The sequence below is a fragment of the Epinephelus lanceolatus genome, chromosome 21 (assembly GCF_041903045.1).
Source record: "Epinephelus lanceolatus isolate andai-2023 chromosome 21, ASM4190304v1, whole genome shotgun sequence".
NCBI lineage: Eukaryota > Metazoa > Chordata > Actinopteri > Perciformes > Serranidae > Epinephelus > Epinephelus lanceolatus.
This window is the reverse complement of record NC_135754.1, coordinates 14,767,782-14,896,903: the sequence shown is the minus strand read 5'-3', so window position 1 is coordinate 14,896,903 and position 129,122 is coordinate 14,767,782. Positions and strand designations below refer to the sequence as shown.

Below are 129,122 nucleotides of genomic sequence, written 5' to 3'. Positions count from 1 at the left end.
GTGAGGGAAGAAATGACCCAAAAAATTTGCAAGAAATTAGTAAAAAGAGAAAATTAAAAACAAGAAAATTGTTAAAAACAAACAAACAGGGAAATGACCTGGAAAAAGTGCATAAAAAATATTATAATTCTGTACCAAATTTAAAATATATTAATAATTAGAAATATATTTCCCCCAAGCTTTTTTCTTTTTTTACCTAGTTTTTTAATATAAATAATCTTCTAAATCTATTAATGTTTTGCAATTTGTGGGACTCCTTTTTTGCCATGTTTTTGAAAGAAATTGCACCAGTTTGCTCAGAGTTCAAAGGTTGAAATACTTGTGAAAGACATGTGAAAGCAGCACAAGAAAAGTGATGTCACTCCAGGTATCAAAGGGTTAAACTGAGAAAATCAACAAATCCTCATAAACAACTACTTAAATTTTGGGAATGCCCCAATTTACTTGCCTAAATGTAGATGAGAGGATTGATACCCCTCACTTTTATGTCCATTGAACACGCAGCTGCAGCCAGGAGATGGTTAGCTCAGCATAAACAAAGACGTTAGCTTAAAGCCTAAGGATTCAATTTAGAATTCTTAATTTGTGCCTTAATTGTAAATTTAGCCAAGGGTGTTTTGCAAACACAAATACACACACAATATTATATTTCTTGCTGAGAGTGAAGGCCTTTGCACACTTAGTCCATTTTATCAGATCTGTTTTCATCTGAAAAAAATCACACTGATTCCAATGCGTTTTATTCTATTTTTCATTGCGAAAATTCGTAATACATTACAAAGTGAAAAGACACATTTCCTCCTTTGCGCTCTCTCCGCAAGAGTTGCCTATCTGGCTGTCATCACTTCCCCCCCGTGTTGCATTTGGCACCACAGTTGCATGAGCTGTCCTCCCTCTCTGTCTCCACATTCTGTGTGCGGTCTACATCCTCCTCCTCTTCATCATCATCCACCTGAATGTTACTATCTGACCTGCTTAAAGTGAGCTATCGGAGTTATGAAATGACTCAGTGCAACCCATTCTTCTGTCTTGGTTCAGCTGTGTCCTGCTGCCACATTTTCATCACTGATTCTTGGTCAAACATCTTTAAAGGCTCTGACGGATGCGAAATCACAGAAAATCGAACCTGTTGTGAAAATTTTAATGATGGACGAAAGTTCCGGACCGTATTTATTTTTAGACATGCCACAGTTTTGGACGAAAAATACAGACTCGTGTGTAAAGGCCTTTAGATGAAAAGAACAATACAACATCAATTAAATATGAAGCTACAACCAGGACACGTTAGCTTAGCATACAGACTAGGAACAGGGGAAAACAGCTAGCTTTGGTCTTTCCAAAGGTTAAAAAAAATCTACTAGAACCTCCAAAGCTCCGTTATCAAAATGTCACATCTTGTTTGTTTCGTCGCCACAAAAACTGAAGTGAAAAAACAACAATGTGTGTTTTTGTGGAGTCTTTTTGGCCACAGAAGGGTCAAAATAAGTTTCAGAGTTTTTCAGTGTGTAGCCCAGCCCCCCTCAAAAACCTCAACTTGTCATTTCACTAGATTTTGTTATCTTTGGACACAGGAAGTCTAGTCTTTCTGCTAAACCAAGCCAAGCCATATTTAATGTACAGACATGAGAGTGGTAGGCTATAAATCTTTTCATCTAACTCTCAGCGTGACAGCTGAGCATATTTCCCAAAATGTTGAGTGTTTCTTTTAAAATGCACTGGCATCCATGATGCATCACCATGTCAAAGGTGAGTGTGCAGGTCAGGGAACGTCTCATGCAATCAGAGTAGAAGTTAAACAAATTGACCGCAGATGACTGTTATTTGTCGAGGATCAGGGAGGGTGCTGAGGGTCGCTGCTATATCTGGACCTGAGCAGCAAGCGCCGTGTTGGGGAGGCCTGGCGGTCGATGGAGCCGCACTCTAAAATAAACACACGCTTGTACTAAAATGATCCAAACAGGAACACTCATCCATCCAAGCCAGCCTTCATTAAAGTGGTCCGCCCAAGCTCTAATTATAGGATTACAGGGCAGCCAGCAGGACAAACACAGCAAGAGCCTCTGGTTGGATGCAGCTGCCCCAAAACACACTGATCACTGTACCTAGTGACCCAGGTATCCACCCACACGCATACACACACACTCCTGCTCAAACCCCAAACACTCATTTACACAGTGCCCGTCTTTTTCGCCTGTCCGCAGGACGTTGTACACACTTCTCAGAGTTTGAACTAACACTCACAGGCTAAACAACACATATACCTGGGTAAGTATAGTGCTGATGGTGTGCCTCCTTAACTGACTTAAAAATAACCCCAAGGTGGAGCAGCAAGGAGAGTCAGCCCCACAGTCTGATAGCAGAGTGAGGCAGACAGGGTCAGGAGAACTCTTCTCAATAACACCTTATTATAGCCACAGACAGTCTGGGCTTTTAAGATGTTTTAAGAGATGACCCTGGGGAGCCTGTATCACCACTTAAGAGTCCTGAATCGAGAGGGAACACGCATCCTTTCTTCTCTTTCCTTCTCTTAAGATATTTCGTAATCTGTAGGCACCTTGCTCTGTTTTAGCCCCCCTCATTCTTTTCGGTCCTTCATTCATTTCCTCTGGGGTTAGATCGGTAAATCAGTTTGCTGGTTGCTGATATGACCGAAATGAGGAAATGATTGAACCTGCCCGCGTATAGGTTTGACACACTGCAGAAATGGAAGTTAAACTCTTAGGAACTGGTACCTCAATTTCAGTTTGGCTGCTGGCAGTATGGCTCAAGGAATGGTGGTTTGTCGCCCACCACTTTGGTCCAGTTAGCAATATCTCAACCATTGAATTTTCTACAGATATTCATGGTCCCTAGAGGATGAATCCTACTGACTTTGGTGATCTCCTGACTTTTTCTCCAGTGTCACCAGCAGGACAACATTTTCACTTATCCTGTAAAACATCTCAACATCTTCTGGATGGATGGCCCAGAATGTAATAGACATTCATGGTTCTCAGAGGATGAATCCTAGTGACTTTGGTTATCCCCTGTGTTTTTCTGTAACCCCCAATGAGGGTCACATTTGGCTGTGGTGGCACCATGAGATGCTAATGGATTTTGACTAACTACTAATGGATTTCCATGGAATTTTGTACAGATATCAATGGTCCTCAGAGGATAAATCCTAGAGGAATGCTTCACCCACAAAATGACCATTTATATATCAGTTAATCACACTCGAATTCATGTAGTTTTGTGATGTTTTTGTTGCATGCCTCTTCAGAAGACTGTGAACCTATTGATTTATTGATTGACTGGGGACTGCGTTTAACTACAGAAAACCTATATCAAAAGGGGGCGGCAGTAGCTCTGTCCATAGGGACTTGACTTGGGAACTGGAGGGTCACCGCTCAAGACCCCGTATGGACCGAGAATGGAGTGTGGACTGGTAGCTGGAGAGGCGCTAGCTTGCCCCCTGGGCACTGCTGAGGTGCCCCTGTGCAAGGCATCCAATCCCCAACTGCCTGGGGCACCTGTCCAACGCAGCCCCGTAACTCTGACTCAGTCCCCTCAAGCATTAATAAAGTATATCTTCTATTTCTTCTTCTTTTTTAAACATTCATTTATAAACACTCACACAACTCGTGAAGTTTCATTTATCCAGTCGTATGCTCAGTACCTTGCTAAACGTGTGCATTGTGGCTATAACCTTACTATTCACAACTGAACTGAAGGTGAAACTCATCTATGCTCTCTTCAAAGCCAAACTCCGATACTAAGGTTTTCTTTTTTTTTAGCAAAAGTGTTGGTATAGTTAGATATATAGATATGATATTTTGCTGTTGTAAAGACTGGTCCCCAATCAATTGATGAATAAATCACAAATTCAAGGTAACACAGCATGATTAATTGATTTACAATTGGTCATTTTGTGGGTGAAGTGTTGCTTTAATGGCACCATGAAGTTGACATTTGTGGTTCTGAATGAAATGTCTCTACAACCATTGGATGGATGTTTATGAAATTTGTTTCAGACATTTACATCCCCTTAAATATGAAGTATAAACACTTTGGTGATTCCTTAACGTGTCATTTAGTGGCACCATCAGTTTATGCTTTAATTTTTGACCAAATACCCATTTAACCATTGATGCCATCATCAGCCTCAGCTGTACGTTGTGATTTGTGCTAATTGGCAAACAGTATCATGCTAACATGCTAAAGTAAGATGTATGTAGTAAACATTATACCAGCTAAACATCAGTGTGTAAGCATTGTCATTGCTGCTTTGCTCATAGCACCACTATGCTGAAGTACAGCCTTATCGAGCAGCTAGCATAATGCTAATAATTGTGATGTTTAACAGGTGTTTTTCTGCCCTTCAAAAAAGATATTTAAGGGAAACACTGATTTCTTGACATTTTATTTTACTCAACTATGTATTATATTATGTTTTACATTTTACTTGAAGTATTTATACTCATTGTTTTGTGAAATGTTGCACCTTTTACAATATACTGACACAAAATAATGGCTACAGGTAGCTTTAATTGTCAGCTTACTGCCTGTGATTATACTAATGAGACCAAAACAGCCCACTTTAATTTACTGTTTTGTCATAATTATTCATGAAGGAATACATTGTACATTTTGTAGATACGCATATTACTGGTGTAGAACTACTGATCTGTAAAGAGCTGCCAAGATGTGTTTTTTAAGCCCTCGGGCATCATCTCGAGGAACAATGAATTCTCTATGAATATTACATTTCATCTAAACGAGATGCCAATTATTTTTATCAAGAACTTCCATCCGTCTGTAAGTAAGAACAAAGTAATGATCACAAAGAGAATGCACATCTCTCTCACACGTCCCTAATATGCAATCAAGCAGAATGTCAACCTTGCTTTGCGCTGACACCCACAAGTGATAATTGTGTAAACAAAAGGCGCATCATTCATTCAAACGCTATAAAGAAATAGATGAAAAAGGATGACAAAAGAATACAAACAGTATCAAGAAGAGCCACACTGAAAATAAAAGAACAGCCTCTTAGGGTGAGAGCAATTCAGAAACAAACATTTCAAAATGTCACCAGGTCTCCTGTGATTGTGGATGTTTTTACAGAAGTGATTATCATGCCAGTTTAAATGTGTGTGTTTACACATCTGGTTTCTGAACCGAGCGACTGTAAATGGAGGTGAGGAGGGGGCTGAAGGAGGAGGAGGAGGGTCGAAGAGACAGAGGAGCAGCGAGAACTGCGTGAGGCTTATTGGGGCCAACAGAGGGCATTGTTATCTGTAATATCCATTCAAATGTGCCGTATCAGATGCAGTGAGTGCGGCTCTGCTCGGGGATGGAAATTAGTCTTGTTCCCCACTCAGCCCTGGTCACGCCAAGGGCGAATTCAGACAAATGAATTTACTCAGACAATACATATGGAACACTGGCAATACAGAGGGGCGTATGAATGGCAGAAACAGTGGAGGGATGTGAAGCAGAGAGGTCTGTGCCTCAGAACGCCATCCAGCCTGCAACCACTTTCTTTTCTCACAATACTAAACAGCTGTCAGCATTTTACTTCCATGCAGCCTCAGGGTGACTTTCATATTTCACATTTTAACTTCATGAACATTTTTTACAATTTGCCCAATGCTGCCATGGTCATTTCATTTTCACTGGTTACAACTTTCTGCCAAAACTCATGTGATAATAAATCAGATTAGCTGCATATTTTTGTTCTGAAACATTTCCATGAAAAATAACATCCATGTGACGTGTTGTGGTGACTCAGCCTTAATTTGATAAACTCCTGCTTGAAACAGGATGTTAAAGGAAAAGTGTTCAAAATTTAGGGGGACTTAGTTGCATCTAACGTTGAGGAGTGCAGATTGTAACCACCTGAAACTTCTCCCATTCCTTCACTGTACGTTGATCAGGAGGCTTTTAGCAGTAGGCGCATTTTGCACAGAGGTTTTGTCCTCAGGTCACATTTATAAAACAATGCTTAGGATCCATACTAAAAATGTACGTACGAACAGAAGCCAGAAATGGTGTGCGCCAAAAAATATTCAACAAATTCTACCATCAGGCTTCCACCTCACCATCTGCATCACCAATTTCCCATCTTGAAAATGTTCGTAAGCATGGGTCTCCCATCAAGTCTGTTTTTATACATCACAACTTCCGCGTGGGAAGTGGCGCACGCCTCTTTCAGGCCTTATTTTGTGGATACGAAATATTTATAAATGAGACCCCTGGTGACTTAAACCAGTAACATGGCTAAATAAAGCAGTTTTACCTTACAAATTGTTTTCTGACACTATTTGGCATGTCGAAGACTGGCTGCTAGCCTAGCACTTGCTAATGTGTGCTCACCTTTTTTCTTTGATAACTTAAGGTCCAGACGTTCGGGAGGTTTTAAGCGGGAGCTGAATTAACCACAGACGTCTCTGCCTCTCTAAAACAAACAGACCAGGGGATTTTAACCAATAAGAACACTGAGTAAAGCAGTTTCACATCAAAAATCAGTGTTTTTCTAATGCTGTTCGGCTTTTCGCAGAGTTGCTGCTAGGTTTTTACTGAGAGCTGAGTTATCAACAGTGGTCACTACCTCTCCAGATAAAACAGACCTAGTGATGTAAATCAGTAAAACAGAGTAACACAGTTTCATGTAAAAAACAAAATCAGTGTTTTTGCGTCTGCCTCAGTCTCATGAACACGATATCTCAAGAATGTCTTGAGAGAACTTGCTCAAATTTGGCACAAACGTTCACTTGGCCTCAAGAATAAAATGATTAGACTTTGGTGTTCAAAGATCAATAAAATGATTAAGTGATGAAGTTTTTAATTGCATGAACCCAAACAGCTGTGATGTAACCAAACCTGTTTGTATTAGTAATGTAGGCCATGAAGTCACCAGCACAGATTTTAAAAAATACAGTAAAAAACATAGCAGCAAGATAAAAAATAATATTTTTTTGATCTAGAACCATAAAACAGTTTCCCATTCATTTTTTACACTAAATAGAGGCATGTTATGATATGGAATATCAGCCAACAAAATAAAACCGTCATCTTTCTTTTTGGCTTGCATCACCTCTTGCCTGAATCTATGTGGCAGACTTTGTACAGTAGCAAAGCTCACCCTTCACCATGATGGTGCAGATAGGAACACGGATAGTGCTATCTTGCAATCCCCCTGTGCTATCTCACTGAGAGACACTGTGAACTGTAGAGGACATAAATCTTGTGTATTTACGACCTGTGCTGTAGTCAGCTATCTGTTAGGATGCCCTGCCCTCCTCCTCCTCCTCCTCCTCTTCTGCCTGATCTTGTCTGTGCAATGTCTAGGTGCTTTTAATACTGTTGTCACATATCAGAGGATGGTGTTTCATAATCAGGCTGTTATGTCACAGATCGCAATCAGACAGAGTTCTGTCAAAAAAAGGCTTGGTCATAGAAAATAGACATGTTGTGCACAAAGGGTGGAATTTGACACTGGTAATCCCAGAGTTGGCTCCTTTTGTCTGCGGATTTGTTGTTTTCTTGCACCGCACTTTGTCACGACGGCTTGCATTCCTGCCCAGTAATAGAGTGAGATTATTAATTTGGAGTTGCAAATTGTCATCTCACAACAGTCCACTTCTATTACCAGATCTGAGGCGCTAATGTCATTTGACAGCATATAAAATGAGAGTAAAAAAAAAAAAGGAAAAAAAAGAAAAGAAAAGAAGTGTTGACGTATCAGCCCAACAGCCCCGAGAGCGAGAGAATCCCGTTGATGCTGAAAAGCCCGGCTACAATTGCACAAGACAGGCCTTGTGAGGAACCATTGACCCATCGACTGCTGTGATCCATGTCTGACTGACATCAATACACATTCATCTCTGCTTGCTTCACCTCAGGCTAGTAGGCCACAGGCTACAGTGACTGGCTTGAGATCTGGACAGGCAACAAGCATCACTTTGTCTTTCCGTGCTTGCACTATCACTGACATCAAACACCAGAGGAGGCGATCTGATGGACCTTTTTGCTTTGTTGGGAATTAGTCACTGTTAAAGGGCCCTGAAATGTCAGTGGTCAGTGTATCTTAAGTATGTAAACCCCCTATTACACAGTCATTTAGGGGAATACTTCCTCCAGCAGAAAAACAATGTTTTCTCTATGTCTAATACAAACATCAATGCGGTGAAGCTGAATCTATTGTTAGCTTGACACCTGATGCTTCTTCCTGGAGGAAACCAATCACCTCCCACTCAATGTGCCACAACACACACATACATATAGAGCTTCAGATTAGCAAAGACCTCTATGCTGCTGTTTTAATTTTGCTTCTATATCAGCTTCATTAACATTCACAACTAATGTTTTGTTCCACTGGGTAAATCCCCCTACTGAGCCTATCTTAAGCCATCTCCACTCTTCTGTCTTATAAATCTATTCTGTGTTAGTACAAGAGCCACCACCATCTCCATCTCCCTCTCTCTCTCCCTCTCCCTCTCTCTCTCTCTCTCTCTGGGCTCTTTTTAATTATAAACTAATCTAGGGAGGTAATCACAGACAGCATGATCACTTACTCATGCATATATGCCATACTATGAAATGCAGGCTGTTTATCGCCCTGCCTCTCCCGCCTGTTTACAGCCACCATGGATGCAGCCATAATGCCGTGGCAATTAGCCGTAAAAAGGAAACATTAGTGCAATGAATGGCAGTGGCAGATCTTTGTATAAGCAACACTCAAAAAAGACAAACATAAGGGCAAAATTATCTAAATATGTAGTGCTAACGGCTGGTCTGTAGAAGGGGTACTACGTTAAGTCCATCTAGTTCATCAGTGGGTGAGCATCACAGTCAGAACATAGAGTACGGAGGTAGATTTGCCTCAATATTATTTGTGTGAATAGAGCGCCAATCAGTGTGTCAATGTGTAATGTGTAATCTGTAAACATAAAAACGACTTCCACAAAAAGAAAATAAGATTTGAAAACTCAAAAAGTTATTTTGCAATATAAAACGGATCTGAAAATACACAAACAAATTCAATGCGTGAAAAAATATGTGAATACATTTAATTATTTTACAGATAAATAAAAACATTTACAACTCTTGAAGAGATATCTGTAAATCCATCAAATCAATCTGTTTTTATTTATGAATCTCAATTTTAACCCTTGCAGATTTTAATTTTGTACACATTTTTTAAAAATTATTTTTTGAATTTATCATTATATTTTTAATCGGGTTAATATTTGCAATTTTTTTTTTTTTTGTAAGCTTCGAAAGCTTACAAAACAAACAAACAAACAAAAAAAACCTGAATCAAGTCGAAATCAAAGCTTTTGATTTACCAGTCCATCTACGTCCCAACCCTCACCTATGGTCATGAACTCTGGGTAGTGACCAAAAGAATGAGATTGCAGATACAAGCGCCCAAAATTAGTTTCCTCCGAAGGGTGGCTGGGCTCAGCCTTAGAGATAGGGTGAGGATCTCAGACATCCGGAGGGAGCTCGGAGTAGAGCCGCTGCTCCTTCATGTTGAAAGAGGTCAGTTGGTTCGGTCATCTGATCAGGATGCCTCCTGGGTGCCTCCTGCTGGAGGTGTTCAGGGCGTGTCCAACTGGTAGGAGGACCTGGGGCAGACCTAAAACATGCTGGAGGGATTACATGTCTCATCTGGCCTGGGAACGCCTTGGGGTACTCTAGGAAGAGCTGGAAAGCATTGCTGGGGAGAGGGATGTCTAGGGTTCTTTGCTTGGCCTCGGATAGGTGGATGAAAATGGATGGATGTTTGTTTGTTTTTTGTGTGTTTGTGGAAGGTGTTTTATATTTACAGATAACACATTTACTCAAGGATCGTTAACCTCCTCACACAAATAATACTGACACAAATCTATCTCCATTCTCATTAGCTCTTTGTAAATACCAAAAGTATACAAGATAATAGAAATGATATTTGTTGTGGGGGGGTGCTGCTGGAACTCGCCTAGGGCTCTGAATGTGCTCAGTCCGGCACTGCTGTCTGGACACTGGGGAGTGCTGCCTTTGGTTTGTATGGCAGGTTTGTTGCTTTATGACTTCATGTGGTATGTAGGTTAGAGGTGGTGGAAAAAAAGCCCGTAGTTGGTTTAAGTTCTGTTTTTCTTGGTGCTTCGTGGTTTTCATTTCATGCACACCAAGTCTTTGTTTTTAATTTTGGAAATTTGTTTGTGTATTTGTAGATTGGGTTTACAATTTCTTTTTTTGTATTTGTGGAAGGTGTTTTTATATTTCCAAATTACACATCTAAGCAAGGATGGTCGATAGCCTCACATAAATACTATTGAGTAAAATCAATTTCCATACTAGAGTATTTATAAGTATGGTGGAGAGGATATTTGGAAAGCTTCAGAGTAAGAGAAAATGAAAAGGCAAACAAAAAAAGAGGATGAAATTTGCAAGATGTATTACTTATTATTTGTTAGTTTTGTTGATTTATCATTACCTCTTTGTATAAATATACAAGATAATAAATTAATAATATTTTGTGGGGGGTGTTGGGGCTTGCCTTCAGGGCTCTGAATGTGCTCAGTCCGGCACTGTTGTCTGGACACTGGGGAGTGCTGCCTTTGGCTTGCATGGCAGGTCTGATGCTTCATGTGGTTTGTAGGTTAGAGGTGGTAGAGAAAAAAAAGCCTGGAGTTGGTTTAAGTTCTGTCTTTCTTGGTGCTTTGTGGTTTTCATTTCATGCGGCCTTTAAACATTACTGAAGATGTGATTGGTGCTGAGTGGCAGCAGTGCAGGATGGAACTGGATCCTCAGACTGATGAGCGGTCTAATAGGCCTGTCTAATGTATCATCGATGGATTGACTGCCGTCTCGGAGGAGACATTTCAGAGGGATTCCAGGAGATGAATTTCAGACAAAAAAAAGAGAGAGCAGCTTAATATTGGCCAGTGGAAAGACGCCCTCTTCTTGCGCAGCCGGGATGTGCAGGGTGGATTTATTCCAAGAGGAATACAGACGAGCAGTTATATGCTTCACATGGTCGCTGCGTCTCTCTCACTATCCTTCTCCCTCTCTCTCCCCTCAGCCAATCTGCGCACAGTGACGCTGCGCAAAGGCTGGATCTAGTCCTGGCTTCATCATCATATTTAACACACCCACCCAGATTCACACATGCTACAAGAGGTGCAATCTCCTATCCCGCTTTTACTCCTAGAGGTTGCCTGGCCCCTGCGGGAGGATCTCTGTCTCCTGTTACCTGTGCGAATGATTCCGTTGGCTCGCCTCGGGTCATTAAGTCTTGACTCGGTGTGACAGAATTTACGCATTCCGGATTGCCGAGGTGGATGAGAACACACACTACTTTTCGGGGACTTTCCCGAAAAGCGTTTAAAATGTGAAGAGCTTGCACTTCGCTGTACGTGTTTCTCTCAGTCCCAGCTGATCCACGGCTGCTCTCTCCCCGCACAGGATCGAGGTTGGATGGTGAGACCGATGCGCGCCCTCGAACCTCTTGGACACGCACATTTAACGGATCATTTATCACAGCTGCTTTTGGATCCTACTCACTTGTCCGCTGCTCCTCCTGAAATATTTGGTGGTCGACAGTAGAGCGGCAGTGTGAAGAGGATGTGGCTTGCGCAAATCGACCGATGGTCTGAACCGACTCGACGTGTCATACCTGGACGCTTGCGGATGATTTTGCGCTTCTGAAACCCCCCGGACTCCCCGTGCGCACAAAGCAGGACTCTGATGTTGAAAATACAAAGGCTGAACACTGAATCCTTTACTCAAGACGGCAAGTGAAGATGGCTCCTACGTGTTTAATGTATATTTCATTAGATTGGCGTCCAGTCTAATAAACATCATCAGCGATGTAGTCAGCCTGTTCATCTGCGTGCTGATCATTTGCAGTAAATACTCACATCTGCTCAAACGGGAGACCATGAAGATGATCCTCCTGCGCAAATTCCGGGTTCTGATCCTCATGGTGTTCCTCATCGCATGCTCCATGCACATAATGATAGACTTGTTACCCAAGCTGGAGAGGCACGGCAACAGCGGCTGCTCGTGCTCCCACACGCCGAGCGAGGAGCCTCAGAGCTGGGTGAAGCAGAGCTGGCCTGACAAGCACACGCTGCGGATCCTCCAGGACTTCAGCAACGAGCCCAGCTCCAATGTTTCCTCCCACTCCCTGGAAAGGATCCCGGTTACAGGGGACAAAACGCAGGCTCTCAGGAGGCTCGAGCATCTCGGGCAGCGTGGTGACAGGAAGAGACAGTTCATCCAGGACGCCACGGTGACCAAGAACATGCCGGTGAAAGGTTCAAGGTTGTCGGCTCTCTATGAGCATCCCTTATATAAAAGACCCCTGCCACCTCTCACAGACGAGGACACGCTGTTCAACGTCAACACGGACATTAGATTTGACCCCAAAGCTGCAGAGGATCAGACATGGTAAAGCTCATGAAGTCACTTTTCAAAGCACCAAATCTAATGCAACAAAAGCTTTAAATAAACATTTAATCATTTCATCAAAACAAACAAGGGCTTATAGCTCTGTGCAATCACATTATAATTCTGCATGGGCTGTTGCACAACACCTGTCACTGTTTACAAAAAAAAGTCCTCTTTACCTTTTACCCCCTTTTCCTCTCCTCTCCCAGGAATACTGAAGGCAACATAGATGAGTTTGGCCCAACAGGGGAGCTGACGTCTGATTCCTACCCCAACTGGCTCCGCTTCCATGTTGGGATTAATCGATATGAGCTGTACTCCAGACACAACCCGGTCATCGATGCTCTCCTGAAGGACCTGGTCACCCAGAGGATCACCAGTGTGGGTGAGTCATGAAAAACAGAGGGGGTGACTGGATGGCAAAAGCCTGCAGGAGGGCTGCGGTGCACAGATGGAGCATCAAAATGACACTTTACTCTGAAGACACAGAGCTGATACTGCAGAAAACAGTTTGCACTTTATTAAGCTGACACGCATCATCATGACATATGTGTTTGGGGTGTGTTGAGGTATCAGGATGATCAATTTGTGTGCTTATATTGCCATCAGTTTAAATAGTCTGCTATATGACAGTCAACAGTGCTGCCAGATTATACTGATGCCAAGCAGAGCTTCAACCCAGCCTACTGTCGTAAAAGTAGCCTCATTTTTAATTTAGCAGAGGTTGTTTTTGTCCAGCATTGTGCACATATGAAATAACACTTGGCATTTGAAAGTCTTAAGTCAGGTATGTGATCATATTTTGTACATTTTTTTCATAAAACAACACAGATAACAGTCCCAAATACCTGCAACCAGACAACAGTGAACCTTTTATCTTAATAGTAGTGTAGCATCTGATAATGGACGTTATTGGATTTGTCCTGTGGTGCTAAGAAGAAATCTGCCCCCTCGGATCCTCGCTGATATGTTTCGTGTTTTGCGGCTGAATAGAAGTAAAAGCAAAACTGAAGTGTTCACAAGACGCACCTATGGTCTTCTGTTTTATTCGCTTAATTAGATGAACAGTATTTAAAAATCAGGGTTAATAAGGGATTAATAAATGGCTATACAAGGCTTCTATGATAGTGCCATGACTTTTTAACATTTGAAAAGGAGAAGTTTGCTGCGTATTTCTAACTAAAATGACAGTCAGGCCTAATCTTGATAGCTAGAGAGGGCTGACTGGTCTTTTAACTATACGTTTTTGTAAAGGGAAATGCCTCAAATGGTACAGAAATTAGCCCCAATTATCACCAGCAGTCGAAGACAAAATCTACCCGCCAAACTGGGTGTAAAACAGCCCAATCTGGTAACACTGAGTGTCAGTGTAACAGGAAGCTGAAGAGGAATGTGTGCCTCTAATGTACGTCTACATGTTAAGAGTGAGAGGAGCTGCTGTTAAGTAATGGACAGCTATGCTCCTCGTCGCCACAGGTGCTGACGCCATGAACACACACTCAAGCACACAGTATGCATGGAGATGGAAGTCAGCTGCAGGCTATCGTACGTCAGCGCAGAATCTGCTCGGCCTGCTCACTACTCCTGCTTTACCAGGCTGAAGGAATAATCAGACCCCACGATCTCCCCTCGTGTATTCCCAGAAAGCGTCACACCAGAATGTATGAGATCACCTGGTCTCTATGCAAATCACACAGCTACACATCACGGTTTGATTCATATCAAACACTGTGGCTTTTCATTTGATTGGCACGTGCACTGTGAATTTCTGCAGAAAGCCTGCGCTGCAAGTAGATACCTGACAGAGGCGATAATCCACGCTGGGGCCGTTATATGGAATCTCTCTCTGCTTATTTTTTTTTTTTTTCGGGGGATTGTCTTCCTTTTTTGGCTCAGTCCAGCTCCCACATTCCAAGAGTGCTTGTCGACTCAAGGTCGCCCATCTTGTGCTCGCTGTGAAAAGTGATTGCAGATTTCAGGTTGGTCTGCCAATGACAAAACCGTTACTGGCCTTTAGCTAAAGATTGTATGCTTATCTGGGAGTTGGATTGGCTGTTTATAAAACTAGCATCCATGCCTGGTCACTTAAAGGAAGAAATTCTTTCTTTCATTACTCTGTCTACTCGAGATGTTCTGATTTTCTCCCTCTTGCTTTCTGTCTCTCAGGCTGGGTGGATAGAGGAAGCAGTTCTCAGCGTCTCTAGCCAGCTAAATACATGGTGGCTCTGTAATTACAGAGCCTTAACACAGGCCTGGGGCAGAATACCAATAGAAGCCAATAACAGTCGGTCATTATCTAAACTCAAGGATAGGAGTGCTCGCATGTATTATACAGTACAACCTCCTTGGAGCAGCGTTCATCAATGGGGACATAGCGTGCGAAAGCAGCAGATAGGATGAATGTTATTACAGATGACAGTGAAAGTCTGTCACTCGATGCGACCAAAGAGACAAATGTAAACATAAAGTCTCCACAAATATGGTTTGCGTACAGTGAGTGGAGGATGAAATACAGTTCCTATCAATTACAGTTAGTTTTTCCTTTATTTAAAATGCCTCCACACACCCACAGAAACGCTCCTCACACAGAGGCAGGTGAGCTGAGGCAGACATTGATCCTTTCACTTGTAATTTCTTCCTCTGTAAACATTTTTCTTGTCCTCATGATTCCCATATGTAAAAATAAATGAGAGCATTGATTGAGAAAGGTTGTTCTTTGGCAAAAGGCCACCGAAACAACGCTCTCAATCGATCCGCTCAAGAAAGAAACAGGCACGGTGGCTGCTTTGCTCTTTTTAGTGAATTTTGCTGTATTTTAGCCCTGTATAGTCCTCGCCCCAGCGCTGAGCCCAGTCCCACGAGTGCCTTTAGACTGCATTATCATGTACAAAAAGGGAGAAAACATGAAGGATAGGAGGATGAATAGAAACACAAAGAGGCAGAGGGAGATAGAGATGGACCCTCCGGAGAATACACAGAGAGAGAGTAAACAGCGGAGGAACAGAGAGTGCCGGGAGAGCACTGGCTGTCCTTCACCCCCTCACTCTCCCTTCCCATCAAACAAACACTGTGACATCAGTGCTCGGTCCTTTCAGAGCACAGGAACACACACACACACAGACTCCAAACACACATCTGTGCACATATAAAAGCTCAAATGCACAACAGTATGCTTCAACAACATGATTTCAGGCTTCAGGTGTACAATGACATGTCTCTGAAATGTGAAATCAAATTGGTTTCAGTCAAAGCCTTTTTTATTATGTGTTTGGACGCATGGTTAGTCTTTTATGGCTGAGCTTTCTGTATTTTCTTATATCACACTCTACTGCTCAACACACTTTTGGTTGGTTAATGTGCATGTTAATGTGTCTGTGCTTGTTACTTAATTTAGATGAAGTTATGAAGCCCCGTGAGCATATTAGTCTTTGACCGTGCTTAGCATGCTTATCATGCTTGTAAGGGGAGGACAATATGGTCACAATCTATCACAGTATATGTAATTTTATAACACGATAAGGGTACATATCATGAAATAGTAATTGTTCTGTATATTCAACTAAGAAATGGTTTAAAAAGAACAATGCTGTACTTCATCGCATTTGATTATTTTCTTCTTATATTTGCAACTTTATACAAACCAATAAAAACAGCTGCCTCACGAGACAAAACTTGAGTTAAAAACAAAAGACTCAAAACAATAATTTCAAGTGTTACAGGTTTCTGTATTTATAACGTCTCTCTCTTGCTCCATTTCTGCCCAAATCACGTTACCTTAAGAGGCAGCTGGATTCACGATATCAGGCGAGAATTCAGTCCTAGTTTGCTACATAGCCCCGAATAGCTCCCACAGTAGAAACAGTATTGCCAGAATCTCTACTGGTAGCCTATAGGTCGACTGTCATAACGCCGAACTCCAGTCCTTAGCTTGTTGTTCTTCTATTTTCCTACAGTGGTTCTTTGGCATTCTTTGGATAGAAAGTTTTTCAGCAAACAGTTGAAATGAAGTACCTTGACTACAGATTTATCACGTGTCAGCTGCTTGGACTCTACAGATTAAGAGGGCATTTTCAAGTTAAAGACAGAGCCACAATAACTTGGTAGAATTGTCCAACATTCACCTATCTATGCCAATGATTGGACATAAAGATGGACAATCCATTTTCACTTCCTTCTACTATAAAAATGGAAGTCAAAATAGTCAGTGATGATGTCATTTGGAGCACAGTCTGTGCAGTAGTGATCTCTGCGGTATCGAGTTCCCACTGTCCGACCAATTGCGAGCAGCACCATTGATTGCGGACACTTGATTGACACGCAACGCTGTCAGTCATGATGTCAGACCTTTTAAAGTATCAAATAACCACTTAAAACCAAACTAGAAAAATGAACACTTACAGTAAACCTCCATCAATGTAATTAGATCTACCTTAAATGACAGACACCATCTTTGGGAAAACTTTATTGGATGTGCACTTTCATTTTTTACTTTAGCCCCTGTCCCATCCGCTAACATGGAGGAGGCGATTCAGATGTTTCGGCTTCACTTTTGGGGAGCTGGTTGGACAAAATCAATTTAAAAACATCACACTGGCTTTTGGGAATTTGTGCTGGTCTATTTTCTGTATTTTTCTCATTTTTTATTGGCTAATAATTTTTCTCAGTGCAGAGCTTCTGTGGAGGGGAAAACAAGTTAATACCTGAAGTACAGGCAAATGCAAAATGGCTAAGTTGCAAAATCGAATCGGCAAAAGTTTAACACTGGTAGAAAAAAAAGGAAATGAAGGCAGTGAATGATTTATTCAGTTGTTCATTATGATGTCAGACAGTTAGCAGCCCACTTACCTTACCTAAAAACTATAGTTTGGCTAGTAGAAGTCGGCAAAGCTAACTAGCTAACACCACTAGCTAACATAGGCCAATTTCTTGTCAAAGTTCAAACTGTAAGCCCAGTTATGGGCTCATTTCTTTGGTATAACTAAAACCATATTTTCTAACAAATATTCATAGCAGTTTTCAGATAATGTGTTGTTAATGGCCGTGTTGTCTGTTTCACTTCAACAGCAATGAAGTCCGGAGGCACTCAGCTCAAGCTCATCATGACCTTCCAGAACTACGGCCAGGCTCTCTTTAAACCCATGAAGTAAGTGTCGTATGCGTTTATAAAGTAGTTCACGCTACCTCTATTGTCCCTGTGGTTAAACTGCCCTCTCATCCCTCCTCCTTTACCAGTGTCGGGTCCACTCTCTTTAAGAAAAAGCAATCTCTTTCGTATCGTGTTAAGGCTTGAGTGCCATTTCAGCATAAAACACCAACTATGCAGCTTTCTACCTCCAATGACTTCCTTTTCGCATCCCGCCGCCTACTCATTCTCCTCACAACATCAATCTCATTTCCTCATTCTCCTCTTTGGCTATATCAAATTGCTTTCATTTCAGCACAACCTTGATACTCGACTGAAGGCCGACATCATTCTGCTGTGTCAGAGCCAAATGTTGAGTAGGCATTTCACCTCACAGGGCTTTCAGGTGACAGTGCACATCCTTTAGTGGCCATATTGGAGGTCCTAAGCCTTGATGACTGATTCATCTGACCATTTTGTTTTGTGTTCTGATAACCATCTAGTCGGCCAAATGTCACTGTCGTGTTGTCAACATGTGATTTGCGTGTTTGCTTGCTAAAACTTACAACCCATAAAAAGTCCAAACAAAATGTAGGAACCATGATTTCTTCAGACTATTTGCTTTCACTTGAATAGCTGCAGATGATTGCATATCATGATTATTTAATGTTAATTGTTTGTCTTTACAGTTTCAATGTAGAACTTTTTAGCCTGGGCAGTGTTGGTCGTTTGGTTGAGGATGAATCCTAATGACTTTGGTCATCCACAGTGCCACCATGAGGCTGTGTTTTTAAGTTAAACGTCTCAGCATCTATAGGCTGGATAACCATGAAATTTGGTACAGAAATTCATGTCCGCTTCAGAATGAATTGTAATAACTTTGGTGATCTCCCTGACTCCACTCCCATGTAGTGCTATCATTAGGTCCAAATGCTAAAGTCTTGGTGAAGCAAAATAAGAGACTTCTTTCCTAACACAATACACATCAGTAAATACTTATTTAAAACTTGTGAAAACACTGTGAACTATACCGCACTGCATTGTGAAGTTAGACTGTTGTCAAGTATTTTTTGAGTGGGCCTGAAATCATGGCTTGGTGACTCACTGAAGCAATCCTTATCGTCCAGCCTTACATTCATAGCATCAGTGTTGTTTTGTTCACCCGCTGTGTGTAAATAGAGTGTGTTTCCTACGTTCAACAAGCTCTTTTAGCTCTTTCAGTAATGTCATGAACTCTGTTAAATGCCACAATCATATGATCACAGGCAAAAACAGCTGTCATGCAACATACCTTTCAGTCTTTCCCCCCGAATTGGCTACCCAGCCCACCGGCAGTTGCTTCTAGCTGCTGTGGGTGTGTACTCTGTGCTAACAGAAGCTGCTTCTAGCTGCTAAATGAGAGTCTGTCGCTGCACAGTGGCTAACTAGACATTTCTCCGGTGTTTCAGAGCAGAGAATACGGCAAAGTTTTTCACAATTTTGAAACCTAATTTTATGTACTTTGCCATTTTCTTAACCCTTTGGGCCCTAGGCCTTTTTTGGGGTATTTTTACTGCCTTTACTTTTAAGCTCATATCACAGTCACAGTAGTCTAAAGACTACATACACATGCTATATCTTGATTTCAGGACAATCTGGGCTATCCAGATTTGCCATCATTCCATGTCCTTCTATGTGCCTGTATTTTATATTAATATTTATATCAATGAAAAAAAATCTGTGTTACTAAATTCTTACACTTTTACATGTATCTCACCATAGCAGGGTGGAAGTTGACATATTCTGCCATATATGAAGAGGGGAGACTCTCTGGAATCTGGTAATATAAGAACCATGATGGTGGGACATTCTGTCACTTCACAGCTGTCCAAAACATGTGGTTTGTGCCAGGCGGACATAATTGTAAAGAAATTCATCAGGTTTTTATTTTGTAGACAATTGATCTCTATTTATAGCATGATGGAATGACAGCACAATGATGTGTTTGGTATCATCGGAAAGCTCCGGTCCTGCGCTTTCATGTGATATACGTGTGCGTGTGATATGCATTTCTGTGCGACCTTGCATTCACGAGTAATCCTTCCAAGAGTAATGTGTGTGCAAAGCTGTATGAAAGCTTTGTTATACATAATTTTAGTGTAACTTTATATATTTTTTTCCTTGTGAAAACATTGGACTACCGACAATTAGCTTCTCTCTATGACGCACAGATGCGGAGAAAATACATAGAGAAGAACAGGTGTGAATTTGGACGCCCTTAGGGTTAAATATTCAAATTTGGCTTGATGGTTATTTACAAACTTTTGTGTGACGTTTGTGACATTTTTTTTGCTTTACCAGCACTTTAGCTTGTCCATTACTTTTCTTTATAACCAAATATCAGGATAACTAACCACACTTAGCAGATGTTAGCATGCTAACACACTAAAGATGGCAAACATGGTAAATATTATACTTGCATGTCACTTGGCGCATGTTAGCATTAGCTCAAAGCATCAGTGCGCCTAAGTACAGCCTCACAGAGGTGCTAGCATGGCTGTAGACTCCGTTCAGTCTGTCACGTCATTTGTTGTGGCCCAGAACTGTTATTATAGAGATAAATTCCTCCCAACTTGGTTCCTAAAATAACTGAAAATGAAGCTAAGAAGAATCAAAAGTAAAAGTTTATGTTATCCTGCAGTCCAATGTGATAGACAGTTTAACAGCTGAGTTTAATGTATAATTTAAGGTATGTATTTTTGGCGTAGTGACAGGATCCACTTTTTCTAACCCAGGGGCTTCATATTTTGCTATTATTTTTCCATTGCAAGTTCTCTGTAATGCTGCCAGACAAAATTGCTGTGAGCTCTGTTATCCAGCGCCTCTGTTCCTCGCCTCATCTCCTTCTGAATCCTGTTTCGGCTGTGATATGAGAACATCCAACCAGTGAACTACAGCCTATCATTAATGTCTCACATAAAGAGGTGAAGAAGAGCACAAGCAACACTTTCCTTTTCTTTTGTACCTGAGCTTACCTATGCACACCCTGTAATATGCCGTGGTTTAACTTGTGAAGCAGATAAGTCTACCCAGTGGTAAAAACTGCCCCACTGGTTGATACTGTGTAATGTTTGATTAATTCACACTTCCTTTATCCACACTGTCATATTTAGAAGATAATGTATCCCAAGAGAAGTGCTCTTTGCTCCTAATCCCTCCTCGATTGGTGGATTTAAATGTCATCCGTCCTTTGTTATGGTGATTGTAATTTAATTGTGGGTTAATGGTTTTCTACACAAGACTGTTGTCTGGCCCCCTGCATGTCATCATGGAGAGCAGGGTTAAGCCTGTGGATGATAGGTAGCGAGGGTTTTCCGTGGGAGGAAAAGCTATTCAGAGACTGTTGTAATTACTGCTTCAATCGTACCACACTAAGTCAGGCCAGACGCAACAAGCCTGAAATCATCCTGACAGGTCGGGAAGAGAGAGATGAGAGTAAGGCGGGAGGAGGGAAGGGATGGGGAGCGAAGAAGTGTGGGGTGCAAGAGGGGAGGGTGAAGAGGTTAAGAGGGCAAGGGCGAGAGAACAAGAGGAGATAGGAGGGTATAGAAGAGAGACAGGCGAGGAGACGTGGGCAGAGAGTGTTGTCAATACATGTCAAAATCCGCAGATTATCTCGGTGCGCTGACTCGAATTTGAACCCAGACTGAAATGTGAAATGACATTTTCCGAGAAAAGCATGGGGTGATGGGGTGGGATGTAAATCTGTTGCTTGACAGTTGTGGTTGTCAGAGCCGCCGTGATGTTTGATAATCCTGAAAAACGGCAAGAGTGAAAGGAGTGGGGGGGCTTTTCATTCCCTCCTGCTTGAATGCACTTGACTTTAACAAAATAGGGCGACCCATGCTGGCGTGTGTGTGTGCTCATTTGGACTGCAATCAAGGTCTTGACAGATTTGCAGTGTCATTCCCGCTATATACATCATTTCCCAGAGATCACACATACGCACACACGCCAACACACACACATCCACTTAACACCCAACATCATCTCCTGACTCCCAAATGTGCTGGTGTGTTTCCACATGGTGCATCAAAGAGACAGAGGCTGAGAGATCAAAGACTTCCCCGGCTGTGCTCTTCTGCTCGGCTCCTCTCAGCTTTAATGCAAATGTGTGCCAGGCAATCAGGCAGCGAAAGGCGGGCAGGCAGGCAGGCATGCATGCACGCACGCGGTGTCTGGGTAACGATCGACCCTCAAACCATCCATATCTGTGGAAACCTGCGCTCTTGCCGCTGTGCTCTCTCTGTTTATTGGCCCCTCTGTTTGTTTGTTTTTTCATTTGTAGTATTCTCCATCGTTCTTCCAGCTGTCTCTGCTACTCTGTTTATTTTTTTCTTTAATGAACGGCACAGATGAAGAAATCCATTAACAGGGCTGCCGTATCGATCCTTTTTTTTTCCCCCAGAGAGAGAGAGAATGATCAGATACTACGGTCAGTGTATGGGCGGATTATGAGACAATGGGCCCCTGGGCACAGACATGCAAAAGGCCCCACCACCTCTTCTTCATAGGAGCAAAACACACACTTTGTGCTGGTTTTGCATCTTTTTGTTGTCCTGGTTTTGCATCTCTTTGTGGTATTGCGTGTCCTTGTTGTTGTTTACTGTCTCTTTGAGGTCAATTTTGAGGTATATAGGTGTCTTTTTTGGCTGGTTTTTCTCTCTGAAGTTATTTTGTGTCTCTTTGAAGTTGTTTTGTGCCTCTTTGTAGTTCATTTGTGTGCCTTTGTGGTCGTTTTGTGTCTTTTTTAGGTGTATTTGTTTTTTTGTTGTTGTTTTTTATCTCTTTGTAGCTTCTTTGCATCTCTTTGTGGCCATTTTGAGTCTCTTCCTGGTGTTTATTTTAGTGACAATTTGTAGGTGATAGCCAGGGGGGCCCTGACACTTCAGGCCCCTGAGCCTGTGTCCACCAGGCTTGTGCAGTAATCCATCCATGGGTCAGTACCTCAGTTACCTCAGTGTTTTGCGGTGGCAGACTTCCTCTGTATGTGTATGACAAGTGAAACACACCTTAGCATGATTTCACAGTTTATGTGACAGAGACTGAATCAGCTTCCACTCTATCGAGACACCACATAATGACTTACAGTACCTGTCCACTATGATGTAACACCGATGAATCAGCCTTCTGAACTGCTGTCTGCAGTCCTGTTTTTCCAGACATGGAATAAACCCACTCTTGACTAGTCTAATCTAACTGGAGGCTTGTTTTGCAATGTTTGTTAAGACTACAGGTCTTCTGAGATCAGAGAGGCTTCGAGGGGTGTTACTAAAACTCCCAGCTGATGCCCAGCCCTGTGTTGCATAGATGAAAACATCATGGTTGCGCTGTCTGTCACAACAACTGCACCGTAACCTGAATGAAGCTGAGTTCGATGACTAAGCTCAATTATCATTTTCGTCATCCCCTGCATCCTGTTATGCCTGTGGCCAGGACTGAAATAACCCTGAATTTGCGGCATTTCCATAATTCCTGTTTTTATTCCCATAAACAAACACTTTACGCTGTCAGGCTGGAAGCAGCTACTAAACATATGTGGGTAAAAACATGTAGCGTTTTTTCACATAAGCCCTCAAATTATACAAATGCACATATGGGCTTTTAGAAGACAAGTTAAATTTGACCATGTGAGATATCTGCTTCAAATGGCAAAAATTCACATTCATAGATTGGTAGAACAAAAACAATCCCAGTCACGGTCATGTTATAGCTACTGTATGCTGTTGCTTCTAGCTCAGGTAGTGTTTTTTAAGTTGAAAATACAAGAACAATGCTGCTAAATCAAGTGGTTGACCTAAACAAATAGTCTCAGTACAAAAATGATCTTTTTTTTTTACTGCCAAATGTAAAACTTTCACAAATCTGACAATTCAAAATAATATCAAAAACTTTGAAAGGTACCAGCATTTAGATAAACCTAGCAAAACTGATGAAATTGGTCTTCATGCTTACACAAGTCTAACAAAAGCAAATAGAAATATTATCCTAATTTCTGTATTATTAACCCCACATGATAGGGAACTGAGAATCCCGCCTAAATATTTAACATGTTGAATATCCTTTATTTAATTCACGCATAAGTAAGTGGCTATTTTCTCCATAGCTACTGGAAGTAAAGATGCCACTCTTTATTTTGAATTAGCATGTACATAAATGGCCATGTCACCTGCTTACATTTTGATATTAACTTCTGGATAGATGGGAGATCATTAATTTAAATGGTAAATGAAATGGGGCCTAAAATAGCACCTTGAGGAACACCGATAGTGCACCTGGGAAAACAGTAATGTTTCTCCTTCAATTCTTGTACATTGTGTGCTGAGTGGTGTTCTCAGCTATTCGTGTCAGGCTGTGTGTGCCCCTCCAGCAGTCATAGGGTTAGGACAATTGCTATGTTGCCTGACAGGTGAAAAATATACACCACAGACTCAGTGCAGCTGGCAGGGTTTAATATTGCTGTGAATGCACAATGATAACTTTTATTCTCTTGGCTTTTTGACCATACTGGAAGTCCTGCTTTCATAACTCACACTGGCAAACCTGATGCTATGTTGCCAAAAGGGTCACCAACTGTTTTGGCCAACAGCTTTGAAAAAATGACTACAGCTTGGGACTGGACTGGTAGCCCACGGCAGCATTCTGTAGTGCTATGGAAAAAAAAAAACTTCACTCTTTGAAAAGGTTCAGCCCTTTGGGAGGACCACTCCAGCAACAAAACATTTTGTACCTTCAAAAGCTTACCTTCAAGTTCAAATAATACTAATGCCATGATGTACCTTTTGCTGTCAGACAGGTCCATGTACCTTTTAGTACAATGAAAAGGTATGTATGTAATACCTTAAGGACCACATGAACCTTTGTAACAAGTACCTCTGTGTACCAAAATAGACATGTTCTGTAGGGTGTGTTCACGCCCCAGCTGTAGCGTCATACTTTGTAGTACTTTGAGTGATGAGAACACTGACGGTGAAAACAAAAGCAGTCATTTATTTTTTTGATTTTCTTTGTCTCTTTTTGTCTTTCCATCATTAAGACTTTGTGCTGGTGTGAACCGGGAGAAACATGATTGTAATATTTACAGTGAAAATTGTCCCCGAGCACACAAAGCCCATTAGATGATGAGCGCAGATGATCAACGAAGGAAGGCGGGGGAAAGACTGATGATTGATATAATGATGGTCTTCCGTTCCTTCTCGTTTCCACTTAATTGTATCGCTTGTCAATCATCCGACTGTTGGCTCAGTCACACACAAATCAATCCGAGTATTCCTAGAAGAGATATCTGCTCTTTCCGCTGCTTCTCCCCGCAGAGCGATCTATATCTGTGCCGAGCTGGGTCCATGAGTAATTTTTGATTGACACATTGGGGAGACAAGAGAGAGGAGCCACATAATGTCACCTCGTTTGTGTCAATAACATATTGACAGCAGCACAAATAACAGCCTGGAGGAAATGTCTGTGTTAAATGTGAAATATAAGAGGGAAATTGGCTGCGTAGAAGAGTTGATGTTGTATCATCAAGCTGCATCAGCCGTGGGAGGTGAAAGAATAAGATTGAGGGAGCTTTGTCTCGAGATGGGGAGGGCATGTCTCAACAAAAACCCTTATTATCCTTGCTTAAAGCTGCCCAGATTTGTCCTCGAACAAGGCAAAGACTGAGACTGATAAAAGACAGGACAATCCAGCAATTGTTCCTGTGTGTTGCAGAACAAAAGGATGTCAAACAAACTGACTCCTCTGTGGACTAACCTCCATTTTTTCCCCCCTCACTTTTTGTATGCATTTTGTCAGTTTAGTTGTTTGTCAGTGCGTGTGCATGTGCTCTTGTTTGCTGTGTGATATTGTATTCACAAGGTCTTCTGTGCCTGTGCTTTGACTTTGAGTCGGGGAAATAAAGGGATGAACTGCCTCAGGACAAGTCATTCAGAGCACAGATGATGAGTGTAGCTCTGTTTGGAAATAGAGGAAATTCACATCAGCGCAGTTGCAACGCCAGAGCTGGGAGGGATAAAAAGTACTGTTAACTCCAAAAGTGCTGGCCCACATATCTAGAAATGGTGCAACACACACTTCTGCAGCTGCATTAAACCATGACGCAAAGCATTTAAACAATATCACAAGAATAATTGGATATACAGCACATACAGTAATTAAACCCTATACTGTACAGTAGGTAGCACACGCATGAAATCCACTTCAAATGTATTTGCATTCATTACATGCTTTTAATTTTAGAAAAGATTAAATCTGATATGAGCAACACACTCAAACTACAATCACAATTATCCCTGCACGCACAAATAAGCGTAATATCTTTCCTAGCTCAGAGTATGAGTCTACTTGGACCGTAAATGCAATAGGGTGTGCACATGCTCCACATCTTAAACAGAGCACTCGGGGATCATGAATAATAGTGCAATGTTATTATCGCTTGTAAACGCACCAGCTGACCTCAGGAAATATCTCCATCCTATTCATTTCTGCTGTACCAACCGGTTCTGTTGGTAGAGAAAACAGTTGAATAATTAATCTAAAATTACAACCACTGTGAGATGTGTTATTTAGCAGCACTTAAGGCTTTGTACTGCTCTCTGCTTAATGTTTTTACTGTATCCCCCTATGTTGTAATTGTTTTACCAAGGGTGTTATTTGTGCCGAAGCAAAATTGTTGGAGGAACGGAGAGAAAATGTGCTTTGGAGTGCTCGGTTAAAAAGAAATAGTCACACAAGCACACACACCACTTATCACATGTGCTGTAGATGAAATTTGCAGTAGCTGAACGTATTTTTCGGAGTGCAGCGGAATGATACATATGATCAAATGGAGCCCTGAGGCTCAGTTATCTGACCCCCTTACTGTCTTCCCTGCAGAGACTGTTACACACTGCAGGCCACCAGGATCACATAGAGCGCAAACTGTGTTTCACTTTGTGTGTGTGTCTTAGCCTGAGATGGAAGAAAAGTCACGAAAAATAAAATAAAAAATAAAACCCATCCTGATGCTACAGGGCGTTAGATATGTAATACTAATTAGTTTCACTGACACTGGATACCAGGCCTAATACACCGGTATTCATCCCTGATGAATTGGTGAAGTGAGCAGAATAGTGTGGGAGCAGAGAATCATTGCTCGAGGATACTCAGGGAGCCGTTTTTCAACCAGCTCTGTATCACAACAATGTTGGTAGTATATGCAAATTAAATGTGGTAAACTTCCCTTCATCTTACCAGCGCCCAGATCTCCCTGCTCATCTCCCAGCTCACTGTGTCACCCTCTGGCTCTAGGGCTGTTGCTCAAACTACAGATTGTGCTTGTGCATTTTTGCACATCTGCCACAACTGACACAAAGAGTGTAGAAACGGATCAAGAGAGACACTGGCCTCTCTTTCCCTCTTTCTCAAACTCCGATCTAACAGTAAAACTAGACAGTGCTGATCAAATATAAACCAAGATTTTGTTACTGTATCACCTATTTCGCACCTAAAATGTCTTCAGAAACATATTTCAGTGCATATTTAATGAATTTGTGAACAGGAAGTTGGTGCAATACTGTTTCCTGTATTGTAAAAACTGAGCTCAAATGGCAAAACTAAGCAGTGTTGCTCAAATGTGAACCAAGATTCTGTTACTGTGTTGCCTATATCCCATGTAAAATGTTTTCAGAAGCATATCTTAGGTTACTGTTTAACTGCATTTCGAGATTGTTTGTTTCCAGCTGGCTGCCATAGCGTTTTCTGTGTCAAAACAGTCAAGCCTGCATTACGTCATCCACCAGTGGGGGTGTTTATTGGTCCGGTTGTTTCTATGTTCTGTACCTCTTGTACAAAAACAAGTGCCAAAGCCCTTTTTGTCTGTTTTCTCTGGTCATGTTGCACCAATTTCAAAAGTATTTGCATGTTTACTGCAGACACAGCCCAGTTTTATGAAAAGAAAAAGTGAAATACTTCTGTAATGACTTCCATGTCACCAAAATGTTTAAAAACAGGTGTAACTTGTTAGACAAGGAGGAGTTAGACAAAGCTTCCATTTTGCCAGGTTCACATAGTTTAAAATGTGCTGTAACATGAGCCTGCTCATTTTTACTCCCTTAGACTTTGATGGAAAGTAGCACAACTGAAATGATCAATATCGGACAAGGTAGTGCCAAAGGGCACTGATGCAAGCTGTACTATTCAGTGGCCTCGTTCACATAAATCATTGCTTTTTATTCAACCGGAATATAAGTATTTTATTGGTATTGTATGTGTTCCAGTGCACACTGGTCAAATAATGGCCTCAATGAAAAGGCTTATGACACCGGCTCCAAACGACGGTGAAATGAACCACTTCTTCAGTGCGCGGAGAGCATATTTTTTACAGGACAAAAATAACTCCCTGTAGCTTTCAGTGTTAATGTTCTGATTTAAAAGTGGTTGAGGACCTATTTATGAAGCAGCTGTGAAATACCCTGTAATTAAAAATAAAGGGTAAACTGGCTCACTCTGATAATAATCTCTTAATATGGGGCTGAAGTTGTCATGGTAATGGAAGCAGTGCAGACCACTGTACTATAGAAGAATATGCTATGAGCACTCAGTAACAGAAGCTTATGCAAATAATCTACGGTCTAGTGGGGATGGGGGAAAACTGTAGTAATCTGTTAATGTACTGTTGGCGTTCTGCCATCTACAGTAATCAGCCATCATGATTTATGGAGAATGTAGATATTAGTAAGTAATGTATTCTAACACACAGTGCCAGTTTTAATCAGTGTGATTAGCATAATCGTTAAGTTTGACATGTGTGTTGGATGCTAACATCCACTACCTTTCTTCTGTGTTACACTTCTTCTCTAAAAGCCCAGCATCCCTCCGTCTTCTGACTTCCTCTCTCTGCACCACAGTAGCTGCAACTGAGATCTCAGTGAGTGTGTGTGTGTGTGTGTGAGAGTGATAACTTTAGACATTCAGCGTTGCAAACTGTCTCAGTATCCATACTGTAGTGTAGGAGACAGAAAGTGGTCGTGTTTTTTGTCTGTGTGTGCTGATCTGTGTGTACACGTGTACGTGCTTGCCTGTGCACACGAGCACCACTCAGCATTGATACTGTTATGGCAAAACCCCACGCGGCCCTCACTCAGGCCTTCCAGGAGCAGAAATGTCTTGACGATATTATCAGTCAACTGCCCCCCTTCAGGTAAATGTTATCAGCTCTAATGCTGTGCTGAAGGAACGATAACACAGTGTTGCAGCCAGCAGAAATGACAAGCCAGCATCCAATCTGCATATCAAAGCCTCGGCTAAATTCCTCTGCCATCTGTGTGTGTGTTCGTGCGTGTTTTGTGTGTGTGTGTGTGTGTGTGCCAGACGCATACGCATGCATTCTTAAATGCTGTGCTGCCATTTCTCTGCAGTCTCAGAGGCAAGTTGTTCCTGGCCCGTCGCAATCGCGGTTCATCCCTGATAAACTCCTTCATTGTTTCTTAGAAAGAATCGTAATTACTCGCCCATAAACATCTCGGAAAAAACCTGATCCAGCTCTGTGTTTCTGTGGGAATGCGGCCTTCGATACCATCTGTCATCTTGTCTCTTTGCTTTGAAGGAGCTGTCAGTCAAAGGCAGGCTTTACTCTCTGTCTGGACACAGTACACCTCAACAGCTGATGTGACAATCACGGCAGACATTGATTCATCTGTCCTGGGCCCGGCCCTCCACGCTGCCATTCTTATTGAGGACCAGATGCTGAAAGCAGAGGCAGAGAGGGTATTTCATGACTGGAAATGAGCCTTTTATGTCTTCACAGAGTCAATGAACAAAGAGAGAGTAGGACAGTGTCATGTGTCCTGTATTTAGTATCACATTCTTGAGATAAGTGGAAACACTGGCTTTGTTTTTTTCTGTTGAGCTCAAGTTACAAATTGAATATTCATGGGGCTAAAAATGAACTTTGTTGTTGTTCTTTACACCTTTAAAGCTACAGGTGGTAACTTTTATGACAATATCTTTGTCATAAAATATATTGTCATAAAAGTTACCACCTATAGCTTTTATGACAATATCTTTGTCATTTTTGCTAAAACTGTCACTATATTTTGAAGGAAGTACATGAGGAAGATAGGATGTGAAAAACAATCATGTCCCACTGCTTCCTTGTACTTCCTTCAATGGCATTTGCTAGAATCCACCGTGGCTCACCTAAAACAACCAGTCAGATAGAGCTTAGATCGGGCCCAAAAAATTTGAGTGTACTCGCAGGCGCTTGACTGTCCACGCAGGCAGCGCATTTCTCCTGCGCTCTCCGTGCCGGTTAAACATCGACTCCACTCGTTTGTTCCCGTCAGTACTCGTTTTTTCACTTCAACAGGTCATTTTAAACATGGGTAAGTCCATATTTTCATCGTTTTTTATAACGTAATAAGTTACAATTTGTCATTGCATGTCCATGTATTGAGTGTGTTGGGTAAACACTGAATGAATAGGGCATATTTTTTGGAGGCACGGAAAGCCGCTGTCCCTCCCACTTATCTCTACCACCCCCCCTCTCTCTCTTTCTGTATGTGTGAATTGCAACCCCCAACCTGTAGCCGTTTCTCTCTCTCTCATATCTGACTCTCTTTCTCTCTCTCTCTCTCTCTCTCTCTCTCTCTCTCTCTCTTTCTCATATCTGACCGGGCCCGGCCTGGGCCCGTCAGAGGGGTGGGGGGTCCCGGCCCAACCCGGCTTGGGCCCACGGGCCGGGTTGGGCCGGGCTCGGGCAGAGAACCTAAGCTCTACAGCCAGAGCCAAGGAGTCTCTAACACAGCTGTCAATCATATCAATCACTGCTTGGAAACCACAGTCAAATGTCAAATTAGCCAGCGCTGATCAAATATGAATCAAGATTCTGTTACTGCATTGCCTATTTCTTGCCTCAGATGTTTTCAGAGGCATATTTTTGTGTACTGTTTAGCGGTAAAATGAGAAAGTATGTTACCCCACCGCTGTTACGGATGTGTGTGATTAGTCGACAGTTCATTAAACGTTGCTAACTGGTCGGCACCAAAAATACTAGTCAGTTTAATCATGTTTCCTAAAAAATATTTTCCTAAAGAATATTGTTTTCGTTTGAGTTGTCATCATGTTTTGCAGTAAAATTTGCAGTGTTCATAATCACAGAGAAAATTGCAACACATTTCAGCAGCATTTAAAATTCAGCGTGATTATTAAAAATGTGATTAAAGATTTTAAATGGTATCGATTGAATTTTGCTCAATTTAGCTTGTTGACTAGTCAACTAGTTTAAGTTTAAACTCCTGTTGAATCAATCATCAGGAAAAGTAGTCATTAGCAGCAACTGTAGCCGTCAGTGCTGGAAACAGTTGACCGAACTTCCAAGCACCATCCAACTTTCTCATTTCACAGCTAAACAGTACACTAAAACATGTTTCTGAAAACATTTGAAGCAAGAAATAGGTAGTGCAGTGACAGAATCTTGATTCATATTTGATTACTGCTGCATAGTTTGAAAGTTTGACCACAGTTCATATCGACTGATGTGATTTACAGCTGCTTCAGAGACTCCTCTGCTCTGATTGGTTGAAAAAAAATTGATTTTTTTTTTTTTTTACAAATTATCAGTCTTATTTAGTGATGTGTGCATATAGTGACAGTTTCAGCAAATATGACAAAAGTATGTTTTTTATGAGAGTTACCTGCTACAGCTTTAATAGTGTGATGAGACCATTAAGCTGCTTTTCTGGCACCAGTCTATGTTAACTTCATTATATTTTTGTATTTGGTTCATTAAGGCTGTACGATTATAAGCAAACCAGGTCTTGTAAACAAAACTCACAGTGACTCACAATTCGCTCATTCACTGGACAGAGTTTCATCTCACGAGGTTAGAGATTTTGGCAGCAGGGTGACTCTAAATAAATCCAACTCGAGTCCCTTTAACTTCAGCCAAGAATCATGGACTTATTTACTTTCTGCGCTTAAGAGCATGTGAAGGAATAACTGAGCATCGTTCCTGACTGCAGTTTGTTTTGCTCAGCTGCAGGCTATCAAATGTCAACATCCGTCTTTGTGTTGTATTCAAACCTTTGCATTTTTTTGGGCTGTTTCCTGTAGTTGGCCTAGATACATTTTCACGTCTAAGAAACAGCACTGAACTCATCTTGGAAGGAGCATGTTCACCTGCCGTGGTAGGGTTATTTGAGCCTGGATGTTCCAGCCAAATAAACTTGTAAAGGCTCCCAGAGTTTGATGAAACTGCTCCAAATGTGTTCGGGAGGTGAAAGTGCCGTTAGTCTCATTAATTATGGAGGGAGAATGTACTTTGATTTAAAGAAAGATGTTCTGAATGGGGCGAACATACCTTCAAAAAAAAAAGTGAACTGGTGCTTTCGCTTTTCTTGATCTGAGAGCTGCGATGGCCCGAAGAAACAGCCGCGCTCTGCGGTTCATATAAAACACACAGTATCTGTTATGCTGCCACAGGGCGAGACAGCTCTACTTTTACAGAAGTATCCAGCGTTTTATAGTGTGGCGGAGCTTCAGTCTGGTCTGCAGCGCTTCTCCTGTGATCTTCCTCCTTACTTTCTGTCTTCACCTTCACTAGCCATTAAAGCTTCCCGTCTCTTCGCACTGTCCCGACGGCAGAAAGTGATCCCTTTTATAAGCTGTAGTTAGTGTCAGGGAAAACACCTTGGGGGGGATCATTAGACTGTAATGAAGCAGGAGGTAAAATACCATGTTCACCCGTCGTTCTCCAACATTCCTGATTGTCAGGTTTAATTATAGCCCCGTAAGGTCTTTAGGGCGTCGCGTTTTTTACTGCGTTTATCTCATTTCTTCAACACACCCTCCACCTCTCTCTTACAGCAGATGGACGCCTGGTCTAATTAGCCTTTCTCTTCCCCCCGAAGAATTGCCCTCTGAGGGGGGTGTTCAGGAACGTGGCATTATGAGGGCATGTTGTGATACGTAATTAGCAAACAGCAGAGGTTACAGTGGGAAAGAGGTTGTGTGAACCGCAGCTGTCAGCGGTCTGGCTATAGTATAGATGCGGATTAAACAACATCTGTTCCACACTGCTGCATACTGTATGAGCTTGATTAAAGTAGAAAGCTCTGCTCATACAATTCAATATCTGCATATCCCCCCTCAAGCTTCACCACTGACATCCTCTTCAGAGGAAAAGAGGGAGGCTGGGTAGTCAAAACAAGTGATGCAACCAACCTCAGATGGGAAGATTAAAAAGCCATCCATAAAGCCCAAGTCCCAACATGAATTGCTGCCTCACATGAAACAGGATGGAAGAGGTTGCATGCACTGTACCAGTCAGTCTACCACTCAGACACCTCTGGTTGTCTTAGAGATGAGCATAATTTAAAAGTGATGACAGCATGTGATTTGTTTCACTTAGGATGTGCTGCTAAGTGGCATAATAATATACTCAGACTAAGTTGCCTATTTTTTTAATGGCACGCTTTAATTCTAACTGTGTATAACAATTTTGTTGCATTACAGTTTGTGCTTTATTGGCACGAAATGCAAATGCAAAACAAACACATCAGATTACAGATTATACATGGATTTAAACCATTATGTAACATAATAATAATAATTCATAGAACATAAAATATGCAGGTTCGATCCTCGGCTTCTCCAGTCTGCATGTCGAAGTATCCTTGAGCAAGATACTGAACCCCAAATTGCTCCCAGTGATGCTTCCATTGGTTTGTGAATAGCAGGTGGCACCTTGTATGGTAGCCTCGGCCACACTGTATGAATGTGTGTGTGAATGGGCGTTTTGAGTGGTCGGATGGAAGGCGCTATACAAATGCAGGTCCATTTACCATGAAAAGTAATTGTTGTGTCCATGGTAACCACGGTCCCCCTTTTTATTTTTATGCTACAAGTCTATTTCTGACACATTGAGTGAATGTAATTTACACAGACAGCTGCTTAAAAATCACACAAATATGCTGTTGTATATCTGTGTTTTAACATATTAACCGTATATTTAGTGATTAATCAGCTCCCAGTGTGTCTGTGAGCGGCAGATTCCTCTCACTCGCTATGGTGGGCTGGAAAATAACAACAATGAATCACTAAATACAAACACTGTTGATTTCTTCCTGCGCCACTGACTTGAAAATTATATTGGTTCAGTACATGTCTGCTGTCAGTCAGCCTGGTGAAGGCAGTTTTGCCGGCCTATAGATGTATACTGTGCCGGCGTCTGTCCTCTCAGCTCCACAGGAGCTGCTGCTGACAGACGGCTGCTTCTGTGGACTGAATGCAGGTCGGATTTGGTGTGGATTTAAAACTACTATTTCTATTAAAACTACTATTTATAAAAAGTGTTGAGCATCCAACCATAAATAAGGCTTTACACAGCAGATAGGGCTACCATATGAACAAACAGTGGCTTGTTAACACATCCAGCAGACAAGGAGCCGCATTAGCATTGATTTTTGTGAGGTTTTTTTTCTGGCCAAATTTAAATCATATATTGTACCAAAATCTGCATGTGAAATAGCACATTTAAAACTCCTGAGCTTGGCAAGGTACCCAGCCTATAACACAATATGACTAGCAGTCAAATAGCCATCAGCATGTCCAGCAGCTTAAGCTAACTGAAATGACCTCAAACCTGTAATAGACATAAACAATCCCTATACTTTTTAGTTGATATTGAAAACCTGTTAGCAAACGATTGCCTATAGAGTGCTGCAGAAATGAATCCCTAAACCGAGTAATGAGTTAGAGCTTGAGTACTCCCCGTTCCTTCGTCTCGAAGTCAGTGGGTTTTTTCATGGGTTTTTGCTTGACATAAGGTCTGTGGTTAACACAAGCTTATGAGATTTTCACATTTTGTTCTACAACATAAGATACATCAGTACCTCACTTGTGAATTTTGACTCCTTTATGTATCTATAAAAAGACAGTTGCTGGTGGTTAAATGAGACTACAGAGCAGCATCGTGCCAAACAAGGCTTAACGGCATCATTGTGGTGGCAACGTTGAAGCGACTTCGGGGGCGGTCGTTTAGAGACTAAGGTTAGCTTTTTAATTCTGGTGATTGCATTTATGCTTCAAAAATCATAAAAGTGGTGATCATTTGTGAAGATTATCTGGCTGGACAAAACATGTATGATAAACTTTTGCTTGCCACAGAGCTTATTTTCTGCAGTAATCCAGTATCCAATGGAAAAATCCCATTTTGACAAAGAAACCATGGTGACACTAACGTCTATGTCGACCTACAAAAAACCGTCACCCCTGGCACACTCTAATTACACATCCATCCAGCAGATAGAGCAACAATAGCGTTCATTTTAAGTTTTGTTTCTGGCCACCTGACCAATGCAGGTCTGATAGTCACTCACTTGGCTCTGTTTTAATTTCCACCAACTCCTGAGGGAAATATCAGGCTCTGTAGCTGCTAAATGCTTCAGCTAGTTGTCTGCAGGTATCACACAGTGGGTCTGTGAGAGCTTTTACAATGTAAACCGTCCTTTTTTCACTGAATGATGCTAAAACTGCATTTTTAGGTGACAATTCTCTGCAAGATTGAGACTCAGTCATTTTCTCATCGCCCTGAAATATTGGTATATCAACAATCCAATGAATGCCAGGTTCAGCTAAAAGAAGTAGCCTACAAAAAACGACAGTGGGATTATTTGAATGTTGGGAGTGTTTTGGCCTTCTACCATCTCCCCAGTCCTAGAGATTATTAATGTCAGTGGGGTGTGGATAAAGAAAGGATAAAGAAAAGACCATATGGTCGGGCTCACCAAAGGATTATGATTTCTTGTTGTTCGCAAAAAAAGAGAGAGAGGGAGGAAAAGTGACTTCAGCATTGTTAGGCACAGTGAAGAGAAAGCAGCTTGGCAAAATGGCACGGATTAGTGTGCTGCAAGAGCTTTCCTACCAACTGTGATGCTGTGCTGTGTGTTCAGCTAACTCAGTGCAGTGTTGGGGTGGGAGGGGGAAGGGGGGAGACATCTACGGTGTTTGTCCAGCGCTTATTCAAATATGAGCTTTGGAGTCTCAGTTCTTGTCCAAGCACGAGCTAACTTTAGGGGAGGCGTGGCTGTCTCATCATTCAAAGTAATGATCCAGGAAAATCATAGCCCAGCGTGTGGAACGGGGCTGGGCTTTCACCTTTAATTCCACATGTCCTCCCCTAATTCACTGTTCGCGAACAACTCAAGCAGGCAGGCCACTTTAACATGCAGCATGCGCTACCCAAAACACTCCTTCTCCTAAATGTAAGAGTACAACTCATAATTTATTAGTCAGTCTGAAGAGGGGCTTTCACATCTGTCATACCGTGTAGGGAAACATTAAAAGCAGTTTGTTTGAGCTCTCAGCCAATATTCCCCCCTTTATTCTGCAGTGCAGTAATGGAAGAGCTGCAGTTAAGTGCAGCGGACTTAAGAAAATACTGCATATTAAATATGCAGATTTACATCGGTCTTCTTTTTTATACCATGTTTTTTTTATTCCTTCAATTAAATGTGCATGCACCTGTCATGGTGTGTTCATCACGAGTGACTGTTGCTCGCTGCAGCTAGGGAACTAAGCAGCTGTTTGTGTCTCGATGGCCAGTTTGCTGCTGCATTTTCCTCCCTCTTTACTCACAAAACTGCCTGCCACTGATTTGTTATGCTCAACTTTGTGATTGTAGATATGAAAAATGATGTTTACAGTTTTTCACGTCTGTCTTAAAGGTCCAGTGTGTAGCATATAGTGGCATTATGCTGAGAGGTTCAATAGCTGAAACTGCTGTGTGCTAAGCATGTAGGAGAACTAGTGTCCAACATGAAAAAAGGAATGGCCCTATGTAGAGCCAGTGTTTGATATGTTTGTTCTGGGCTACTGTAGAAACAACATGGTGGATTCTGGGGAAGAGGACCCGCTCCATATGTAGATATAAATGGTGCTTTCTGAGGTAAAACATGATGGTTATTATCTTAAGATCATTATAAACTAAGGAAAACATACTTGTAAATATTATATGTCATTTCTGCTAATAGATGCCCTAACATTCAACACACTGGACCTTTAAAAACACACTCGAAATAAAAAATGTGACCCTATCCTTTAAAATCTTTACTATGGTAAAGCTGTCATCATGATCACACATTATTTAATCACCATGTTTTGTCTTCCTTCTCTTCTCTCTCTCATTCTTTTTCTTGCTTTTCACTGTTTTATTCCCTCATTCATCTCTCCGCTTGTTTAGGCCATTTCCTGTTTTTCTCTGTCCCTCTTCTCTCCCCGTCACTCTTTTTCACCATCACTCCTTTTTCCTCCGGCCACACCTCTCAATCTCTGGTCTTGAGAGAATAGAAAGCGAGAAGAGAGCGCTGCTCCCGCTCCCTCCGACAACACCTTCGTCCCCTCATTTTCTCCTGATATGATATGAGTGATTCAGCTGGGAGAAACAGGCTCACTTTACGCTGTCCCCTTTTTCCCTCCTCTCCTGTGAGTTTTCTTTCCTCCACTCGCACTCGCAGCCCTCCCTGGAAAATCTGAATCTGTCATTTATCGTTCCTCCTCTCGCAAAACTTGTTTTTCCCTGCTCATAAAGCCTCCCAGACAGTCCTTATAAATGCTTAACAAGGTCAGTTTTGTATTGTATTTTCCGGCAGCGTCCATCCGTTCGGCTTCCTCTTGTATTTGTGAGGATATAATGGTGGTGCAATAAAAAAAGAGGCTGGTTCCTCCGAGGCTGAAGGAGATGCAGCCTTTCCCTTCGTTTACTGCGCTTATGAAACCGGAGAACTGACTCGTGTTAGTGAGATCTGATAAAGGTCTTGTATGTTTTGTGGTTTAATCTCCTTACTCATTCCATCTGATTTGTATTCTCAGTGTTTTTGTTTCTACATTCCTTCCTCTTCTAGTTTATTTCTATCTCTATCCATCGCCATTTCTCTCTGTTTTTCCTTGAATATTTCTGCAGCAGTGCTCTCCGGTTTTTTCTCCCCTCCTTCTGCACCCTTGCCATACGAGGCCCATGGCTCCAGGGTTTCCCTATGTGTATTTATAGTATATTTACAGGCCTTGAGCTCTGTTTTCTATCTGCTTATCAACAGCCACCGGGTACCCCACCCACCAATTTACCAGACACAGCCCTTGGATTTGAGGATACCACAGGCCCTGGCTGCAGTCACTCATAGCTCACCAGACCTTGATGCCAGTCCTCCTCCTCTCTCATTCGCTGCTTTTTACTCAAATGTTCCCAAATCCCTTGATTTGTGTCCCACTGAGTCATGTTTTTTCTTTTAACCACCCAGTTTTTATTATTTCTTCCTTTTACGGTCTCTCTCTGCTAACCCACTTTTTTGGGGTTTCTCTCTAGTCAGTCGGTGCTCTCACAAAGTGTTCGTAGCTCTGAGGCCCTCGCTGCCCCTCGGTGGCTCTCTCCAGAGAGGACAGGAGAATACCTAAACGCTCCTCTCCTCTTCTTCACTCTTGTCATGTGTGTATTACTTTAGCTATGAGGCGTGAACTGTGATCCGCAGAGATTTGTGTGTCATAAATCAGATGTGCTAGTCGCCTACCGGAGCATGTTGCCAAATCACAACGTGTGTCCCTGCTTTTGCAATAACGTGAGTCAAAAGTTGAGACACACACAAGTTGGATCCTGTTTACAGTGGCATGGCATGCCACCGCCTTCTTAGCTGGGCAGCAAACTGTATAATTAGACTAATTGTTTCAGCAATAAATTTCAATTCAGACATGAAAGAATTCGGGGGGAGGGGGGGTTACATTACTAATTACTCACATATTTTGCCGCCCGTGTTCAGAGCGCCGGGACAAGACATATGTTTCATGCCAGAGACTGGCGCAGTAGTGGATGGTGGGTAATTTGAAGCCAGGGTTGATTAAAGTAAAGCTCACAAGTTGAGGCACAGTTAAATGAAATTGTGCACAGCAGCCACACGATTAAATGTAAAAAAAAAAAGCACCTTGATAGTTTGTAGTGTGACTCAGAGATGGAGAGGGAGCGAGGGCAAGAGAGATAGAGACAAAGTGGGAGGCAGACAGGATGAAGCGCTGCCTAGCAGAACGAGCCACTTCAACTGGATTTAATGGGACGTTGCTAACGGATGTATGAATGGTTTATCTTCTCATGTCTAACTCAGCACCACTCTCCCCTCATTGTCAGCCACTCTGAATGAGGCGAGGCACTACAGGTGAATACGGAGGGAAAATCCTTTCATCCCATCCTAATGACATTTATATGTATAGGTTAAACACAGTCACATACCTGACACATACCTGCCATAATCAGGTTAGGTAATATTTAATCAAATTATTGCACAATACAAGATTATTTGTCAAAATAATCAATGAATAATAATGCAGCTGGTGTTAAACCAGACATTTTAAAGGGACAGTTTAACATTTTGGGAAATTAGATTATTCACTTTCTTGCTGAGACTCAGAGTGGGAACATCGACACCGCTCTCATGTCTGTGTGCCAAATATGAAGCCAGAGTGAGGAAGCTATTTGCTGGTGCTTCATCCAATTGCTCCTTGGGTGGTCTCATTTTCCATGTTGGGAAGCCGTTCTTCCGGCTTTGGTATGTTCATGAGCTGTAAGTTGTAATGTGGAAACAACATGGACACGGAGCATTTAAATAACTCTTTGATAACAAGTTGAAGCTTTATTTTATGTAAATATATGGTGCAAGCTTTATATTACAAAATGATTTTGTACCAGACTTGTTGCTGCACTAGTACTTCCCCTAAAACTACTAAAATGTTGCTCTACCTGACTAATGCTAATTCAGTCAGGAACACTTCAGTCAAAGAAAGCTTTATTTCCATTTTCAGTATTATATTTGGCGGTATGGCTCTGTTCTGGGGCCTCTCTGCCTTTCCTAGGCCTATGCAGAAAGCTTCTTCCATGCACCTACGTGGAAAGCCTAAGGCAGAGAGAGCACACTTCTCCACCCTTTCACACCCCTACGAGGAAAGCCTTAAGGCAGAGGGAGCACACTTCTCTGCCCTTCCACGTGCAAATGAGGAAAGCCTGAAGCAGAGAGAGCAAACCTCCCTGCCCTTCCATGCACCTACATGAAAAGCCTGAGGCAAGGAGAGCAGCAGCAAAGACGCCCCGGGAACAGAACCAGCAACAATGACAAAAAGAAATGACATTGACAAGTCACACACAACATAAAAAGGAGGAGCTGGGGTGGAGACAGATTGCAAAGAGACTTGGAGAGGAAGCAGCAACAGTAGGCAGGCCAGAGCAGTTTAAACAAGGCGCCCTGAATGAGATTCGCCAACTGGTTGCATGGAAAGGAATCATGTGATCCATCAGCTGACTCCCTTCCATCAGTCAGCTGCTCCATCAGTTCAATGGGCTGTTTGAGGTCAGCTGATGTAGCTGGGATGTGAGCTGATGTGAGATAAGAAATGTAATCCCTCCAGCGTGTTCTGGGTCTGCCCAGGGGCCTCCTACCAATCGGAAACGCCTGGAACAACTAACGGTAGGCGCCCAGGAGGCATCCTGATCAGATGCCCCAACTGCCTCAACTGGCCTCTTTCGATGGAAAGGAGCAGCGGCTCCACTATGAGCTCCCTCTAGATGACTGAGCTCCTCACCCTATCTCTCAGGGTGAGCCCAGCCACCCTTAGGGAGGGAACTTATTTCAGCCACTAGTATCTGTGCTTTCATTCTTTTGGTCATTGCCCAAAGGTCATGACATTCGGTGAGGGTTGAGACGTTGATGGACCAGTTAATTGAAAGCTTCACCTTCTGGCTCAGCTCCCTCTTCACCACGACAGCCCGGTGCAGTGCCTGCATCCCTGCGGATGCTGCACCAAACTGCCTGTCAATCTCATGCTTGGGGCAGCAATTCCCTCCCAACCCAGAGGGGGCAATCCACTGTTATCCAGCAGAGAACCATGGCCTCAAACTGGGAGGTGCTGACTCTCATCCCGACTGCTTCACACTTGGCTGCAAACCGCCTCAGTGCATACTGTAGGTCACGGTGTGCTGAAACCAACAGGACCACATCCTGACAGAAACATGTCAAGAGAAAGTTTATTTATCCTGCAACTGTACAGTATAGACTTTCTGTATCTGAACCTCAGCTCCTGCATTAATAAACAGCCATGGTCCAAAATGGGCTGCTGCATTAAACATTACGGACTTGAGTTTATGGTGATTAAAAGATAGCTCCTTTTGTCTCTAAAGTAGCACTCTTAACAAATCACTACTCTTACCATCACCAGAATCTTTGTGGCTTTTTTTTCCTTCTTTCTTTCTTTCTTTCTTTCAAGTCCAAAGCCTCAGGAAATGAGGAAAATCCATTAGCTGGGTGGTTTTAGCCATCTTGCCCTCTCAACACAGTACTTCAGTGGAGTGGAAGCGTAGTCCTGCCCTGTGGGCCTGCATGACAAGGGCTAGAGGAAATGGCCAGGCATTAATGGCAGCTTTGATTACTCTCCTGTCACTAATGTAGCCGACATGAAAGACAAGAAGAGGAGAGGGATGACTTCAGCCCCAATCAGAGGCAATCTGATGGCATCTACATGTAGCCGGGCCATTTGGAGCACGCATAAAGGCTCAGGGGAGCACACCTACATTATCCAATCACCACATACCTCCAAGCACATGCGTCTGATCTCTGTATCCGGATAATGGTTAGTTACTAGGGAGGTTACAGAATCTTCGCTCTCATCTCTGTCCTTCCTCCACCCTCTTAAATCAGAAGGGTTGCTGTGCAGCTAAAGGATATTAGTATTATCTGTTGTTTGAGCAGCAGAAATGCGAGGCCTGAGGGTAACCCTGGTCGTACACGCTGTCATACAAACAGTTTTAAGTCTTTGTATCTGGGAGTGTTTTTTTTGTTTGTTTGTTTTTGTGATTGTGTGTGTGCTCACATTTGAAAGAGTTTCCACAGTGCAGAGTTCATATACGTACTGTAAACAAGACAAGACACATGGCATCTATTGAGACCATAATGGCACATGGAAATAGAATAGTTGACTTAGCCTGTAAATTGGATTTTTGCGTTTTGGAGTATTGGATGGACAAACAGTATATTTCATCTTTGGTTGTCAGATATGTTTTGCTATGCTATGACCAAACTAGTAATTGAATTATTGAGAAAATAATCATACAACCCAATCGCCAGAAAAAATGCTGGCGTTGTACATCTCTGCAAACCACGAATACATTACAGTTGCACGTTATTATGTAACGAATATGTTGAAATGCTGTGATTAATGTGTGGTTAGGTTTAGGCACAAAAAACACTTGGTTATGGTTATTAAGAAATCATGTTTCAGCTTAAGATTCTCTGGTTTGGAGGACACAGTCCCAGCGGGGAAAGCAGCAATGTGTTAGTAAAAAACAACCACTTTTCATGCTTAAAAAGCCACGGCGCCAGGTTACTGAATCACAACCGGTTTGGTTGTTTGTTGGTCTCAAACAGTGGTCTGCAGCTTGGCAAGTGTCTCACCTAGGTGACACACCATTCAGCATCCCCTCCACCACCACACGACATAGTCAGCTCATGTATTGTGTCACTTTAGGATGTTGATATGCTTCATATGAATTGTGCAAATGTAATTTATTCATGGTATACAGAAACATACAATGCCAACATTTTCTTCTGAAGACTGGGGTGAGTCACACTGTGCGTTGCAGTCACGAATACCACGACATGAATGAATGAAAGAGAAGTCTTTTCTGAATTACAGTTCTTTCTTTGCTTCAATCGGCGACGTAATTTATCATCTCAACAACTGTGGTGCTTTGGCTCTGCCCACTGAGGTTAAATCTCAGCCAATGAGATTAGCTCTGCCTCCAGAGAAGCTCTGGCTCCTTCAAATGCTTGGATAACCAAATTTCCAATTTGCCATATGCATGTCCCCAAGGGTATTGGTGTGTCATATAAAACCTGATCATGTGCTTACAGTGCAGACATGTTGTTATCCACCCAGTCCACAATGGTAGTCGGTGCCCAGTGGAGCCATTTGTGTGTCAACCTGAGTAATATAAGCACAGCATGGCAGCCTGTACCGCTGCTCCGTGCACATAAAAACATAGAGGTGCATATAAACTACTGAGGTGCTCTTTTTTTAACAACAGAAGTACTGCAGTGTTGGATGATTAAATCCAAAGGAAATTACTGCATTTAAATTCAAATGGTTTCAGTCAGTCCATTTTGGGGAGAAAAAAAATATAATAGAATATTTTGAAACTGCACCAGACTTCATTTCTATGTGAAAATATCTTATTGGCCGCAAATTATGGCTGCGATGGAGAAGAACATGCTGTCCCCTCTAATTGCGATGCTGTAATTTGCCTTATTTGCCCAAATTATTGATGCTGGCGGGAAATCTTCTCAGCATGCAGGATTGATGAATGAAAGTTCAAGAGCAAAATACAAAGCTGCCTCCTAAATAGCAGCAAGCGAGCAGTTTGTAGAGAGGAAGCTGGACTCAGCAAAGATGCCTGAACCTGCTGTGAAGAGAATTTTTCCTTTGGAGTTTAAATCTCATTTTCATATATCAAAATTGGGATGATAATAACATATGTTTCCTCTTCTTTGTTCATTTGAACTTTTTATGATTTCTGTATCCATGTTTTGAAACAAAACACATTGAAGAAACAGACATTTTAATCCATATAGGGCCTGTAAATGCATTTTAAACGACCTTAAGCACTTTATGACAAAGTTAATAATGTGCGACAGGAGCCCTGGTGCGTTATAAACTATTAAACCGCATTGTGTCACGCTGCTGAGCTGATTGACCCCGGCGTGATATTCTTTGCTGTGTACCAGCGTTGATCAGCCATGTCCAGCTGTTTCCAGACAGTCAGACTGCTCTGGCCTCGGCCTCTCTCCAGGGGAAACACACACACACAAGACAGCTGGTAGCCTGCGTGTGTGTCTGCATGATTTGAAATTTTCCACCTGCATCAAACCTCACTGGAAATAGCATTTCCTGCAGTCCACATCGCTCCCTCTCTTCTTCTCTCGCCTAACCCCCCCCCCTCCCCCCCCAGTCACAGATGTGGACTCACCTCTCAACTCTTACTCTGATGCCTGGGAGTTCATTTAATGTCAGCTATGGTCTTATTGACTTGAGTCTGCACAATTGCTACAACATATGTCCGCCAGACCGCCGCAGTCCTCCTCTCAACAGAAACATCGCTGCCATTCTCTCCTCCTTTCATTCCCTCCTCATAATTCTATTAGTGCGTCCTATTCAGGAACGGCCTGATAAGTCGGCGGCACAATGAAGTGGCGCGATGGAGAGGTTCTTCTGGGGTTTGGATGGCACTGGCCTGTATGATGTTTCAGAGAGCCGCGGCTTTGTTCTCAGCAGTGTAGCCTCAAGCAGACGCTGCTGCTGGTACAGTAAGCTGCAGTCTATCAGCTCAGAGAGACGCTTGATGAGCTTAGGAAAGGCCCGTGTCTTTGCTGGGTATTTCTGGTGCCACAAATGGCACCATATAACATCTCGTGTGACAGCAAAATGCGCTCGCATACACATAAACGAGCAAACCTAGAGACGTTATGTGCCAGTGCAATAGCACATCCATACATTTGCACACTCACACTTACACTGACTTGTCTCTGCTTCGGGGAGTATGTGCATGCATGTACATGTACACAAGCTTTAATGGGTGTGTGTGTGACTGCCACTCTCTCACAGGAAGATTACCCATGCCCGTCTGCAGTGTGTACTTGTGCCATTAAGCTGTGTCAAACAGAGAGCCATAATCTGGAATGAACGGAGATATTCTGACTTGGTCATCATTAATGTTCCGCCTAGATTTAGAAAAGTGAGCTCACCAACATGTGTGTCATGAAAGTGTGTTAGTGTGTGCGTTTGTGTACAGTCAGGGGCTCCAACCTTCACTCCTATGATGCAATGCAATGATGAACACAGCCTGTTAGGCAACTGCTCCCACAAGGCTGCAGTGGTTGTTGCACGGCATTCCTGTTCCCTCTATGTGAACAGTAACGGACAGAAACATGAATTAGGGGGTTGATGGAAGGACAGATTAAATGTCAGGGGGGAAGGAGAAGGAAGAACAGGTTCTGCGGAAAGAAAAGAGTCATGACAACACTAGACAGAAGAACACAGCTTCATTAAAACACTACTGTGTGTCTTGTTGCAGGCACAGACTTTAAATATTGTATTTTAAAGAGCACATCCTGCTCTTCTCATGAGTGCTACTGTTGTGTTACCTCTTATATTTCTTCCTCCTCTCCTTCCTGCATCGTGTCCGTCAGGATGTAAGCACGGGCCTTCTCGGTAATACCTCCTAATAAATCCATTGCACGCTGCGAGAGCAAAAGGGCGGATGAGGGGATTGAGGGAAGGAAGAAGAAAAACTGCGACGAGGAGGAGGGCGGGCATGAATAATGAAAAGCGTCAGAACTCACGCTGTCCCATCAGGCCGAGCGACACCCCGGCATCCTCCTGTGCTGTTTTGGTTACGGGCAGATGAGGGCTGCGTGTGCAGAGGGAAAGGGAGATAGAAGTGGAGAAGAATGGCCTGAGAAGTGAGCGGATGGATGTGCGCTACGTGCTCTGAGTACTAAAGGCGGGAGCTGAGGAGGGCAGAGCGGCTGATAATTAGCAGTAATTGTTGTTCAGGGAGGGGAGAAAAAAGGCAATTGGTTTGGGTTTCATCTCGAGCGCCTCTATGTTTATGTCAGAGAGTTTCTCCTGTTCTCCGCGGTGTTAGCTTTAAATGGTTTTATGCTATTTTTCAAGTCATCCAGCACCATAGAAACAGTCTCTGTAGGTAAATATTTTATCGTTTTTGGACTGCAGCTTTACTTTCATTATCGCCTAATCTTGTGATTATTATCTATTTATGTAAATTGCTAAATATTAAACATCAGAAGTCAGTCTAGAACTCAAATATATTCAATTTACTACCTGTATAAGATGAAAATGGCAACAAAATCTCACGTTTAAGAAGCTGGAACCATCAAAATTACTCAGTCAACTGATTAATCAATCATTTTACCTCTATACTTTACTATCTGTTGTACAGTTTTTCATTCATGATGTGTTGACCAGAGTAGCTTCTCAGATACAGTAACAGGGCAGTATGAGTTTTGGTTGGTAGATCCAATATTAGACGTGAAAATTAAACACGTAGACCCCCCACAAATGCCAATCGACAGTCATTCTGCAAAAAAAAAGGTGTAATCTCTCAAATATTCAGCCAAATTTCACCCATGCTGTGGCAGTTGGCTGTGAATACATGACCTCTAAAATGTTTGGCCAGTGTCGTCATCAGGTCAGTCAGTGTAAGATGTTTCGCCAATGCCAAGCGTATGTGGTATGTGGTGATTCGATAATGTCCCCCTTTGAGGGCGCCACTGGCAGTGCACATGTGAATTGTTGATGGTGACAACGTGTGTGTCGGCGTCGTCAAGTGTACCAAGTGCAGCATGTTGCGGGTATATGACAGCAAAAAGACGGGGACCTCGACACTTAAGAGGCACATGACGGAGGCTTGCCATGGAAAGAAAGACGTGAGTCAGCCTTCAATGTCCACGCTCGTATCCTCGGGTTTAAACCGGGCTCGGGCTCATAATTACAGGTAAAGGGACGGGCTGGGCCGGGCTCGGACAGAACACTCGGGTGGGGTCGGGCTGGATTTTTTGGGCCCGATCTAAGCCCTACCCACTGGTGGGCTTTAGAGTGCCATCTAGTGGTCAGCAGAGGTAATGCCATATAGTTAGCTTAACCTAAGAATTTATTTTGTTGGTAATTTACAGAGCTAGTTATTTCTATGTCCAATCGTGCTCAAGAATTCACATTGAAACGTCACATGATGATGACCAACAATGTACAACCATCGACAATGAACGTAACCAATGACCAGTTACGTTGAAATATAACCATGCTAATCACAATGCTGTTAGCTAGCTAAAGTTACCTCTGATGCAGTGACACAAAATGATTTGGTTTGTGAAATGAAAATCTGATGTGGGAAACAGCCCTGTGCCAGTAAAATCTCTAGAACATGTGGTGAGAAAACATGACCCTATAACACTAAATGTGGATTCCTAGTTTATTTTGGTCATCACTGCTTACAGTAATATAACACATATTTCCAGACCACTTTAGTTTCCCTCCCTTTTTGTCATGTTTTTCTTATTTATTTGAGAACGTGGGTTTCAGAAGTGCACCTTAATAAGTCGCAAAAGGTTGAGAACCTCTGATCTGGATGTCACCCTCAAGGTTTTATCACAAATGTACAAATAATGTAGGAGCCTGTATAGTCTCAGTGAGGCAGAAGTTAGAGCTTCTTTGCTTCACAATATATGTGGCGTATGTTGACGAGGGGGTATAATCACCAGAAAGATTTGAATCACTTCCCTCAGATTTTATTGGATTGCTCAAAACTGGGCATGACTTACGACTCATGATGGATCCCCACGGAGCTGTAGTGAAATATGGGTCTATGAAAAACTGTTGGCCTCCGCCTACACCTCCCTCACTTGCGATAGTAGATTAGGAGAAATAAATTTAATTCAACCTCAACAACATTCCCCGGCAATAATTTTTCTTTTTGACTGGGATCCAAACAAGTGCCACTATGTTAGACGCCAAAATCACATTTTATTGGATAAAGCTGTGTAAACGCCAATGAGTTCATGATGGGGGGAAGGCGACGCAAGGGACTTGTCCCCCTTAATATTTAGTCCCTCCCAACAAAAACATGAAAGTGGCAGAGGACTTCTGACAAAATGAAAGACATTTACACCATAAATTGATGCAGAGAAGGCACAAAAAACAAAATGCAGGAACTCAATTAAATAAAAGACACAGGGTTAAAACTTGACCATGTCATTTTAATTTCACTCTAGGCATAAAAATGCTGCCTTTTAAATTACAATAATGAAGTGGTGCCCAAACACAAGTTTTGAATATTTATGTTTAAGTTTTTTTGAATATTTTCCAGACAGTTGAAGGCAGGCAGATTGTCTGTTATAAAAAGGTGCAAAGTACAACTTGATAGCCAAACTGCCCGCATTGAACTTTGACATTTTTGCACAACAATCAGCAAACTAAGTGTTACGATCTTGCGAGGTTATTGTATGTTCATTTGCATTTTCATAACAGGTTAGACGGACAAAGTCAAAGCAGTCTTGGAAAACACATATGGCCAAAAGACCTGTGGTCCTGACACATGTGCACTGTCAATACTGAGCCGTAGAAGCAGGCTCTCCATCTGCACTGTTGACTGCCCTGTGGGGGAAGACAGCGAGGAAGCGAAAAAGAGCAGGTGAAATGCAGATATAAAGGGAGAGAAAGAGCGGCCGTGACAGAGCTGTAAAGGAGCAGCCCCTGTATGTAGTTACACAGAGGCCAGGGCTGTGTGCTTTTGTTGCTGCACGCTGGAGAGGAGAGCTCAGCGTAGGTGAGTGAGCCTGCAGATGATGGAGAAAATTGCAGTGTAGTGTCGAACAGAGGAGGCCGGTTACACAAAGTGAGGAAAGCTCTCAGCGAGGCTCGAAACTTACGAGACTGATCCCTCTCTTGTTGGGATTACTCTTCTTAATGAGAATCCCTCTTCAATTATACATCTTAAAATGACATAATAACTGTATTTAAAAAGGAATTATTTAGAAATACATCTTGATGGAATATATTAAGCACCAAGTCGTGTAAGTATATGAAGATAGATAGTGGTTTCTTACAAGATGAAGGACAGAAGAAGATTTTGTGAGCAGCAGTGCATTTTGGTTATAATTTTTTTCCATAAATGTGTTGATGTTCTTCATATCTGACCTTTAACCCCCCCGAGGTGTCAGCCTGCATCTCATTATAGCAGACAATAGCAATCGCTTTCCTAACCCTACCCACCAAGCCGCGCGGTTACATGGATGAGCTGCTCAATTCCAATTACGCTGCGGTGATTGCAACGTCGTCACAAAGCCTACAAAGCCTGCTCAATGGCGCACGACCACACAGACACACACACACACACACACACACACACACACACACACACACACACTGGAGAACAAGAGTGGCTAGCTATTGTTGACGCAGGGAGAATTCAGAGAGGCGACATCAATCTTGTCATCAAAAATCAACATGCTTGTTAGTCTGTGTGTTTGTGTGTGTGTGCGTGTTTAGAAATGAGATTCACCTTTTGGTCCGAGCGAGGTTTTACTGGACTGTGGGTCGATAGATCAATGTTGAGTGGAAGGCACACACTCAGCAGAGCCAGAATAGCCCTGGAAAGGCCACAGCAATCAGTCTTAGCCCAGCCTGTCCCCTAATCATCCAGTGGAGATTCTCATTCTGAATGGAGGCTATTTTTACAAACTGGTACTTGAAGCACTTCCAATGAAGTCAAATGTGCAGCAATTATAGATGTGGATAATTGAATGTGATGATGTGTTCGTTGTCTATTGTAAACCATGACTCTGTATTGCTGCTGTTTGATACTATTTTGCTATTTACCACTAGAAAGTATGGCTGTCATGGCAGCAGGTTGGACTTTGAGTTAATCTAACAATACTCAGAGAGGCAGAGGGCAGCAGATGTAATCTCAGTGCTTGAGTTAAACCTAAATGAGCAAAGCCAAAGCCACAGATTGCTAGCTGGCAAGCTTGAATGGCAAATAAATAAGCCTGATCAAAAAATGGCTAGCATTTATCGAGAGAGTGGGGCTTCATAATAACACTGTAGCTGCTCTCCCTTCACCACTGAGGTTGAACTCAAACAATCAAAATTGTTTCTGCCTCAGAGAAAAGCTTGTTTAACCAAAGGTCTGCATTATAGAAAAGTCTTACTCACTGTACTTCCTTTTCAGCTGCAATATAAGTCATCTGTAATTGTTATTAGTGTGGCTGTAACTGTAGTATAATTTAATACAGGAACATTTGGTTTGTGGATATTGGTACAAATTGCAGGAAAAGCAATTAATCACATTAGGCTAACTTCATTTCAGTTCAATTACAGTCTCATCTTGTAGGTTTTTAGCCTGGTGACCAGATCAGGGATGGATAAAGAGAACTGGATACAGTGTTAGAGGCTATCAAAGTTGATCAGTGGCACATGAAACCACGACTTCAGCCATGACTTTTGGAGAATTAAATTACCCAGATATTCCGCATTATCAGGCCCAAATACCACTAGAGACTTCACCGGCTGAGTGGTTAGCTTCCAGTGTAACCCATGGGTAATCTAATTGGGGACAAAATGATGTAATCATGCGGCTCTTCTAAACGAAATGTTATCAGACAGAATGGATCAAATCCCAATAGTGAAATGAGTCATTTCACAGGGGTTGTGATGCTCAAAAAATATATCCAGTGATATATAGATGTCTCTTTCCCATTGTCTGTCTATGAGTAAAAGTCTTTTGGGGCCCCATGTCATCATGTGACGGACTCAGTTGTAGATACACGGTTTGGCCACTATGTCAAATTGGCTTCAAAGTCGGGCACTCTTCTTGGAGCCCTGGATCAAATGAGAATTGGTGAAATTCAGGACAGGTGAGTGGGCGTAGTCACCTGGCCATGGAGGGAAAAAGAAACACATGACTGAAACAGTGTGTAAATCATTATCTGTTACATACAGTTAATTTTATTTTATTAATTTTATTAGTGTGGTGCCCACTCACATCTTTCATGTCAGATGACTCCTTTTCCATGGCTGCTTGCAGCTACACTTTGACTCCAATTGTCAGGACAAGACGGGATTCGAGATTCAGGACAGCTGCTCTTTATAAGGGGCTGTTCCAAATTTTTTAGGACATCTGGTCAACTAGTTTTAGCCATGTTAGCGGCATAGCTCTGTGACAGGTAATATCAGTCTGTCTCATGGTCGGTTGGTTGATCCACCACTTTGGTCCAGAGTAAAATAAAAATTGTTAGCAAAGCTGTTGACAAAGTAGAGTTAGCAGCAGTTTGAAGGAGTTTATACTATAATGCTAACATGCTGCTAAGACTAACTGAGACTGTGAACGCCTTTTAAAATATCAATGACATCAGCATGTTGAAATTATCATTGTGACCATGCTAGCATGCTGATGTTGTTAGCACTTAGCTCAAAGCATGTTTTTGCCTAAGTAGCCAACACCCTCGAGCTGCTAGCTTGTTTAAGTCTACTTTAAATCGACAGAGGCAGGGGCTAACAACACCTTATTGCAGTCTATCAGAATACTTAAATTGAATTTTTCTAAGTATAGTTGTGGGCCTAACTGTTTCATTCAAAGGAATAGGAGGTTAAAATGTTTTGATTTAGCCTATAGCCTGCACTGTGGGCCCTTGACCCACAAAATCGAATCATAATGGAAACCCCAGATTTATTTGAATTGTACAAACCATGAGCAGCCTACTGTAATTAAAGTCCTGAAAGTTGTACCCATGTATCACAATGCACACTTCAAAGGCACAATTCAGCTTGCTATACATTCACATTCCACACAATTGTGCAGCATAATGTGATTATTTGGCTGATGGTGGCACCGCTTCATTGATGCCGTTCATTTGAAAGCTGAATGAATGGCGCAGATTAAGGATCGTCTTTAATGCCATATGGGGGGGAAATTCATCATCTCGCCTTCCCACTCACCGAGACGCACGTATGTGTAATCCACCTCAGCTTTAGAGGTGGAGATTAGAAAACAGTTCAGTTGTCCTCTTATACAGTTTACAGCTTATATGGGAATCCAATGATGCATGTTTACATTGCAGTTAAAGAGATTCAGCTTAAATCTTCAGCGTGTTTCATCGTGCCTTCGTGTTTCATTTCTGGTGCATGGAAAATGGGAACGTTCGTCTGTGTGTAATTAATCTGTCTGTCTGTCTGTCTGTCTGTCTGTCTTTGCCACTCCACACTTAAATCTGAGGCATCCATCCATCCATCCATCCATCCATTCATCCATCCATCCATCCATCCATCCATCCACGTCTCATTCTGTCTAACCTTTCCATTCCACCTTCGAAGGTGGAAGGAATGCCATTAGGCGTTTTGCAATGCTTACTGTAATTGCGTTCCCAAGCTCAATTTTTAATCCAAGACAATTTAATTAACTTTGTGGTTTCCTGCTGGCTTTGATGCATTTAAAATGAAAAAAATGATTGGACACTTCCTCGGAATATTCCATCACTGGAAGGACGACTCCTGGGAGCGCTTCGCCGGTTGTCTTCTCTCATGTAGAAGAGCTACTGTGCTCAGTCCGCCCAGTCAAACCACAAAAAATATCTTCCCAAAAAAAAAAAAAAAAACAGTAAAAGCATCAGGCCTGGGATGCTCCTATTTTTTAGATCCAGATGGCGAGAGAAGCTGACAGCAAGATGTAGTAGAGTTGATGTGTTTTTTCTAATAAAGAAAGACTTACAGAGATTGTAAGAAAGATGGAAGTGCAGAGATGAGAGGTGGCACAGTATTAGGACGTGTAGTGTCGGGAGGAGGCGTCCTGCTGTCAGAGGCAGCGGTATATCTGTCTCAGATTATGTTGAGATGATGACTTCATCTTTACGGCCTGTTTATCTGCCCCGGATATTTACAGGACGACATGACAACAGCTCAGGCAGCAGGAGGGGAAGAGGAGGTTAGATGGAGCATTGTAGCTCCTGGAATATTACCGTGTGTGTGCAGTGGCGGATTATAAGACAGTTGGCCCCTGGGCACAGATATGCAAAAGCCTCCCCAAAACACAGGACTTTATAGTTGTTTAGCCTCTTTTTGGGTCGTTGTTTTGCATTTCGTCTTAGTCGTAATGCATCCTTTTGTGGTTTTGTGTCTCTCTGAAGTCATTTTGTGTTTCTTTGACGTACATTTTTGGTCATTTTGCATCTTTTCTTGGTCAGTATGTGTTCATTTGAGTGATATTTTACAGACATCCTCATACACTTTGGTCCCCTGGGCCTGTGCCTGGTAGGCCCATTCAGTAATCCTTCCGTGTGTGTGTGTTTACATGCTTGTACTGTATATATGCGTGCCTCTCCATTAAGTATTAATGCAAAGAGAATGACAATGCAAATCCTTGCACACTAATGGCACGCACATTTCACCCTTCTGTCACTCTTGTCTTGCTGTCATCTAAAATTTCTCTCTGTAACAATCTAGTCGAACATCCGTCTTCCAGCGTCTCCTCCTCCTCCTCCTCCTCCTCACAGACAACCCTCTTCATGGTGTCTTTCCACGCGCTAAACCTCTAATAGCTGTGTTTTGCTCAGTGATTTGCATTTCGGACTATTCTTCGCTGAAGCATATGCCTCTTTGAAGTGCCTCCAGATTTAAAAAAAACTGTTGTATTGTGAAGGCGTTGGCTATTTATTCAAGATGGCTTCATTTACATTGCGCTGCCCCCGAGGACTCGGAGGCTAAACTTGAAACAGGATGTAGTTTCTTTTAAAATCATCTGTCTTGCATAATTCATTATATTGACATTATCTGTGTTCACACACATTACGATGTATGTGAATCGTGGTTATGTCTGTGAATTGGTCTCAGAAGGAGGTGCATTTAACATGAATACATCTCTGTTTTCCATGGAGAATTTCTAGATAGGAAGCTTCCTGTAACGTTGGTTTTTACAATGAGTGTGTGTGTGTGTTATCCTAGTTGTCAGTACGCTAGCTCTCTACTTTCATCACTTGCCAGCATGTGTGTGTGTGTGAGAATGTGTGCCTTTGTAGCCTATATATGCCTATTTGTGGCTCCCTCCTGTGTCTATCCCAATCTATCTCACCCAAATGTGTGTGTGCACGCATACCTATGTGTGTGTGTCAATGTGTCACAGCAAAAGAGAGAGAGAGAGAGTGAGAGAGCTTTGCTGGAAGGAAACAGCTGTCTCTCTGTATGTCAGGCCTGGGATCTGAAGGGGTAAGGGAGTATCAGAGGAGGAGGAGGGAGGAGGATGAAGAGCACTGCAGTGCCCGGGGAGCTATGACAGCCATCACACTTAGAAACTGCGACACACATAACCTGAGCCACACACACACACCTGGATCACGGTGTGAAGGTTGTTTCGAGAGCCTTTGGGTGTTTGTGTCGCGCTACTTAAAAATCCTCGAGTGACATTTCATTATGGCTGCTCACACTCTGATTGAAATCAGCTGGTGTCTTTATATTTCAGGTATCGATGGTTGTCAGATTCTTATAGTCAGCGTGGAGGAGCCGTCATGCAAACAGCCAGCGTGTGTCATTTAGACTCTCTGTTGTGTTCTGTGCCTTTTGATGAAGAATTACTTTGCAATAATCAATTGAGCATTCAAATGAGAAGAAACACTATTAAATTATATGACAGGTTTTAATGGAGTGTTGTGATGAAGCTGCAGGGAGGAGCTTTCATCATGTCAGCGGCAGATAACATAACTGGCTCGTATCCAAGTTGAAAGAAAAAACTTGTTGATGTGATGTGTAAGGTTGCTACACCTGTCTTTGTTTCTTTTTTCCTTCCTTCCTTCCGCCCTTATTCTTAGCTTCCTCCTTTCATCTTTATTTCTTTTGTGCTTTTGTTGTCTCATTCTTTCTCTTTTCTTCTTTCGTTCCTTTTTTCTGTCAGTATGTTCCTCTTTGTTTCTTTCTTTCTTTCTTTTCCTTCTTCTCTATACTCTCACCTTTTCTTTCCTTTCCATTCTCTTCTTTCCTGCCTTTGTCTTTTTTCTGTTGTTCCTTTGTTTCATCTGTCCTTTCCTTTTTACGTCTGTTTTTCTTTCCAAACTTCTCTCCCTCTTTCTTTCCTTATTTCCTTATATATATATTATGTGCTTCCTTCCCTCTCTCTTTCCTCCTTTCCATCCATTTTATTTTCTTCCTTCCTTCTCTTGCTCATTCTTTCCTCCCCCCTTCCTTCTTTCTTTCTGTCTTTCCTTTAGTTCCATCCCTTCTTTCATTTTAATTTTCCTTTCCTTCCTTACTTCTTTCCCTCTTTGCTCTCTTATGTCCATCTCTCCTTCACATGTTCCTTATTTCCAGCCTTAGTCCTTTCCTTATGTTTCATCTGTCACCGTTCTTTCCTTTCTATTTGCACCTTTACTTCCTTGTTTCTTTCCCTTTTTCTTATTTCCTTTTTCCTTTCCTTCTTTCTTTCCCTCTACCCATCCTTTCTCCTGTCTTTCTGTCTTTCTCTGCCTGTCCTTTCACACTCAAACACCAAATGTCATGTCTGTGTACCACCATTCAGATCACTTACTCATACAAAATAACCTGTCACACTTTCCCATTTGTGCGCCAAATCCGTGTTGCAGACATGAGATTACAGCAGTGACACCGGTAAACGGTAACACGTATCGTGGGATGCAAACGGGCAGGTACGCCCGTCTCATATGCTGGTGAAAGGCTTTTTTCTCAATTTATCAAATGTCATTGCTCAAAAGGTCAGCCTTCACATGCGTTATGCTTGAGATAAAACAATGCGCCGCCTCCTCTCATCTCCAGTCTCCCTGTGGTGCTTTTTTTTTCTCGTTTTGTTGACCCATAGATGGGATTCGCTATCTTACCCTCTCATGCATTTAAAGCTTACCTGCCTCCTTGCAGCTCAGCACCCCCCTCTTGAGGTTTCAAAACCTCTTTCAAGCCACCTCTGTGTGTATGTGCGCATGTACAGTACAGTATGATCCTATATTTGTGTATGAGTGTATAGATGTGCAGGGATTTTGTGTGAGTGTGCGAGTGTGCTCTCACTTTGCCATGCCCGTGGGTTTGACGGATGATGTGTGACAAGTGTGTGGAGTCAGCCCTTTGGTGGGAACCCGCTGGGGCTGGAAGATGCCCTTGTCCTTTTATATTTTACAGCATATCTTTTTACTCCTCCACTGTGCGCACTGTGGCCTCCGACCATAGCTATAGGCTTATGGTGATCGATTGGCAGTTTGACTTTGAAACTAGATAAAACTCTCTCCGCGCTACGCCCAGATGCACTGTGGCACGCTGATACTTTGGGTTTTATACATCACCTTGGATGAGATATTCACTCTTATTGTTAAGTCAGAGGAAACAACATTCTGATGTGTTGTTTCCACAATTCAGCTCGGATGAGACGGAGTATTGGAGAAAGATACTGGAGCGTGAGCGAGGATTGTTCAACGGTGAGCAGGCCGGACTGTGAAAAACGATGAAAAGAGAAAGAAAATAAAGCCCACTGTATCTCCAGTTGTGTGGAAGGAATTCACAGTGAAATGCTTCATGCATAATGCTGAGCTGTCACAACTCCTGGATTCTTCATAATGGATGACTCGTAGCCACCGGGATGCAACGCAGAGAAAAGGGAGACATGGATTTAGGATGCGAGCGCCCAGAAGTGCTCAACTAAAGGCACATTTGGAATTGTGTTGAATATATGTAGCAGCTGGTAAGGTGAACAAGATGCTACGCCATATAACATCACATGTTGGTGGCTGTAATTACTGTAAGCAGGGAGAGTTAAAGGAGGTCTCCACCAGTTTATTACGAGTTAAATAATTTCCTCTGTGGCTATAGAGGAGTGTCCTTTAGGCCCTGTCGACATGTGAACAGATATTATTAAAAGGGGATATATTCATCCACGTCTTGGCCTCTCGTCCACACACAAACAGAGTTTTAGGTCACTAAAATAGAGATTTTTGAAAACATCTTCTACAGTGTGGATTTTTCAGAATTCCGGTACTTTGTATCTGTAAGGAAATGTGAGACAGAGTATTGGGGAAACGGTGACATCGTCTCCTCAATTTTTGCATGTCTATTCTTGCTTTGTGTAATGAGCATAAGCTAAACAAAATTTTGTTAGCACTGCTTGGCCCAAAGACTAGGGTCGGGTACCAAACTTAGTACTTTTTAGGCTACCGACCAAGTTACGTCATAACTATAGAGTACCGATTCACGTTAAATCCATTGGTGCAAATGTCGGTACTTGAGAGAGCGCATCTCCGTGAGAATGCTGGGTTTAGACAAGAGCCGGAAGTGCCGTGAAGCACCCCAAAGCTCGGAAGGCAGGCACCAAGCTCTGAGGCCGACAATGGAGCTCCATGGAGCCGGCAGATTCAACTTCAGACAAGATGCAGAAGCTTCCTGAAGCTTGCCACGGAGCTTCGCTGTCACTCCATCAGCTGCCCAGTGAGCCAAAACTGTTGCGGCAGCATATATCTACTGCGATAGTTAGCCAGACGAGTGGACGCATATATTCAGAATTAGTTTTCAGTGTACTATGTCACCTCTGCAGCTGGATAAAAAACTACATTTTTGTTATTACAGAGAAAGTAAAGTACCGAAAAGAAGTACCACTTGGTACTGGTATTGAGTTCCAGGTAGCAGTGCCTTATCAGTTCAAATGTGAATGGTTTCCAACTCTGGATTACTACTTTACACTTAAGCTTAGTATTCCTGCACCTCCACATGGGCAAATGTAGTTAGCTGCTGCTCCCAATCTTATTTTATCTCTAAAAGTTGGCCAGAAACAACAGTTTTGGATCAGGCCTGATCGAACAGATGGTGGGATCATTTCAGATTGGGATTGTTGTAGATGAGGAATGGTAGGAAGACATTAGCATGTCCAGAGCATCACTTGTATCTTTAAGTGAGCTCCTTCATCCTTGTATTGAAGGGGAATCAACGGTGATGAAATCTCTAGACGGTGTTTAGACGAAGGTAATGTTTACTACCTTTGTAATGAGGGGAGAATGTGGAAGACAGATAATGCCGGCAAGCATTTGGAGTTGTTTCGCATTCTAGTGTGGACTGAGATATTTTGTAAAACAAAGATCATGTGGACAAGTGTTTTATTAAACAGGGAAAAAACATCTGTTATTAAAAATATGTGTGGACGGGGCCAACATCTTTTTTTTACTTCATCAGGCTGATCTTGGTTTAGGTTTGAAGACCACTTGTGTTTGACAGAATGTCTGCCTAACAAACAGGGGCATGAAGTTTGGAAGACGTGGGTATTAGCCAGGCAGCGGACATCTAATAGAGCTATATCTTTGCATTGTGGGGAATGTAGGATCTGACCTTTTTGGAGCTTGACTTTCATCAGTGAACTGAACACAGCAGAGTCACGCTGCAGGTTTACCATCCAGGTGGTTTTATACCAAAGGGATGACACATCTAGCGTTGAGCCTTGCTGTGTAGGAGTACGCCTTTCAGCTTCAACTCATCACTGAAGACAGGAAAGTGACCAACGCCAGAATATTATTTGGACAGAGTGAATCTGAGTGTTTTTATTTGCAGCTCCAGGCAAAATACCTTTTACTGATTTGATGTCAATAACAGGGCAAAAGGAAATGCCTCTTCCTTATTTCCCCTCCTTCCTCTCTCTTTCTGTCTCTCCTGCTGGTGTTGCAGAGGTCAGCTATGCACTGTATGCACAGGTAGATTTTCCAGATGCAACGTTCTCATTCACCTTTATATTCTCACACTGCTGTGTGTTTGCTACGAGACCTCCGCTGCCCCACTGGCTGCTGGGGCCCCTCGGAGCGGAGCCAAGAAACTGTCTGGCCACCCAGTGTAAACTATGTGTTTACAGCGAGGCCAGGGTCACACTAGGCATGCTCGAGTCAGTACGTCTCACCTGCTGCCCATGATAAAGGATCTGATGTTGGCGTAGACAGCTGGCTATAGTGGCGCCACCAAACCCTACTTCAGAAAATACTCTATTTCTTCTGTCCTCACATAACAACGTTTGGCAGTTATACTCTGTCTTGCTGAGGGGAAAGAAATGTATGCTTCTCCTGGCAGCCCGGTGCAACATATCTACTTATCATTCAGCATAAATCCGCAGTGGATTTGTAAATATTTTAAAGGTTAAGCTCAACCAGGCGGTCCAAAGTAAAAGGAACGAGTAGCTTTTGAGCAACCACCATCTCTGCCCTCCTCTCTGTTTTCACTGAGCTTAGTGCATACTGTGTACTCAAACATTTATAGACTTTATAATGTGGTCATGCATTTATGTATGTTTTCCCTTGCCTTACGTTGGCGGCGCAGCTTCCTCGAAACAACATGCCTCTAATGGTTTGCTTGATCAGAACACACTCAGATTTGGCTGAACACAGGTGCTGCTGTTAGAGGAGTCAGACATAATGTTACGTAAGGGCTGCATATTTGTTAGTTCAAAGAACATGCAGAGACATCTTCTGTGGTTTGTCCTCTTAACTGTCCCTGGTTATTCTCCCCATTTAACTCCAGCGCCTTTGTCACACTTTATCTCTTCTACTTTTTTCTTCATCTCTTTTTAGTTCCCGGACAGGGGGGGGGGGCGTCATGCCATGCTCTAAATAACTTTATTGACATTTGAATTGGATGTGGATCACGGTAATTATCCAGCCTTCCTGCTTCCTGGCTGGCATTCAGCGAGAGGAGAGCGTCGGTGCAGCCGGGGCCACAGGCAGAGAAATTTGTCTCAAATGCAAACACATGCCCGTATTCACATGCTCTTCACTCATATTAGCATTCACTGAGTCACAGAAAAGCAGTGACACAAAACGTGCACGCCTCATCGAGTTGTGTTTTGGAGCTTAAGAATAGAAGCGCGGATAAAGCAGCTTATTGTGGTGTCCTCCCCTATAGAGACAGCGATGTAGTAGCACTATGTGAAATATGTTCGTGGATTTCTTTAAGGCTGAATGACTATGAATCATTGCAGCAGAATGTTTGCTCATGCTTATCCCCCAAGAAATCTCCATGACGACGCTCCTGTACGGTCAGCACAGTCATGAAATACTGGCAGGTTAGAGCTCCACTATTAGACATTTTGTCTGTGGTGCTTAAATATAGCTGCGGGCTTTTATCTTGTGAATGTGAAGAGATTATCTTTATTTTACAACACATGATCATGTCAGGCAACGCTGGAAATCAACTTATCAACATAAGAGCATATTTGCCTTACTTATTTTTGATGCTGTGTCATGTTGTTGTTAAATATAAAAACACAGTACTCTCAATTTTTGAACTGATTTCTCTCAAGATTTACTTGCAATCATGGTGTCAGGGAGTGATTCAAAGGAATAGTTTGAGATTATAAAATACACTTGTTCGCTTTTTTTTGCCAAGCATTAGATGAGAAGGTTGATACCACTCTTATACCCTTCCATTAGATATGAATCTACAGCCAAAAGTTAGCTTAGCTTAGCATACAGACTGGAAACAGAGGGAACAGCTAGTCTGGCTCTGTCTGAACATAACAAGAATCTAAAACTCACTAATTAAGTCTTCACCACTTACATGACTTTATGGAGTATCCACCGGTTGCCTGGTAACTTCAAGGTGCCTATAAGACTTGAGGATGTCCCTGCATTCGGCTAAGAAAAAGTCCTACACACAACCCCGTTTAACACAAAACCGTTTTTTCTAATTTACTCAATACTGCTGGATAGTATATTAAATTCTATCATGAATTTCCTGAGTCTATAACTCTCAGCTCTTACTGGGAACTAAAAATAATGATAATTTGTGGGTGTTCGCAGTTCGCACTTATGCTAACGCCTTCACTGAAAAAAATATTTTGCACTTTACTTCTAGTAAATCTGAGGTGTCATAGTAAGTGAAAAGAGCCTGAACAAAAAGATACGGTTTTAAGTGGATTAAAAAAAGCTCCATGTTGTGAAAAACACCACAAGTTGCTGTTTTCACAACACTGAAGATGAAACATGGTAATTTGTGAGCTTCAGAGGTGCAGGTAGGTGTTTTTATCTTTTGGAGAAAGCCAGACTCGCTGTTTACACCTATTTCCAGTAGGGTTGGGTCGGTATGAGAAAAAAAAAAAAAAAACGGTCAGGTTTTTGTGAAAAACCGCATCAAGTTGGTAATACTGGATTTTCGCCACTTGGGGGTGCAATTGACTCATTTAAAATAAAAAACAACCATAGGACAACAGAGTGACAATAACACGTTGTTTCTTTTATTCCTTACAAATAAATTTGCAGGTTTAGCATATTGGCGCATTCTTTGATTTCTTCGAGACTAAATCGTCCGTCATTATCACTGTTAAACAAACTCCAGGCTACAGTAGAGGCCTTGGTGCATGCGCACTTGCATCCCCTAGCTCAGTCCCTGCCCCACCCCCCCCTCTCTCCTGCTCACTGTGCGCTTGGCGAAGAAGCAGACACAGGCTGTAAAAAGACGTATGTGGTCTGGTCGGTCTCAAAAAAAAAAAAAAAAAAAAAACTCCGTCCAAGACGGAGTACCGAACCGAATTGGTATTACCGAGAACTGACCCAACTGCCACATTTCCACATTCCACATTGTACGGCTCCACCTACATCGACTTTTCCAGGTTTCTATTGGTAAAAGTCGTAGATACTACCTGATACTTGTTTTGCTACAACCTCAGTCGAAGATCCAAGTGAGCTGAAACACTACTAGAAGGTGTAGTTAAAACACTGCAGACTCTTGGGAACTGTCACCAGATGTCACTTGCACAGCTTGGTACAGCCTGCACAAAGCCGCCATTTTTAAATAGCCAAGCTACCACCAATAGCGGCTGCAGTTTTTGTATTTACTCGCCCCAGATTTTTAAAAATTGTAGGGTGCAATACTGCTTTGCAGAGAAAAGGATCCAGTGAGTGACATATTGAAGATGATATCATGGTAGTTTCATGTGGCGTCGCTGTGGTGATCAGCTGAGAATCATGCCTACACTTAAGGGGTACTACCTGCAGTGGAAATAGAGATAAGAACCTGGTACCAAAAGTGAGGTGAGTCGAGTTGAGTTGAAACATGCAGTGAAAATGAGGCACGAGCTAACCAGCTGCTGACAGTTGCTTCATTTTTAGCGTATGTCCATGATACTGGTATTGATCTTCTCAGCAAGAAAGCCAATAAGTGCATTTCCCAAAATATCGACCAATTTCTAAGTTGCCATGGACTAGGAATTGTCAACTGGACAACAACTAAGGAACACATCAACATGTCTATTTGGAGAATGAAAGGCTTCTTATTTAATTGAATATCAGTTTTGACCCTTCCACCTCGCATACACTTCACCTCCGACACTAATTTTCCCAACATTTGGCAGGAAATAAATCCAGGACGTGACATAGCACAACTGTCCCTGTTGATAAAAGAGTTGTATCCCCTTCATATGCTGGACTGAATGATATTGTCCCGTTGCGGGAGCTGAGCTGCACTGGTGTAAATAGACACTTTACTCTGCTTTCAAAGTCAGTATCATTTTTCCTTGATGTGGAGCGAGAGCTGTGTCCCTGAAGCAAGGCCATCCAGGAGAAGAGAGCGATACAATCAACAGACAGCGCTTGGCTTTTACTGGCAAACAACTGCGTGGACGTGACGGATGAGCGTGAGAGAGGAGTGGGGAAACTGAGATTGAGAAATGTTAAAGGGAGAAATAAGTTGATGCTGATCATGGCAGTCTAGTGTGAAAACGCTTGCTAAATACTCCTCTATAAGCTCAGTGTACCACATGATGATTTTCTGTTTGGTCAAACTTCCACCCATCTGCATGTGGCTGTCTGTCAAATGCTCACAGGCAGATTGAGGATGGAGAAAGATGAGAGAAAGACTGATAAAGAGAGGAGGAAATTGGAGAATTTTTAGTAGATGAGTGTGTTTCTGGGCTCCATGTTGGGTTAGTTAATGACTGGTGCATATGTCAGCCATGCAGCTGCAGAGTTACAATCAGCCAGCCAGCTGAGGAAAGCGACGGATGGAGTGGAGAGAGAGAAAGAGAAAGGGAGAGGCAGACAGATATAAAGTATTAAGAAGAAAGCAGAGAAAACAGTTCTGCGTGAAGGAGTGCGGAGAAGCAGAGGAGGTGAGATAGAGGATTTTGAGCGAAATAAACAGAGAGAGGCATCCGGAGGGAATAGAGAGAGAGAAAGAGAAGTTGCCAAGATAGTTTCCATTCTTCTCATCCTCCCTCAACTAGCTGAAGCAGAAATGGCAGAGGCTGCAGTCCAAATCATTACACTCAGCTGCCTTCCTGGAAAGTATTTACTGTTGTCAATGAAAAAAGCAAAGAGAAGGCAGTGTGTATAAAAGGAAAAATAACTCAAATATGCAGCTCCTCTGTAGAGAGATTGCAAGTTGATGATGGTCTGCAATGCCGTCCTTGTATTTCCCAAAGACATTAACATATTCTCTATACCTCGCACCTTCTCACAAAGTCTTTTCACCCCCTTCCTTTGACTTCGCCTTTTCACCCCGGCTGTCCTGTCTGTCCTGCCCCATCTTGGCCGTCCTCCATCAGCTCTGGGATTTAAGCCTTTAAGAGCCTCTTTTCCCTCCAGTAAGAGCTTTAAGGCAGAATGTGCGTGGAAAGCAGTTTTTTGGGGAAGGATCAGAGCCGGACAGAAATAGGTACAGATCGAGAACAGGAGTGGGTGCTTCAGGAGGAAGTCTCCGACCTTCGATTGTCCCTGCTTCTTGTTGCCCCACAAAACACCCACAGTAACTCCGACAAGGGGCCTTTTTTGTGAGGCAAGGACACGAGTTTATTGTGTCTCGGTTATTGCTCACAAACGCTGTTCGCAATATTAGGTACACAGGTGTAAAGCCAAAGTGTTTTATCACAGACTGGGCTCCTGTGCAGTGAGACGTCTTTGGAAATGGGAAGTTGTGTTGAAGAGATGTATTGATTTGAACTCAGTGCACCAATATCAGGGTGCAGAATACCCAGCAAATACTGTAATATGAAATTCCTTTTAGTATGGCTTCTTACATACCTGCATTGTCTCGTGAAGTCCAGACCCACATATATAATGTTAAACCAGAGGTGGAGTGGAGGGGTGGCTTCTGGGGCTCCAGCCCTGACTGTTTTCTCAAAAGCCCTGAATCTTTTAGGTTTGTAAGATACTTTCAACTTGATGTCATTTCCCCTAAATCTCTCTGACAGGACTGTGTCAGACTGACAAATCAGTGGAGCAAAAGCTCTTACTTATCAATTATTAATGCTTTAAAACATCTTACTTAAACAACTTAAAGCACATTTTTGCCTCTTTTATGGTGGCTGGAGTGAAAATTAGTCATGCTCAACATTTGTTGTGGTTTGATGAATGATGAAGACAGTCGGAGAACAGTTAGCTACAAGATAGGATGTAGGCTCTACAGGATTTTTTTTTTATCTTAGCGGCAAACATACTTTTCCCAAAGAATTTTAGGCCTCATATTATCTCAAGTGGCTTGAAAAATAGTGCATATAGCTGTCTTAAATGGGATAAAAATCCACTGGGGAAGCATGCCCCTGGACCTCCCTAGATTTGGGCTAAGCCCCTAATGTTTACATGAGGCTCTGCCCCTGTCTTAGACCAGTTTACAAAGAAAAGATATAGCAACCAGCTTCTCAAATGTGCACATTTTCAGTTTGTCTTAGCCTTTTATGAAAGTGAATACATTTATATGAATACATTTGGCTTTTGAACTTTTTGCCAGACAAAACTAATCTTTTAAAGACATCATTTGGGACCTATGGGATCTTCTGACGGGCATTTTCTTGCCACTGACACTCTGTAGACCAAGAACTCATTAGGCTTGAGATAGACTTGCTTTGAGCTACACATTTGTGTGCTCATGATAGCTGCCTCACATATCCTGCATCTTCCAGTTCCCTTGTCTCAGAATCAACAGATTTTGTGAATGAGATTTTGGTTAGATCCCTGAAATAAGGTGTGAGGTTAACACAAGCTCAAGAGGCTTTGTTGTTTGTTTGTTCTAGAACATAAAATCCGCCAGTAAATACCCCACTCATAAATTTTTTGAGGCCTTTACGTGTCTTTAAATGGTTGCTAACAAGTGGCGAAATGGGACTACAGAACGTCATCATGCTGAACACAGCTTTATAGCCTCGTTGTGAAGGTGATGTTAGGTCATTTGACTGTGGTGTAGGGTTTTTTGTAGCTTTTTACTTCTGGTGATTGCATTTAAGCCTCAGAAATCATACAAGTGGCCACAGAGGTTGTTTTCTGCAGTAATCCTAAACGTCATCCCTGTTGCACTCCATATAGTAACCTCATCGAGTGACGCCATGTTTATTGTTCACATCATGCAAATCTGAAGGTTCTGTATGGTCTGACTTCTATGGTATGCCTTCTGGTGGAATCCTCCGTACATAGGCATGTATGTGAACAATTCCGTTCAGAATGCAGCTGGTTGCCTACGCAATTGCATGGTTAAAATCCAGGTACACCTCCAGCCTGAGTTGCAGCTTCAGTTTAATATGTTGCACTGTCAGGTGAACATGGAACCTTTTGCATATTGCTGACTGTCGAAACCTCGGCTTTGCATGACAGCTATACCTGACCTCTATGCTTTTTTTCTCCTTGTGTCTCTGCAGGCAGACCCGGGACCAGGAGACCCCACCAGACTTCTTCTATTTCTCTGACTTTGAACGACACAACGCAGAGATCGCTGCCTTTCATCTGGACAGGTAAGTCAACATTAGACAGTCTCATGGGTGTGCGGTACATGTTATCTGGGGCATCACGTTGTCATGGTCATCTGTCTGTCTTCTCTGTCGTTTTGAACCACATGTTCTTCTCTGTAACCACCAGCTAAAGGGGTACAAATTTTTGTAGATAATTTTGATAACGCCTTTAAAAGTATGAGCTACCCTTGGTTTCAGAAATGGTTGTTTTGCATCTCTTTCAGCAACATTTTTTCAGGTAAAACAAATCTTTATGCAGTTTGTCCTATTTTAGTACTCCACTGATTTAGCATTGCACTCATAAATAACACTGTCAGACTCGCGGTGGACAGTTTTTTAAAAAAAGAGGATCAAAATCGATGCAGCAGAGCCAGAGATATCATCTTTTTTTATTCCATGCATTCTTCTTCCTTGTCAAAGCCCGGTGGCTACATTACCCTCAGGGGCAGCAGTGGATGTCTGGTGCAGAAACGGCCTCAATGCTACAACCACTTTCAACTAAATAAGGAAGAAATCCAATGTTCTTGAATGTGCTCTAACTCCTTCAAGCCCAAGTGCTTCTTTCCATCCTTGAGGGCCAACGTCCTGCAGGTTTGTGTTCCTCCCTGATTGCTAATTTGCTTCTGCTCGTGTCAGCTCATTAACCACCCGGGAGGAACAAAAACCTGCAGAACACCAAGCCAGAACTGAGTACCTTTGTTTTACAGTAGAGCTTTAAGATATGTGTTTGCGAGGAGACTCGTGTGTGTGTGTGTGTGTGTGTGTGTGTGTGTGTGTGTGAATGCAGGCAGAGCTGCAGGCATACTCCATTTCTCTTCTGTGTATGAACCCCCTCCACGCACTCCACATTTTCTCCGTGCTTATTTGTACATTTTGCTTCTCCTTCTCGCAGCTTCTGTCCCTCAGAAACTCATCTTTTTTTCAATCGCAGCGAGCGGTGTGAGCCGGGGCCCGTGCAGCACAGCCTGCGAGCTCCGAGAGGCCATGAGTCATAGAGAATGAATGCCGCCCTCCCGCAGCTAGCATCTGACTGAACAATGACTGCAGCCTCCTTGCTTTGCTAACCACCACGCTCCCTGACTTCACTGCCTTTACAAGGCTAACACTTTACAGCCGGCCTGCCCATCTGCCTGCTCCAGAGACTTTAATGAAAAGAGAAAACCTCACAAGGCTCTCTGATCGACCAGAGGAGGAGTTTTAGCGCCGGCGTTGCTATTAAAGCAGAGCTGACGTCACTGTGGCTGTATGTTGTTATGAGCTTGTGTTGGAGTGTGAATGCTTGTGATACAAGATGATACTGGGGTCACACACACATACACACACACGTCTATTCACATACATGCACACACACAATGGGGCCACAGCGGGTAGTGGTGTTGAATCTCCTTTTCCTTCAGGCACAATGACACAGTTCAGCAGCAATTGCATTAGCAGCAGCTTTCTTCACCAGTCTGCTACACATCTGGTCCTCCTCTATACACACACACACACACACACACACACGCATGAAAATACGCTCACACACTCCCGGCATATGTGTGGGTTAAGGGGAAGAGGAGGAAACCAAAGGCATGAAAGGCCCTGTGCCCATTCTAAATATAAGCCAGGCAGGGTTTGCCAAAAGCAGCGCTTTATTTTTTTTTCCTTATTTTGTCTGTTCTAAATTAGAGCCTGGCTACAGAGCTGCTGCTGCTGCTGGTGCAGAGGCTTAGGCTACACTGCCTCCCAGGGGGCCCGCAGACACACACAGGCTCTTTTTAAAAGTAGCATTCGCACCAGCGTGTGTGAACACATACACACAGAACCACTGTCTTTTCCTATATAGGCTACACTGCTGTAAGCATCATTAATTATGTGATTGGATTTAAATGGGAAGTGCACTTGGTGTTGCTGCATTAGGTGGGGGAAAGAGAGCAAGCAGCTATAAAGATATGACCTTAAAATATTAAACTATATAGCTACAAATTCATGACACCCACAGGCGTCATACTTTTTTCAGCTGGGAGTATATGAGATGAGTCCCGCTGTTGTTTGTGCGCAGCTCTCAGCGGGCCTCTCTGTCCCACCCTGAATGTAACACAGGTTTAAAATGGCCACCGCTGGGGGAATAAGGTTTATCAAAGGGACAAGGATGGAGGAAAAAGTGTGGGTGATGAACGGAACTGAAGCCAGCCCTAGCTGTTCCCTTTAGCATGGCAGCAGGCCCGGGCCCAGCAGGCCAGACTGTGCTCTGCGGTGCCTCATTCTGTGTCCGAGGATAGAGACATGACTGTGTGCGTCTGTCTCACCCCACCCACCACCACGCCGCTTGATGGCATCATTTATATGGCAAGCCCTCTGTTAACGGCTCTCCTTCTCCACCAGGTTCTCCCATATCTCTCCTTCTATTCCCCTGGCTCCATCTTTAATCTTGGTCTCTCTTTCCGTGTCTCCCTGCCCTCGGGCCTCGGCCATTAGGTGTTGTCAGACGTATTAATATTTAAAGAGCCCGTGCTGATGTTGTAGCCGTGTGGTATTGACTACAGGAGCCACACATGCATAAAATAGGCATGTGGCACGCACACGGGAAGACAGTCACGCCATCTTTGAGTAAAACCTATATCTCAGAATATATTAAACCAGAGAGCTGTGTGGAAGTTAAAAATGGGTTTGATGTAGAATGATAGCCACATAAAAACCACATAGGTTTACCACCATGTGGTGTAACTGTCAGGTCAGGACTTGTGTCACAGTGCCCCCTGTTGGCAGTGACAGTGAATTAACTGACTGTGGTGTGCAAGTGGCTGTGTGCCCCAGTGGCCTAATGGATAAGGCACTGGCCTCCTAAGCCAGGGATTGTGGGTTCGAGTCCCATCTGGGGTGGTATGTCTTTACTTTCCAAACCTACATACAGCATGTCCTTGTTGATCAACCTGCTTTACGTGGGGGCCACCCTTGCAAAACTGCAGGAGATCTGTGGCAAATTAATAAATGAATACTGATAATATTTATCAGAGAAAAATCCAGTTATGGTAGCCCTGCGCAGGTCAGGTGTACACAAGGGTGTTTCTGGGATTTGAGGACATTCGCGGCCTCGCCTGGACCTCTGTCGGGGGGTCCTGGGGTCCCTCTCCTCGCACTCCTGCACTTTTTGTGTAATTTATTTTTATTGTGAATTAGAAAATGGTCAGCAGGCCACCTGGCACCCTATCACAGGCCAAGATTTGGCCCAGGGACCATAAATTTAGTATCACTACTCTACAGACACTTTTTCAGTGGGTCACATAAAGAGCCCTGTGGATGATCATTTACTCAAACTCTCTTTACATTCTCCAAATAAGTAAAATAAAGCAACATTTTCAGGGTTTTTGTCAGCCAACTGGCACCATTTAAAGAATGCTGAAATAGCTATTAGTGGTTCCTGTTTGCAGTCTATCCATGAATGTACAGACAACTCTTACACTTTTACTTTGATATGGAAGAAAACCCCCAAAAAATGTCCAAATGTTCCAAATGTCTCAGACAAGTTTTGGAGTCATGAGGAGCATCTTTTTTCTCTATGATTTCTAAGTGGATTCATGGACATTTATTTGCAATGGAGATATTCCATTCCATATCTTAGGAAAGTGTAAGTTACACTGAATCTAAAAATATCTCTGTCACGTCTTTGTGTGACTGAGTCATGACTCTGAGAAGGAGTGTGGTTTTCAATGCAAATTGCAGCAATTAGGTTAAAGTATGTTAATTGCCTCCATTAGCACTGTGTTTGTGTTCAGCCACTGTTTGAACACCTCTACTGTATTCTGAAGGCAGACTGTAACCCCTCAGTATGTGTCCCTGTCCTGTAGGATCCTGGACTTTCGTCGCGTCCCTCCTGTGGCCGGCAGGCTCGTCAACATGACGAAGGAGATCCGAGATGTCACGCGAGACAAGAAGCTCTGGAGGACGTTCTTCATTTCACCAGGTACAAACCGAAAAAACGGGCAGTTATTGGTTTTCAGAAACACATCTAGGAGGAAGAAACTTTAACCAAGATACCATGAAATTGATTTTGCTACATCCACAGAATTGATGTAAAAAACGCTACACACATTTCAGTTCAGTCCTCTCTTTAGTTTTCTATCATGTGTACCCCAAGACTGAGGGACACACGCTGTTATACAGTCATCAGTTGAGATTATTTGGCGATCTCAGAGGAGAAAAATAATAATTAAATGCCATCTGTGCAGTCTTCAACAATATCTTTTCATCATGCAAAAGTTAAAGCCAAGCAAAAATGAACAGTTTTCCTTCTTGGTAATGTGGAGCAAAGCCCGTTCTGTGCCCTGAATTACTGGGATATTAATTTGCATGGGATTAGTATTATCAGGGGACTTTAGCTTTGCCAAAGCACGACAGTTAATTAGCAATGCAACTTTTACTTTACATATTATACACATGGAAAACTTCCACAGGATTAAAACTGCTGACAATCTCAGCAATTAATACAAGTCACTGGATGTCTCCAGGTAGTTTTAATCGTGTGAAAGTTGGCCTTTAAATATATGTGGTGTGCATTTCAAAAGGCCAGAGAGAGTGTGTCACTTTTCATACTTGTTACAAACAATGGTTTAGCAAAGCAGCCACAACATGTTTTCTTCTTCCCACTCTCAGCCAACAACGTGTGTTTCTACGGAGAGTGTTCGTACTACTGCTCCACTGAGCACGCTCTGTGCGGTAAACCAGACCAGATAGAAGGATCCCTGGCTGCCTTCCTCCCAGACCTGGCGCTCGCCAAACGCAAGACCTGGAGGAACCCGTGGAGACGCTCCTACCACAAACGCAAGAAGGCAGAGTAAGAGATCGATCCTGCACTCAGACAGTGCTGCGTTGGCTGAAAGAAGCAGACACTGAGAGATTCACAGTAGAGTCCTGTAGGTCCGGCTATCAGAGGATATTTATTACACTCACCAGGAGTTCTGTGGTGTCTAAGATATCATGTAAATCAATTCATAGCTGACTGACATCCAATGAAACAATTTGCACAGATTATGCCACGGAAGAAAACACTTAATTGCGATCTTGTTATGATAAGAAAAAAAAAATCTTAGTTTCCCTAAAATCATCTCAAGAATAAATTGGAACAAACATGTTAAAAGGCGGAACAAATTGGATTTTGGCGATGTGTTTGCAAAGCAGATGCATAAATTCTGATAAATTAAAAATGTGAACAAGATATTAATGTGATATGTTGAACTCTTCAGATGGGAGGTGGACCCGGACTACTGCGAGGAGGTCAAACAGACTCCACCGTATGACAGCGGGACACGACTGCTGGACATCATGGACATGACCGTCTTTGACTTTCTCATGGGTGAGTATGACCATCTTATGGTGGTCTCTCGCACCGTTTCAGAAGTCAATAGTAGGCGAGACATTGTTGTAGACCTACTGTACACACGCATCATATAACTACAGACACATATGTGCTCTCTGTCATCCCTCTTGGCTGAATTGTTTACTTGTATCCCAACACAGGAAACATGGATCGCCACCATTATGAGACGTTTGAAAAGTTTGGAAATGAGACCTTCATTATCCACCTGGACAACGGCAGAGGGTGAGACACCGCATTATAACTCAAGAGGCTGAAATAAAGAGACTGTCAGACTGATTGTCATTCAGAGATGTGCTGCTCTCATTATTCCACTTGATGGATCTGTTATAGTGTATTAGTGCATTCACACAAATAATAACAAATGAGAGAATCACAAAAACAAATACATAATGTGCAGGTGTTTGAACCATAAATTTGAAATCATTTACAGAATTGTCTTACCACATGAAAAGGTAGGAAGTGCATACGATTGCTGTGCATCCTGATGGTGACTGGAATACTTTTTGGATGACTTATCATCATATGAACACTCTTTAAAAATGTCAGAATGCCTTTTATGCACTACAGTACATAATTCATAAACCAAATATGTCCTCATAACGAGCTCACAGTTGATAAGTGTGTATTGACAATTTTGAATTTGATTTGTACTTATGTTACAGTACCAGAATTTTAAACTTTGATACAGTATCAGTTTAAAAAAAACGATAATCAATACCTCTTTTGATGCCATGGCAAAAAGAAAAAAGTCCTTTGACAACCTTAGTTTGTACAACGCAATTGCTGAGATGTTGAACGTGTAGTTGTCTTGGGATTGTCTTTAGATAATACAATCATTTTAAAATCCTGTTTTTCATGAATAGGAAACTGCATAAAATTATGCACGTATGAATATATGAATGATAAATAAAGCATAAACTGTTTGAGAGTTACAGGTGAGCAAAAAAAGGCACAAAAAAAAGGAAAAAAATTTGGTTACTGTAGAATGAGTCGTTTATATAAACATAAGGAGTGGGTCCTCACCACAGAGTCCGCCATATTGGTCTACAGTAGCCCAGAACAGACAAACTCTGGCTCTAGATTGGGCCATTCGCGCTGTTTGCATTTTCACGTATTTGGATTGGCCACCATACTTCACCTACATACTTAGCACACAGGGGACATTTCAGTTCCGCAACCTCACTGCTAGACACCACTAAATCCTACACACTAGCCCTTTATCACAGTAAAACTTGCAAACAGCAAATTGCAAAACTGTTCAGAAAAAAGATTTAAATACCAGTCATCACCATTAAAACCATCTATTCCTTTATCTTCTCACCCCAGCTTTGGAAAGCACTCCCATGATGAGATATCCATTCTGGTGCCGTTGACCCAGTGCTGCAGGTAAGATCTTCTTTCTGGTGTTTCTTTATGTATCTTGATAAGAGTGCTGTCGTAGCGTTATTAATGCCTGTGCAAAATATACTGTAAGCAGGATTTTCACATGTGATTAGTTGGTACATTATACTCCCGAGCATATGGGGTATAACTGAAGCCAAACTGACCCCCCCCCCCCCCCCCCCCCCCCCCGCTGCACTCTTTCTGCAGGGTAAAGAAGTCGACCCATTTGCGCCTGCAGCTGCTGGCTAAGGAAGAATACAAGCTGTCCATGCTCATGGCAGAATCTCTGGTGAGGGACCGCCTCAGTCCCATTCTCATCCAGCCACACCTGGATGCCATGGACCGACGACTACGCCTGGTCAGTGTTTCATTTTATACTGTGTGCCTTGTTTGCAGTGATGGGGAGGTGATAACTACATGTAGTTCAATTAGTAGTTTAACCTCTGTTTGCAGTAGCTGGGATGACACATCAGATCTCAGAAGCTTTTTCAGTGGTTTACTACTATGGGTCATGTAGTTTATGTAATTATTTACATGACGTTTTTGCCATGCCATCATCTGGCTGTCTAGGTGAGGTACCTCCTCTTTACTCAGTGTCAGTTCAGGTGTACCTCTGTGTAACAATATGATATGCCAGACTCAGATTGTCATCATTTCCAACGATGTAGTTTGGATGTAGTTCAACAACTGTACTACAGTTTCAAAGTAGTTTCCTCAACACTGCTTATTTGATTTGTGTCATTCATATAACTTTGAAAGGAATAATTTTCAATGGTACACTTTCTTGCAGAGAGTATTGATCTTTTCATCAACCCTTTTGGCAGGAAAGTGAATTACCTAAAATGTTTAAGTATTTCTTTAAACATGCAGGAAAAAATATATTTGTGTGTTTATTTTTAAAAGTCCATAAAATGCTTTGAGCTTATTTGACCCTTTAAGTAGGGATGTTAACGGTTAAAAATGAATTGGTTTATTGCCAAGAATATTTTTAACCAGTTAGACATTTTGGTCTATAGGTTAATTTTGCTACTCTTCAGTTAACTGCACCGCGCACCACCTGGGCCTGGTTTTAGCTAACGTTAGCTGACAGCATTTGTAACCACCACTCACCAATTGTAATGCCATCACGACTAAACAGCGTTATGTTGTGTTGTGCACACCCGCCGGTGTCTGCAGTAAGCAGCTCAATTTTGAGCCACAGACTTTAGCATTGTTGTTAGCTCTGTTAGTGCTGTTAGCAGTGTCAGCACCGCTAGTGGTGCTAAAATAGTAAATATTGCTCACTGGGGCAAGCTGGGCGGAGACCAGAGGGTGGCCATCATGTTTCTGCAGCATTGCCGTCCCACTACCAGGGCAGCGTCACAGGAAGTAATCGCTAAACTAGCAGTGCTGCTAGCTAGTTCCCACCTGGTTAGTGCGCAGTGCAGTGTGGCTGTGGCTTACAGTAGCTAATGCAGCTAGCCAGCTGACTGTCAGCAATGCCCACAGAAAATAAAATAAAAGGCAAGACATTTACATCACAAATTAATAAAAATTCAGCACCTTAAAAATGGATAGTGCTTTGAAATGTGGCGCTAAAGCTCACTGAGTCAATGGAGCGCCGGACTAAAAGGAAAGGCCTTCTGAATTTTACATCATTTCGCTTTTTTTTTTTTCTTTAAAATTAACTGGGTAGTGACCGGCTAATGGCTATCAAAATTAATAGAAAGTGAAATCTCTACCTCCTATAGTGACTTCGAACAACTTTCTCCTTCATTCAACAATTAAACCTTACTCTTGTCTTTTGGTGTGTCATTGTCACTAGGTGCTGAACGTGCTGTCAGAATGCATTGAAAAGGAAGGCTACAGTAACGTTGTAGAAGACGACCTCCAGGGGCATCAAGGGACAGACCATGCCCACACCAGCCCACGACAGAGGTAGCTGTCCAGGGGCGCTGGCAGCTGGATAGGACTGCCTCCCTGGAGACAGGAGATCCAGTCTTTCTCTTAAAAACTGAACTCCTGTGACACAGATGAGCTCCATCTGTGCCGAATTTCTCAGAGGGCTTGATTTCTTTTTTGCTGAACTTACAGCCTGTCTGCCTGAGGTTAATATAAACTGTCTGGAAGTGGAAGCCTGCTGGATAGGACTGGACTTCAATGTGCAATGACTTGGAACTGCACAGATGCTCGCAGGTGATGAATCTGGTGCCGGGGTCACAAACTAAACAGAACCAACCCCCCTCCCAAACATCACCTAGACTCCTTAAAATATCCAGCTCTGACTCTAGTGTAGGATAGTGTCACCGCACCGACCCACCGCAGCACTACCAAACCATGAAAGTCTTGCAAGAGACGCCTTCTCTCTGTCTTGTTCAGGACCCTTTTTTTGAATTCAGTGAATTCTGAGGGACTTGTAAAGAACCTCCCGACCCCCTCTCCTCCCCTCTCTTCACAAGCTGAATTATGTGTTTATACATATTGTTGGTATTGCAAGTGTTTCGGTTTCACGGTGGAGGAGGAGGCGGAGGTTGACGTCCTGTTGTCTTAATTATCAAAAATGATGTTTTATTGATTTTGCTGAAAAATGTTTTATTGCATAGTGTTTTTTTTTTTTTTGTTTATTTGATTTCCGCTGAGCCGATTCAGCTTCTATCATTTGGTTTTCAAGATGGAAATATTTGATTGGAGTGCAGGTTTACTCCTGGATTTAATTTTTGCCCATAAATGTTACTTGTACTTGAGAGAGTATTTATTAAAATTCATATTTATTATTTGAAAGAAATACTGAAAAAGGAACTGAAGTGACATCACAGTGGTGTACTTCCTCGTTTGTCCAACAGAGGGCAAACTGAGCATGTGCAAAAGCAGCTGCCAGGTCCGTGCCTCTCAGTGAAGTTAACCCTCTCCATATTCCACCCCATTCCAAGTATCGAGCTCGCTTTGAAATTGGTTTTAAATCCACCACCAGTAGATTCAAATGCGTTTAATCTGACTACTGTTTCTGTTTTATCAGTGCAACAGATATGAGGTTAGAGTTATGGTACCAAAAGCCAAATGTGACACTAATAGTTTTATATTATTGTTTCTTTGTAATATATTTGATGTCCAGATGTTGCTGTTGTGGAGAGATTATTTTTCAGGATGTATATTTCATTCATTACCAACAGCTGATCGCTTTTAACTGTTGGTGTCAAACGATTCAGTCGCTGGCTGAAAGTTAATATATACAGTAGGAAAATCTAGTGCCTGTGCAATGATAGAAATACTTGAATGTCTGGTTTCATAGCCGAAAGGTTTGAGCTCCTCCCAGGTATGAGCTATAGATAAGATACAGAGGTCTACATATGTGTGTGCTGACTCCAGCTGTTCCATAAGGGTTTTATTATACAGTCTAAGTTTCCATGGTCCTGTGTCAGGTCAGTAGGGTGTGTATGGGCGTGTGAGTGGATCCATGGAGGACCTTAAGATGACGTGTTCTTAAAGTGAAAAATGCTTCTTTTTTTTATTGAACTCATTGTTTCTGTGGATTTTTTTGGGGTTTGTTTTTCATTTCTTCGCATCATGGTTAAAGTGCAATAAAACAAAATAAGCAGAATGTTATAATGCATTTATATCTTTTTTATCCAAAGTATCTCTTGTATGTGTCATTATCATGGGAGGTAATTATCCATGTAGTTCAACTGCAGGGTTTGTCTTACAACCTGTAAAGCCTATGTGATCATTCATGATTAGTGTTTGAGGACAATATTGAGAGGATGCTACTTAAAAGGGAACACCACCTACATTAAGAATTCCAATATGTTATTTCCATGGCCTAGGAAGGTTTGATCAATATTTGTGAACATGAGCTCTCTCTCAAAGCCAGAAACCAGAGAAGCAAGTTTCAAACTCATGATGTCATTAAGTATAGTGTGTGGCAAATCAATGGAAAATCAATGGGAGCCTTATTTGTTTTTTGACCAACAGAAGGCTTGTTTTCTTCTTGATACCCACATGAGCTTTATTCTGTCGTAGTGTTCTGCAGTGGTAATTTTGACAGCTATCATAGATTTTGTCTTGCTTATTAGTTGTAGTCACATTTTAGTCATTCTTATCCTTTAACGTTATAGTCTAGTTTCATTTGACGAAAGTACAAAACTGAGGGTCGATGAAAATTTATGACATTTTAGTCATTACTTTAATTCAATACGTTTTCTATGTTTTTTTTTAAATCTTAAAATTAATCCACGTAGGCTAATTCATGTATCGGAAATTAGAATCTAGGTGACAGGTCGTATAAATATTTCATTCAGACACTTTGTCTCTACAACTACAAATAATTGCTATACACTCGTACACTGCTATCATCTTGTTTTCGTCATGGAAAAAGGTCATTGACAAAACATTTTCGTCATCACTTTCGTCAACATAATTAACACTGCAGTTCTGAAACAGAAAATGTACCTATATACCCGGGTTTTTCCCTGAGTGCTATTAGTCTAATCTAGAACATCTTCCCTAGTTCACTGTCTATGGAGCAGCTCCAGACTTTATACCCAATGACATCACAAGTTTGAGTTTAAGCACTCTAGTCTTTGGATTTAGGAGAGAATTTTCATGCTTACTAACATTTCTTTAAACTGTCTTAGACCATAGGAATAACGTGTGAATTTAAAAAAAAAATTGGGCGTATTTTCTCTTTAAGGTGAAACCTGCACTTAGACACCCCCTTTGGAAGTAGCAAGAAAAAAAATTCTGTAAATTTAAAGAATTCCCTTCACCATGTTCACAGGCTGAGTACTCCTTCACGTGAGTAGTGACTGACTTTGACATTGACAGTAAGATACCTACCATTTGAAGAACCACTACAGTAAGTACTTTGACCTTTGACCTTGAATTTGATGGCATTACAAAAGCCTTCAACAGTTTAACTACCACTCCAGGTTAATGGTATAAACGCCTCCAGTGATCACAGACTTTTTTTAAAAGTACACACTTGCAGGACTAAAGGTACTGTAGCAGTGTGGGGTAGCTTGGTGAATGGAATAAGAACAATGAGGAGACGATGTGCATCTGCTTCAGCAACAGCCAACCTAAGGTTTAGATGTCCCTGGTAAACAACAAAGGCAGGGTGACTAACCTGCTGCTTCCCTTAACTCGTAGCTTTCTTGTTAGCTAATTCTCCATTAACATTTCCTGTTTCTTCACCACAGAGAAACAGATGTTCTGGCAAGGAATAAAGCGATATACACACATAACCCTCTTTTCACTCCCCAGGAAACACTACTCAGCTAATTACCACTACTGTGGACACCTAACTCAATAAAACAACCACTAAACAACACAAACAAGGACTCTTACTCACAGTAGCATTACAGTGTGATACATAGAAAATGATCAGAAAATATTCTAATATATATATTTTCATTCTTTAAGAGAGTGCATTAAGAGAGTGCAACTTCATGTCCAAGTTTGTGTGTTAAGCTAAGCTAAGCTAAGCTAAGCTAAGCTAAGCTAAGCTAATTACCACAGGGGAAAAAACTGGATCTGTCAAAAATGCAACAGTAAAAGCTCCTCATGTCACTCTCAGAAAGGTCAAGGTCAAGGTCAAGGTCAAATTTATTTATATAGCACATTTAAAACAACCGAGGTTTGCCAAAGTGCTGTACAATCTAGAAAGCACTAAAGTATTAAAATACAACTATAGAAATTGAAAAATACAGTATTAGAGCACACAGTACATAGAAATATTAAGAGTAACAATAGAAAACAAAATAAAGTGCACAATAGGCACAAAATTCGATAAAAACAAGAAAGAAAGCAAATATGTGTATTTCTCAAAATGTTGAACTATAGTAATATTTTTTAACTAGGCTAATGTTTATTTAATATATTTTCTACAGAATCATTTGACATCAAACAACGGGTAATATTGTTAAGACAAATAAAAATACTCTTACTTTACTAGTAAACTAATCTTAAGCCTACTCGAATATTAGTTTGTGTGTCATATGGTTTTATCTACAAAAAAAATTAATCAGCAGGGTGCCCAGTAGCTCACAGGTGCCCTATGTACAAAGGCTGTGTCCTTGGCGCAATGGCCATGGGTTCAATTTCAACCCACATGTAATTCCCCCATTCACATTATAGCTGTCCTATCAAGGAAAGGCAATAAAGCCCCAAATATATATTTTAAAAAGTTAAATTACCTCATTAGAAAGATTACATTACATTTACTTTCTTTTCACTTATTTAAAAATCCAGACTCTTATACCAATTTAAAAGCTTAACTGCTGGAAACAAGATGTCTGCAACTTTAAAACTGCACTTATAAGTCCATTTTCTATGTTTTTGTACACTTGAACGTTCAAGTTTCCACATTAAAACAGGCTGAGAGAGACTCAGAGTCCGACTCTGCACATACATCATTCTGCACAGTGAAGGTAATAATGTAACAATAAGCTAACTGAATGCAGGGGGAATTTATATTTGAAGGAATCACAATCCAACTGTAACATTTCATAATTACCGAAATGAAAGTAGTAGGTTTTCCAATGAAAAACTGATGACAAGAAAGACAAGTAGCCCATGGAAATCTGACTTCCAGTCATTGCACAATGATGGGAGATCAGGGACTTAATTAGCAACCTTGGGCCCCTGGGCGTGTGTGTGAGTATTTGTCCTTCTGTTCTGCATAATCTGGAAAAGATTTGGGAATTAGCGCACAGGAGCAACGCTTTGATTCCCTTGGAGTTTGTTTAGTATTATTTTTGTGCAGTTTTTTTTTTTTTTTATGTTACGGAGCATTTTGTGACATTAATGAATAAGTTTACATGAAGTACCCAGCCGTTCTCTTGTTAAAAATGCAGCATACTACTAACTCTACTTGAGATAAACACAACAGACCCCATAAAATGCCGTTGTTGTTTTTTTTAGCTGCTTCATCTGAACCCCCAGGTGAACACAGGCCTGTTTTGGAGCTCTTATCTATAACACAGTGTAATTTGACAATGAATGGTGGCACTGAGGATGGCTGCACAGTACAGTGCAAAAGAAAATGGCCCTCAGCCCCAGCTCTGTGCACAAGCATGTTTACAGTTCCCAGTGTACTGTTGTGTTTTGATAACCTTTCCTCACAGAACAGCCCCCGGAAAAGCTACTTGGTTGGTTTACATAAATGCATGTGTACACACACACACCCACCCACACACAGGCAGACAGAGCTATGAATGGAGGAAGTCTGAGACAACCATCAGAGGGACAGAGAGTGACCAGAGGAGAACTAAGGGCTGTAATCACCACGGCCAGCCGCAGACAGGACGCCAGAGGAAGCCTCGTCATGGGAGTGAACCATGAGGTGCTTATCTGATCTAAGTTCAAACCAACCTGATACGGTGACCTCCTCTTCTCCTCGACACTGCCTCTCTCTGCTGGTCTGTTTACAGCTGTGTATGAATCAATCTGTTTTTCTTGTCTGGAGTAAACAGACTCATCCAACTCCTAACAGCTGAATGAGCGCAGGTCATTTTAGCACTTCAGTTGCTACTTGTTCAGTGAAATCAGTTATGTTGCTTTGTGGTTAAGTGTATGAACCCAATAATGTAGTACTCAGCAATGGTGGAAGTATTTATCCTAACTTAAGTAATAAAAATTCTCAAAAAGGTAAAGTCCTGCAATGAAGATTTACTTGAGTAAAAGTACGAGTATCAGCAAACTGTGCTTGAAATGATCAAAAGTAGAATTACTCAATGTCATAATAAAATAACCCTAATCCCATAAATAAATAAATAAAAACCACACACACACAAAAAAGGCTGGTGTTACATTTCTGTTTCTCCATCAGTGGGTAGGCAGCATTTTGCTATTGTATTTGGTCACCATGGTGCTAATTTGGATTATCTTATATTCTGTTGATTAGTTTGATTTAAACAAATACATTATATTTTATAGACTCATGTCTTTGGTATGTAAATCTCTTGGTAAAGTAAGCTACATCTGTCAAATGCATCATCTGTACTTCTTTCAAAGTTGTGGTGGAGTGCAAAGTAATGTGAAATGTGTGTACTTAGTTATATTCCACCACTGGTATTACTGAAGACTACAAACCAGTACTGGTTGAGCAAAGATGTGATGAAGGAACACTGATTTATTTTCAGAAAATGTATTATTTGATGGACTGCTACAAAGATTGCAAGAAAACTGAACGAAATAAAAGCCAGCTGGATGTCATGAAAAAGTCATAAATATGCAATAAAAAGGTAATACTATAGAAGACAATGAAAACTGAATAATTTAGAAAAGTCATAGTATAGTTTGATATAAAAGATGACCTAAATAACGGGGTAATCCCTATGTTTCCAGGGGTCTATGTTTCCCGGGTTCTATGTTCCCCACTTAACCCTGCAAAACAGCTTCTACTGTATGTTCCCAGCTTACACAAAAAGGGTTCTATGTTTCCCGCTTGGTTGAGCGGGAAACATAAAACATAGAATGTCGTCCAAAATGATGAAAAAATGTCATAGTATAGTGTGTCGTCAAAAATCCGAAAAAAAGTGTCATAGTATAGTATGACATCCAAAATCATAAAAAAAATGTCATAGTATAGTATGTCATCCAAAATCGTGAAAAAAAGTCATAGTATAGTATGTTGTCCAAAATCATGTAAAAACGTCATAGAAATAGTATGTCGACAAAAATCATGAAAAAACGTCATTGTATAGTATGTCGTCCAAACTCATGGAAAAACGTCATAGAAATAGTATGTCATCAAAAACCATGAAAAAAGTCATAGTATAGTATGTTTTCCAAAATCATGAAAAAACATCATTGTATAGTATGTCGTCCAAAATCATGAAAAAACATCATAGTACAGTATGTCGTCCAAAATCATGAAAAAACATCATAGTACAGTATGTCATCAAAAATCATGAAAAAATGTCACTGTATAGTATGTCGTCCAAAATCATGAAAAAAAACATCATAGTATAGTATGTCGTCAACAACCATAAAAAAAGTCATAGTATAGTATGTCGTCAAAAACTATGAAAAAAAGTCATAGTATAGTATGTCATCCAAAATCATGAAAAAATGTAATAGTATAGTATGTCGTCAAAAACCATGAAAAAACATCATAGTATAGTATGTCGTCCAAAATCACGAAAAAAGTCATAGTATAGTATATTGTCCAAAATCGTGAAAAAATGTAATAGTATAGTATGTCATTCAAAATCATAAAAAAAGTCATACTATAGTATGTCGTCCAAAATGATGAAAAAATGTCATAGTATACTGTGTCGTCAAAAATCCGAAAAAAAGTGTCATAGTATAGTATGTCATCCAAAATCGTGAAAAAAGTCATAGTATAGTATGTCGTCCAAAATCATGGAAAAACGTCATAGAAATAGTATGTCGTCAAAAACTATGAAAAAAGTCATAGTATAGTATGTTTTCCAAAATCATGAAAAAACGTCATTGTATAGTATGTCGTCCAAAATCATGAAAAAACATCATAGTACAGTATGTTGTCAACAACCATGAAAAAAAGTCATAATATAGTATGTCAACAAAAATCATGGAAAAACGTCATAGTATATTATGTTAACAAAAATCATGAAAAAAAGTCTTAGTATAGTATGTAGTCCAAAATCCTGAAAAAATGTCATAGTACAGTATGTCGTCAACAACCATGAAAAAAAGTCATAGTATAGTATGTAGTCCAAAATCACGAAAAAATGTCATAGCATAGTATGTTGTCCAAAATCACAAAAAAAGTCATAGTATAGTATATTGTCCAAAATCGTGAAAAAATGTAATAGTATAGTATGTCATCCAAAATCATAAAAAAATGTCATAGTATAGTATGTCGTCAAAAACTATGAAAAAAATCTCACAGTATAGAAATCATGAAAAAAAGTCATAGTATAGTATGTAGTCCAAAATCCTGAAAAAATGTCATAGTACAGTATGTCGTCAACAACCATGAAAAAAAGTCATAGTATAGTATGTAGTCCAAAATCACGAAAAAATGTCATAGCATAGTATGTTGTCCAAAATCACAAAAAAAGTCATAGTATAGTATATTGTCCAAAATCGTGAAAAAATGTAATAGTATAGTATGTCATCCAAAATCATAAAAAAAGTCATAGTATAGTATGTCGTCAAAAACTATGAAAAAAATCTCATAGTATAGTATGTCGTCCAAAATCATGAAAAAACATCATAGTACAGTATGTCGTCAAAAATCATGAAAAAATGTCACTGTATAGTATGTTGTCCAAAATCATAAAAAAAACATCATAGTATAGTATGTCGTCAACAACCATGAAAAAACATCATAGTATACTATGTTGTCAAAAACCATGACAAAAAGTCATAGTATAGTATGTCGACAAAAATCCTGAAACAGCGTCATAGTATAGTATGTCGACAAAAATCATTAAAAAAAAAAAAAGTCACAGTATAGCATGTCATAAAAAGTCATAAGGAAGTCATAGTAAACCATGACTTAAAAAGTCATGAAAAATTCAGTATAGCATGTCAGAAATCCTCAGTAATAGCTATGGTCGTTCATGGTTACACTCAGCCTCGTGGAATTTATTTTACCTGTACAGGACATGATTTTGTGTTTGAAGAGAAGAAATAAATATTCGGACCACTGATCAATCTAGATTCATAGTCATTCATCTTCAACATCCACCAAGAATCCATTTTAAAAATCTGGGCCTGCATCTAAAATTGAGTACACCATTGACCTTTTAGCTGCTTCATCAGTCTGTCAGAAATAAAGAGAGAATTGGCTTAATGTGCCTGGACCGACCAATATAGCGCCTATAGGCTCCTCCTACACCAGCGGGGCCACACACAGAGGCCCTGCAGTCCTCAGGCTGTTTTCCCGGCCTCTGTCGCCTCACGGGAGACCTCCAATTGCCCCATTTAGATCCCTTCAAAATACACATCCCCCTGTTTTATAGACACGGAAACAATTTATGGCCATTAAAGAGCATTATAGATAGCATCTACAAAACTTCCCGTTGTTGACTAAACGTCTGCCAGAGAGGACACACACACACACACACACACACACACACCCCAAAGAGTTAACAGAGAAAGAAAGAAAACAAAGATGCAAGGGATCTTGTTTGTTGGTTTGGGGATCGCTGTTTTAAGTATGGTTACAGAGATTAGGCTATAAAAGAACCAAAATAAAACATGAGGGCAGCCTACGAGCCCATGCAGACCACCCAGAATCCTGCCGGAGGTGGGGGAGAGGAGACGTTTGTCCAGCAAACTGATGACCAGGCTGCTACCGAGAGACTGACTGATCTGGACCAGCTCAGTCGAGCCCGAGTTAAAGGGCACTCCACTGATATCGCATGTCAAAGTGTGTTTACAAGTGTCGAGAAGCGCAGTTGTGTTTGTGAAACATGTTGATTAAAGCTTTTTGCGGCTTCAGAAGGAGCTGCCTGTGATCTGATAAACTGCCTCAAGTGATGTCACTTGAGGCAGTGTGAGTGGCATCTGAAGACTACATGTTTAAAAAGTTTGTTTGATGCTAGTGGCTTGAGGCTACATTAGCCGCGACTAGCATAACACACATAGATTTCCAACAGAACTGTCTTTGGCCAAGTTACATTATGGGTAATGTAGGCACCAAGTTTTTGACAAGAAATAGGAATGTGTGGAATAAAAAAGAAGATATCTCTGGTTCAGCTGCATCGACTGACCATTGCGACTGCAACAATCTCATAGAAATGCGATGCTAACTCTGTGGGGCATCTTGTAAAGAGTTTGTCTGATCTAAATCAGGTAACTGACCAAAAACAGCTGCCATTTGTAGTTCAACAAATATCCTGCAGCCTAACAGCTACAGTGCATAGCCAAGGGCAATTTGATGCACTGAAGCCCACTGGCATCTGCATTTCAGTATTTCCTGTTTGCCGGACTTTACATCTTTACTCTTCACTGCAATGGCAAAACATCCTTTACTCTTAAATTAAAAGATGAGATACAGTAGGCCATCTTTATTTTTGCCACTTGGCCTTTGGATATCCTAAAATCAACTTTTGTGAATCTGAAACCTGAAACAAGTCCATAACAAGGAGTTGAAATCCCACAGAGAGGTGGTCCCACGTCTCGAGACCTGCAGCCGCTCCTGGAGAGCAGCTGGGACGAGGAGGGGAGAAGGGGGGCTGCAGGCAGCAGTCATCAGCAGAGCTCAGAGTGAGTGTCAGCTGGCTGAGCAGAGCATGGTGACAGAGCAGAGCAGCAGGACAGGGTGTTGCTGCTGGGCTTTGGCCAGGAGAGTCAGAGGAGCCAAACAGTTTGGATCACATCACATCCGATCCGACAAAGTGTAAATATGTTTGACAACTCCAACTACCCTTTCAACTGTTTCAACTACGATGGAGACGGATACCCTTCATCCAGCACGGACGAGGAGAAGAAAATGTGCAGACCCGCATACAGGTAGGGACCTTTTTCTATACATATATATATATTTTTCTTTTTAATTCAAGAGCTGTAACTTTATTTACAAGTATGTTATATCCAGTTGGATTCAGGTTTTTGATCTAAAAAAATGATAAATAAAGTTCTTTTGCCTAATATTTGGCCTTTAAAGTGTATTTTTCCTCATTTTTTATTCCATTTAAAAGCGTAAAATTAACTTTGTTTTCACTTTGATTTGAGTTCTTTTTCATCGAGTTTTGTTCAGACAAAATAAAACTTTATTTTTTTATTTTTTTAATTAAGTGTTTTTTTTTACTGCAGCCATGATCATGTTTTTTTCCGTGTACATAATATACACATTTTGTATGATAGCTTTTAAAACATTTATCATCATAAAGAATTAGCCTTGATTTAAGAGCAGTGCAGAGTGCATCATTTCCCTTCAGCGGTGCACTGCACATCATTTTGTATTCATTTCCAGTCTCTTTTTATTTTTAAAAAATCGTTTCAAGTAATATAAAATTAAAGCTGTTTTTATACCACAGCCTAGCTTCTTGTGACTACATGCATTTGTTTATTAAACTCTAAGTGACTTGAAAAATAATATTTAAAACTTTCCTTTCCATCTTCAGTAATTTGGTCTTCTTTACCAACTCAAAATATACACCTAACATGTCTTCATCAGCTTGTTGACATTTTTGAATTTTCTGAATTCTTCTCACAAACATAATGTTAATCTGATAAAAAACAAAAATAAATAAAATCACATATTACTTCTCATGTAACATAAAACTGTATGTTTCTTTGTCTGTTTTTGCCGTTTTTGGCAAACAAACAAACAAAAAAAATCTTTATTAATGATCCATGCATGGTCAGATAAAAGGAAAATAACTGGCAGATTTTGCATTTATTACTATTTTTACTCATAAAAGTCGACACAAAGAGAGCCTTTATAATGTGATAGCTTTTTATTACACTTGGCACACTGTGTAGCCTGATGAAAGTGTGTGTCTGTGTGTCAGTTACATAGCTCTGATAGCCATGGCCATCCAGCAGAGCCCCGAGCAGCGGGTCACTCTGTCGGGCATCTACGAGTTCATCATGAAGAGATTTCCTTACTACCGCTCCAACCAGAGAGCCTGGCAGAACTCCATCAGACACAACCTGTCTCTCAACAGCTGCTTCATCAAGGTACACCACAACACACAGGGGATGCTGGGAAGTGATGTAAATTTAAGGAGATATTAAAGTGTTTTAGTATCTGTTAAAGGGAATATTTCTCTTTCTTCTTGTTTCTTTTCATCTTTTCTATAGAAGTGTTTTTCACCTATTTTTACTGGTTGTGTGATATTTTAATTTTTTATAATTCCTGTAGGTTCCTCGGACAGAGGGCAACGAGAAGGGAAAGGGTAACTACTGGACTTTTGCCACTGGCTGTGAATCCATGCTCGACCTCTTTGAAAATGGCAACTTTCGGCGTCGCCGGCGCAGGAGGAACATGAAAATCGGCTTCCGTGATTCAGGAGAACCCCCTTTCCACCCTCTGGAGAGCCACAGCAATCAGCACGTACCCGCAGCCCGGCGCCCTGAACCCGACTCCACCCTCTGCCCTTTGAACCCTGAGAGGCCGAGGCCGGGCCCCCAGCAGAACCACCTCATCCCAAACCCTACCCAGCAGGGGAAACCAGAGTCAGAGATCAAGTTTAGCATTGACTACATCCTATCCACCCCGGATCCACCCTTGCCTGGGTTCAGATCCCCCCACGGCCCTGTTCACATAGGGCCCACAGGGCCGTCCATACATGTTCTGGAGCCCCAACATCTGAACCTGCACTTCTGGACTCTGTAAGAGAGGAAACAGAGACTGAACTTCTTCTTTCATTATCATCTGTGTCCAAAACTGGGAAGTACTGTAAGGACATCCAAAGACTGAAAGGAAACTCCACAAGAGGAATTTACTGACTTGAAAATGTAATGTAGCAAAGTATAAAGGTACAGTATTGTGTGATGATGGATTCTATATGGAAAGAAGTCACGTAAAGAAAGCATCATGCCGACTGAGAGTTCATCCAAAAGATAAAATGTGAACAACACAGAGCAGTATTCATATTGTCATTATACTGTATGTGCAGTGTCCAGTGCTGACATAGACTAGTTTACAGTATTCTCTATATGTATATACACAGCACAGATATGATGTGTCTAAAATCAGAGTGGGTAAATCAACTCCAATTCATGGAGTTATTGGATTATCCTCAGATCACAAGTTAGACGAATTTCTTTGTTTAGAGAGAATCTTATGGTTTTTCCGTCATTCATTTATCCAGACATTGCTTGTTAAACTGAAACATGATTTATGTAATTTATCATATTTATTACCGATTAATGGTAGATTTGGGCATATTATTTCTCCTACCTTATTTCAGTGACTGTCAAGATAAATGTTTCTGACAGCATTACACAACTTTGGATTTTTTAAAATCCCCTCCAGGCATGTTTTAATACGTATAAAAAAAATACTTGTCATTCTCACATGTCTCAAACTCAGATTTAAGGTGAGCACAGAGAAACTTTTTTCCTCCAGCACATGAACTCTATTCTGCACCATGAAGCTCAAACATCCCAGTAAAGTAGGAATAAGGAAACAAATTATATGAAGGCATATTTTTTGCCAGTGTGATGAAAAAGGTCCTATAAGTGATGAAAAAATTAAATAATTAGCATTTTGAAACTTTTCCTTTTGAAAAACACAAGTATATAATTAATATTAAGGATGTAATTAAGGATGGTGATATTTCAGTTTTTCTGGAAAGCAATGTGAACAGGAAAAAGCAAATGATCTGCCTTGTTTTAGACTGAATTTTTTTTTCAGTGAAAAGAGTTTCAAAATTTCAATTAAAAAAAAAAATCTTTTCATATCACATACAGCATACAACATCCAACACTCACCAAAATATGATCATGAGGTTTTCACCTGATGCCTGCATGCCTCTAATCTTTTCTTTTCCTGCGAACATTTTCCGACAAAGTTGGCAAGCAGCTTTTTTACATTCTTTATTTCGCTACAGAAGACATTTTGACATGTCACAGTAGGAAAAGCACAGGTTAGGTAACAAAATTAGTAATGGCTGAATGGCTCACTGCCAGCATGTCCCAAATCCATAAAATACACAATTTCTATACAGTAATGTGAAGGGTTACAGCAGTTAAGATACTAAAGAAAAATCCATGTTTTACACTTTCACACTAGAAGAAAACAGTACAATAGGTCAGTCAGACTGTGACTTTGCATTGTCAAAGTAACTGTGTCCCAAACCCATCCTAAAAACTAATACTATACAGATTGTATGTTGGAAAAGTGACAATATTTAGGTTAATTAAAAAATGCAGTATCCATACAAACACATTTCTACTGAATTTTGGTGAAACATTTTTGCTGCCTCTGCATTTATTGTCATTTTAAAGTCGCAGTGTGACCGCATTTGCACAGTGCATGTATTGCATCATTTCCTGTTTTCTTCCTGATTTTTGGCATACTGCAAAAAAATCGGTGTACTGTTAAAAATTATCATATGGTAAATAATGTATACATTAGCATGTAGCATGGAAATGCATGACCCAAGCGGCAGTATAAATGTTGGCATTGTGCATTTCTGCAAACCACAGATATATATGTTTTATATGTAGCGGATATGTTGACACTTAACATTTCTTAATGTTTCAGTTCTATGTTTTGAATGTAGTTAGGTTTAAGTGCAAACCTACTTGGTTAGGGTTAAAAAGAGATCATGTTTTAGCTTAAACGACACGGTTTTGTCGCCACAAATATGACTAGAAACATCCAGAACTCTAGTAAGAAAAAGACCCACTTTTGTTGTTTGTCTTGAAGAGTGGTTAAACTGTTGGCAACCGTGTCACACAGGTGTCACGCCATCCATCATCCCTCCTCCTCATATTCATGTAATTTGAACTTCGTAGAAATGTTGATGATACGTATGAATTGTTAAAATGTAATATATCCCTAATGTGCAGACATGTGCAATGCCAACATTTTTTTTGGGTTACTGTGCTTAAATGCAACAAGGGCAATGTCTTTTTTTAAGATATATTACTTTCATTCTACCACCACTCACAAGTACTTTTATTTTTTCCAGCTAAGTAACTCCTTCATTTCTTTGGTGGAAGAATAGTGTCCATTATCTTATTTAGTATGCATACTGTCTAGTTTCAGTATATGCTATTTCGTCACTTTTCCAATATGAAAATTCAATTGCGTAGAATTAGTATGTAATGTGGATCTGGGAGGAGTTGGCACCATCATGGCTTACTGGGACATTTGAAAGGACACAGCCATCTTAATGTTATCAGTAACACCAGTGCTTTTCCGGCTATGACACGTCTCCTGTAAACAAAGGCCTATTCTGACTGAGCTCATTTCAAACCCACCCTCTGCAAACATTTTGCTAATTTTTTCATTGACCTTTTGAAATCCTGATTGACTGACACTTAAATTCTAATCCAGCCACTCCTTATTATAACACACTGTATTCACACACTTAAAAGGAGGCCTAACGAAACAGAGGTCTGGCTAACATTTCCTTGCCTGTACAAGGGAGATCAATCATGGCGTGTTCCTGCGCCGTTGAAGGGACATTTTTCAATTTAACCTTTATATTATGTCTTGGCTACATCGGAGGAGGGTTTCAACGCACTTAACATGAGTGGCATTTAATATAGCGTAACACTTGCAAGGTGAGGCCGAGATGTGACCCTATTTAAATACAGAGGCCCCTGCCTATGAGCCTTAACAGCGACACCTCCCCCCAACAAACACACACACAAACCCCCCCCTTTGACGCAATTATAATTAAACACACCTTATGCCTCCTTTGCAAATGCCCCTCATCGATCTGTGGGTTTTTAACATTCATATGTGAACTGCCCCCCAGCTAACATCTGCGGCGGCACAAACGTTTATGGATCAGCAAGTTTCCATTAACAAAGTTGTTGATGTTGAATAGCGGGGGCCGGGGCTGCCATGATGCCGCGGATATATTTGGGTAAATTAACTTAGCATAAAGTGCTCCGAGGCTACGGGGGTCTTTTGAGGCAGCTAAAGAGAAAGCAAGGCACCAGTCAGGCCCGAAAAGTCAATGCACATATTATGTTGTCGGTGAATATTTGAAACTGTAGCTACTGGCACAGTGTCCCATTGAATGGCCTCTATTAAATAACTCTTCTAAATCCAAAGCGTTTGGTTTCATTCCCAGTTAATGCTTCTAACATCTTGTTTATAATTACGTCCACAATAATATTTCTCATTTATAGGAGTGTGGGAATTTATTTTGTGTGAGACGTCGTTCTGCTGGCGGGTAAAATGAGCAGCTCAGGGCGAGAAACAGCAGAATTGCAGGTGGAAGAAATTGGGAAACCATTGATCTGCAACGTTAATATAAAGTAAATCATAAACACAAATAGGTCATTTAATCTTGAGTGCTTGTTTAGCGATCAGATTTCACCCAGGCTGTGGTGAGGATTACGGGGATGCAGATAAATATCATTCTGTTGTTTTCTTCCTCTGTGGTTGGAGGAGTACACCAGAAAGACAGCATGAGCCACCAGCTAATGAAGATCAGTGAAATAGCCCGAGGCCTTTGACATACACACATCTGCAGGTGTGCAGCCAGTGTGCACTTTAAGGCTGGAATATGCTATTATTTTTAAATGGCTTCAAGTGTGTGTGTGAGTGTGTTAGTAATGAGAAATCAACACAGCATGTCAATCAATGGCAGCAGGCAGACGTGTTTACATTTCAGCTGTTAGAGGGACGTCCCTGCCAGGAATACCAGAAGGGGTTTTTTTTTCCAGAGAGAGAAAATGGAAAATAAGGAATTTAATAAAGGAAAGGGCTTGACATTTAAATGAAAATACAACTCAGAAATCTGCCAGATATCTGTTTAAATTTGTCAGGTCTCATTTGGTAAACACTTGAGTGGTGGTAAAGTTTCAAGGAAAGGTGTTAAATATTTCTTACACTGGAGGGGTCATGATTTGACCTTTGGACCCCCTGTTTGAGATCAGTAACACCTTGCAATACATATAATGTTATCTAATACAGCAGGCTCAAGTACTGACATATTGAACCGGTTAAGCCAATGAAAAAGTCTCATTATGTAAAAAGGTTTTAAGCTTAAAAATGGCAGCAGGGGAAGAGGTACTCAAACCGTTTTGCTTTAAAAGTAGCAGCACCATTGACAAGTAGAAGTCCTGCATTCAAAGTTTACTTCAGCAAAGGTACACAAGTATTAGCATCAAAACATGACTTAAATAAAACATAAGTAAAAGTACTCATTATCAGTGCTGTTGTAAGTACCGAATGTGTCCGGGCTGCCAGATTTATCCAGGGTCCCGCGCTTACTGATGACGTCATGCATTATGATTGGCTTTATGGCAGTCACAAATCCTGATTGGTTGTAGCCATGGTTGTGGCTGGGAGTTTCAGGAAATGGTTGTAACGTTAGAGAGTTTGAGGAGAGAAATAAAAATAATAAATCGAAAGTTTAACAAACAAACAAACGAAACATTAACGAGATTGGCTTGGTTCGGATTAGCCTTCTTACGAAATTGGTTCGGTTCGGATGAGCCTTCTTTTAAGTTAGCATTAAGCTAACAGCTAGCGGCTAATAATAAAACGGCTAAAAAGAAGAGAAATGCATAAGAAACATAAGAAATTACTGTTAGATCGGTTTGGGGTCGGAGGGCGTCTCACAAATCAATGTTTCACAAATCCAGGGTTAGTGTATCATACACTATGTGCAGGCTATCTGTATACAGTGTGAAAAATAAATAAACATAACAGCATGTCATTGTAACTAACTTTATGTTCTGTCTTTCTTTGTTTTGGGACCCTGAACACTGGCTGCACTGACCCTTGGAGCAATGCTGTTATGCTGTCAAATATGTTCACATATTTGTGAAACATTGAACATTGATTTGTGAGACGCCCTCCGACCCCGAGCCGATCTAACAGTAATTTCTTATGTTTCTTATGCATTTCTCTTCTTTTTAGCCATTTTATTATTAGCCGCTAGCTGTTAGCTTAATGCTAACTTAAAAGAAGGCTAATCCGAACGGAGCCGATCTCGTAAGAAGGCTAATCCGAACCGAGCCGCTTGTCAGGTTGATGTTTTAATACTTCATTCAGCATCCAGCTGAAGAGAAAACTTTCGATTTATTATTTTTATTTCTCTCCTCAAACTCTCTAACGTTACAACCATTTCCTGAAACTTCCAGCCACAACCATGGCTACAACCAATCAGGATTTGTGACTGCCATAAAGCCAATCATAATGCGTAATGTCATCAGTTTTAATGAGAGTACTTATTTGAAAACAGGCATATTTCCAAGGTGGCAATCACTCATAAGGGCCCATTCTCCACCCAACACATTGTTAGAGGGCCCACTCTCTCTATGGGCTCCCCACCTCATGGGTCCCAGTGCAACCACACTGCCTGCGCTGTTTATATTTACACCCCGGCCCATTATGCAGAATGGTCCATTTCAAAACCATGTATAATATATAATCATATTATAATTATTGATGCATTTGTGTGTTCATCAACAGTTGGTGAAGATAAGCTGTTAATATTATATATACTGCTGAGTAGCTTGTGAGTTTACCCCTGGAAATTAGTACATAATAATATTAATATTAATATTACTTCATAATTATAACAACAGCAATAATAAATGTTTTTTGTATTATCAACATGAATCTGCAAATAACGAGTAAATAAAGTTAGCAAATAAATGTAAGTCAAAAGTACAATAATTTCCTCTGTAGTGGAGCAGAAGTGTAAAGTTACAGAAAATGGAAATACAAAAAAATGTTTTTAAAGGAATTGTTCACCCGCAAAATGACCATTTGTAAATCAGTTAGTCGTGCTTTGTTAACTTACGTTTTTGAAGAAAAGTTCTTTTGTATTTCTCGCATGCCTCCATGGAAAATGGCGTACATAATGGTTTATTGATTGATTGGGGACCACATTTAACAACAGCAAAACTATATCATGAAGTCAGTTTTCCATGTCTCACGCAACTCGTGCAGTATAATCCTCAACAAGTCTCATTTATCCAGTCATATGCTCAGTACTTCCCCAAGACAAGCACAACTGCATGATGTGAGAGTTTGCAAACGGACGTTATGATATAGCTTTGCTGTTGTTAAGCATGGTCCCCACTCAATCAATAAATCAATATGTTCACCATTTTTCATGGAGGCATGAGAGAGAAAAAAACTTCACTAATTCAAGGTGATTACTGGATTAGCGGAAGTATTCCTTTCAGTACAGTACTCGAGTAGCTGTATTTAGTTACTTTCCACCAGTGAAAATGGTACAAGATATACAGTAGACAGTGCTAGAAAACAACAGACTGTGACAGCATCAAACCGGAAAAAACATGCCACTGAACTCCCTTACAGTGTAAAACAAAATGCATTCTGGTTACAGGTGTGAAACATATCAGAATATTTTAAACCAGACGAAGAAGCTCCAAAGAATTCAAACACTTTTAAATGATCTGTATGTTTATAAACTATACGAATTATAGAGGTTCCCAGGCACCAACCAAATGCCACTTTCTTTTTTTGAATGCCATCACACACTTCTCCATTTTCAACTAATTAAAACCGTTAACAGTGCCCAAAATTATCTTGTATTATCATTTATTGCTTCAAATTGCAATTGAATTTCTAATTTTAATGATTTCTTATATCAAGTGACGAATGTCAGTTGTACAATAATGGATTATGCTTTGATCAAATTCGTTGGTGCTCATGGTTGAGTTGCTGTGTGACCAAGTTCTGTGTTGCAAAGCAGATCCATTGCACTTCGTCAGCATTACATGCAATGCAACTACAATGCACCACAGCTCTGGACAGCGTTCCACTCTCACTTGGTACAGTTGGCAGATGCAGTGGTTTTAGTAATCGAAGCAACTTTAAGATGCAACTGTTTATCCAGGTTCATTGATGGTTCCAGTTGTAGCACAACAATCATCATCCCAGATCCTTCTCCACTTAATTCGACCTCTGACATGTAGGTGATCATGCTCCGTGGCCCAACCACCAGGGTGTGCTAGCTGCTTGTGGAGAGGGGAATCATAGACAATAAGGTGGAGGTAGAGTCTTGGGAGTAGAGCCTGAGAAAACATGGATCCTCTGGATTTCTGCTCTGTGGTGAACCGATTCTTGCGAGTCCAACTGCTCCACACGCTCAGGTCTCTGCAGCAAACGCATTAATATTAGTGTTTAAGCAATGCTTACCAAAATATGACCTCTGACATGTTTAATCAATCTTTTTTTTTAGTGGGAGAGCATGCAGAAACTTGATTTTTAGAACTCGTTTTTGGATTTTTGTCCAGATGACTGTTTAACTATCAACACGTGTCTTGCAGCAGTTCTGGGAGCACGTTCTCTCACACACACACACACACACACAAACACAAGCTTACACTAACAAGCAGCACATGGTGCCTCAGCTACTGTACAAGTAGAACAAGATTTGTTCTCCAAATCACGTTTGAATATATTTTTATCCTAAAAAAACAGAACACACTTCTAAAATTTTTAAAGATTTTTCCTTCAATTAATACCTTAAATATATAAAAGCATCCATTTACCTCTTCAAGAGAAATCCACCAGCTCTTTAGTGCAACACGACTTTAAAGAGACGGTGAGGTCTCATTTAAAAACAGCACATGTTGAGTCAAACAGGGCTCCTGTACGCTGGTGTATTCCAGTCTACTGTCCAACACACGCCCCTCTTTTTCTTTTTGACCGGGAAAACGCTCCAGCGACTGAGGCTGAATGTGAGGGGCCATGTTGTGGGATGAGGCGATTCCAGACGACCAATGGGGAAGCCCCTGGTGTGGGGCCCATGGGCCTCCGGAGAGGGTTTACTGCAGGTCAGCTCCAGCTATTACCATCTGAAGAGGGAGCCAGGCGGAGAGTGGTATGCCAAGGAGAGGGCTGGAGTGGAGTGGTGCTGGTGGTGGCAGAGAATAACTGTAGGAACTCTTGACAAAATAACGACAAGGATGTGGACACACTGCTAATGTTTTATTAGAGTTCATGCATAAGTCAAACAACACAAAGAGAAATGAGAGATGAGGCAACTCAGGAAAGTAGCAGTCACACAGCACAGCCTCCCTTATCAGCATCTCTTTTCATATTATCCAGCGACGCACAAAGAAACGGATTGTTCCTCTGCAAAACAGGTCTGAGATGACTCCGGTGAAGTCTCACTGTAGGTATGCTGAGATTCGGTTACAAATCACTGACAGAGCTCACACTGATATAAACCAGGTTGATCCTGGGCGGTATCAAACGGGATAGTAACAACATGTATTCTTTAAAACACACATTTGGAGGCTTCTTTTTTTTTTCAACTGAGATAAAACGTTGCGTTCTGCGTTACAGAACAGATGACACACACACACACTGAACACTAAAACAAAGAAAGGAGGTTTCCCTTTCAGAAATGTGCAATGTTGATGCTTTGTCGAAAGTGTCCAAAGTAAGTTAATCATGTCTGTTTTGTCAGTCAGAGTGAAGCTAATAAAAATATGTATCCTTTATGAGATAAATAGAACTGGTGTGATTCTCATACAGCTATGGACTGCCCTTATTAACTATGTCCATATTCTTTTTTGTTACCGTATGGACACATTGAACCAACAAGAATATCCACAGAACCAATAAACTAACAATGACACACAAGATACATTAGCCAGCAGCAATGTATAAAAAGGAAAATCTGAACTCCATTAACAAAAACACTCAAACCAATCCCTCATTCTGTCCCCTAACATTTTTTTGTACAATAAAATGATTTAAAATACTGATCTGAAGACAAAAAATAGTGCTGAATAAATTATCTCTACACCTCTGCTCAAATATTCCCCAAACAACTCTCATTAATTACATCTGGTTACGTGTTAATTTACAGTAAGAGGTTGAAAGGTAACGCGACTGTCAAAGTGCACGCTTGTTTTAAGCTTGTCGTGATTGTGTAACATGTTGCATTTATTATTGTCAGAAGAGGGAGGAAAAAAAAAACGTCTCATTTGTAGCACTCTGTCTGCACCCGGCTCATTTCTGAAAACAAATGTCATGTCGGAAAAGGTCAGAGCCTTTTAAGATGTCAGCATAAGGAAATAACGGAGAGAATGCACGACAAAATAATAATAATGTGCAAACAGCTTTTTGTAGTGTGATATTAGATTCTCATTACATCCCTGGATATTAAGCTGTGGATTCTGAGACAACTAAAGGACCGGATTATGTGAGGACAACCCAAATACTACAGCCAGAAGAGAGCGCAAGTTTGGTCCTCTAAACTCAGCTTTTCAAAACAGAAATCATACAGCACAATCTACTCACAAAAAAAAAAAAAAAAAAAAGTTAAAACCAACAGTCAATGAGTAAAACCTCACCAGCATGTGTCTCATCAGCTACCAGTAAGACCAACTGTGACTGGGACTCTGCTCAAAGTAACATTAACCACTCCCAGTGAGTACAAAGATGTTTACATGAATGAGAATAATTAGCTCTTCAGCAGATGGGATTTAACGACCTGCGAAAATTCTGACAGCAGCTTTAGGCAAATAAAATCTCAGTAATATAATCTCAATACCAACAACTGCGGTTACATTTGTCAAAGAGAAGTGTACGTGTGACTAATGCTGCGTTCACACGCAATCAGGCAGACGGACAACACCTTCTGGACGGCACAGGGACAACAAACAGAACAGTCTGTAAAACATATTCCAACTGTGAACGGAAGAAAATCTAAAATTGTTTCATGTTTCCAGGGTTCCCTCACATTTTTACACGACTTTTCAAAAGTTTTCCATAACTTTTACATAATATTTTAACCCATTTCCATAACTTTACTTAAGTAGTTTAAAATAAGTGAGCCTCTATAGCAGTTCAGCCACACATTATTAACCACGCACTTCCCAGGCTTTGCACATTAGCATTCTGCTAGCATTTATGCTAACTTTACTCGCAAGTTAAACTACTGGATGCATACGCCAACAAACCACATCGGCACATACGGGTACTTAGCAAAACGTCAAGGCTGCGCCCCTTTTTGGGGAAAGTCAATACATTTTAACATGTGTTTAGATCATAATTTTGAAAACTTACACTGAATTAATTTCTTGTTAAATTAACATTTGTTTTACGGGCATGTCTGGACATGGTTTTGCAACCTTGCCTGAAGCACAGCATATGTGGTAACTCAATGAAATAATGTTGATTGCCATCATGTCCCTTCAATCGTTTCAACACTAGATTTTAAATTAGTAAGAAAAGGAACATATTTTGTGAAATGTGAGAAATGTTTTGGTATTTTTATGAACATATTCTAAATAATAGCCCAAAAAAAAAAACTTTTTTAATTTCATAAATTTTCCAGGAATTTTATGACTAGGAGCCCGGTGTTTATTATCTTATATAATTATTCTAGTAATGTCCACTAATTGTCAAGATTGCCTGTGTTTTCTCCCCGTGTGAGGGAGCTACATAAAATTCAGCAAGTTCCGTTGTGGAGGACGTCAAACAGTTAAAATATTTTGACTCTGCCACTGACTGTTACCCACAATTCTCTGCCTGTTCTCATCCACTAAACACAGTATCCGGTGTGCTGTCTACTGTCTGCCTGATTCCATGTGAACGCAGCATAAGTGGACGATAAAAAGGACACATTTGTTGGTGTGGTGCGCAATTGTGCCAATCACAAAAACTACATTCCCCTCTTCTTCTCTTTCTTCCTGTTACATTATAGTTTCTGTAGATTATCAGATGTATACCATTCCCTTTTCTTGTCAAAAAGATGACCCCGGTGAGGTACATCCCTTTTCGTCAGAGCAGCTGGAAGATAAACCCTTGTCAAAAAAATCTACATTAAATCAACATCTCTTTCATACATCTGTAGCTTAAATATACACACGACTAATAAACTCGACATTTGTCATTTACAAATTTACAGTTCAACTCGCACTGACTTGCAAAGGGACTGATACAAACACCAAAACAATATCGTCGTAGGTCTGCTCAGTGCTGCCTGCAACGGGCGTTTCTGTAATCACAACCATAGTGTTTCTGCTGGGGCTCTTTAATTATAAAAACGTAACTGATCATGTTTGGTGTTAATGCATGCTTTTAGGGCTTTGGGTAAGAAATTGATTTCCTACTAATGACAAGCACAGCAGGACTCTCTTTTATAAAACTCTATTTTAGGATTAGCTGCAACATGAAGCTCTGCAGTCCATAACAGGCGGAGGGAGATTCTTCACACATTAAGAGGAAGGAAAAAGCAGGCTGCCTCATAGTCTCTGACACCAGGCATGATGTGGGTGAGATCCATCGTCTGGTGGCATATCAAAAATAGGCCGTTCGTTTGGTTTTCCCTTTCTTGTGAGAAATTAACGGAGAACATGAATAATTCCCTTTTTTATAAGGAGAGCATGTACAAATCTCTGTAGTGTGAACAGTGTTGAATCAGAGCGGAGGTGGGCGTGTTTTAGTGTCAGGTCAGTCTGTTCGCAGGTGATGCTGCTTGGCTGGTCGGGGTCTTAAGCTGGGGGTCAGAGGAAAAAGGTGGAAGGTCTACACGGCGAACAAAGTGTCCTCCGGCCTGTCTGGCTTCTTGCGGCTGGGGGTTCCCGGCACCGCTCCCGGCTCGCCGCTCGGGGGCGACGGTAGGCTGGGGACCATCTCTGCAGCTTTGGCTCTCTCCTCGAGGAACTTGTCGAACTCTGGCAGCATTGGATCGAGGGAGAAAACAAAAAGGAGAAGAATGTGATGAGATTCAAATGTAGCTGGTAACAAAAGAGGATATCTACTGAAGCAAAAATTAGAACAAAGGAGATTAATGATGTCCTACCCTCACTTGTCACGCCTTCTTCACCTTCATCTCCTTTCTGGTGAAAAAGAAAAAGAACAATGTCACACCTGGGAGTTGACTGTGCTAGACCTAATCCACTGCAAACCACTGCAAACCATGGGCGTGGGACGGTGGGTGCTGAGGGTGCTGCAGCACAAGTTATTGACAATAGGTGGAGCCACACAGACTGTAAATATTTAGCTATTTTACCATAACTAACGGGCTACTTGAACATTTGTTTAAATTTTGAACAGCAAACAGTAAGGTTTCTGTCAGACAACATATGAAAAAACAACGTTGAAAATGTGCGATTTTAACTTATTCCTCCGATGTGATGTAGGTCAAAGTGCAGGGGCCAGGTCAGCAAAACTTGGTGAGAGATTTGCTGTAGTGGGATCTAATGAATGATGCAGACAGGCTGAACAGACTGAGAAAGACCAGAAAATTGCCAGGACAGCTTTGGCTGCTTTCAAGGCATGGTACCATTGGAATGGAGTTCTGTTGAAGCTAATGATGGAGCAGATGATGAATGGATGTTTGATTTGCGCAGGGCACAGGAGTGGCTTCACCAAAGAGCAAACTAGATAGTTCAACACCACTCAAAATAAAATATAAGAAAATTTGGCACTTTTGGACTAACAGCTAATGGAACCAGCATGTAACTACGTCTGAGCAGTTTTCCTGTAGCTCCTGTGTAAGCGCATTCACATACATAGTCATGCACCCACATTTGTACTGCGCAGCACCCGTCAGCAAAAATATGTTCCCACACACATGCTGCAAACCAGGTAAAGTTCTGATCCTATGCATGCGCCCCAAATCACCACAAATCATGTATTGAAGTGTTTCTTTACACACTCACTCAACAGGTTTATAACATAACAAGGAGCCACTTACCTCTCATCCTCTCACCCAAAAGTGTCAAAATAATTGCAATACATTTTCCATTTATGCCCGTTTATAGAAAATACAATGAATACCAAAATTTCCACCATTTGTTTTCCACCTAAAACAGCTAGATATTATCACCCCATAATCCAAAACAATCTCATAAATGTGTGTAAAATGAGCATGACCTTTTGTAATACTTTATCATTCATTCTGCACCACAAAAACAAAATTACATATGTGCCTTTCTTCTATAGACTGCGTCAAAGACGTGGACGTAGCCTCTGGGTCTGAAAAGTAAAACCAATAGTCCCTTTCACACTGCCTGCTTATGAATGGGATATCGTGCCGGTATGCCTCCTCCCCGTGCTGTACATAAGGTACAACTGCAGAATTGGGGGATGGAGTGGTCTCACATTTAAGCCACCACAGGAGGTAGTAACAGTGCCGAAATGGTGACTAAATTAAAAGGACAGCTGGTAGGATGGGACCATGGGCAGGATGATGTGACATTTTAATGATGTGTTATGCATGCCACCCCCCATGGGAGATTTTAAAAGTAGCTGTTAGCAGTTAGCGGCTAACTCAGAGAAGAAGAACAGCAGCCGTAATTGTGTGCAAATTGGGAAAACGATGAGAATTGGGAGCTCCTTTCCCTCCAAACAGAGGACGAGATCAGTCGCCATATAACAAGAATGTTAATGCCATTGAATTGTTTATAATGTGCTACCAAATCATTTGCTTTATGTCACACAAGACACTGTGTTACATGCCTGTGACGTCTCTTTTGATTCCACGATGCCAGCATGCTGTCTATAATCACACACTGAAGCATAATGATGCCGCTGTGTTTGGTTCTGTGTAAAAGTGCAAAGGCAGCATAAAGAAGGGACTTGTAGCTGCCCTATAGCGCAACCTCTGTGTGAAAAGTGCTAATGTGGCTAGTGCCTTTCACCTGCATTCTTTCAAATTGCCAGCAGGTGACGACTCCACTGGCTGCAAAAAGAAGTCTATGGGAAAATAGCCATACGTCTCACTTACTTTATTACCTCAGGAAACATTTTCCTAATGAGTGTCTAGTCAAAATCACAGGTTTCAAGTCCTATTCAATATAGCATGATGTTCATTTTGTAAATTGTGTTCCCACTTATGGTCTGACTGATTGACAAGTCGCTACCACAGCAACCTGTCAATCAAGAAAGAGGCATAGCAATGCGTATCCTCCCCAGCTCCACCCTCTCATTTGGGTATGGTCACTTTTAGCTCCAAAAAATCCAAGATGGCGATGGCTAAAATCTCAAACTTGGGGCTTCAAAACGTAAATCTGCAAACCCAACCGTGATGTCAAAGTGGCTACACCCACTTCTTTTATACAGTCTATGCTTTCTTCCCTCTTGTCCCATCAAAAGGTTCGATAAGGTTAAGCGAGTCGCACATTTTTGTTAAGATTAGGTTGAGGCAACAAAAACTTTGATTTGATCAAAGTTACACAAATGCACAGCTACAACTAAAAATCTTACACAGTAGAAGAAACTTTGTCCCTTGTTGTCAGAGCTGAAACCGGATGAACACATTCACAATCAAGAATGTCCACTGAGATGTGTTTGTCAGACTATAACCACGTCATAGACACTTTCATCATGTGTCCATCAGTGGTGGGAAAGCAAGATGTCATGCTGTACCAATGACGCCTATCTGCATTGAAAACCTCATGCTCACTTTACACAACTCTGTCATGTCAGTTTGTCCCCACAACACACCGTTAGTAACTTAAAGTGAAATAGGATATTAACGTGTGATTGGTAAGAAAGTGAGGAAAAGTAATGTAAGAGAAATGTGTTACTTTGTGGCATTAAAAAGACCTTGAAAATGGGATAAGGGAGTAACACAGAGTGTAAAAAGGAAAGAGAGAGGGAGAGAGAACTGCAGGCAGAAATAAAAATCATGATGGGCTCACCACATCGGTACACAGCCACTCCTCTATGTCATCCATAACAGAGGACTGGCCTCCGACACCCTACGGGGCAGCATCAAGACCGACACAGGTGGCCAGGGGAGGCAGCAATGCCACAACAGAAAAAAAAAAATCCCACCCCAAACACAACAGAAAATATGACTTAAATGAACTTCAGTGTTAACTTAAATTCAACTTAAGCACTTTGTGAGGAAAAAAAATAAAGAAATGGAATGGAGATAAATGTTTGTGGATGGTGCGACACATCACACACAGTGATGATGACAAGGAGTCATGCTGAAGTGCAAGAGAATCCACTTTCACATAACAAAACCCTGAGCACAAGACACGACAAGCTGGTGAAGATGAAAAAAGCAGCATATCTGACGGCACAGCTGGTCGTTTTAGGCTGTGACCACGAGGTTTATCATTTAATTTTACCACTTTACACAAACAACAACCCACAGTGCACACCAAGCAGGTTTGGGTGGAGTTGTCAGACTCTAAAGCATTAGTCATTCACTTGGACATAAAAGCATTAAACAATGCTGCACACACTACAACTGGAGATAAGACAAAATTTTTGTCAGTCTTGTTAGTAATGGATGACAGACAACAGCTGTGAATGGGTAGCACTTAAGATGCTTAATAAATTAAACCCACTGGAGACTTATTAAGAGCCACGCAGTACAAACAAACAAAAAAAGAAACAACAGGAAGTGAAGCCTGTATAATCTAGATACTGCTGTTAAAACTGCAGGCTCGGTTAGACATACAAAAATCCGAAAACTAAATTTTCAAGATGAGTTTAAACTTTTCTTTATTTGTGAACTAACTGAGCAATTAGTAGCATCCAGCAGCACAAGTTAAAGCATGAGGCTAACGTCTGCTACGGCTACAAGGCGCACATACAAACACACAGTCCGAATGTTTTTTGACTGGTGATGAGAACACTGACTGAAAATTAAAGCCCACACTGCACATAAAAGCCTGTGTGTCACTGAGACTCACCACTCCTGCAGTCGGCTGTTGGACATCCAGAGTGGGAGGATGGCCGTCGGAGGCATTGCTGCCTTCTGCTGTAGTGCTGAGACAAGAGGTGGAAATGGGCTTTTAGAATCTTGTTTTGCCTAATTGTTTGTAATTAAAAATATGACTCGAGCTGAAATGATTAATTGATTAATAATAATCAACAGAAAATTAATTTGCAACAATTCTGACAATCAATTAAGTGTTCTCAAAATCACCGTGGGATCTGCAACAACAAACTTAATTAACACTCAGCATCTAAAACCAGAATACATAAAAAAATGTAGAACTGAATCAACCATAAATTTCTTAGGCATTCTTACGTCTTGCGTGGTTCAGGCAGTGCTCCAGTCCTGGTCTGAGCAAACACATCAAAGTCGTCCTGGCCAGGAGCAGGTTTACAGGTAGGCAGAGAGCTCAAGGTGCTGCTCACACTGTCAGCGCCAATGTCTGGAGGTAAAAAAATACACTTGACTGTCTACAGCATAAAACAGAATTCCACAACAAAAACTACAAAGCCAATAGAATCATGACTGTCTTTAAAATATTTTCTGCAGAGGCTTCCTCTAGCAACGACTGCTGCTGCGAAATAAAGATTAAATGCAGAATCAGCTAATTTACTGTAAGTCTACAACAATTTGTAGTGATGCACGAGGCAGTGATGAAAGAAATATTTCAACTTTTTACAAAATTACATTGGTTCACTTTCTTGCCATAAAGCTTAGTGCCACTCTGATATATGTGCACTAACTATGGAGCTAGAGCTGGAGTTCTTTAGCTTAACATAAAGACTGAAAGCAAAGGGAAAACAACTAGCCAGACTCTGTGCAAAGTTTAAAAAGTATGGCAACTAACACCTCTAAAGCTTAGCAATTACCAGGTTGCATTTTGTAATCTATTAATGTGATTTTACAGGGAGATAAGAGCAGGAACTATTTCTTGGCAAGGTGAAGCAGCAGCTTTCTGATATCTCTGCTGGTTGCCCAGGAACCTCACCATGACACCAGGACTAGGCACAGCTTTGCACTTTGGACACACCCAGACTAGCCTTTCCACCCTAATTCCAGGCTTTATGCTCAGCTAATCTAACAGACTCTCAACTTTGGCTCTGTTGTTAACACAAAAACATGAGTTTAATTGATCATCTTATGCCCAGTTCACACTACACAACTTTAGACCTGATATTCCACTTGCCAACAGCTTTTGGAGCTCCCCGGCAAAAGTCCCAGATCAGAGGCTAATAACCATTGGCTCAGCAGTAACAAATCAGAGCTTGAGCTCTGGGGAAGAGGGGAAGTAAAGGTGGAAGGTGGACTATTGCACACAATGTTTCTAAATGCTGCTTTGTCACTTTTTTACTTTTCTTTATCTTCTCGACTCTGGGTTTGGGGTTGACTCACACATCACATGGATATACTCTTGGTGAAAGGTCCTGTACCGTGTGTGACCCTGTTCCCGGCCATGTAGTCATGTAGTGTGAAAACCACAATGACTTCAAGACCCCTGATTACGAGACAGTAGGTTGTGTAGTATCAACAGTACAGCGATCTGACAACTTTGAAATTCTTGTGGTGTGAACTTAGCTTAATTCTCTTCAAGAAAGAGAAATATGTGTAGTTCCTAAAATGTTCAACTGTTCCTTTAATTCAGTAATGTAAGTAAATGTCAACAATTCTACCTTTTAAACTGACTTATCTTTGGGTGTAATCTCTCTCTTTCAAAACTGTTCTAGCATGACGAAACCCAGTTTGGCTCTTTTAATACATACCTGACTAGCCAGCAGGCTAATTTAGCAAAGAAACTCATGTTTGTGTGATTCAGTCAAATCAATGAAATATGTTCAGAAACAACCAACTCTACTGCATTTGTTAGAAAACATACAATATTAGTATTAGTATTTCAAGTATAATTTTTCGAAAACTGTAATTTCAGACATTTGCAGTACCAGTAGATTAACAGTTATCTGTTTTGTAAGTGCTTGGCTAAAGTCTGAGGTAAGGTGTACATACCAAGGCCAGCCAAGCGGGATGCCAAGGTGGCCGGGGAGGAGGGCCTTCCTGCTGGGGCTGTGATGGTGGGAGGCAAGCTGGTTGGGGCTGCGTTCGGCATGTTGCTGACCACCGCTGGGGAGCCTGGGCCGAGGTCTATGAGGTTGTCCTCTGTGGCCTCACTCAGGACCTGTTGAAAAAGAGTTGATGAGAGACACTATAGTTCTTGTTTAATGTTGAAGCTGAGAGAGGGATTTAAGTTTTCTGGCTCATGAGCAGCAAAACAAATCCTTGTGTGGAAGGCTAAAACAAAGGCAGGGTTATACAGGAGTTCCTTGACTGTGTCTAGAAAAAAAAATAACATAAAGAAATATGTGTGGTCCATAAATAAATAAATATAATAACAATGAGGGCTTGGTGGATGATAAAAATAAGTACAATTTTGGAAAACATGTTGGTTAGCTTCAGGAGAGCATGAAAATGTCTGTAACTGAGGATAGCAGGAAATTAAGATTTTTTCTGAAAAAAGTATTTCTTAAGGGGGTCCAGAGAATATTGTTTGACATTAGAAACATATTTAAGTTTTTAATTTGTTGTCAACAAATTTCTGACAGTGTTTTCAATAACTATAAAAGTGCTGTTATCCATAAATACAAATCAATCCCCTTAAGAAGGTAGAAATACAGGGAGGGAGAAGGGAAGATTCAATCTTTGGGCTCTGGAGGAGTTAATATATTAAGACCGTTTTGTTTGAGACGATGCAAACACAACATGACAGTGATTCTAGGGACATTTTCATTTTAGTGCCGTCTTAAATCCTGTGTCACTGTCAGTCTACTTTCAGGTTCGTCTTATCATTGGCTGTTGGGGGCTGCATAGTGAAAACATGCCATATGGGGGTGACAGATACAGGTGGAGGCAAGGCCCATATTATTTAGCCATGTTTCAACAGTCGCTGTGGGGTGACACTGGCCACTTAGGAAGGTTGACAATATTTTCATACTTGCCTGTCTCAGCTAGCCACAGAAACAGAAGAACAGAAAAGAACAGAAAGGAAGAGACAGTGAATACCATTAACATGCCAGTGCAGGGACACAATGTAATGGCATGGTAACTATGGAAGATATAGCATGCCTGATGAACTGGAAACCCAATGGAGAGGCACGTATGTTCCGACAGAGTATCTTTGCCTCGTGCTTTTTGTCAGATTCCTGGCAATGGTTTTGGTGCGCCTAGATTTTGGCGTGTAACTAGAAAAAACATGAATCAGTATTTGATGGAAACAACAGGAAGCTCACAAAAGGCATGAAGCAAGAGAGACATCTACTGTGAGCAGTTGCAGAAATGTGATACACAGTACATGGATCTGTTAAGGGAGTGGCAGTAAACTGATGTATTGCTTCATAAAATTTGGACATGTTAGCTCTTTTTTGGCAGACAGATTTGAAAAAGGGCAGAAATGTATTAGACAGATAAAAGTAAAAACAGACAAACAGTGGTGAAATAAAACAATGACATCTACTCGACACTGCGTGCAACAATGCATTCAGGTCTTGGCATATACCACCGCTGCAACGCTGTGACTGGACTGTTGATTGTGTTCAATTCTGGCATGGGCACAAGTGAATCGCTAAATACAATCAGCTCATTTCCAGTGTTTCCCCAAATGCAATGACTTTGCTTTGCATTGACTACTGTATTATCACAGTCAATGTTTCCCCCTACTGGACAGGACTAAAACTCAACAGGCCTGCTCCAACTGTACTGTATTGCAGAAAAACAATGGAAGACAGAATGTTTCAAATGAATAACAAAAATGTAAATACAGATATTGCATTGCATTTAATAATGCAAGTAAATGTATTTGTGTCTTTGTTGGGTTTCCATTTAATTAGGCACGTACATCTGGTAAATCACTGATAGGTAAATGACAGATAACAGCACTTGGAAGACATCGTAAAGCCTGACTGATAATATAGCATGCAAGTCCACACTGCTGACACTGAAAAGCGCCCTCGCAAGAGTGTGAGAAAATATGAGCAGAAAATAAACACCATGACATGAAAGAGCTAGCTCAGGGGATTCAGACAGGTAAGCCAACTATCTTTAAGTGTGATGCAAACATTTGGTGATAAACCACCGAGCAGCTGACTCACCCCATTGTTGACACTCTGAGCTGAGGACCTCCCAGACCTAAACCTCTCATACCTGAGGCACAGAGAGGACGACATGAAAGAAGTGACAAAGAACTCGTTCGAAGTTTACCTAACCAAATCTGTGCAAACATACAATAATGTCAGGGTAAAGATGAGTTTGGATGTGCATACGTTTTTACTGTGTGTGATCTAACCTTTCATAGCGTAGGAAAATGTTATTGAGGTCATCGTTGACATGCAGCAGTTCCTCGGTCACTGACTCATTGGAAACACAGGAGATGAGCTCTACTATCCTCTGCTGCATGGCTCTACAAGTCCTGTTCAGCTCCTAAACTCACACATGCATAAGTATATATTAACATTACATACACATGTATGCACAGTGGTCCTGTGTTACTGTTTTCTTAATGCTTTATACGTCTTTATAAACTAAAAAAATACTACTTCTTTCATTCGATCATTCACACACAATTTAGAAAGAATACAACACACACACACTGACAGGCAGAAAAACATACAAAAAACACAAAACTGGTTCCTTGCCTGTAATAACTCATAGTCTGAGGCGTCCTCCTGTCCCGGGACCATCTCAGTCAACATCTCTGACATCACTTTAGTGTTTCCACGAACAATGTCCAACTCGCTGCGCAGCCGGCAAATCTGGGTGTCACAGAGTTAAATTAATCGACAATTAGTCTACTATCACCTGCTTGGCACTCAGCATCAGGGGTTGGAATTGGGAGGTTAGATCACCACATGATTCCCAAGTGCGGCACCGCTGCTGCTCACCGCTCCCTCAGGGGATGGGTCAAATGCACACTCAGGTGTGTGACAATCAGTGGGACTTTAACTTAACTTTAACTTTATAACAAAATACATGCACGTAATCCCACATCTAGCAATTGAGAGTGCATGAAGTCTGACATTAGTTAACAAATGAGCAGAAAATGTGAAATCATTAGCTTTATGTAATGCATAAACAGTTAAAAATCATTAGCTAAAAGTAATTAACAAATGCTTGAAATAATAGCTAAAAGTAATGGATAAACAGTTTTTAAAAAATCAGCTATACGTAAATGATAAACTGTTGAAGTCACAGACTGTATTAAAAAGATGGATGACATGACAACTCCCCAAAAATGAAGTCCAAACATCTCAATCGCACCCTGGTGGCCGGCTGAAGTACAGGTCAAAATCGTTTCAATAACGTTTCGATTTGCATGGCACCAAGGAAGAAACCTGAACATGTAGGAGTCCATCCTCTATGTACTGCTGATATGTACCTGTTCAGGTGTAGGATTGATGGATCCAGAGGCATGAATGTTGGGGACCTGAGGGCTGGTGTAGGCTGGTGGGACAGCCTGTGGTGTGGGCTGAGTAGTGGTGCTGAACTTATGTAGGGTGGAGTCACCCTCTGGAGCAGATGCCAACTAGAGGTAACAGAGAGATAAACACAGCACTATGTTACAAATTATCTGGGAAGATGATCACACTATGCTTGGTCTTTACACAGAAACGTCTGTAGACAGTCAGGGGTCATGTCCACTAAAGCGTTTTTTTCCTGAGGCCGGCATATTTTGCTTTTAATCCTTTGCAATGGGACTGCTGCATATTTACACTGTGCTACAAACGTTAGCAGCATGACGAGGCACTGAGCATTATTCTGTTTGGAGCACAGTGCGTTTGGCTTTTTTTTTCCTGACCGCCAAGAGTTCAAAAATATTTAATTTTGGGTTGCGCTTGTCACTGTCACTTTTTAGCCAGCCATCCAATCACAGTGCAGGAGGGGCGAGACGAATAGCCTACAGCAAAGACAAACACTCTCATCTTACGTGTACATGTGCTGAGCAACAACAATAATGGAGGAGAAGTATGTTAATATACTATATATATATATACACACTTTAATATATATTTCACCTCATGACCCTACATAAACTGGTGGGTCTGTCCTCTCTCCCTACGTGCTTCAGCTTTCCGTCATCCAGAGCAAGGGCCAGAGGAAGTACTCAACCTTGCCGGACATTTTACTTGCGTGGATATTCCATATCATAGCAACCAGACGCAACCAAGCTGGAAAAGTGCTACGCCTCCAAAGCATTCTTAAGCGCTCCCAGCTTGGTGTTTCCTGAGGAGCGCCTGATGTTTTTTTTAGCTGGAAAAAACATGCTTTGGTGGACACTGGGCCTTTTGCTGCTTAGTAGGATGCCTCCTACCCGCTGAGGTGTGTGTATAGGGGACAAGGTTTCCAGGTCTGACATGGGGAACTCGATGCCTTTCCTCTTTAGCTCCTCATAGATTTGGACCACGCCTGTGAGGTCTGGACTACTCCTGAATGCATCAGCCCACGCCTGGAGAAGGCAGAGTAAGAAAAGAGTTAAAAGGAAACAGAGGGAGAGACTGAACAGAAAAAAACAATGGGTAGAGGGAGGGCTGACACAGCAAACAAAGCAAGGGATGTCAGAATAGTAAAAGAGGCTTGTTCTCTGATTATTTCTGTTTGTCTGCTTTGAATGCATTCAGTCAGCAAACCACAAAGCTCTTGGCTTCTCTCTGTCATCAGTGGGCAGGTTAAAGCTAAACTGGGCCATTACAAGAGCTCAAACACATGACACATTTTTAAAAAAAACAAGTGCACAAGGGCTTTGAAGGTGTTCTTTATCCAAAAGTCTTCTACTCAGTCACTTTAAACTGCCAGCCAGCTTGATCAAAAAAACTAATTTTCGCAATAGCTCCCTTATTTTTGTCACAGTGAGTCTGTAAAAAAAACATAAAGCAGATTGCAAAACCGATACTCTGACCAAGGCTGTTGAGGGTTTGGCTGTAATATATCAACTTTGAAATACTTTATGCTAAAAAGGTTGTAAGGACTATCAACTGTGCACACACGCCCTCTTTTATCAACTCCAAGGTACACACATTAACACCTCAGAGATGAGACAGGTGGCTAGAGAGCTGCGCAAATCAACCACAGTCTGCTGCCCGACTGGGTATTTTGCATCTTGCCTGAAGAAATGTCAACAATACTCTTGCTGTTGTGTAAAGGGAGCGCTCTTCGATAAATTTTCCCACACCGCTTTCCCAGCTGACCCTCCTAATGACGAGACAAACAAGAGACAATTAGATTCGGCCCTCTTCGTCACAGCTACTGTATGCATACACACACCACATGGTTTCCCTGGTGGAAATAAGAGAAGCCCACATGAGCCTTGCAGTGTTACCCGAGCTGTGACAGGTAACTAGAGCTGCTCCTGGCTGAAGCCCAGGAGACACTGTACTTTACCTGAGGCTCTGCCTGGGGATGACAGGACACCTTTTGGACTGATACACACCTACGCACAGCTTACTAAACATCTACGCTGCAAACCCTGCTTCACCTCTTACTCACAAACTCAATCAGAAACACCAGTTTTCTCTCACACTGATGTACAGACTCACTATATGTCATAGGAATAACCTATTAAGCTAAATGACATGAGAACACAAGGCAACAAACCTACACAAGGTGCAAACAAACAAAGTTAGCTTACCTGAATCAGGGCTAGAACTTTATCTTGAACGATTGTAGGCGGGTTGTTTTTAGGGGAGATGATTTTAACGAGCACGCCATCAACAAAGTCCCTGCTAGTGACCAAAGCATGAAAACGATGGCCGCAGTTCTTCACACACGTCTCCAGGACCTGATGGATGCATAGGAGAATCTGCTGTCAGAATACGCTAATGTCTGGCATACTGTGAGTTAAATACTGTTACAGGCATGTGAACAGTTTTGCAACCAAGACATATAACAAACAAAACATTTTGGATTGCAAATTCTCAGTGAATGCAAACTCTATAAAATATTACATTACGTGGGAGAAAACACACAGTATCAGTTCATTTCATCTGTGATTTATTTGTCTGATTTACACATTATGAGAACTAGACTACGTGAATAACGCTTTTAATACTGTAACGTGTAAATACAGTGTATCTGCCCTCCAATTGCCCTCTTATAACTCACCGTTAAAGCCAGCATCACTTCCCTATAGTTCCTGTTCCCATTCAGCCTCTTCTTCACTGCTCTAATAGCATCCTTTGGCCTGCACACACACATAAACACACAGACAAAAGCACACATTAAACACACCAGAATAGCAAAGCATAGTATGCCCACAGCCTTTAAATGGATTGGAACATCAGTCCAAGCAGAACAAACACAATTACCAAGAACTTAATGACCGAGGGCTTTAAAGGGCATTTTGAATGGCATTGACAGGATGATGAACACAACTGCAAAAAGGCTGAATACCAGGCACTGGCACATGTCAATGATTCTTTGACTTTTCACAATCTCAACACAACACGGCTGTTCAACCCTGAGGTAGTAATAATTAACTTTTGAATTCTTTGACCACTACCCAACAGATCGAATCAGCCTCACAGCAGTGTGCGTACAACACCCCTTACATTCCCCAGAGAGCAGAAAATAGGTAGAGTCAGATTTCTTTTTATAGACTGCTGATATATAGCAAACCACACCAGACTAGACCCACCTAAGGCAGTTTACAACCCTCTAATCAAACAAGACCATGACGCAGCACACCAGTTTACACATACAGTACAAGGTTAATGGAGGAATGAGATAAGCAATGAGGCCTTGCATAAAACACAGCCAGAGCTAGGCTTCCTCTCTTGGTATGACACAGATAAAAGGCTGACTCTAATAGTGTATGGTGCTGCAACAATACATTATGTAAACAAGGAACAAGGAGAACATTATTAAGCCAGTGCATATAAGAGGTTTAATCAATAACAGATATGGATACTCATTGATTTCCACTGGCCACTCACCCATCCTCTGTTTCATTGATGATGTCACATATTTCCATGTTGAGGGTCCAGTCTTCACTTTGCAGGGAGCCATCAGTGGCTCTCTCTGGAAAGACACCAGCAGTTAGTAAAGAAACTAACCTAAGAACACCGACACACAGCAGTCCAATTATAAGACGATGACTGGCGGCTAGCTAACTTATCTGTTAGCTAGCTTCGCTGTTAGACACCCATAAAATATATGTAAATGTATTTGTGGACGTTTTTAACACTACCCTATGGACTGACAATGACTGAAAACACACATTTAGTTTGTTAGCGGTATTCATAACACAATGACAACAGATGTTAGCGTAACTACAAGTTAGCTAGGCGGCTAACGGTCCAGCTGTAGGAAACTCATTCAGGGACGTTAGCATGCTAAAGGTAGCAAGCCCGTAAAATGACTACCGCAAAACATATAAACATTTTCAAGACATAAACATCTATCTCCACGCGATGTCGCTTCCTAAACATCTGCTTACATACCAATGCAATGCCCCACTGGCGTACTGTAAGGATTTCCCAAAAGGAACTCCATCTTTGCTCGACAACAAACAAGTCAGTCCATGGGCTGATGATGATACATGAGGAAACGTCTGCGAAGTCCCGCCCACACAGTAACGTAATTGGACCAGAAATCCTGACCTTTAACGTGATTGGACAGCTGGAACATCCATCATCAGAGTGGGGCGATAGTAAATAAAAAGCACCAAAGGTTGCATCAACAAACTCAATAGGTATTTTATGACTTTAGCACTCATTCTGATATGAGCTGACATATAACATGCACATCTGGTACTTAATCAGGACAGACATCTGTAAATGTTTTACCTTGTTTGGGTTTTAATCCACAAAACTTTGACATTTTGGTTGCACTTGGTGGAAAGTGCACAGGCAAACATGAGTCACTTTTAATTAAATTTCAGCTGTAAAAGCAACTAAACCTTCAGCTTTGTACATGAAAATTACTACTGAATACAAGCAGTCAAGTTCTCAAATATAATTAAACTTTTTGTAGGTAACTGTGCAGTCAAGATGGTCCTGCTTTCTGTGTACAGCATTCAATCTTCCATTTTTACCACACTAAAAATCCCAAAATACATACAACTTCAATGATGACAGTCTTAATTACAGAAAACAATTTGAATGCAGCATGTTTCACCAGCTGCACATGGATATTTTTTCATGCATTGTACCCTTACAAAACACTACACACAGCACAATTAGTATAGATACTGTGCTGTTAGGATAGCATATGCACTTTGCAGTATTCAAATGTGGCACACAGAGGAAGCAAACATGGAATTCCACCACTGAACAGACACAACAACATTAGTCACTATTCTCTTGCAACCATGTGCAGTGTCCAGAATGTCACGGATGACTGAGAACCGACTGGAAACTCGGTTAGGGGTAGCACACTTGGCAGCTGCTACGTATAAACACTGCAAAAAAGACAGCCAATGTTTTTTAGCTGGGGTGAGATGACTCTATAACAGATTGCAGACAAAGCAGCTGTCACTGCTGAATGGTATTAAACAGGTGTTGTGTTTGTCTGCATGGATGTAGAAACATGGATAAACTGAGCTGTTTGGGGTGTTCACACGTTTCATGTGTGGTCACTGAGAGTTTTATGTTTGCGCTTGTCCTTCTCAGTCCTGCAGAAGTTTGCGTTTTACAGTTGAACTCTCAGATGAGAGGTGAACAAAAAGAGCTCCGGCAGCAGTTCTTGCCCTCAGCTCATACATGTCGTAGTCATGAGCCCACTCCACGTTTCCCCAACGCTGAATCTGCGCAGGAGAGAAAAAACATGGCAGAGGGGTAAACACAGAATGATAAGCGTGTGTGTTTCTTCTGTTACACTGAAGGCACTACATGCAGCAGTACAACATTAAAAAAACATTTCTATAACTGAGTACAACTGTTAAAGTTCTGTGAACAAGTTAAGACTAAAAAGAGCAAGGTCAGCTTCTACAATGCACTGTACAATGTGTACTACCAGGTAAGATTAGATGGAGGATATGATGAAAACAGAAGAGGGTGCTGTTTTTCAAGAGTAAAAGAAGCAATTCTTGCAATAACAGTGTGGGGGCAGAGCGACAGAAAATAAGGCTTCCAACATGTTTTTTCTTCGCTCTTCAGTAAAGCCAAAGAAAACTTTTGACTGAAGAAGCACAGATTCCCTTATCAAGAAACATACCGCAATATCTGGCAAATGTGGTTATGATAAACACAAATCAAAACTGTGTCACAAGATAGACGCCACAAAGCTTGACCTCATTTGTTTACTGTTATCACAGGATAATGATATGCTAGATGATGATGGAAAACATTCTGCTACTCTCCTACCTGGTATTCCTCCTCCAGTCTGGACAGCAGCACAGCCTGTTCCACACTCAGATGTCTGTCAATCAGCCCCATCGACAGCACAACAGACTTAAGCTGGGTGATCACATATTCGAGCCCTACGCGAGAGAAACCATATTACTGTATTGCTCTGTCCTACTGTTGTTACATCTTATTACAACATCCAAACAAACATATCAAATATCAAAAGTGCTTATCTTGGATCAGTCTGGAGATGTTTTACCTGTCAGAGACCAGAAGTTATAAGAGTTCAGGTGCTGCCGGAAGGTGTCTTTGGTTGTCTGTGGGATATCAGGACCCAAAATACTGGACGAGGAGCCAATAGTGACATTATATCTGTATTTGAGCGGTGGGAAGATAAACACAATTAGCAACGAGTTTGATATAGTAGCTACATTTACACAGGCTCTATCACCATTTGGGGGGCTTTAATGTCAGTCATTGTGCTTTGACTGTAACCAAAGCAAATGCTTCAGTTACCTGTTTTCAATCCAGTGCAGCACAGGATCCCACTCATTCTTCTGTAGCTCAACCAAACCAAGAGGCTCATCTACTCTGTAACTGCACAAAACATAAACGCAATTAACATTTAAAGCCACACCTTCAACTAACTCACTTTTAACAATGTAAAAAAAGTCCGCAAATAACCATCACATGTAAACTCTCTATCAATAAGCTTGTCCAAATACATGTTTTCTGCAGAAATAAATTCTAAAATTATGTGACAAATAATCACTGATTTTCATCCTATTGTTGTTGTCATTGTGTTGATTTTCTTATGTCTTAAACAAACATGGATTTTTAATTGAAAGGGGTGTTATGTTAAGTGGATATATGCATGTACAATACACTGAATAAGTTACTGCTGTTATCCACAGCAACAATAAATAATAAGTGAATAGGTAGTATACCAGACAGTATCAGTCTCCAGGAACTTGAGGGCTGCATTGATCATTTGGTCCTTGTTACGCTGGGTGGGATTGTCCAGAGCTGTGTTGCACAGTGTAGTCTGCAGGAAGAGAGTACAAACATAACTCTTTCAGTCAGATACATTTTTTAATTTAACATCCTTTACTGGTGGTGAGGAAAAAAAACTGAAACAAAACAAACAAACAAAAGCAACAGCTAGCAAGTTTTTAACCTCCATGTGTCAATCTCTGTGTTAGGGCTTCTCATACTTGTATATATCCATCAGCTAGTTTTCTGGTCTCAGTTTTCCCCACTTTCCCACAAAAAGGACTGTCAAGTTGTTATTTCACGTCAATAAGCACATGGCACACTTATGGAATAGTTGACAGCATAGAGGGAGCTCCAAATGTATTGCGAACACATTAAAAACATATCAATATAGTGGTTTTAAAACCATGCAACCCTAAACTGGCTCTGAATACAAGGGTAAGAAACTCTGCTTTAAACCCCTTCCAATATAACGGTCAAAAGCCGTACCAGGTGCATGGTATAGAACTTGAGTGTGTCCCTCTGAGCATCCCACTCGGTTGCCACGGCAATGGCCAGTGCTTCATTTGGTGCTGTGAACAGCTTCCCTCCAGGGGTTTTCAGTTTCCGTCTGTCCAGGTTTATCTCATATACACCACCTAGAAATATTAATTAAACAGAAAACAGCACTGGTATGAAAAAGGCACAACTTCTTCTGATGTTATCTTCATATCAAAAACATTAATTGTGGCCTTATTACCAACAAAGAAAGCTAGAAGAGACACCTTCCACAGTGGAGGGCAGATTTTCCCACTCCAAATGAATATTCCTGATCACAGAACTGCAACACTAGATCTGTTGCTAGTGACATTTGACACTTACCTTCACCTTGGGATATACTGACATCTTGATAAAATCTTTTTCTCTCTACAAGCAGCAAAAAACAGCACATCAGTTAACACTCCGGGCACAACAAGGTGAAGTTATATAATGTAATACTGCAGCAAAAAGGATGAGGTTTTATCCACACTGATAATTTATCTTACCTGCTGTAGCTGTTGAGTATTTCAAAGCAAATGGAAAGTGCTGACTCCTGTGGCATACTTTACTGGGAGAGAGGATATTCCCAATCTGACTTTGAAGTCTAACAAGGCTTCTAAACATAGCTGCAGCGCTGTGAAGATGTAATGTTTGGTAGAAATGCTAGCTGACAGGCTAGGCTACCTCTTTCTGACACCAGTTCGTTAATTATTTAAACGCCATATTTTTATGCGAGTAAATATATTACGTATTAGCATAAATTGTTGTTCATACTGTACTAGCTAATTGTATAAAGTTGATATGTCTCTATTTACTGCGGCATAGCTCTTCCTCGGCTTTCAGGTAGCAGCTCCTGAGTTCAAAAGCACGCGTGTGACCTTCTTTGCTTGTAGTGACGTCACAGGTACTTTTTACTTTTGGGAAATGTAGTTTTATGAGTGCTCCTACGCACCCCAACACCAGCCCCAACACGACAGGAACAAACTACACCCAGATAGTCCCATAAAGCCTTCCGCAGGTTGAACCAATGAGCGTTGAAGATGTTCGAAAGGTGAACTAAACCGACCAATCAGAAGGGCGGATTCTGCTGCCTACGACGCCGCGTCGAAGTCCACTTACTTTTCTGGAAGCTTGGCGCCTGGTAAACGAAACTGTGGAGGTATCGGGGGGGATCTGAATGTTGGTGGATCTCTACAGTGCTCTTCCACCTCTCCGTAGAGACGCCGACAGAGTCCTTCGCCCAGACGGCAATTGACCGCGGTCGGTGCCCAGCCAGCGAAGCGGGAGCCATGCCTGTCCCCGCTGGATACCTCAGCGACTCCCCCGCCGCGGCCTTCACATCCTCGGGCTCGCTTATCCCACCGCCACCGATAAACACCCAGCAGCCCGGTGTTGTCACCTCGCTGCTGTACAGCGGCTCCAAGTTCAGGGGCCACCAGAAGAGCAAAGGGAACTCTTACGACGTGGAGGTTGTTTTGCAGGTGGGGCTGTGACGCGGATATTTTACTATTCAGGCCAGCTGTCAGGGGCATTTGGCGATCTGTCAAACGGGCGGCGCGATGATTGACAACTGGGAAATCAATGAGCGCTGGCCTGTGGTTGAATAACTCGCCTAGCTAGCTGTGGATGTAGCAGCTGCGACTGTTTACTAGCAACCCTTTTAACCATATGTAGACATTTTAATTCAAGTTATTACAAAAATACGACGTAATAGACGTTCAGTCATATTGTGAGAGCCTTACAAACCTACACGTTTACAGCTGGTTTGTGTAAGAGGATGTTGTGTATGTCACAATCGTATCACAGCACTGTTACTCACTGCCATTTGAATGTAGGAGAAAACAGATAATACACATATGAAGTAAATGTCAACATTGTCTTTCTAGCATGTCACCATGGAGGACTCCTACTTGTGTGGGTACCTGAAGATAAAAGGACTGACTGAGGTGAGAGCATTAATTCCATTTATAAAGCCACAAACATCAATAATTTAAGATGGCCTGTACTCACTGTGTTTGTGTCCTTTTCAATAGACTGGTAGTCTAGCTTTTTATTCTTGTTTATATCAGAGAACATATCATGGTAGGCTGCTCAAGATTCAGCTGTCTTTCTATACAAAACTGTATTTACAGTATCGTAAATCTCACAGCATGACTACAGTGATTGAAAATAAGCAATGACTACAAGTATTATGTATACATATTAGGCTTGGATGGTGTCATGGTATTGCAGTATACCAGGGTATTCATAAATTCCGAAGGTATGATGCTGTATTGAGGCGATGTAGTGCACAGCACACACTGGGAAAGATGGCAATTGCAAGTGGTGGGGATAACGTTAAAGGACTAATAAAAAAGAAAAGCATCTCTGCTCCTGTCCGGAAGTATTGCTACTTTTACCTTTTATTTTGAGACGACTTCTTCCAATTACAAGAGCATTTTTTTTAGTCGCATGATTTTATTCAACACATCATCTCCATTCAGTCCACTGGTGTGTTGGTATCCGTTGCGGCAACAAGTGTCATCGGGTCCTATGGCAACAAGGGCGCTCATTTCCTTTCTATTCATCATTCTATCAGCCATAAGTATTTAAACCCAGAAGCATTTGTCTAAGTAGCCCAGTTGCATTTTTGAAACACTTACGTAGGCAAGATAATGAAATACATGCTACCATGACTCATATCACTAATAGCTCAGCTTTTATGGTTTTTTTGTTTGTTTGTTTGTTTTTTTGACAAATACCATCATGAGCTGTATACCCAGGCAAAATGTCAGGAACGTATGAAAAAATAGATACCGCCAAAACCTTATATGTGTTAAGAAGTTACTTTCTACCCTGTAATTTGTTCTTTTGGATGAAAACATTGAACTGACAGATAAACTATTAGCACTGGGTGTGACATTCCTTCACTCACATAGAGAAGAAACAAAACAGTATCAGACTGGCTGCACCAGAGCAAACAAAACACCACTGTTTCTCTGTTGCGTTCACTCCCGCAGGAGTACCCAACTCTGACCACGTTCTTCGCCGGAGAGATCATCAGCAGGAAGCGGCCGTTTCTCACTCGGAAATGGGATGCAGATGAGGATGTGGATCGAAAGCACTGGGTAAGGTGAAAGCTTGGACATACATAATCTACACAAGCTCTACAATCAGCTGGTTTATCATGACATAATCTTTTTACTTTATATGTCAAGGGCAAGTTCCAGGCCTTCTACCAGTACGCAAAGACATTCAACTCAGATGATTTTGACTATGAGGATCTGAAGAACTCTGATTATATTTTCATGAGGTGGAAGGTAAGGTACTGCTTAAATTGAGTCTGACCAAACGCAGGATGTCCGCAGCTGTTGCTAATTCTCACCCTGTCTGTCCCTGTAGGAGCAGTTCCTGGTCCCTGACCACACAATAAAAGACATCAGCGGGGCTTCCTTTGCCGGATTCTACTACATATGCTTCCAGAAATCCACAGCAACGATTGAGGGCTACTACTACCACAGGAGCTCTGAATGGTAATGAAACACAACACTGCTTACTGTGAGGCAAAGTGGAGTCATTGTGACTGAAAGGTTGCTGGATTAAAACCCAGACCAGCTGGAAAATCAGGACGGGCAAAGTCCTTTACAGACAAAATTTCCAGCTTTGTGCAGCGTCTGTCAAGGTGCCCTTAATTCTAAATTTCCCCTTGCTCAGATGAATAGAAGATGATGAATGTGGCTTTTTCTGAACAGCTCCAAGTTAGACTGTGTAACCTTATATGGATGAAGCAGGACAATCTAATCCTCAGTTTGTTACATTTGATTTATAGAGCTGTGCTGCCCGGCTATAAGCAAACAGAGTCCTGCTTGCACTCTATCTTTAGTGTTCACATTTTCATTTGACATTCTTTGGCATTTCTTTCAGCTCCCTTCACACATAATGGTTTGGCTATTGTTTCAGAAACCCTCTGATTTCATTCCATCAGGTCTTCCCGTCCTTGACCAAATACTTGGAGGCAGTTTTGTTTCCCTCTCCGACTGCAGAATACCTCTGTTTCATGTTGTTTTTAAAAAGTGGAAAATGATCAACAGCCAGCCCTTCTGTCATACTTGCTATGACATCGGCATTTATTGTGGGGACTGAAAACAGTATTAACTGCCATATGAATGTTGTTATGTGACATATAAATAGCTTGTTTATTGGATCGACTCTTTGCTCTTTGCTGCCTTTCACCAGCTCTGGTGTGAAACCCCGCAAACCACACATGAAGAAAAAGCTGAGCATGAGCATCAGCCCAGGCTGTGGTCAGCCCTCGATTCATTTTGTTCCTCAAGCATAATTTACTATTGGCTTTCAGATGTCAACATCCTTCTTTTTATTTTAGTCAAGCCTCTCATTTTGAGGTTGTTTTTGACAAAGTGGATTGCAGTTGTGTCAGTGGAGTCAAGTGAAGTCAATTATTCAGACTTTCATAGGGTTGGGAGATGTGGAGAAAATCAAAATCACAGTATTTTTGGACCATATACCTCAATATGGATATTAAAAAGATATTGTAGGGTTGACTACTGGTGCTTTCACCAATGTTTACACACTGAGATTTTTTGATAAATAATCATCAGTACTGTGGATATAATGACTAAGTGAGAAAGGGGTAATAATAGAACAGCTAGAACAGTCTGGTAAGCTCAGAAAATTACATCACTTTACTGTAATGCATGCTCCCAGCAAACATTGAGACACTGAATGATCATTGTTTAAACATTCAATCAAGACATCCCGTTATGGTTCAAATATAGTTCCTGAGCATCCTAGCAAAATCAAAATACGACACTAACAGTATAAACTAATGTTGACGCACACAAGACTCAAACTCCGGGCTCCTGGGTAAAAGTCCTGTGCATTGTCCATTCATCCACCACGATTTCCCATCTATGTGGACGTTATCGCTCTTGATACTACATCACCTGACTTTATCAAAAAGCCCTGAAGGCTACTTCTCCAATGTGTGAATAAAGACAGCTTGGAGAAATAATTTAGGCTCTTACAAATGCCACAGGCTTAAAACAATGAGACATGAATGTAATTTACATGTAGATATACATGGCGTAAACAGACGTGGACGTCACGTTGTGGCAGTCTGATTGCAATTAGGGCTGCAATAATTAGTTGATTAATCGATGACTAATTGTCTAATTGGTGAATATTTTAGTAGTCGACTAATTGGTTTGAGTAATTTTTTATAGAAAAGTATGAAGAAGTACCCCAAAATACTCTTATTGCAGCTTCTTACGTTCAAATATTGACAGCTTTACACACTCTCCCATGACGGTGAACTAAAATGTGAGTGGCGCGAGTACGAAACAAGACATTAGATGACATAATGTTGGGGTTTGGGAGAGACAGACCGCCATTTTTCAACATTTTAACAAATTTTTCGATAAAATGATTAGTCGACTAATCGAAGAAATAATCGAGAGATTAGTCAACAATGGAAAATAATCGTTAATTGCAGCCCTAACTGCAACCATTTCACAACCAAACAAGTAATTGTCAATAAAATGTCATTGTATTATAAAAGACAAAACAAAAAGATACATGTTAATAGTAACAACGTAACAGAGAGTCTGAATGGACTAATATTGGACATGGACATAACATCACCATCTGGCCGTCTGTCTCATAACTGTGTGGCAGTTTTTGGCATCCGACTGGGACCATTTTTGGCCACGGACGCCTTCTGTCCAATGTTTTCTAGGCTCTAAAGCCAGGTCAAGACACCACTTAGGATATTATAATGTCCAAAATCAAAGACAATATCATATATATTGATATATTGCCTGGCTCTCAACAGGCACATTTTAAAGCAACAATATAGCTATATATGCTATATAGTGAAAACCGTGTATCTCAGAGTTTTGGTAATTTTGATTTTTGTCAGATAATATCACTATAAAAGCCACGCTGTATTTCGCCAGTTGAATGTTTTTAACATGGGAGCAACAATCAGATGTTCCGTTTGCATTAGCAGTAACTTAATCCAGCTTTAATATGGTGTGAAGGCAGTGAAGAGTAAACAGTGAGGCTGATATCAGTGAAATAAAATAACACTAGTTTACGTGCCTGTCGTGCATGCAAAGGCAGTTTGAACCCAGGGTGGCAATGGCGGACTCCGCCACTAACAGTAATAACTGATACATGAGGAGGTAATTGCTGAAGGAAAATATATTGAACGGCTAGTGCGGGAAAAAAATGCTGACCATATAACATCAAAAAGGGATTTGGATTTCATTAAAAAAATTTAAGGATTATGTCTTTAAACTAAATAAACCACTTAAAACCTTTTAGATTATCTAAAAAAAAGGATTGTCATAAAGCTGAAAACAAGCGTGTACTGTGTGCTTCTAACTCATATGCATAATCTAACATGTCATGTGTTGTTACTCCACAGGTACCAGTCTCTAAACCTCACCCACGTTCCCGAGCACAGTGCAGCCATCTATGAGTTCCGGTGACCCCGGCCGGAATCGTGGATCTTTTTTTTTCGATGGACAGAGTCTTGAGTCAAAGCAGAGGTCTGCGGATGCTACTGAAGAGGAAAATGAGAATGACTGTGGATGAGATTTTGGGCTTTGGAGAAGTGCAAACTCTTACATGTTCCCAATAAGTGGATGGACAGCGGATTGATCAGTGGACGGGATATCGGGACAAATGAATGTATGGATGAGATGAGAGGAAAGACAGGAAGAAAGTGCAGTTCTGCTCCCTGGCTGGAGCCTGTAAAGTTAGAACCAGCAGCAGAGACTGGGTGTGGCTTGTATAGTGTACCCCTTTCTTCATTTGTTTTAACGTCTGGTTTTTAAAAAACGCTTGGCGCAGTATCTTGAGACACTTTATAAGCTGAGTTGGGAATTCCCCTTCTTGTTTTGCGACTAGAAAACCAGCTTTCATCCAGCTGATGCAGAGTGAGCAACATAAACACATTTGACTACCGTTGGACAAGGATTCCTCTGAGGAGTCTGCTCTCATATTCACCATCTCTGAAGAAATTAATCGCCAAGTCTGTGTGGAAGAAACGCAAGAGAGAAGTTTGGGTTCATGATTGATTGGAGCTTTAATCAGCCCATAAGCTAGAATGACAGTATTTGCTTTAAAGCTAAGCTGGTTCTTTGTTTGCCTGCCAAGAGGATATTTTGTTATTTTACTCTAAATGATGGACGCAGAGTGGCACTTTGAAACGCTGCAATGTGAGTGACACACAAAATGAGCTTTTCCCCCCGTGTTCATACAATTGCTTGGGAGATTGTTATCACGTGATTGCTGTGGATCTTGTTCTGTTGAGTTACATTTGCACAAAGATGGACTATATGTTACTAACGCTTGCAGTCAGGATGTTACACTCACGTGCCCTAGTACACAAGGGGGCAGTCAAGCTTTTTGACTTGCGTTTGTGTGGGGAGTTCAGAGCCAAAACTATCACAGAAAAGTATTCAAAAAAGAGAGTATTTTTACCCTGCACTCTGCATTAAACAAAGAGCTTTTTACTCCCCCGTGTGTCATTTTAAATTAAGATCCCTACTATCCCTACATATTTGTCCCCTCAACTATGCAACACTTTCAACATAGCACTCTCCAAACGTAAAACCTTCAGTTTTCAGAGACAAAATTTTATTCTATCCTTATAGTATATGAAAAAAAGGAATCTATCTTCATTAAAGGAAATATTTTTGTTAAATTGCCTATGAAAACACTCCCATATCATGTTCCCTTCCCATGTGATGGTGCCACCTTTCTAAAGCTTATCAGAGTTGTATTATAACAGTGTGTTTGTTTGAGAATAAGCCTGGATTTGATTGATGGTGTGAGTGTAAAGAATGGATTATGGATTTTAAAAAATCATATCAAAACACCTTTTACCACTGTGTCTATCTTGTTTGACCAATATGCCACATACTTTTAATACTTTCATACCACACCTCACATTATTTATCAAGTTATTTAATAATTTTAAAGACTAAAACAAAGGTGCATTGTACACAGTTAAATCTAAAATTTAAATATTCTTAAAAAACTGCATTTTCTTCAATAAGAAGGTTGATAGTGTTCTTGCCGTTCCTGGTCGAGGAACAACGCTGACAGGTGCTTTTTAACCCTGCACTACCCTCTGCTGGTGTGTTAAAATATTTCACACAGTCGTCCTCATATTAGGACATCACATTTTGGGTCTACCTCTAGACATTTAGACCTGTTGTCCTCATTCGTGGACACTTTTTTGTGCCATCTAGTGGTAATAAGAACACAACACACTGATCCACGAAAACAAGATGGCAGTCATCTCTGCCAAGTCAGTCTGATCACATTGTATGGTTGAAACTTGTTTATTTTTATTGTTGTCCCGTTTGAGGACATTGGGACTCTATTAACGTCTCATTTTAGGACATTGGGACTTCAATATTGTTGACCATGTTTTTCTACTCATCGGGTCCTTCTGATCCCAAATCACTAGGAGAAATTGAAAAAAGGAATACAAAACAAAAGCTCAGGTCTCAGGAGGATATGACATAATGACAATGCTATGGTTAAAAACTATATTGGTGAAATGAAAATTTTGACCTAATGAATGTGTTAGATGAGTGGTTCTCAGCCTGGGGGTCCTGACCCCAAAAAGGGTTGCAAGATCATTTCCAAGGGTTGCAAGGTGGTTTGGTGCAGAAAATTAAGTCGCATATTAAAAATAAAGTAACATATCTTAGTCTGTCATTAGACTGACATTACATCACCTGTGCAAGTGATATAATTTGACTTGACTTAGTGTTAGAGTCAAAGTGTGTGGGCACAGAGAGTATTCCCAGCAGGTCATGGAGAGAGAAGACATCATGGAAGGCCTGGCACACAATGGACAATTCCTATACTGTAGGTGCTAGCTGTTAAAACTGCCATCACAAACAAAGCAATATTTGTTGACATTTATTCATCAGAGCATTCACAATAATTACTCAAAATCAACAGGAAAAGGCGCGTAGAAGCAACTGCAGCGCATGCGATTACCTACCTGATTATTCTGAGGATTCGCCACTTGAAAAGGTTGAGAACCCCTGTGCAAGGTGACAAGTCAGGGGTTTGGTTCAGGTATACTGTGTATCACAGACTTCATGGCAATGCATCCAATAGATGTTGAGACATTTCCCTCAAATCCAAAAATCAACCACATGGTGGCACCAGAGGATAAGGCAGGTGATCACCAAAGTCATTTTGTGCCAATCCATACATGGAAAAGTTTGAGCTCTTGGTGGCACCAGAGGACAAAACACAGAATCAGCAAAGTTGAAGGGATTCATCCTCCAGGCACCATGGATATGTCTACTAAATAAAAAGGGGATCTGTACAATAGTTGTAGAGATATGATTTTATTGATACCATTGCAATTACAAATTCTGCATATCAGTGGTGTGCAAAAGCTTCAATGTTCAACTATTTTCTTAGTCAAAGGAAGAAACTGCTTAGCCTGCACATTTGGCATTAATGTTCTCGTACCATAGGATATTTACACTTGGTAAAAGACATGCTGCTCTGTTGGGAAGCAGTGGCACTGCTGCGTAGAGTGTCACATACATAGTGTTCATGGAATCTGAGCCCATGTTGCGCAGAAAGATGTTTCACCATGTTGGTGATTCCACCCTTGCTTGAAATGATCATATTACAGACAATACAAGTAGCACTTTTGTCACCTTTCTTCATGGAATGAAGCCGCACGTCGGACCTTTTCTTCCTCTCCGCCATGACTCTTTGTTGCAAGTTTCCAGCAGCATAGACGCATGAGTTTGGCATCATTGTTTTGCAATGTGGAACTGTCCAAAAAACGTGCTTGTATCAATAAAAGCATTGATAAAGCTCGGCGGCATACGTATCAAATGGATCAGACAGTTTGGAAGAGGTTCTCAAGTGGAACCTGTTCTCAACAGGCCAGCTCAAAGAAATAGCTGGGCCCTTGAAAAGGTCATGTGAGTGGGCCTTCCCAAAGTCTCCTTTACTCATATCGATGCATACACATGCTTTCTCTCTCCTACTAACACATATATGAAAGAGACTTACTCTGTGATGGGCTATATAAGCTGGTCGCCAGAGTTCTTTCTTTTAGAACAGTTACATTAAAAAAAAGGCCCATACTATTATCAGGACGGAGGTTTCATTCTGAAACACGCTTCATTTGTCTAAAGCAACAATAAATACAGTGCTCCATGCCCGCTACTGCTTTGCAGAAACAAAGAAAGAAAGAAACAAAGTCACCAAAAAGAAGAATAAGAAAAGAGATAGAGTTAATTGAAGGCATTACAATATATGCCTATAAAACTATCACTTTTACCATGGTTTGCCAAAAGCACACGATATGTATATGTGTACTTCATGTGAATAATACATGTACCTCTGTATGTGTCTGTTAATTACAGGTCTAATATGCTGGAATAAACCAGATGAGAATGTCTGTCAATTACAGTTAAGTCACTTACTGTAATACCTGTCTACATAGGAATTTCCAGTTCGTTTCCTGTGGTGAGACAAACCTTTAAACGACCTGTGGGAAAACTCAAGAACTAGTTTGCTGTACATACCTTCCACTAACGGGGCAGCAATGCACTGTAGCCTAAGGGCGGCTCAGACTATACTTATCAGACTTAGGGCTACATTGTTTGACTTGGCTTAACTTACAAAGGCTTGGTCAGAATGTGGTGGAAAGCAGGTGCACCTGAGAATACACAGGGTTGCATAAAAGGTGACCTGGAATCGGTGTCTGCAAACAGTATTAATACGCAAAACAAATGGCGTGGGTTTTGAATACGCTCTTTTTATTTTCTTTTTCAGAATAACTTTGCACATTGCACTCATTTTAAGTCACTCATAGGGGAGTCAGCTAAAAGAGGTCAAACCATGTGTTATAAAAACAGCAGGTGCATTTGCCAAAACCTGCACAATTATTTTTTAATGACAGGTTCCCATAAATTGGCAGCCAGGTACTGTGATACTGTGTGCTTTGCAGCTCGTGCTGGTTTATGTGTGGTTGCAATACAGTGGATGCTCCCTCGCTCCATGTGACATATGTGTCATAGAAAAAATGTCCTTGTATCTGACACACCACAATCCTGCCAACTAATACACCCGCTTAATTCCATAGTGTTATTTTTGGAAACTGGAAACTGCTACTTGCTTGCCAGGAATGTCACAGACAATAGACAAAGATGAAGAGAAAGGAATCTTCTTGTCAACAGTAAAATATTTCTGGAACGCCGAGGCACAGAATGAATGAGAAAATTAAGGCATCCCGAGAAGAGTGTTTTGCAAGCGAGAGAACCTGATTATGCACTTTAAATTTTTACCAGAAGCCAGTTTATGATTGTGACTGTCTGGAGTCGGATCACTCACCTCTCCAAAGTTGCAATCTTCTCACCCCTTTAGAATTAATGACTGCTCTGCGGGTTTATGCAACGGGATCTTTCCAATCAGTTATTGCTAAGGTATTTCATGTAAGCCCTAAGTATCATACTTAAGGAGCAAATTTAAGGTGATTTGCGCAACTGGGCCCTGAGTACTTCTTAAACCACTGACAGTCTGTCTTCAATTCTAAAACTCCCAAAGCTGCCGAAAACTATTAAAAACTTACTTGAAGTCTGGTAAATTGATTCCAACCTAAAACATTTGCCACACCACACTTCTTAAAGTGTCAAATTAAAATATCGCAACAAATATTGAATGGGTCGCCATGAAATTTTGTACAGAGATTCAAGGTTCTCAGATGATGAATCCTAATGACTTTGATGATCCCTGACTTTTGAGGCCCAAGGGCCCCTCTGGCCCTCACCTGCAAAATTTCACTCAAATTAACACGTACACAAGAAGAGACTCAAAATGACCACAAAGAAACATAAACCCATTACAAAGAGACAAAAAAGGAACATAACCGATTCAAAGTGACTATAAAGAGACACAAAATGGCTACAATGAGATGCCAAACAACTACAAAAAGGGCCTAAACAATCCCAGATGAAAAACAAAGCCACACAAAACCAGAGCGAGAGACGTGTAATGACTACAAAGACATGCAACACAACAAGAACAACAGAAGGGCTATACAGCCATACATTCTGTATGTCTAGCTTCTATGAATGAGAGGTGGTGGTGGGGCCTTCTACATATCTGTGGGCCCATTGTCTCATAATTCAGCCATGGTTCTGAGTGAAAACAAAAACTTTCAAATGGATTGCCATGAAATTTGGCACACACATTCATGTTCTATTTGTCCAAAACATTGGTTGTGACCAAGTACCTGTAGAACTGATGTCATTCCCCTCAGACTTAGCTATATGTGAAGTAGCAAATATTAGCATGCTGACGTGCTAAACAAAGATAGTGAACATGGTAGGCTAAACATCATGTCCAAAAAATAGGAATTAATTTCTGAAAGAGTTCAGGCACAGAAACATTGTACGTGCCTATCAGCACGTCGTCATTGTGTTCAGCTCAAAGCACCAGTCTCCAGCCGCAACGCTGTAGCCGTGTGGCATGTGCTGCATCCATTCAGCTGCCAAGGTGCTCCACCCTGTAGATTAATGGAACATGTTACATGCTTTGAGCATTTCCAGTTACTACCAGACACTGACCGAGCTATCAAACTCTTGGATTTAAAGTCCCAGAGGAACAGGTAAATCCCCATCACATGGAAGTATGTACATGTTTGCCAGTTGTAAATTCCAAAAACATGGTGACTCAGTTTTTCCGCCTTACCTCATACATTTGTATAAATCTTCAGCGCAACTTATTAATGGATGGTAGGTTGTTTATTACAGTTTTTTCTGAATGCCTAAACACTATGATGATTTTAAAGTACTAGCTCTGAAATCATTAACACTTGCAGCTAATGTGTTTGCCAACTGTGACAAAATAAATGTTTATTCTCTGCTTCACACCCAGTTTGCAATTTTATAACACACTTTTAGCAACACATTTAACACTGGTCTCTACATTGCGTCACTAATTTGCAAATTACCTTTCTATACTGACACATTTGAAAACACTTTAAGATTATGAGTTCACTCACAAATCAGAGCTTGGGCACTATGAATAGGCCACAGGTAAACATTTTGACAAAAGTGGAGGCCAGTATTGGACAGAGAGATGTGGATGAAGTCTTCTTATGGCCAGCTCTACAAAGACATCTCTCGCAAAGGCGAACAATTCTTGCGAAACTCTTCAAACTCTTTAAATATTTAGTGTCAATACAGTACACACAAACCACCATTTGAACAAAGCACCAACTACACACTGATAGTAAAATGAAAAACACTTCTGGCATTTGCTTTTTCTGTGAGCAGGGTATAGCAACCTGCAATACTGTAAAAATGTCACACCTGTCATAAACACACACATTTTTGTACTTATATCGTTGTGGGGACCCTCATTGATGGAGTGAATTCCCTAGCCCCTTACCCTAACCTAAACCTAAACCTAATTCTAACCTGAACCCTTAAACCAAGTCTTAACCCCCAAACAGGCCTTTGAAAAAGTGAGGACTGGCCAAACTTTGCAAAAATGTCCTCACTCTGTTGCTAAAATATGTGTTTTGGTCCTCACCATGTAGTATGTACAAGTACAAAGACATACACACATGCACACACAGGTATCCAAATGTCTAAATTATAGTTGTGTATTCCAAACATAACACATCTTGAAGCTTTATCTCCAAACTCATTAACAATTATAGCCAATGCATTTACCAAGTGCACCATACTGCACAGTCTTTGCTTTACACTCAGTTTGCAAATGAATAACACACTTCTGGCAGAACTTTAAACATTAGCCTCCACATTGTTACACTATTTGTGCCAAGTGCCTTTTCACATTGACACACTGGCACTTCTAGATAAGTTCACTTACAAATCAGAGCTCAAGCACTATAAATAAACCCAGGTAAACATTTGGTGTGGACAACAATAGAGGCCCGTACTGGATGAAGTCTTATGGCCAGACCAACAAAGATGGCAAGACTCAGCCTTTTTTGTCTAACACAAATGGTTTTGTTTTCTGCAGTTGTTTGAGGAGTGTTAGAACATTTGAGGAAAAACAAATCTCCCTTAGTCATCTATACACATTTGAATACCTGTACTGCAGGTGCTATCTTTATTATAAGGCTCAAATATGGTTTGTGGCTCCAAGCAGATTTTTTTTAATATTGTTTTTGGTTAAAAATGGCTCTTTTGATCATAAAGATTGCTGAACCCTGGCCTAAACAATCAGAAAGACACTGTGAAGCAGCAGTCACACAGATCAGCCCCTGACTTCCTTGAGGGCATTTTAATGTTGACCTTCAGTTTCTTGTAAGAAGGTGCAAAGGAGGAAATATCTACAGGCAAGCGGATTCCCACACACTGTCACTGTGCAGGAATTTCTAAAAATCTATTACAAG

At 41.3% G+C, this 129,122-nt stretch overlaps 5 protein-coding genes and 1 non-coding gene across 7 annotated transcripts; 4 read left to right on the top strand and 2 right to left on the bottom strand.

Annotated features, from left to right (window-relative positions):
- Positions 1-11,141: 11,141 nt before the first annotated feature.
- On the top strand, positions 11,142-75,197 carry fam20cb (FAM20C golgi associated secretory pathway kinase b). The gene is made up of 11 exons (XM_033611679.2): positions 11,142-12,423; positions 12,633-12,808; positions 17,488-17,566; positions 64,791-64,883; positions 68,708-68,823; positions 69,513-69,693; positions 70,103-70,212; positions 70,377-70,458; positions 71,563-71,622; positions 71,827-71,977; positions 73,424-75,197. Exons 1-11 carry the CDS (start codon positions 11,912-11,914, stop codon positions 73,538-73,540), a joined length of 1,677 nt encoding a protein of 558 aa, XP_033467570.1. The 5' UTR covers positions 11,142-11,911; the 3' UTR covers positions 73,541-75,197.
- trnar-ccu (transfer RNA arginine (anticodon CCU)) lies at positions 67,670-67,742 on the top strand. The gene has a single exon. It is a non-coding gene; the product is annotated as a tRNA-Arg (tRNA).
- Positions 75,198-83,840: 8,643 nt separating the features above from the next.
- Positions 83,841-86,647, top strand: foxl3 (forkhead box L3). The gene is made up of 3 exons (XM_033612348.2): positions 83,841-84,045; positions 85,050-85,218; positions 85,403-86,647. Exons 1-3 carry the CDS (start codon positions 83,939-83,941, stop codon positions 85,874-85,876), a joined length of 750 nt encoding a protein of 249 aa, XP_033468239.1. The 5' UTR covers positions 83,841-83,938; the 3' UTR covers positions 85,877-86,647.
- Positions 86,648-96,857: 10,210 nt separating this feature from the next.
- On the bottom strand, positions 96,858-111,466 carry tom1l2b (target of myb1 like 2 membrane trafficking protein b). Of its 2 annotated transcripts, XM_033611403.2 has the most exons (15): positions 111,335-111,466; positions 110,828-110,912; positions 109,998-110,076; positions 109,525-109,674; positions 108,211-108,345; positions 107,278-107,424; positions 106,538-106,654; positions 106,189-106,322; positions 105,995-106,046; positions 103,860-104,028; positions 102,174-102,300; positions 101,833-101,908; positions 100,825-100,884; positions 97,980-98,016; positions 96,858-97,851 (listed from the first exon to the last, which is right to left on the bottom strand). In XM_033611403.2, exons 1-15 carry the CDS (start codon positions 111,384-111,386, stop codon positions 97,703-97,705), a joined length of 1,569 nt encoding a protein of 522 aa, XP_033467294.1. In that variant the 5' UTR covers positions 111,387-111,466; the 3' UTR covers positions 96,858-97,702. The 2 variants fall into 2 exon arrangements, with proteins under 2 accessions (XP_033467294.1, XP_033467295.1); XM_033611404.2 differs by lacking the exon at positions 100,825-100,884.
- Positions 111,467-111,671: 205 nt separating this feature from the next.
- Positions 111,672-115,849, bottom strand: atpaf2 (ATP synthase mitochondrial F1 complex assembly factor 2). Its single transcript, XM_033611852.2, has 8 exons — positions 115,198-115,849; positions 115,034-115,078; positions 114,662-114,810; positions 114,127-114,224; positions 113,696-113,776; positions 113,439-113,551; positions 113,198-113,313; positions 111,672-112,638 (listed from the first exon to the last, which is right to left on the bottom strand). Exons 1-8 carry the CDS (start codon positions 115,313-115,315, stop codon positions 112,501-112,503), a joined length of 858 nt encoding a protein of 285 aa, XP_033467743.1. The 5' UTR covers positions 115,316-115,849; the 3' UTR covers positions 111,672-112,500.
- A 131-nt stretch (positions 115,850-115,980) lies between these two features.
- On the top strand, positions 115,981-122,584 carry LOC117247345 (glucose-induced degradation protein 4 homolog). Its single transcript, XM_033611853.2, has 6 exons — positions 115,981-116,172; positions 116,578-116,637; positions 117,691-117,798; positions 117,889-117,990; positions 118,073-118,203; positions 121,119-122,584. The coding sequence occupies exons 1-6, from the start codon at positions 115,981-115,983 to the stop codon at positions 121,180-121,182; spliced, it is 657 nt and encodes a 218-aa protein (XP_033467744.1). The 3' UTR covers positions 121,183-122,584.
- Positions 122,585-129,122: the final 6,538 nt, after the last annotated feature.

What these genes read in the sequence shown, in the direction of transcription:
- fam20cb (XM_033611679.2), top strand. Translation starts at nt 11,912, where the DNA reads ATGAAGATGATCCTCCTGCGCAAATTCCGGGTTCTGATCCTCATGGTG. An exon ending in CACCTGGACAACGGCAGAGG is followed by an intron (nt 70,459 to 71,562) that starts GTGAGACACCGC and finishes TTCTCACCCCAG; the next exon opens with CTTTGGAAAGCACTCCCATG. An exon ending in TGGACCGACGACTACGCCTG is followed by an intron (nt 71,978 to 73,423) that starts GTCAGTGTTTCA and finishes CATTGTCACTAG; the next exon opens with GTGCTGAACGTGCTGTCAGA.
- foxl3 (XM_033612348.2), top strand. Translation starts at nt 83,939, where the DNA reads ATGTTTGACAACTCCAACTACCCTTTCAACTGTTTCAACTACGATGGA. An exon ending in ATGTGCAGACCCGCATACAG is followed by an intron (nt 84,046 to 85,049) that starts GTAGGGACCTTT and finishes TCTGTGTGTCAG; the next exon opens with TTACATAGCTCTGATAGCCA. An exon ending in TCAACAGCTGCTTCATCAAG is followed by an intron (nt 85,219 to 85,402) that starts GTACACCACAAC and finishes TAATTCCTGTAG; the next exon opens with GTTCCTCGGACAGAGGGCAA.
- tom1l2b (XM_033611403.2), bottom strand. Translation starts at nt 111,386, where the DNA reads ATGGAGTTCCTTTTGGGAAATCCTTACAGTACGCCAGTGGGGCATTGC. An exon ending in CTATACACACACCTCAGCGG is followed by an intron (nt 107,425 to 108,210) that starts GTAGGAGGCATC and finishes TGTTACCTCTAG; the next exon opens with TTGGCATCTGCTCCAGAGGG. An exon ending in AGAAGGCGTGACAAGTGAGG is followed by an intron (nt 97,852 to 97,979) that starts GTAGGACATCAT and finishes CAATGCTGCCAG; the next exon opens with AGTTCGACAAGTTCCTCGAG.
- atpaf2 (XM_033611852.2), bottom strand. Translation starts at nt 115,315, where the DNA reads ATGTTTAGAAGCCTTGTTAGACTTCAAAGTCAGATTGGGAATATCCTC. An exon ending in CAGTATATCCCAAGGTGAAG is followed by an intron (nt 114,811 to 115,033) that starts GTAAGTGTCAAA and finishes TAATATTTCTAG; the next exon opens with GTGGTGTATATGAGATAAAC. An exon ending in CTGCACTGGATTGAAAACAG is followed by an intron (nt 113,552 to 113,695) that starts GTAACTGAAGCA and finishes GCTCAAATACAG; the next exon opens with ATATAATGTCACTATTGGCT.
- LOC117247345 (XM_033611853.2), top strand. Translation starts at nt 115,981, where the DNA reads ATGCCTGTCCCCGCTGGATACCTCAGCGACTCCCCCGCCGCGGCCTTC. An exon ending in ACGTGGAGGTTGTTTTGCAG is followed by an intron (nt 116,173 to 116,577) that starts GTGGGGCTGTGA and finishes TTGTCTTTCTAG; the next exon opens with CATGTCACCATGGAGGACTC. An exon ending in ATATTTTCATGAGGTGGAAG is followed by an intron (nt 117,991 to 118,072) that starts GTAAGGTACTGC and finishes CTGTCCCTGTAG; the next exon opens with GAGCAGTTCCTGGTCCCTGA.